This window comes from Gorilla gorilla, chromosome 19 (assembly GCF_029281585.2).
Source record: "Gorilla gorilla gorilla isolate KB3781 chromosome 19, NHGRI_mGorGor1-v2.1_pri, whole genome shotgun sequence".
Taxonomy (NCBI): domain Eukaryota; kingdom Metazoa; phylum Chordata; class Mammalia; order Primates; family Hominidae; genus Gorilla; species Gorilla gorilla.
In genome coordinates, this window is record NC_073243.2 from 52,940,705 (window position 1) to 53,084,883 (window position 144,179).

The 144,179-nt window shown below is 41.4% G+C and overlaps 1 protein-coding gene across 11 annotated transcripts; it reads right to left on the bottom strand.

The window, feature by feature from the left end:
- Nucleotides 1-13,640: 13,640 nt before the first annotated feature.
- GPBP1 (GC-rich promoter binding protein 1) lies at nt 13,641-103,369 on the bottom strand. Of its 11 annotated transcripts, none has more exons than XM_019013469.3 (13): nt 102,918-103,369; nt 100,449-101,398; nt 62,611-62,730; nt 45,937-46,060; nt 45,585-45,808; nt 40,841-40,907; nt 39,695-39,754; nt 30,407-30,591; nt 29,679-29,819; nt 27,615-27,782; nt 25,546-25,733; nt 15,438-15,540; nt 13,641-14,132 (listed from the first exon to the last, which is right to left on the bottom strand). In XM_019013469.3, the coding sequence occupies exons 3-13, from the start codon at nt 62,671-62,673 to the stop codon at nt 13,974-13,976; spliced, it is 1,482 nt and encodes a 493-aa protein (XP_018869014.1). In that variant the 5' UTR covers nt 62,674-62,730; nt 100,449-101,398; nt 102,918-103,369; the 3' UTR covers nt 13,641-13,973. The 11 variants fall into 11 exon arrangements, with proteins under 11 accessions (XP_018869014.1, XP_055223538.1, XP_018869012.1 ...); XM_055367563.2 differs by having other exon boundaries at nt 100,434-101,398; XM_019013467.3 differs by having other exon boundaries at nt 102,633-102,987.
- Nucleotides 103,370-144,179: the final 40,810 nt, after the last annotated feature.

The window sequence follows — 144,179 nt, forward strand, 5'->3', positions numbered from 1 at the left end:
AATTCCCATTCACAATTGCTTCAAAGAGAATAAAATACCTAGGAATCCAACTTACAAGGGATGTGAAGGACCTCTTTAAGGAGAACTACAAACCACTGCTCAAGGAAATAAAAGAGGATACAAACAAATGGAAGAACATTCCATGCTCATGAGTAGGAAGAATCAATATCGTGAAAATGGCCATACTGCCCAAGGTAATTTACAGATTCAATGCCATCCCCATAAAGCTACCAATGACTTTCTTCACAGAATTGGAAAAAACTACTTTCAAGTTCATATGGAACCAAAAAAGAGCCCGCATCGCCAAGGCAATCCTAAGCCAAAAGAACAAAGCTGGAGTCATCACACTACCTGACTTCAAACTATACTACAAGGCTACAGTAACCAAAACAGCATGGTACTGGTAACAAAACAGAGATATAGATCAATGAAACAGAACAGAGCCCTCAGAAATAACGCCGCATATCTACAACTATCTGATCTTTGACAAAACTGAGGAAAAACAAGCAATGGGGAAAGGATTCCCTATTTAATAAATGGTGCTGGGAAAACTGACTAGCCATATGTAGAAAGCTGAAACTGGATCCCTTCCTTACACCTTATACAAAAATCAATTCAAGATGGATTAAAGACTTAAACGTTAGACCTAAAACCATAAAAACCCTAGAAGAAAACCTAGGCATTACCATTCAGGACATAGGCATGGGCAAGGACTTCATGTCTAAAACACCAAAAGCAATGGCAACAAAAGCCAAAATTGACAAATGGGATCTAATTAAACTAAAGAGGTTCTGCACAGCAAAAGAAACTACCATCAGAGTGAACAGGCAACCTACAAAATGGGAGAAAATTTTCGCAACCTCTTTTATTTTTAAATTACCCGGTCGGGTATTTCTTCACAGCAGCATGAGAACAGACTAATACAGCTGACTAATGGAATGTATGCTTCTAAATTGTGTTTTTAAAGAAGTCTCCAAGAGAGTAAGTTTAGGATATAAATTTGTGCACTTTCAGAGATTAATTTAGTTTGTTTTCTGTACTCCCATAGGGCTTTTACAAACTATCTTCAGGAATATCACTGTGATCTCTATAACCTTTTTGTCCAACAAATTGTTATTTTGAAACTCAGCAATTTTTCTGAGTTTCTGTAGAAATAACACTACTTAATACACGTTGATGTCTTATTCTGCAATATTTTAAAATTCTTAAAACTTTTCTAATTTTTTAATTTTTACCTAAAATATTTCAGTTTAATATTTTATACTAAAATTAGCAATCAGGCACAGTGGCTCATACCTGTAATTCCAGCACTTTGGGAGGCCAAGGCAGGCGGATCACTTGAGGTCAGGTGTTTGGGACCAGCCTGGCCAACATGATGAAACCTGTCTCTGTTAAAAATACAAAACTTAGCCGGGCATGGTGGTACGTACCTGTAGTCCCAGCTACTCAGGAGGCTAAGGCAGGAGAATCACTTGAACCTGGGAGATGGAGGTTGCAGTGAGCCAAGATTGTGCCACTGCACTCCAGCCTGGGTGACAGAACAAGACTCCATCTCAAAAAAGAAAAAAATAAAAAGTTAAATTAGCAAAAATAGATTTTTATTTTTATTATAGTTAAGAAGATAAGTTGGCTAAAAATAAAGATTAGAAGAAGAGGCCAGACACAGTGGCTCACGCCTGTAATCCCAGCACTTTGGGAGACCGAGGTGGGTGGATCACCTGAGGTTGGGAGTTCAAGACCACACTGACCAACATGGAGAAACCCCATCTTTACTGAAAATACAAAATTGGGTGTGATGGTGCAGGCCTGTAATCCCAGCTACTCAGGAGGCTGAGGCAGGACAATTGCTTGAACTCGGGAGGCAGAGTTTGCAATAAGCTGAGATCACACCATTGCACTCCAGCCTGGGCAACAAGAGCAAAACTCCATGTCAAAAAAAAAAAGAAAAGAAGAAGAAGAAGACTTGTTTTCTCAATCAATGGCTGCACCATCAATATCTAAAAATGTTCAAAGAATGAAATTGACACCACAGTGTTTTCTAACTCATGAAAAAAGGGAATTTACTTCAAATAAACTGGGCAAAACTATAAATAAACAAAAAGTATGAGGAAAGCTATTGTGATGGTTAATTTTAGATAACTTGTCAAATTAAAAATTTAGTTGCAAACATGAAGACTCAGTTAATAGCTTATCTGCAGAATTGTACTTGCTTTACAAATGGGCAAATCTACATATGTGGCTGAACTTGCTGTTTTACTTGTATTCATGTGATGTCAGCACCAAACAATTATCAAAGAATATCTTCTTTTATGTGAATACTTGTCAACAAACATAAGTGATGCTGAAATAGTCAAAGCACTAAATAACCTTTTTGAATCACAGGGTGTTTTACTGAAACAATTGTGTCAAACATTTGCACTGATGGTGCACAGGAAATGGATAAAACTGCTGGTGTCTTAACATGAATCAAAAGTATTCATGATGGCACCAAAGAATATTAGTAGTCATTGTATTTCTTAGCGCCCAGGTATTTAATAGTAAAGGGGAAAAAATGCCAGCTTCACTTACAGATGTTCTGTATAAAACAGTAAAAATTATTAATTTTATTAAGTTTCAAATCTTGAGAACATCTTTTTCATATTCTGTGTGATGCAATGGGACATACACCTAAAGCTAAATATTCTAGGTCATATTACTCATATTTTGCTATTTAGAAAGCATGAAGCAAATAAATTACACTAGAACATCTAAGGGAGTAGTTTACATGACTTGTGACATTTTGATGAGTTGCAATAAAAAAATGACAATCTTAAAAGTATGAGTGAACATGGCCAGGCATGGTCTCTCACACCTGTAATCCCAGCAGTTTGGGAGGCCGAGGTGGGCGGATCACCTGAGGCCAGGAGTTGGAGACCAGCCTGGCCAATGTGGTGAGACCCCATCCCTACTAAAAATACATACAAATTAGCTGGGTGTGGTGGCACACACCTGTAATCCCAGCTACTCAGGAGGCTGAAGCATGAGGATTGCTTGAACCCAGGAGGTGGAGGTTGCAGTGAGCTGAGATCATGCCACTGCACTCCAGCCTGGGCGACAGGCAAGACCCTGTCTCAAAAAAAAAAAAAAAAAAAAAAGTACGAGTCAACAAATTTCGTGTACTTAAAACCGTAAAACCAAAATTTAAAAGGCCATTACAGTCATCTTGGTCAAGATTTTCCCAAATGCAAGATCCTCCACAATATCTAGGAAGATTGGTCACACATCTCCTGCTCAAACACCACTACTACTCATTCCCTTTTAAGAAAATCATTTTTTTAAAGAATTCTGGTAGAAAGATTATTTTTCCCTCGGTGAAGTGGAATCTGCATCCTTTCAACATGCTTGAATCAGCCCTCGTTGCATTCCTCTTCAATGCAACCCAGCCTGCTTTGAGAGATATGCAGAAAATGTAACTTCTCCCTATAACAACCTCCAAGTCAAAACTTCTTGATTTGATATAGTGGAAAGAACATTGCTATAGAACATTGCTATATTTGGAAGCAGAGCATCTGAGAGGTGATTAGGTGACTAATCACTCTGAGAGGGATTAGTGCCTTTTTAATAAAGGAGACTTTGGAGTCTTCCCTCACCCTTCCATTATGTGAGCAAGTGAGTCTCCTTCAGAGGCTAAATCTGCTGGCGTCTTGATATTAGACTTTCCAGCCTCCAGAACTGTGAGAAATAAAGTTCTGTTGTTTATAAGACATAGATGTTACAGAATTTTTGTTATAGCAGACTGAATGGACTAAGACAAAGAATTGGGAAATTAGACCTCCTTCAAGTTACAGTGCACTCACACCTGCAAAGTGACTTTGAGCAAATTACTAACTTCCTTGAGTTTCCGTTTATGAAAATGGAGAATAATAATTCTTTCAACCACACCCCAGCAGTTGGTGCAAAGATCACTGGAGATTATGTTTAAAACTTCTTGGTAAACATAAAAATAGTGTTCATCCATGCAACATACATTTATTTAGAAAGACACCTTGCTAGATTTCTTTCCATGCAGCCATACAGAATTTTAAAAAGCTACTATTGCTGAGCATTAACTATGTGCCAATGTCTCATTCATGGTTTCACCCATTTTATAAAAAATTCTTTCCAACAATTTAATGGCATAGCTCAAACAGTATTCCATTTTATACCTAAGGAAACTGAAGCACATACAAGCCAGGAAACAACCCAAGTCACACAAAAACTACCTAGTTAGTTCCTCTTTTCCTAACAGCCCTTCAAATACTGGAAGACAGCTTTCCTACCTACTGACTACTTGCTTTATCTTTGGGGACCCCTGCACACACATTTGTCTTTTGCTCAGAAGAGCCTGGCCAGAGGCATGGCTCAGAATCCTGGAGTCAATTGGTCACTGGACCTTTTGAGACCCAAGGATGCCTCTGCTAATCAGGTTCAGCAAGACAAACACCTGTGAAGTAAATGCAACCCAGCCTGCATTGAGAAATATGCTAGGATAATGTAACCTCTCTTTATAACTACCTCCAAGTCAAAAAGAAAGGCTTGAAAATTTGTCAAAGTTAGCAACTGCGATTTCAGCAGAACATTTGTACACCAAATAGCTAAATCCCAAGGCTAACAACCAGTGTTACTCTTTTTTTTTTTTTTTTTTTTTGATTTGGAGTCTCACCCTGTCACCCAGGCTGAAATGCAGTGGCACAATCTCAGCTCACTGCAACCTCTGCCTCCCAGGTTCAAGCGATTCTCCTGCCTCAGCCTCCTAAGTAGGTGGGACTACAGGCACCCGCCACCACATCCAGCTAATTTTTGTATTTTTAGTAGAGACAGAGTTTCACTCTGTTGGCCAGGCTGGTCTCAAGCTGCTGACCTCAGGTGATCCACCCGCCCCGACTTCCCAAAGTCCCGGGATTACAGGTGTGAGCCACCGCACTCAGCCTCAGTGTTAGAGTGTTTATTTCTCACTAATGTCACATCGTAATAAACAAAAGTGATTTTTATTTTTTCACACACTAAAACTGGATCATCCAAATGAGTATTGGATGACTACCTTCATAGTAGTCACTTTGATGGGCTCTGCATTTATTTAATAACACTCATCATAGTACCAGGCACACAGAAGGCATTCAGTCAATGTAGGAATGATTCTGGTAATGCTGCCATTGCTTAGAGCATTTTTGGAATTATTCTTCTGATCTGTCTTCTGAAGTCAAAACATATTTTAAGTATCTTGTCTGTTTTTTGTTTTTTTAGTTTATTATTTTTTCTTGTTATATCTTAAATATCTTTAATAGTAGCAGTTCTTGGCCTTAGAGGACATGGCTTAGCAAATTGTAAAATTAATTATTTCTCCCATTGTGAAACAAACCACAGAAAACTACATCAAACATATAAATTCATTGCATTTTTAGAAATGGCAAAAGCACCTATTCAAAAAGAAGTATTTTGTTTTTCTGGACACAAATTTTCAGGTACTGAGAATGTGCCTAGCTGTACAGAAAATCCAAGGCTTGTCTTCCCTGGACTTAGTTATATATGGAAACTGATGTAGATAAAATAGAGGATGTTTCTTGAGGCAGGACCACACTTTTTACATCTTTGGGTCTCTTCATCCACCAGCACTACATTTTGTTTATAGTAATTGCTCAATAATTACTCAATTAATTTTCAGTATAAATTACTTTGGACAGGGAATACAGAATAGGCTTATTAAAAGAGATAGAAATTACTTATTAGAACCTCATCTTTATTTGTGAGGTCTAAAATTATGTGACAGCATATTACTCAGGGACTGCTGTAGGCAATTTCTCTACTTCAGGTCAGATCCTTGTTCAACCTTTCCCCCATCCCAACATGCCAGGAAGTTTGCCTCTTTCATTACTAACATATACTCCTCTAGATGACTTGTCACTTAAAGTGACACCTGAAGTATTCACAAGTTTTCCCTCCTCCCTTACCCTGCAGTTTTAAGCAATCATATATATGGATCTTAGTGTTACTTAAGGACTGATATTCCAGTTTTAACATCTTTGATGGCTCCCCACTGCTTGCGGAATAAAATCAAAATTTGGTCAAAATGGTAGAGGGTCCTTCATGACCTGGCTCCTGCTGTGTCACCAGCCTCATTTCCCTTTCCTCCCCTTACACCTATACTGAACTCCAAAAGGTTTCCTGGACCCAATGGGCTATAGCGTGCCTATTGTTAATCAATCATTAAAACGAAACGATGACATCCTCTGGAAAGCTTTCCCTGAGCTGTCCTACTATGCTCTATGCTCTGTACACAGCACATACTGAAAAACTCATTTGCAGTAGTCTGTCCTACAAGGTTGTGATCAATTTCAGCACAAGGGTTATCTTTATTCTTTGTACCCTCAGTACAAGGCCTAGCCTAGCAGGCCCTTATTTACTGACTTTATTGCTTTAATTTGGTAAAAGGAGACTCATACAATCTAAAGAGAAAGCAGAATATTGTTTTAATCTGGAAAGTTGCAGTTACAAGAAATATTTGCTACCAAAGAAATCATTGATCACATTTTAATGTAACTAGTGAAGGCCTTCTCTATTTACTCATCATCATGTATCAGATCCCTTCTCATGGAGGTTGGACTGACTGGGCTATTTGAACTTTGTTTAGCCCTGCCTCTAGCTAGGTCTAGGAGGGTTCTCAGTGCTTCCTGCAGCAACTTGTTCTTTATTCTTTTCTATGGATTTAGATATCATGTGGTACCTCTGGAGTGGTTTCACTGGCTGAGGACAATTTCCTAATTCCTAGATTTCAGGTCCAGTACGCTGACTTCATATCTTTGCCCCATCACAGAAATCTTTCCTTCATCCCCACCCTAGAATTTGAGTATTGCCCTCTGTGCCTAGTTCTGTTAGTCTGAAGCATGTGTTACTGGTAAGATACTAACTTCATCACCTATGGCTTTCTATCTGAGCTATTATGTCTCACCAGCATCTACTCAACTTTAGTACAAACCCCAAAATTATGGCAACCTGATGCCTTATCACGGCAACTTCAATACCAAACCTTGACCTCTTGTTTCAAAGCTCTTATCCTGTTTTATTATTTCCTGTTGCTGATAAAGTGATGCCTCTAGTTCTCAATTCATGTTCATAACAAAGTGATGAAACGCTCTTCGCCAACAACGTCTCCACTTTGGAGAAAAATAAGCTATAATTTCCACCAAAGGCAGGCAAGGGTCTTCTGTTAAAATAAATAGTCCTTATTATTGTTGGCACAATCCAATCGAGGAAAAAAGACAGTTTTTATCCTCATAAATACTCAAAGCAGAGAATGCTGGCAGAGTGACAGAAGAAATTACCTCACTTTTGGAGGAGAAAGGGAAGCAGGTCTATCCTTTGATAACTATCTCCATGTTTCACAAGTTTTCCCACTTTCTCTGTAAAAGTCTCTATATTGCACTGATAAATTTGTACTTCTTTCCTTGTGATTTAGGACACACTATATTTTATCCTGTGTGGACACATTACAATCATGTTTTACAAACGGGAAACAATTGTCTTAAAAGTTAAGCTTCCTTACATTCAGAATGTCTGTATTAAAAGAAAAAAAAAAGTTAGGCTTTCAAATATTGCCCCAGAACTGGGCAGGACAGGGGGAAGCATTTTGCAAGACTGAAAAATCACACAGGTAATGGTATAAAGATCAAATATGACAACCCAACTTTCACTTTCCTTGAGTTTCCAAAGGCCTAGTTTTTAACGTTTATAATGAGGATCAGCAAACAAGCTGTCCCTACCCAGCTTGTTTTATTGGAAAAGACACACCTACCTGTTTACTGTCTGTGGCTGCATTGGTACTATTAGTTGAGTAATTGGAACAAAAATCACATGGTCCAAAATATTTACCATCTAGCCCTTTACAGAAAAAGTTTGCCAACACTCAGTTTAGAAAATAATCTTCAAAAAAGAAATTGCAGACATCTTAATAGATGGCATGAGCCTCTATGTCTCTATTTGGGGACACAGAATTTCCTAGACTCACTTCTCAGTAGCCAGGTTCTTCTCATTCTGTCAAATGACTCACTCTAATAGTCAATAAACCAAAATAACTTTTCAAAAGCTAAACAATGTCAGGACATTAAGTCCAAATTTGAGGGAGAAAATATCTCTTCACCTCACCAAGTCAACTTCTCATAACGCAACTGTACCTGCTTATTACAGTATACAAATTGACATTTCATTGTTTTCCCTTCTGCTAGTTTTTGCTTCTCTCCAGCCATTAAAGAAAATCACATTAGGGTCGGGCGGAGTAGCTCACGTCTGTAATCTTAGCATTTTGGGAGGCTGAGGTGGACAGATCACTTGAGGCCAGGAGTTCGAGACCAGCCTGGCCAACATGGCAATACCCCCATTTCTATTAAAAATACAAAAATTAGCCAGGTGTGGTGGCACATGCCTGTAATCCCAGCTACTTGGGAGGCTGAAGAGTAAGAATCACCTGAACCCGGGAGGCGGAGATTGCAGTGAGCCACGTTCATGCCACTGTGCTCCATCCTGAGCAACAGAGTGAAACTGTCTCAAAAAAAAAAAAAAATTCAAATGGCATTAAGGCTACAACAAAATTATATTCCCTAGTGAGGAAAGGTACATTCTGGCATCTAAGTAAAAATTACATACATAATAATACACAAAAGCTGACACAAACATACAATCTCATTTTCTCAAGATATTAATGTCTACCAGACAACTAGTTTTAGGATATCAAGTGCCCAATTTTAAAAAGGTTAAGTAACTGAAGTAAGGCAAAAGAGTTATATACTCTTGCCAGACACGGTGGCTCACGCCTGTAGTCCCAGCATTTTTGGATGCTGAGACAGGAGAATTGCTTGAGCCCAGGACCGTTTGAGACCAGCCTGGGCAACGCAGCAAGACCCTGTCTCTTTAATAAAATTAAAAAGTGAGGGGAAAAAGTTATATACTGTTGTCACAATTCTCCAGCCCATTATCTTTGTTCACCTTTAGCATTCCAGAAAAAGAGGGAAAACCTTGAGAGAAATGGAGTACGAGTATCAAGTTAAACTCTTGCTTAATTATGTGCTTAACTACCTTATTTCCACAAAAAGCATAAAGTGATATGACTAGCAAAGGCAATTCTATTTTGAAAGATTTAAAAGCATGGAAACCCATTCTTGCAATTAGTTCACAGGACTATAACTTACCATTAAAGTTCAATGATTACATTTCAGATCTCTGATAAAACTCATTTTAACAGCTGAATAAAATCAAGCTTAGGTCATAACTGAGCTTAATGCCAAACAAAGCAGACATAAAAGTTATAATTTACTGTGAGAACTCAAACAGATGTTTCACACTATTTACAACCACTTAGAATAGTACCTATTTAACAACAGCTAATTTTTTAAAAATAGGTACTGCCTGCTACTGGGAAAGGTCCAGTTGAATTGTCACTAGTAGCAAATTAGCTAAATTTATGGAACACCTACTGTGAACCAGGATTTACACCAGGTGCTTTTCATTATTGTTTTCATCCTCACAATAACACTATCCAATAGATATTAAGTTGCCTATCTGGATTAAAGTCACAGCTAAAGCTCTGAGCAGTAGCTCACGCCTGTAATCCCAGCACTTTGGGAGGCCAAGGTGGGCGGATCACGTGAGGCCAACTTTGAGACCAACCTGGCCAACATGGCAAAACCCTGTCTCTACTAAAAGTACAAAACTTAGCTGGGCGTGGTGGTCACTCCTATAATCCCAACTACTTGAAAGGCTGAAGCATGAGAATCGCTTGAACCTACAAAGCAGAAGTTGTATTGAGGAGACATCGTGCCATTGCACTCTAGCCTGGGTGACAGAGCAAAACTCTGTCTTCAAAAAATAAAAAATAAAAAAAGGCACAAAAAGGGGGAAAAAAATGTAGTTTCAAACCCAGGTGTGACTACTTCCACCATACTGTGTGTTAATACATTATAACTGGTTGCTGGACGCGGTGTCTCATGCCTGTAAATCCCAGCACTATGGGAGGCATAGGCAGGAGGATCACTTGAGGTCAGGAGTTTGAGACCAACCTGTCCAACGTGGCGAAATTCCATCTCTAAAAATATGAAATTTAGCCGGGCATGGTGGTGCGCACCTGTAACCCCAGCTACTTGGGAGGCTGAGACATGAGAATCACTCAAACCCAGGAGGCAGAGGTTGCAGTGAGCCAAGATCATGCCACTTACACTCCAACCTGGGCGACAGAGTAAGGCTCTGCCTCAAAAAATAAAAAAAAGAATGGGTTTTGGGGGCAGGATTTTTAAATATTCTAAAGCCCAGGGCACGCCCCAGTCTAATTAAACCACAATCTGGGGTGTTGGTGGGGGACGGCTGACACATTGGGGAAGCTCCCCAATGATACCAATGGTGTAGACAACTTTGGGCCCCACCACTACACATGCTCTTACATATTGCAAGTTAGGACACTGCTGCACTGAAATGCTTCAGCAGTGTCCTTCAACCAGACCTAATGATGTAATACATTGTACCTTCAATCACTATGCCAGAGTAGTTCTACAAAACAAATATTCCATATGGGTAGACAGAATGAACTTAAAGTGTAAGTTAACTGTACAAGTGAACAAAAATTCACAATTACAAAACCTCTTAATTACAACATTCTCCAGTCCTAAACTACAAATGTTTCAGGTCCACGTGTCCCATAACTATATAGTTACATATATATAGTTATATATAGTTATATAGTTATATATATAGTTTTATATATATATAGTTATATATAGTTATATATATAGTTATATAGTTATATATAGTTATATATATAGTTATATAGTTATAGTTATATATATATAGTTATAGTTATATATATATAGTTATATGTAGTTAATAGTTATATACCCTAGTTATCATTTTTTTTTTTTGAGACGTAGTCTCACTCTGTTGCCCAGGCTGGAGCACAATAGCACGATCTCAACTCACTGCAACCTCCGACTCCTGGGTTCAAGCGATTCTCCTGCCTCAAGATCCTATGAGTAGCTGGAATTACAGGTGTATGCCACCACGCCCAGCTAGTTTTTGTATTTTTTTTTTTTAAGTAGAGACAGGGTTTCACCACGTTGGCCCAGGCTGGTCTCTAACTCCTGACCTCAGGTGATCTGCTGACCTTGGCCTCCCAAAGTCCTGGGATTACAGGTATGAGCTACCGCACCCAGTCTACCCTCATCATCTAGATTCAGCTTAGTTTGCATGATTATGGAGCATGTATTTAGACTCCAGTATCAGATTAGGGATGATGACGGATGGGGTGTTAAAACAAGTTATTTAACAGATTCCTAAATTTAAAAGGTTTATATAACCACATTCTAACAGTATATATAAACACTAGCAAAAAAGGACAAAGTATTTTGGGGGGAACCAGATCCTTTAACATACTGAATTTTGTTAATATAAATCTGATTGTCAAGCTGATTTTAGATTAACAATTTCAATAGAAATTATCTACAGAAATATTCTAATCCTTATACTAAAATCAAGCAAATAGTTTTTGAAATGCTATTTTAAGTCATTACCTTAAGAATTTTGCTCATTAATTACATTTTATACCAAAATAAAATAAGGGAGGGGGGGTGGAGAATTAGTGACAGGGACTTAAAAGGAACCAAGAAATTCGGGAGAATAATAGATTATGTTCACTTAGTTGTAGGTCAAAACACTGTAAACTGGATGTTTTACCTGTGTGTTCAAGTCAATTTATACCTCAATAAAGTGTTAAAAATAAAAAAGCTGCCGAAAAAATGAGTTTGAAACAGCCATATTTGCTTTTCAGACTTCCATGGCCTAGTTCTGAGTTCAGCAATTCCACATTAGATCTATAACTAGTTTCTGTGCTTGTAGGCTCTCTTTAAAACAACATGGTCCAAGCTGTTTATCAGCTGCCCATTATTTAGACACCAAGCTAAAACTATGTTAAACTTTTAACTGTTCTCTTAAATTACATGTATGGCTCCAACCCCTCATAACCAAGCTTATTAATGTCATTAACTTAATGCATAGAATAACCATACCACTGTACTTTACCATATTTATAAGGAGTAAATTACTAAACACATTCCATATCACAATGCATGAAAGCACAATAAACATGAGTTAACTGCTGGTAAATGGGAATTAAGGCAGAAAAAACTGAGTATAAGAAAGATGCCAAAAACCAAAATTACAGAATCTTTTCTGAAAGTAGAAAACATAGTAAGGTGGATCTCAAATGTAAACCACATTCCTCAGGTTCCTTCTAGCTTGTTTTTGGAAATACAGGTTGTATCTGATAGATTTCATTAATCTATTAAGCAAATAGTACAATCTTAAGAGTCTCAAAGACATTCAATATGTGTTACCGATAGCTTTGTCAAAGCATGCTTTACATTCTCCTGTGGCTAATTCTAACTACATTTAACTTTAGCTGATTAGATTGAATTGTGACAAATTATATAGTAAAACTTTATTTTAAGGTCTATTTAATATTTTATTACCATTCTAACTCTTCCTCAAGTTTTGTGGGAGTGTGCTAGTGTGTTGTTTTTAATTTCCCCATCACCATCAGTCTCAGTGGGAACAAAAAAAAAACACAACAGTTTCTGGTGAAAACTGGGGAGTCCAGGTAGGGTATTTATGCAGAAATAGCAAAAACACTGCAGCCATCTGAGAAAACACCGTTTTAAAAAACAACAAACACTTAAGATTAGATCTGACATAAAACCTCAAGTATTTTTGCTCTAAGATTATGCTCTTTACAATTAGAATATATTTAAACATAAGGGGGAGCTAAAAGCAAATGGGGGTAAACAAACCAGAAAAATCAAAATACAAATATACACAGAGCCAAAATAGTATTTCCGTCAGCAGCAAAACAGAAACAATTCCAAAATTAATGTGCAAATGAAAATAAAGTAGTTAACAGTCATTCATTTAATAAGCTTGTGTATTTGATAATGAAAATGCTTAGCTTTCCTTTTCTGACCTCGGAAAAGTAATCACCATCTTTAGTAAGGTATTACTTTTAAAAGTATGACTTTAACAAGTGAATAAAGCATGTTTAGAGTATGTTTATGTTTAGAAGCAATACCTTGAACACTACAGAAAACAACAATATTCTGAAAATCCAGTTTATTTTCCATGTCGTGGACAGATCCAGTCAGTGTGATCAGTTTTTCTGCGTGTGTAATAATTTATCAAAATAAGTTTTCTCACAAGACTCTTTTCCATCAACTCTGAAAACCCTGGTCTGACAACATACCCCAATAAAGCTTTTGAAAATCACCTCTTAAAATTTGGAAGAAAATGTGGCAAGTCTTTTCCTGCAACATTTACTGCACTACAAATGGCTAAAGAGCAATTTATGGTTTAAAAGGTGAATAGTACAACAGCTGAGCTCAGGAAATTGTTTTAGTGCACTTTGCTCCAGTTTTAGCCAACATGCTACATTTTCCTTTTTGGTTTTTGTTTTGTTGTTGTTGTTTTTTGGGGGAAGGAGAGGGGGACCGCACAAAGTGGACTTGAGGATTTCCATTGTACGAAAAAGATATGACTCTGCAAGCAAAACAGTGTAAGCTGCCTTTTTTCTTAAGACCTGGACATTTTAAGACAGAAGCTTTGCAAAACATTACACAATTTTTTATTATTAAATGAGAAAATCTCATTTGTTACATCGTCACATTGCTAGTCAGAGAAATGTTGCAGTGATGAAGAAAGTCAATGTTGGACCAACCCAAGTCCTCATTCCTACAACATTCATTTACAAAGAAATAATGTTCAACACAGCCCAACAAAACATTCTTGGTTTTCTTCATATTGAAGTCCCCCAAAAAATCCTCTTCTAATGGGGTATTTCACTACATAAATTATAGTTCTTCATTTTTACAATTCACCCCAAACTGTATGAGAGATGTATCACACTAAGATTTCTAAAGCTGTTAGGAAATCCTTCACACATCGTCGTCATCTGATGTATCACTGCTACTTGTCTCTGTGTCATCATTCTCAGTTGTGGGTTTGAAAGTGCTGTTCTTCCACGGTCCAAACTTGAAGTCACAGATCAAGCCATTTTTCAAAATACCATTTTTTCTCAGACCATTCTTCTGTAACTAAAATGTTAACAGCAAAATAAATAAATTATCCCTCAAGAGTTACAAACCTACTGTAATAATATAAGCATGAATATAATAAAATTGTATCCTATCCCAAAAACTACACAAGTAATGATATTTCTGAAAAAATTCTGGATCCAGACAAAGTAGATGTGAATAATAATTGTCACACTGATTAAGGTACTAAACTTTCCCACATTTTTATTGCCTCAAGTGACAACTGTAATAAATACCTTCAGGGACTTACCAGAATATAATCAGAAACCATTAAGCTGTATCCGTTATTTTTATTATTCTGACCTAAATTAATACACCCCCCAATCTGCTTTGTTCATAGTCTGTAAAGTAGAATGAGGTATATAAAGTTACAAAATTGTCTCTTGTTTAACCAGAGATGAAGATACTAGAAAAAATATAGTTCTCTATTTCTGAAAATGAGAAATCATAACTAAAAGGTTGGTAATAAATAAGAATTGAGTCAAAAGATCATCAAAGAAAAAAGATAGTTGGCCCAAATTAGAAACAACTTAAAGACAGAAAATAAGCCCAATGTAGTGGCACAAGCCAGTAGTCCCAGCTGCTCAGGAAGCTGAGGCAAGAGTATTGCTTGAGCCCAGAAATTTGGGGATGCAGTGAGCTATGACCAGCCACTGCACTCCAGCCTAGACGACAGAGTGAGACCCCAACTCTTTAAATAAACAAATAATGGATTTGAAAAAAGCATCTCAACTTCCTGATGCTCTAACAAAAATTCCCTAATACTCTTTCAGAAAGGTAACTAGGGAGACATTAAGCAAGATGTTTTAGAATATGAAATACTCTTGTGCAAAAAAAGGATAAAAGATGAAGTTACTTAGGAAGCTACTAACACTCTACTTCTTATCACTCTTGCTCCTCCCCCAGAAAAGCCAAAAACAAAAACAAAAAACAAAACAAAAAAGGTCTGGAAAATGACTAATCATAGACATCACTTACACTAATTCCTAACTATTGCACACCCAATAGTTTAAATAAGTCACTATTGCAGACTTCTATAAAGTCAATTCAACCATGTGCAGTGGTTCCTGCCTGTAGTCCCAGTTACTCCAGAGGCTAAGGTTGGAGGATCACCTGGCACCCACGAGTTCTAGAGGCCAGCTGGACACCATAGCAAAAGCCTGTCCTCCCTCTTTTTTTTTTGAAAGCAATTCTGACCTATCGTGATAAATTCCTAAATCTCCCCCACTCCATGCTTACATATAATTATATTGTTCTAAATAAGGGCAGTTTAAAAGTGAAGTTGTATGATTCAGGTTTTCTTACCTGTTCGCTAATAACTTGGAATTCTCTCATTTCATCCTCAGTTAAGGGAGCACATGTTTCATCATTTTCACTGTCTTCCTGCCAGCCCATTTCCTTTAACAATCTGAAAAGGAGAGGAAATTAAGTTTAATGTAAAGCTTACCCTGAGTAGGACAGTGTCATTTACATTATGTATAAGAAAACATGATCCACCAGGATCCATTATACAAAGACCCCAAGACACATCAAAAGGATTTTTGAGCTCAGGCTTTGAATATCTTTCTGAAAATGAATAAACAGGTAAGATTAATAAACTGATATTAAAATTAGAATGAACTCCTTGACTGCTTAATCCTTGGTGTCAAAGGCTCTTCAGGCTGGAAACTTTTAACAGATGTGAAGCAAATCTGCTAAATTCTTATACTGAAAGTAACAGCAATATCACTCCTCTTTTTCTTCAGTACCACCATAAGTCTGACTACTCATTAGGTTTTCTACTTGGGCAGTCATGAACACTGCAGCAATAGCTACTTCATTTGATCAGGAAACCTCCAAGCTTGTTTCTTATATGGCCACATATCTTGTATTGATATGAAAGGGTTTGTTTTTAAAAAATGAAACCCCTAAGTAGTTCTGTTACTCCTACAAGGAGTCTTCAAAAAGTTCATAAAAAATGTGTATCACGGAAAAACTATGCAAGAATTTCAAGAAAAAAATTCTGCACCAAAATAAACTTGTGCTAACTTGTGATAACATGTTTCAACAGAATCTTGTTTAAGGCACCACAAAGGGTAAGACATCAGTTTGGGAAAAGCCCCTGTCAGATCAACGTGAATTCTGCTAAAATCGAAGCAAGAACAAATACCAAATTTATGGTGAAACTTGGGTGGAAGAATAATGAAATCACTGATGCTTTACGAAAAGTTTATGGGGACAATACCCCAAGGAAACAAGAAATTTCAAATAGATAACTCATTTTAAGAAAAGATGAGGTGATTCTGAAGATGAAGCCCTCACAGAAGCAGCAGCAGATCATCCCCATCAATTGACAAGGAAAAAATTAATCTTGTTAGTGCCCTAACTGAAGAGGACTGACGATTAACAACAGAAATAGCCAACACCACAGACAAGACATCTCACTTGGTTCAGCTTACATGATTCTGAATGAAAAATTAAAGTTGAATAATTTCCACTCAATGTGTGCCCAGATCATCTGCAGACAAAAATAGAGCTTTCAATGGAAAGTTTAAACGAGTGGGATCAAGATTCTGAAGCATTTCTTCAAAGAACTGCACACGGCTTTACCAGTATGATCCAGAAGACAAATCACAATCAAAGCACTAGCTACCAAGAAGTGGAAGGGATCCACTCAAAGCAAAAGAGGACCAGTCAAGAGCAAAGGTCATGGCAACAGTTGTTTGGAAGGGATAAAGAACAGTAACATCTGCTTATTATGAGAGTGTTTTGAGAAGGAAAGCTAAAGCTTTAGCAGAAAAATGCCTGGGAAAGCTTCACCAGAGAGTCCTTAACCACAATACTCCTGCTCATTCCTCTCATCAAACAAGGGCACCTTTGCAAAGTTTCAATGGGAAATCATTAGGCATCCACCTTTCAGTCCTGATTTGGCTCCTTCTGACTTCATTTCCTAATCTTAAATTTTAGAGGGGGCCCATTTTTCTTCAGTTAGTGTAAAAAAGACAGCACTGACACGGTTAAACTGCCAGGGCCCTCAGTTCTTCAGGGATTGTCTAAATGACTGGTATCATTGCTTACAAAAGGGTCTTGAACTTGATGGAGTTATGTTGAAAAACAGAGTTAACAGTTTTTATCATTTAATTACATTGTTCCACAAACGTTTAAGTCCCCTCTTATTTACACCTACTCATCTTTTAACTTGCACCTGCTACACAATAGCTGCTTATAGACTTTTAGACCTTTTTTCAGAGTCTCACAGAATATCTGAGACCTTGAATAAAACATAACATGATATCCACATTTTACAGATGAACAATCAAGATCATATAAGTAAAATAACTTGCTTACTTGATGGCAAAGACAAATAGAATTTTGGTTTTCTGTCTCCCAAATTAGTATGTATTGCACAGCACCTTGTTGCTTCTGAACAAAAATGTCACAGTCAGCATTAATCATTTCTTCTTTCATTCCTTTTAGCCACAGCTTCTTCCAATGCACTATCTTTACTCTTTAATCTGGATGGCCTCCTTTTGGAATAGCATTTCCATTCACTTTTACCATTCAATGACATCTAATACAGAGACTATTAAATCTAGACTAGCAAAACAATCTAACTGCTCTTTTGCTGGATCCAAACTTTTACCTGTTTTACTTTTAAAAACTGAATAATAACTAAGCAATAATGCAGATGGAAAAAATTATCAACTATTATGAAAGAGAATATAACAGAAGGCAAGTATTTCTACTTCTCCACCAGAGACTGTAGCTTTTAACTGTTCCTGAAATAGCTTTCAAAATAATCTAGCCGAGCATGGTGGCTCACGCCTGTAATTCCAGCACTTTGAGAGACCGAGGTGGGAGGATCACTTGAGCCCAGGAGTTAAGACCAGCCTGGGCAACAAAGTGAGACCCCATTTCTACAAAGAAAAAAATAAAAAATAAAAACAATCTGTGTTTCCCTTTCCCCCCTAAACATACAAACATGTGCCACGTAACTGTATTTTGGTCAGACAACCGCACATATGATGCATAATCCCATGAGACTATAATACCATTTTCTTACTGTACCTTTGTATATGTTTAGATATGCTTAGATATACAAATACATACCACTGTACTATGATTACAAATACTATACAATATTCAGTACAGTAACATGCTATACAGGTTTGTAGCCCAGAAATAACAGTCTATACCATATAGCCTAGGTAGGTAGTAGGTTATACTATCTAGTTTGTGTAAGTACACTCTATGAGTTTCACGCCATGACAAAATCACTTAACGACACGTTTCTCAGAATATATCCCTGTCATTAAGCAATGCATGACTGACTATATTACTGTAACCCTTATTTGTACTTTGCTTTTTCATTTAAATTATTCCTTCCCACTCTCCTTCAAACTATTGCCAAATCATCCTGATACCAGTTTCACAACTACCATCCTCTGATAAATATTTTCGGTGGCTTCTCACTTTCTAAAGAACAAACTCCTTAACTGTGTTTGTGCCATGGTCACAAATTCAAATTCCTCAGTAGAGAAAATCTAGGATTAGAAGTTAGAAGACCTGGGTCACAGTTCCTACTCTATCACAAACCAAGTATAAGACATCTCTAAAGTCCTGCCTTTTCAATATGATCTTTAACTTCAGTGAGTAAATTGCCCGCTTGTGTCAAAATATCCCACTCAACACCCTTAAAACAAACTAGGTATATATACCATTCTAACCATGTCTTTACATCCTTTCTTTTTCCAAAATACTATCTAGCACGCTTGCCCTTATTTATGTCTAACCCTTTCAAGATTTAATTTAGGTCCCAATTAAATCTGTCTGACTAGGGCCAGGTGTGATGGTTCATGCCTGTAATCCCAGCAATTCAAGAGGCCAGGGCAGGAGGATTACTTGAGGCTAGGAGTTCAAGACCAGCCTGAGATACAGTGAGACCATGTCTCTAAAAAATAAGTATTTATACAATGAACTATTTTAAAAGGAAAGAAAGAAAGAAACCTCTGACTGGTACCCAAGTCATAATGATCTCTATCCCCAAACCCTCTGAATTTCTTTGGCATTTACTTCCACTAATTTGGTGCCTGCTTAAACAAGTTGACAACTGTATCCCTTTGATGTTGAGGCTACCTCGATACCCTGATAAAGTGGCTAAAACTTGACAATAAAACTAAGAATGATCTATGTGCCTCAGTATTGGATGTTTCATATTTTAATATTTGAAAAGCATTATCCTTAAAAAACCTATCACTGGCCAGGCGCAGGGGCTCACGCCTGTAATCCCAGCACTTTGGGAGGCCAAGGCGGTGGATCACCTGAGGTCAGGAGTTCGAGACCAGCCTGGCCAACATGGTGAAACCTCGTCTCTATTAAAAATACAAAAAATTAGCCAGGTGTTGTGGCGGGTGCCTGTAATCCCAGCTATTCGGGGAGGCCGAGGCAGGAGAATCACTTGAACCCGGGAGGTGGAGGTTGCAGTGAGCAGAGGTCACGCCACGGTACTCCAGCCTGTGTGACAAGAGTGAAACTCCATCTCAAAAACAAAAACTATCACTGCCCCATATTATTGAATTCAACTAATATGAATATTTATATGTATATAACTTAAGAAGTCACAAAGTTTACAGAAAATATGAAGCAATGGAAAAGAAGTAACATTCCATTTTGACAGGGAAAAAACCCCTAAAATCTAAAAGAAGCCATTAACTCTTAGAGTGGGGAAAAAGGTATTGATATACGTCTTTGAAACATTTACAAACACATATTCTACTTAAACAGTCAAGGAAACTCAAACTAAGAAATTTAAATAAAAACAGTTCCATAACAACTAGCCCCTTTACTTGTCTTAGGATCTTTTTCAGCAAGTGCAACATTTCTATAAAACTATCCCTCTATTCCAACTAGCGGCTACCAAATCTGAAATCTTGAATCCACAATTTTATTCTATTCTTGGCAAATAACAAAATGTTCTTATTGTTTGCCCCTTTCATCTTCATGTCCACACTAGATAATGGTATTCGTATGCATAACTCTCTCTTTTTATAGTTTAAACTATATGGTTTAAGGGAAAAAACTTGGTTAAAACTTTTAAAGTAACCTAAATATAAAAGAAAAGTATCCACTGTTTTAAAAAGACAAAAACAATGTAATCTATAAAGTCTCCAAAAAAATTAAAACATATATACTAAAATAATCATTCAAGTAAGTCATCACTGATACTATCTCTTCATGCAGTATGGGGTGTTTTTTTTTTTCCCCTCCCTCTAGAGCTTACTCCAATTTAGGATGTTTTTGTCTTTTATTTTTTATTTTTTGAGATGGAGTCTTGCTCTGTCGTCCAGGCTAGAGTTCAGTGGTGCGATCTCAGCTCACTGCCACCTCACCTCCTAGGTTCCAGAGATTCTTGTGCTTCAGCCTCCTCAGTAGTTGAGAATACAGGAACACGCCACCATGTCTGGCTAATTTTTGTATTTTTAGTACAGATGGGGTTTCACCATGTTGGCCAGGCTGGTCTCAAACTCCTGGCCTAAGTGACCCACCTGCCTCAGCCTCCCAAAGTGCTGGGATTATAGGCGTGAGTCATTGTCCCCAGCCGGATGTTTTCATCTTGATTTGCTTTAGTTTCTAAATCTCATCCTCTCCATTTTCTCCTGTTAGTAGTCACAGAGAACCAAATTCTGTCAAGTTATGAAACTAAAGTCTCTCTTCCATAAGTCTTCCTAAATGAAACAAGAACCATCAAAATGCTTCCTGCACTAAACATCTGCTCTGCAGATTAAAAAAATAAAATTAAACATTAGATATGTCTATTAGGGGTTATAAGAAACATTTTCTAAAGGTATGGGCTGTTTTTTTGCTACTAAGTACTGAAGGGAAATCGGAAGACAAGATATTAGGTGACAACTTTCTCACTATGGCCTTAATGAATAGATTCTGGGAGTTAAAAAATCTTTTGTCTGTATTCTTTTACTGCCTATGCTCTATCTCCTTAAGAGGTAACACTCATCTTTTACTATCATTAGAATATCTGATATGTTTGTGTTTTATTCTCCTTTCTACACACAGGCCTTTTCCCTTTCCACCAATTGTGTGACTAGAAATATTTCAATGATCATTGGTGAGAGTGCAAATTATCAGAATGTTTTTGGATAACATGGCAGTAGCTGATTATTTTAAATATGTATGCCATCTGACCAATCAAAGTCACTCCTAGTAATCTGTTACCTACACATTTATACAAATATTCAAGAATATAAATACAAGGATGCTGATAACAGCATTATCTGGAATAAGAGGGGGAAGAGGAAAGGAGAGAGAGGAAGAGGGGAGGAGAGGAAAGGGGAGAGAAAGGGAAAGAGAAGGGGAGAGAAGAGAGAGAGAGGACATGAACACACATAAATCTTGATCACAGGAAAACAGTTTCACAATTTATATCCATACTATAGAATAGTGGCTTCAAATGGCAGAGGGGGAAAAATAAGGTGATTCATTAGAATGATCAAAAAAATTCTGAAATATCTATTTATGTTAATCTTTTTAAAAAAGAATTCATGTTTGCTAAATTTTTTCTATATTTGACATTTCAGCCATCACTCAAGCCTATCAGTCACAAGTCATAAACTGTATTATGTGGTAGCGTGAAGTTCCACAATTTGGGAGGCAATAAAAATAGTGTGGTTATTTATTCATCTGTTCACATTAAATGTACAATAAATTATACTTTGTCTAAACAAGTGAATTTATAGATATTATCTGATTTAGTTATAAATTAATCTAGCTAAATTAATTCTCAAATGCAATTATCATCAGCCCAATAAATTATTTTAGGAGAAAGTTAGGTCCAAATACAAAACTTACTCTTTTTTTTTTTTTTTTTTTTGAGACAGTCTCACTCTGTCACCCAGGCTGGAGTGCAGTGGCACGATCTCGGCTCACTGCAACCTCTGCCTCCCAGATTCAAGTGATTCTCATGCCTCAGCCATCTGAATAGCTCGGATTACAGGCATGCACCACCATGCCCAGCTAATTTTTGTATTTTCAGTAGAGACAGGGTTTCACCATGTTGGCCAGGCTGGTCTTGAATTCCTGACCTCAAGTGACCCACCCACCTTAGCCTCCCAAAGTGCTGGGATTATAGGTGTGAGCCACAACGCCCAGCCTACAAAATTAAATGCCTACACATTCACATACAACAGTTACAGCCACATTTAAGAAGCAAAACAGGACATGATTTGGAGAAGGGAAACAAAAGTAACCACGAAGATAAAGTAATAATATATGATTAAAGACAGAAAGATAAAGATTTATTCTGAAGGAGCAATCTAAGGGGAAAAAAGCGGGGAGCGTGGGGCAGGGCTGGGCATGGTGGCTGTAATCCCAGCACTTTGGGAGGCCAAGGCAGGAGGATCACTTGAGCCCAAGAGTTTGAGACCAGCCTGGGCAACATGGCGAAACCCCATCTCTACAAAAAATACAGAAGTTAGCCAGGCATGGTGGTATGCACCTGTAATCCCAGCTGTTCCAATGGCTGAGACAGGAACATCATTTGAGTGGTATCAGTGAACCATCACTGTGCCACTGCACTCCAGGCTGGACAATGGAATAAGACCCCGCCTCAAAAAAAGAAAGAAAAGAACGAAAGAAGATCTAGCCAGGTGTTGTGGCTCACGCCTCTACTCCCAGCCCTCTGGGAGGCCGAGGCAGGAGTATCACTTCAGTCCAGGAGTTTGAGATCAGCCTGGGAAACACAGTGACACAGTGAGAGCTCATCTCTATGGTTTTTTTTTTTTTTTAAGGGGGCAGCCATAACCTTTGGCAGGAGAAATATAAACTATTAAAACATGTGAAAAAATTAGAAATAAAAAGTAAAATTAAAATATTCCTCAAAAAAACTACAGATTTACAAAACAGGTAGAAAAATACTGCAATATTTACTTCCCTCATTCATTTAACAAATTTAAGCAAAGTAATGTGCCAAGCACCATGCTAAGTGCTAGATATAGTGAACAAGATGGACAAAATGTTTGGCCTCATGTAGCTTATGTTCTTAATTAAAATAGAAGTTGAAATTATAAATAAATTCCACAAAAGTTATCCAAAGAGGAGATATAACCCAGTTTTCCACTGTCTTAGAATTAAATGAGGTTCTAGAAGAACTGGCAAAAAGTCAAGTCAATCAACTGGGCTGTTAATAAATGTAACTTAGCCCTAAGCTTGCTCTTAGAAGATGTAAGACTTTTTAAGTTAAAAAAAAAAAATCAGTTTATACAAAGCAATTACAGAATAACAATATGATAATCTAAGGGTATAAACTATTAACTTTCTTTGCTTTCGTAGTTTTTAACATCTTTTAGTTATGCCGAACCATGTGGTTATTTAAGGAATACAGTAAGGGTATGTCAGTTCTGCAAAAATACCTGCTTTTAACTACAAAAAAACAAAAATAAATTCTAGATATGAATACTCTTCAATTCTAAGACTAAACCACTTAAGAGATCACTATTTTTTAAAACGCTTTAGACTATACTGATGGAAGTAAAAAGTGCTGTTAAAAGTTTACAGCAGGCTGGGAGCAGTGGCTCACACCTGTAATCCTAGCACTTTGGGAGGCTGAGGCAGGTGGATCACTTGAGGTCAGGAATTCGAGAACAGCCTGGCCAACATGATGAAATCCCATCTCTACTAAAAGACAAAAATTAGCCAGGCGTGGTGGCGTGTGCCTGTATTCTCAACTACTGAGGAGGCTGAAGCACAAGAATCTCTGGAACCCAGGAGGTGAGGTGGCAGTGAGCCAAGATCGTGCCACTGAACTCCAGCCTGGGCAACAGAGCAAGACCTGTCAAAAAAAAAAAAATTTACAATAAAAACTAAATGACTGGCTGGGCACTGTGGCTCATGCCTGTACTCCTAGCACTTTGGGAGGGCGAGATGGGAGGATCACTTCAGCTCAGGAGTTTGAGACTAGCCTACGCAACACAGTGAAACCCTCATCACTACAAAAAAATACAAAAATTAGCTGGGTATGGTGGTGCACACCTGTGGTCCTGGCTACTTGGTAGGCTGAGGTGGGGGGATCACTTGACCCTGGGAGACAGAGGTTACAGTGAGCTAATACTGCACCACTGCACTCCAGCCTGGGTGACAGAGTGAGACACTGTCTCAAAAAATAAATCACATATTGGGACAATTCACTGTCCACGTAGGAAAGGATGAGTCTGGACTCCTACCTCACATCATCCAGGAAACCTGCATAAACCATACAAGGAAAAAACTGAACTACACCAAAATTAAAACTTTCTGCCCTTCAATAGGTACCACTGAAGCCATGCATGGTGGTGCAAGCCTGTAATCCCAGCTACTCAGGAGGATCACTTGAGACCAGTGTGGGCAACACAGAAAGACCTCATCTCAAAAGGTGCCTGTGGGGGTGGGGGTGGGGGTGGGTGGGAGGTGGTTACACTACTGAGAGAATGAAAAAACTCACAGAATGGGAGAAATTGTCTGCCAATCATATATGAGACTTATACACAAATATATAAAGAACTCTTACAACTTAGTAAGAAAATGTAATTTTTAAATGAGCAAAGTATTTATACAGTTATTTCTCTCCAAAGAGGATAAATGGCCAATAAGCACATAAAAAGATACTCAACACTATTAGTCATTAGGGAAATCATACTTCACACCCACTAGAATGACTGTAATCAAAGATAGATGGTACCATGTGTTGGTAAGAATGTGGAGAAACTAGAACCTTCTATATTGCTGATGAGGAAGTAAAATGACATAGACATTTTGGAAAATAGTTTGTCAGTTTCTAAAAATGTGAAACACAGCTATCATATGTCCCAGCAATTCAACTCCTAGGTATCTATCCAACAGAAATAAAAACATATCCACACAAGAACTTATATATGAATGTTCACAGCAGCATTATCCAAAACAGTCAAAAAGTAGATTGGACTAGAGCCTACTGTTAAAAAAAAAAAAAAAAAGAGGTGGAAACAACTAATATTCATCAACTGATGAACAAAAAAGCAGTATAGTCATATAGTGTACTATTCAGCAATAAAAAGGAACAAAGTACTGACGTGCTTACAATGCAAATAAAACTTGAAAATATTATACTTAGTGAAAGAAGCTAGACATCAAAAATCACATACTATATTATTCCACTTATATAAGATACATACACAAGGCAAATCTATAGAAAGAATAGTAGCTGCCTAGGACAGAGTGCAAATGAAAAGTAAATGCGAATGAACAAAGGGCTACTTTGAATATATTAAAAACCATCTGTATATCATAATGGGCAAAATTTATGGCGTAAGTTGTATTTCAATAAACCTGTTAAATCACGTAAAAACTCTATAATATTGAAATCTCGAATACAGAAAATGCTGAGCAAAAAGTACAAACAAATACTAGCCTGTGTTCTGCCTCAAGTGAACTTGAAAGAACATCAGTTTGTGGGAAGGTTGAAGACCGAATGATCTGCTGGGAAATCACTGAGGCATTGCCATTCTCTTGAGGAATTTCATTTTCATCGAAGTTTCGGTTTATATCCCTTTCTTGGTGAGTACTATTGCTGTTATGTAAATTAAATGAGTCGTCATCCTGATTTTTAGAGAGTTAAAAAAAAAAAAAAAAAGAATGAGTTCTACAGAATACAGTTATTAAAAACTTTTAATAGATCCTAACTAAGCTTCCATTGAAAATACATAAATGTGGCCAGGCGCAGTGGCTCACCCCTGTAATCCCAGCACTTTGGAAGGCCAAGGCGGGTGGATCATCTGAGGTCAGGAGTTTGCGACGAGCCTGGCCAAAATGGTGAAACCCCATCTCTACTAAAAATACAAAAAAATTAGCTGGGCGTGGTGATACACGCCTGTAGTCCTAGCTGCTTGAGAGGCTGTGGCAGGAGAATTGCTTGAACCTAGGAGGTGGAGGTTGCAGTGAGCCAAGATCATGCCATTGTACACTACACTCCAGACAAGAGCAAAACTCTAAAAAAAAAAAAAAGACCAACAACCATAAATGTAATACTTATAATTGTTAAATTTAGGAAAGAAAAATTAAGCCAGGATGGATATCCAAAGCTTTCTTACCCTAAGTATTCATATCTATACAACAAATGCAAAATTAAAAGCATGAAGGCAGGCAAGATGGGACAAGCAAAAGAGAGCAGATATAAATAAGAATGCTTTTTAAATGTATTTTTCCACAGAAACTATAAAATGAAGCAAATCTACTTTAGAAATGAAGTCATGGCCAGGTACAGTGGCTCACGCCTGTAATCCCAACACTTTGGGAGGCCAAGGCAGGCGGATCACCTGAAGTCAGGAGTTCAAGACCAGTCTGGCCAACATAGTGAAACCCCGTCTCTACAAAAAATGAAAAAATTTGCCAGACATACAAAAAATACAAAAATTAGCCAGGTGTGGTGGCACACGCCTATAGTCCCAGCTACCAGGAAGGCTGAGGAACAAGAATTGCTTGAACCTGGGAAGTGGAGTTTGCTGCAGCCCAAGATGATGCCCTTACACTCCAGCTTGGGTGAAAGAGTGAGACTTTGTCTCAAACGAGGAGGAGGGGGAGGGGGAAGGGGGAAAAGAGGGGAGGGGGAAGGGGGAAGGAGGAGAAGGGGGAAGGAGGGGAAGGGGAGGGGGAGGGGGGAAGGAGGGGAAGGGGAGGGGGAGGGGGGAAGGAGGGGAAGGGGAGGGGGAGGGGGGAGGGGGAGGGGAGGGGGGAGGGGGGAGGGGAGGGGGAGGGGGAGGAGGGGAGGGGGAGTGGGGAGGGAAGGGGGAAGGAGGGGAGGGGAGGGGGAAGGAGGGGAGGGGGAGGGGGAAGGACGGGAAGGGGAGGGGGAAGGACGGGAAGGGGAGGGGGAAGGAGGAGAAGGGGAGGGGGAAGGACGGGGAGGGGGAAGGACGGGGAGGGGGAAGGGGAAAGGACGGGGAGGGGGAAGGGGAGGGGGGAAGGGGAGGGGGGAAGAGGAGGGGGAAGGGGAGGGGGAAGGGGAGGGGGGAAGGGGAGGGGGAAGGGGAGGGGGAAGGGGAGGGGGAAGGGGAGGGGGGAAGAGGAGGGGGAAGGGGAGGGGGAGGGGGAGGGGGAGGGGGAGGGGGAGGGGGAAGGGGAGGGGGAAGGGGAGGGGGAAGGGGAGGGGGAAGGGGAGGGGGAAGGGGAGGGGGAAGGGGAGGGGGAAGGGGAGGGGGAAGGGGAGGGGGAAGGGGAGGGGGAAGGGGAGGGGGAGGGGGAAGGGGAGGGGGAAGGGGAGGGGGAAGGGGAGGGGGAAGGGGAAGGGGGGAGGGGGAGGGGGAGGGGGAAGGGGGGAGACGAGAAGAGGAGAGGGGAGAAGCCAAGTCATTATTTATGCAAATGGCTTTCCAAGTTTCTTTCCAAGGAAATGATTCAAATATATTCCAAGGTCCTAATACATGCTCAAATATTTCAATGACATATCAATGTCAAATCAAGTATTGCTATAAATTCAATTACCTTCTCTGAGCCAGCACGGCTTTCATCTTCATGTTCCTCTTCTACTCTGTCTCTTTTCAATGCTTTCAAAAATTCACTCTTCTTATCAGTGCGCATTCGTGTCAGTTTGGTTAGACGAGGCTGCTGATTAAGTTTGTCAACAGGAGAAGAGGAATTTGAGCGATTACACTAAGAGGAAATTCAGAAATACTGATAAATACGTAGCCAAGGAATCAATGTCAACATAAAATTCACTACTACCACAGCTTCCTATTTTACCTTTACTCACAAAATAAAATTGAACATAATGTCTATGTTACAGTCTAGTTCTCTCTATCCCTGTTTTTTCCCCTACTGAATGAGTCAACAAAATAATTTTCTTATCCCACAAACAATGAAGGTCTGATAATACTCAGAACTATGATTCTAAATTAGGTGTCTAACTATTATTTTATAAATGCATCCTAGAATTGTTTAAACTTTTCTATAATACACAGAAGAGCAGCTTTTCAAACTGTGTTACACAGAGTTCTAGAGTTCAGTAACAGCTCCAATAAAATCTATTTTATAATTATTTATACACATACATAGGGTTTATCAGAGTGGATTTCACCTGGTAAAATGTTTGTGAGATGGCAGGGAGGAGAGGAGAAAGAATCCTTTTGTTTTTGGTTCTTTGGTGTTTTGACAGTGGAACACAAAACAGAATGTTAAAACTCTGTGTCATATGGATTATTAGTCACGGAAACAAACCATAATAATCCTTACTTGTTGGCATTAATGTATGTATATTATAACTAATCTTAGCAGAATTAACCAGCTAGGAATGCTAGTCCTTCCCTCAAAGCTCAAAAATTCTGTCTGAGATCATAAATAAAAAATAGTATATGAGGGGTTCCAATACAGTACCCAAAGCAATTTCAGGTATAATAATATAAGTGCTATGGGTGTCCTTTGACACTAGACTGGTCAGAGAACTCCCTGTTCTGGGAGTTTCAAAACCTTGATCAAATGAGAAAGAAAATACCTGAACTACCAGGTACTCACAGTCAGTACAATAACAATACATACCTTTCTCTCTTGTTCCTCCTTTCCCCCCAATCAGTGTTAACAGTAATAAAATGTCCATCATCCCCAAAGGAAGACATTATACAATACAAATCCTCATTAGTTAATTTCAATCCTACAAGGTAACTATCACAAGTATCAAATTAAGAAAATTGCAATTTTCTTAATTGTTTTCTTAAAAATTACTCTTGGTCCAGGTGTGGTGGATCATGCCTGTAATCCCAGGAACTGGGAAGCTGAGGAGAGAGGATCACTTGACACCAGGAGTTTGAGACCAGCCTGGACAACATAGCAAGATCCTCGTCTCTACGAAAAGTAAAAAATTACCTGGCGCAGTGGCAAGCACCTGTAGTCCTAGACAATCAGGAGACTAAGATGGGAGGATTGCTTGAGCCCAGGAGGTCAAGGCACCAGTGAGCCACAAATGAGCCACTGTACTCCAGCCTGAGCAACAGAGACTCTGTCCCTCCTACCACCCCCCAAAAAATTATTCTTTGTTTATTAGGATGTTTGGAATTCCCCCCCATCCCCACTCTGCCACCACTTTTGAGACAGGGTCTCACTCTGTTACCCAGGTTTGAGTACAGTGGCACAATCTCAGCTTGCTGCAGCCTTGACATTCCCAGCCTCAGGTGTTCCTCCCACAATAGCCTCCCAAGATCTGGGACCACAGGCACATACCACCATGCCCAGCTATTTTTTTTTAAGTAGAGACAGGGTTTCACCATATTGCCGAGGCTGGTCTGAAATTCCTGGGCTCAAGTGATCCTCCTGTTCCACGTCCCAAAATGTTGGGATTATAGGAATGAGCTGGGAATTTTCATTTAAAATATTTTAAATGATTCCTACTTTCCCAAAGTGCAAAATTGGTTAACAAATGAAGTAAATGAATCCAGTTTTCTGAAAGAATGAAACTCATTTTAATGTATTCATTTAATGAATTTCTACCTTTTATTCACTGTTAAACTATCATAATTAAAATGTTACATTCCTCAAGTGTGATTTTTAATGTCATACCTCTTTCACTGAATTTGTTGATGGACTAAAGTTCTTGGCAGTTGATTTAAAAGCATTAAAGTTGCCAACGCCAAATGTGGACTCATGAGGGAAAGAAGTTCCAACTTTATTTTCTTTTGTTTGGCTTTTCCATTGTGTAGGCTAAAGAAAAACACACAAACATTAATGGCTATCAAAAACAGGTCACAGGAGAAAGACAAAAACAGTGAATATTATAAAACAAAAATGACTACACTAGGCTCATGGAAACAATTATTTTTCTATCACACTGCATTATTCCTACATAGTTCTCTGTCCCTTTCTTTTTCAACAAAATAAAAACTGAACATTTAGGTATCTAACTAAATTGCTATTTTTCCAAAGCTACATAAAGTTGGGTTTCTTTCACTTGAGAGTAAGAAAAAACATGTAAGTTTCCAAAACCTAAAACTGAGCACCAGGTAAAACAGCATTATATATTATCATTAAGCAAATATACCACAAATACATCTAGCAAAAAAAAAAATTTTTTAAGTTTCACTTACTACTGCTAAAACAATGAAACCACACACACGCACACACCACATCAAAGATAATTTAAGAGCACATATGGGTCAACTCTTGCCACCTAGAACTCAGCACCCCACGAAGTACCTCCATACACACTTTAAATTCTTTAACATTTCCCCCCATAGGACATAAATTGGTTATCAACTCAAAATTTACATTTGTGGTAATTTAGAACTTACTTTTGTAGGTGGAGCAGCAGGTTTAGGGACTAAACCTTTATAAACACTTGGACCAGTTCCATTCTTAACTGGCTGTGACGGAAGATTTCCTACTACTGGGAATCCAGATAGCTGTAAGTCTTTTGTATTACCTTTCTTAATGACCAGCATCCTTGGAGCTCTAGATTTAGGATTCGGAGGATATTCTGCATAAATAAAGCATGACCAAGAGTCACTCACAATTTCAAGTTTTAGTATAGAATAAAACCACCAAAAGAACAGGATATTCCAAATTTTTTTTTTTTTTTAACTAACAGCTGCCTCCTGGGTAAAATAACTAAACTAAAAAAGTACAAACTATATTCCAACTGAACAAGTAAAGCTAAAACATTATCCCACAGAATATAGGAAGAATTGGGCAATGTCAAGTAATACAGATAAATTCTGCTACACAGTGGATCAGAATGTTAAAACCAAGACAAATTATATTTTAACATGCCTTGCATTAACTATAAAAAATTACAAATTTCAACCTAATGACTCTTAAGATTTAGAATATAAAATACATTTCTATTTTCCCTTCCCCATTTGAAGAGAATTAAAATTTCAATTTTTTCATTCTTTTTACTCCACTTACAAAGTTATTACCAATAAGCAAGAAATTACATTCCTTTTATTTCTAAATACTTCAGTTATGACTGAGAATTCTATTTCACAATATCAATTCATTCACGTATTTATTGACCATTTATCTACATTCAAAGCATTATATGAATGCAGACCAACCAACTCAATCCTGATTTCTGAAGATAAATACTACGAATGATTGCTAAAGGCAGACTTTTCTCAAGACTACTGCAGTTGCCAAAAATACCTGTTATTCCTATAATTTAATCAATGTGTGTGTGTAATCAAACAGACATTGCAGTGAAGTCTTTCTTCCCTTACAAAAACTTTTAAAAGCATCAGTTTCACAGCTGGAAAGTTTAGAATAAATTAAGTTCTCCACATTAAATAAGATCACGTGAATTAGTGAGCTGGGTAGATATCTGTAATGATTCCCTCCTCAAAAACTAAATCAAGCTTCCTCATGGATCATCTCAAAACCCAAAACTAAATATGGACTCCTAGGGAAACCCGGAAGGACTCTCCAGTTCGTGGGAGGATTCAAGCTCTCCAAAAGATAAAGCCGGTATAGTGCTTCACCTATTGAAATGCTAAAGGATAAAAAGAACAAGGGCTTAAAATAATCTGAGAAAAGGTTCATCTTTCCAAAAGTTAAACACATGTTGACTTACTAGGGTAAAGATTGAAACTTCCTGACGGTCTAAAAAAAGCCCAATATAAAGGGCTAAAAAAGACAACTTCTGGCACACAAAAACACACGAAGTATTACTACCAAAGTATAGCTTTTCTGATATTACACAACAAAGTTAACAAAACAAAAACCAATAAAGATCTCAAACAGGCTGCGCGTGGTGGCTTAAGCCTGTAATCCCTGCACTTTGGGAGGCGAGGCGGGCAGACCATGAGGTCCGGAGCTCAAGACCAGCCTAGCCAACATGGTGAAACCCCGTCTCTACTAAAAATACAAAAAGTAATTAGCGGGGTGTGTTGGCATGTGCCTATAATCCCAGCTACTCAGGAGGCTGAGGCAGGAGAATCACTTGAACCTGGGAGGCAGAGGTTGCAGTAAGCCGAGATCACGGCACTGCACTCCAGCCTGGGCGACAGAGCAAGACTCCATCTCAAAAAAAAAAAAAAAAAAAAAAAAAAAAGATCTCAAAGAATAGTAAATAATATTAGGATTGCACTCAACAATGTAAGATTTCCAATTATTTTTGGTAAACAGATGATAATGGCATGGATAAAGTATAAAAAAAATTCTTGACATTAATAAAATGTGAGAGAAAATCTTAGCATGTAACTCAAAATCTAAATTGAGTAAAGCCCAGGAATCTGAGGAATGATCAGTGCTACAAAATGTGAAAGGTAATCTCATCTGAGAGGAATCCAGGTGTTAAAGCAGGGGGCAGTTCTATCACTATACTACAACTAAGTAAGTTTAAACATGGCTAACAGAGACTTCTAGTTCAATGTGGCTAAGCACACAAGTTTATCATCTTCTAGATTCTTATATAAAAATTACTGTAAGGGAGGAAACCAAACACAACTATATAAAATAGGAGTAGAGTCATCAGCAAGAAAATGATTTCAACACACATTTCTAGAGAAGTAAATAAAAAGTTTCAATTTAGAGTGTACACAAAGGAACCTAACAGCTGAGGAGGACCTAATCTACCACGTAGAGCCTCAAAGGGATCAGGACTTGAAAATGCCAGATATGGCAGAAGGCAGAAATGCAACTTTGATAAAAATAGAATAATTCAAGAAAAGATCCTTACTAATTCTAAAGAATGTACTTTAGGCAGAAGGAAAATGATCCAATGTGGAAAGCTGAAGATATAACAAGAAATAAAAATTTTTATAAATATGAAGGTATCAGATCCAGGAAGTAGGCTGGGTGTGGTGGCTCATGCCTGTAATCCCAGCACTTTGGGAGACCAGGGTGGGACCGCTTGAGTCCAGGAGTCCAAGACCAGCCTGGGCAATATAGTGAAACTTTGTCTCCACAAAAAAAAATTTTTTTAATTAGCCAGACACAGTGATGTGCACCTATAGTCTTAGCTACTTGGGGGGCTGACATAAGAGAATCCCTTGAGCCCAGGTTGAGGCTGTAGTGAGCTGTGATGACACGACTGTACTCCAGTCTGGGCCACAGAGTGGGACCCTGTCTCAAAACAAAAACAAGGAAGCAGAAGACATAAAAACTAGATAGGCAAGTAGATATACTGTCTTTAAGCCTCAATATAGTTTCTGAGTACAAATTTCACCTTTCCTAAAGCTGGATTCCTAGATGCCTAGGAGTAAGAAATATTCTGGCTAGTTCCTCAGTGAGGTCTTCAGTACAAAGAATGATGAAATATCCTATAAAAAAGGAAAGTGAAACCTAAGAAATCATTCACAGAAGAGTAGGTAGCAGAGTAAGAGATGACAAAAGTCCCTGAAGAAAGATGATACGGACTGAGAGGAAAGGGGAGGGATATACCGTTATTGTGCTTATTAAGAATTCGTATTAGGCCAGGCATGGTGCCTCACGCCTATAATCCCAGCACTTTGGGAAGCCGAGGCGGGTGGATCACGAGGTCAGGAGTTCAAGACCAGCCTGGCCAATATGGTGAAACCCCATCTCTACTAAAAATACAAAAATTAGCCGGGTATGGTGGCAGGCGCCTGTAATCCCAGCTACTCGGGAGACAGGCAGAGAACTGCCTGAACCCGGGAGGTGGAGGTTGCAGTGAGCCAAGATCACACCACCGCACTCCAGCCTGGGCGACAGTGACACCCCATCTCAAAAAAAAGAAAAAAAGAAAAAAAGTAATTCATATTAGGCCAGGCGCAGTGGCTCACGCCTGTAATCCCAACACTTTGGGAGGCTGAGGCGGATGGATCACAAGGTTAGGAGTTTGAGACCAGCCTGGCCAACATGGTGAAACCCTGTCTTTACTAAAAATACAAAAAGTTAGCCAGGTGTGGTGGCAGGCCCCTCTAATCCCAGCTACTCAGGAGGCCGAGGCAGAAGAATCACTTGAACCCGGGAGGCAGAGGTTGCAGTGAGATGAGATCACACCACTGCACTCCAGCCAGGGCGACAGTGCGAGACTCCATTTAAAATAATAATAATAATAATTCATATTTAGGCCAGGCATGGTGGCTCAAACCTGTAATTCCAGCACTTTCGGAGGCCAAGGTGGGATGGATCACTTGAGCCCAGGAGTTCAAGACCAGGCTGGGCAACATAATGAGACATCATCTCCACGAAAAATTTAAAAATGAGGCAGGAAGATCGCTTGAGCCTAGGAGGCTGGGGCTGCAATGAGCCATGATCGCACCACTGCACTCATGCCTGGGGGAGAGGGCAAGACCCCGACTCAAAAACTACAAAAAGAATTCACATTTAAATATTACAGAAGAATGTGTACTTTTGTACCAGATTTATCAGAATTTGAATACTAGCTCCAACCTTACCAGTTGTATAATCTTATATAAGTTACTAATCTCTCACCTATAAAATGAAAAACAATAGCTCTTGTCTGGGATTTACTGTTGAATGTTCATATTCAAATAATTATTAGAAAACAATACAGAAAAGCCATACACTGTCACTAGCATAGGATTCCAATTACAATTCAAATTAAAGGTGCCCTTTTGCAAGAATTTCAGGTTGCTTAACCTGCAATTAGATAGCAGGGGGAAAAAAGAATTTTAGGTTGACTGGTAAGAGTAAGAAAAAGAATAAGATAGACATGATAAAACCAATCTATGTCCTGTGTAACAACTCTGAATAATCGACATAAACCTGCTCATTTAAGAAAAATAAGTGTTCTTAATGGTAACAATAACCTGTAAGTAATGGAAGAAGGGATGTGGGACTAAAAGGCAAGAATTAATTTGCATCATGTATCCCCATTTTATATTATTTAAAAATTGGTTCATCTATTCATAGATTTTCTCCACAAATTCTCCTACGAAAACCTTGCCAAGTATTTAAGCTCTTAGAGTCAAACATTATCCAATGTTTACTTTCTGACTTGGTTAATTATATGAAGACCCCAAATGTTTACATTTTAAAAGAGAAAACTTATATATTGATGACAGACCTTAATACCTATATAAAATGAGAAAGTGACTATCTTCTATAAGTTTCATGTGCTTATTACGTCAACCTCACCTACACAGGTATTCTCATGTTCAAATTTCAGAACAACTGAAGGCAAATGTGACCTTTGGATTTTCTTAACATTATTTCCCTCTATCCTCGCAAATAAATGTAGCCTGACAATAACTGACCTTTTTATTTTTATTTCTGTAGAGACAAGGTTCACTATGCTGCCCAGGCTGGTCTCAAACTCTTGGCTTCAAGTGATCTTCCCACCTCAGCCTCCCAAAGTGCTAGGATTACAGGCCTGGACCACCAATCCTGGCCCTATAATTGACTTTAAATATTAAATATCACTTTTATTGTCTTGTTATTCATGCTCTTCCCATACCTATGAATGTAAGAATTAGTTTTCTTCTATAAATGCAGTGATGACGGGGAACTGGCCCAATTCTCAGGAAGACAAATTAGAACAAAAATACTGCCACATATAATACAAAGTAAATTGGCCACACAGATAATTCAGAGTTGACATTTCAATTCCTCACCTCTTTCCTTTCACTACACTCTCCATATAGCTACCTTCTACATACATGAAGTTTCTGACTCAATCACTACATTTAACTACTTCATTCTTTGGCCCACTACCTAGAAATTCATTTTTGCCTTCTAACAAATCTACAACTAGAATCTCCTTCATTTATTGGATTTGAATAACATAATTAGCTGACATTTATTAAACACCTGTGACATGACCAAATATTTTTACATAGTAGACAATTTAACCTTAACAATGCCTTTTTTTTTTTTTTAATGGGAGACAGAGTTTCGCTCTCATTGCCCAGGCTGGAGTGCATTGGCACGACTTCAGCTCACCACAACCTCCGCCTGCCTCAGCCTCCCGAGTAGCTGGAATTACAGGCATGTGCCACCACACCCAGCTAAATTTGTATTTTTAGTAGAGACAGGGTTTCTCCATGTTGGTCAGGCTGGTCTTGAACTCCCAACCTCAGGTGATCCACCTGCCTCAGACTCCCAAAGTGCTGGGATTACAGGTGTGAGCCACCACTCCCAGCCCAACAGTGCTTTTCTCATTATAATTTTTGTGGTCATCCTCACCTCACAGATGAATAAATTCACTCAGATTAAGAAATGTGCCCAAAATCTAAATAATCAATAAGCAAAAGATCTAATGTTAGCCACATCTGATTCTGAACTCAATATTCTTCCACCATTATATTAATGAAGAAAATGGAAATTGTTCCTGTGGCAGATATTTCAAAATGTTTACCATTCCAACTCCACTAGTAAACCTACACTGAATGGTTGGGGTAAGAGGCTTATAAGTGTGCACTATACCAAGTGACGTCAAGAGTCATCATCACACTGATGCCAGTTACTAATTTAGTTTCCTATTGTTTTGACAGAAGAGGTAAATTTAATGTATCAACAAAAGCATGTAGCCAAGTGAAGGGTAATCAGTATCTGAATTAATCAAGTTCTCATTTCTTTCTTTGGAGAAAGACTCTTGCTCTGTTGCCCAGGCTGGAGTGCAGTGGCACAATCATAGCTCACTGCAACCTGGAAATCATGGGCTCAAGCAGTCCTCCCACCTCAGCCTCCCAAGTAGCTAAGACTACAGACACACACAACCACGCCCAGTTATTTATTTTTTATTTTTGTAGAGACAAGGGTCTCCCTATGAGAGCTCCTGGCCCCAAGTGATACCCCCATCCTGTGCTCCAAAAATGCTGGGATTACAGGCATGAGCCACTGCACCCAGCAAGCTTTCCAATTAATTTGAAGAGAAAACTTATCAATAAGACAATAGTATATACACAGACCAAATGCAAAGACTCTATAAGATAGCAATTTAAACAAATTTCTATTGTGAACACTAGTTTTAATACCAAAAAAAATGTTTAAGATCATTTTTACAACAATTGGTGCTGTTTGAATGTTGTTGGTTTCTAATGTTTGTTCAGAGATGGAGTGTCTCTTTGTCGCCCAGGCTGGAGTGCAGTGGCGCGATCTTGGCTCACCGCAACCTCTGCCTCCCTGGTTCAAGCGATTTTCATGCCTCAGCCTCCCAAGTGGCTGGGATTACAGGCACACAGTACCACGCCCAGCTAATTTTTGTATTTTTAGCAGGAACGGGTTTCACCATTTTGGCCAGGCTGGTCTTGAACTCCTGACCTCTGATGATCAGCCCACCTTGGCCTCCCAGAGTGCTGCGATTACAAGCATGAGCAACCACGCCCAGCTGGTTTTTAACGTCTTTATTTTATTAACAAATCTATTTTGGTTTACAATACTATGAGTTTTAGTCAAATGAGTTTCACTAACTGTTATAATTTATATCAACACCAATCAATATGGTATTTTCCCTTTAACAAGGGCTATCAATGTTATTCATATAAAGAACATGCTTAAAGAAATGCATTTCACAAATATCAACAATTTCCATGGTGAACAAGTAATTCAGACCAAATAAAATGTACTTGGGTCAAGCTGTATCAAGCTGTCTACTCAAATCCTATTAATTTTCCCTTTTCAACCATGAACACGTTGTACTACTTTTTTCTTAAAACACTATAATTTCAACAACTGTTTTCATATAAGACAGATACTAAAAGTCATTTCAACATACAAAGCAATTCATCAACAGAATACTGTCAAAAAATTCAACGAAGAATTTTCCCTTCCCTTAATTCTGTTTACCAAAGTTCCTATTAATAAAATCAATCCCATTGGCTTTCATCATAATTTACCTCACTGAATGCAATTATGTCACTCAATCTGTATGCTTGTGGCAAATATTGGAATTCTCTAGAAAACAACCCATTTATATTAACTGGTCACTAATTTGCTTTGATTTAGAATGCTCAACAAACCAAAAGAACTCTGAACAATGAACCTTTATGTTCTTAAGTAGTATATCAAATATGAGCTAAAATCAAGAAAGCTCATCAAACTACCAAGGAGCTGAAAAAATATATAAATGCTGAGTTGGAAGAAGACCATGCTTAAGCTAATTACTAGTCACTGAAATTTCTGATTTTTTAATATCTTAAGTAATGTTAAGCTCTGCCAATAATATGTTGCTGACATAGTCACTGACACAAAAACAGTCCTCCATAGGACTTCTAAAAACACACGATCAGTAGCCACTAATTTATTTATTTATTTATTTATTTTTTGAGACGGAGTTTCACTCTTGTTGCTCAGGCTGGAGTGCAATGGCGCCACCTCGGCTCACCGCAACCTCTGCCTCCCAGGTTCAAGCGATTCTCCTGCCTCAGCCTCCCGAGTAGCTAGGATTACAGGCATGCGCCACCACACCCAGCTAATTCTTTATTTTTAGTAGAGATGGGGTTTCTCCATGTTGGTCAGGCTGGTGTCGACCTCAGGTGATCCACCTGCCCTGGCCTCCCAAAGTGCTGGGATTACAGGCATGAGCCACCATGCCTGGTCGCCACTAATTATTAATGCAACTCAACTCAATTGCACACTAACACTTGAACATACATCACTCTTTCTTCCTCACTCACCAGAGAAATCAATCAAACAATTACATTATTTTTAAATTCTCATAGGCAGCTTGAATTCCTGTTTCAGTTTTAAATTAACAGCGTGGAGATGGACTATTTAATAACCATTAATTTTATGTACCTAATAGCTATGATTCTGGTTAACATAAAAACACTATTGAAGTCACAGATATAAGCTGCATTAGGGTGTTTCCAGTAAAGCCAACTAGGTTCTAAGCAGAATTCAATTTATGTAGCTATATTATAAATCACTTAACTACATTCCCCGCAGGGTATTTCTCAAATTGGGGCATCATGTTTAAGTCTGCCAGTTTTCAATCTACAAAATTATAGTTTCAGGGACAAACTGCTTTTTTTTTTTTAATAAATATTATATTTTTGTTAGTAAATTTTTACTTACCTGGAAGGAAGTAGCACTAGAAAAGCTCTATTGAAGTCTTTCCTAAAATTCTCTTGTCTTCCTCAGGAACATAGCTATTTTAAATGTTGCAATAGGGAAAACAATACTTGGGAACCCAGGGGGGAAAGTGAGAGAGGAATAGTAAAGTGTGATACAATGAGAGTTTCATTGTATTCCTACGGGAAGTACTGGGAATTTAACAATTAACCATTCCACAATTAACCATTTTCTTTTTTTGTTTATGCAGACACATTTCTTAGTTTACCTAAACACAGTAAAGAGTACATCTTCCTTTTGAACATCTTTTCAACTAGTACTCAAAATCCTTAGACCAACCCTGAAACAGTAGAACCAAAATCTTCATATTAACACATTTTACTCTCATTATTTTCAAATATGTCTTTGTCTCTAAATCATTTCTAAGATTATTAAATCAACCCAGGATCAGTACCAATAGTATCTATAGATAGTTTTATATGACAAACGCTCACTGGCATTCTTGATTTTTAAAACTTTCATTCTAATCAAATCCAAATTATTCCTAATTTCTTAGAGATTCTATTTAACACCTTCCAGGTGGTTCTATATTCTTATGCAATCAGTTGTTCCCAGAAAAACTGAATAATAAGGAAACATACCTAAGAGAGGAGCTTGGGAGATTTTTTTGGTTGGGTATGTGTGTGTCTGGGCGTGTAGGCCTGGGGAGAGTGGTAGAAATACTAATTTGCAATACAGAAAAAACAATGCCATTCACATGGTTCTAACAAAAGTGTCTGACCACCCCCACCCCCACCCTCAAAAAGCCCTTAAATAAAGAGGAAGATCAAAAGAAAACAAAATAATTCCCGAGTTTCACCTCATACATACAATATAGCACAGGAAGTGGCAAAGTTTAAAATAATGCCTTTACTGTTAGGACTAGTATGCTGTCAAAAGCCACAATCCTTTTGTTTTAGTGAGTTGATTTTCAATAGAAAAATACAAATGAACATGTGTTTAAGTTCCAACATGGATTGAGCACCTCTGAATTTAGGATCAAATGATTAATTTTATTTTTCAGATGTCAAATCTTAGTATCATAAAATTTTCCATTATTTTAAACTTCACTTGAATCTTTAAAAAAGCTGTCTAAATTGTACTATATGAGTTCAGTTTAATCTTCTGTAAAATGCTAACAAATTGAACTGTCAGCAGTCTTTAAAAAAAAAAATGGGGGCTGGGTTATTACTAGAAGAACTCTCATTAAGCTTTGAAAATCAGAAATCAGAGACAAATAACTTCAAATATAGACTAGCTCCACAAGCAAATTTATACAATTATCTGTAACAGTCTATACATACATGTGTATATATATATATACGTAACCACTTTCATAGGTAAAAATATTAACTTCATGTCACACTATGATCAGAAGTATTTTCAGTTAAAGTTTTCAACTTTGAACAACTAAAAATTAATTTAAACTCCATTTGTTTCTTTACATTATCCAGCTGCTCTCAAAATGGTATCAATTCATTACACTAACTTATTATCATTTAAGTCATATTCAAGTTGAGTATGTTTAATGATACTAACATGTGCATATCAACTACTTCAAACTCTTCTATTCCAATCCTCCTTTTTAAAGACGAACGTTACCTTTTTTGTAGCTAAGCACATCAAATACAAATACTTTAAAAAGATAGTTTTATTCTAGCCTGCTCTCTATTTTAAAAAACACAGAAAGTGAAACCTATAAATATCAACATTTTGTGCCCCTCAAATATAGATAAAAAATTACTTACCCCACACACCTGCAGCTAAAGACTTATTGTGATTTGGTTCTCTCTCATATTCAGGATTTAAAGATGGCTGGAAGAAAGTTGGAATAAACATTTCACATTTTAAAAATAAATCCTTTAAAAGCAATCTCAGAATCATACATGTTGTAACTGATGAATCAAATATGACCAACTCTTAGCTACAGGTTGAATAACCCTAATCTGAAAAGCTACAAAATCTGAAACTTTTTGAGTGCCAGTGTCACGCTCTGCCTACTCATTCAAGCACTTGCATTTTGGATTTTCAGAAACAGGATGCTGAAATAATAAATGTAAAATCTGAAAAAAATCCAAAATCCAAAACACTTCTGGTCCCAAGCATTTCAGATAAAGGACATTCAGCCTGTATTAAACATGAATTACTCATAAACCTTACTCTCAGCTTACTTTGCTAACCATTAAACTAGTTACTATCTATACTAATTGCTGGTCAGAGAAAACAAGAGTGTGTTTAAGTTTCCTTATCCATAACTAAGAAAAAAGTCAGGGTTAAAAAACAGGCTACTCTGCCTATGGAGTAGCCATTCTCTTATTCCTTTACTTTCTTAATAAACTTGCTTTCATTTAAAACAAAAAAAAAAAGAAAAGAAAAACTCAAGAGAATGGAGGTCTTTGCATCAGTCTAAGAAATAATCCCTCCTTAGCATAAGGTCAAGATCAGAGAAGAGGAAAATCAGATTTTTTTTTTTTTTTTTTTTAAATGCAGTCTTGCTCTATCACCCAGGTGGAGTGAAGTGGTACGATCTCAGCTCACTGGAACCTCCGCCTCCAGGGTTCAGGTGATTCTCCTGTCTCAGCCTCCCAAGTAGCTGGGATTACAGGTGAGCAGCACCATGCCCAGCTAATTTTTGTATTTTTAGTACAGATGGAGTTTCACCATGTTGGCCAGGCTGATCTCCAACTCCTGGCCTCAAGTGATCCACCTGCCTCTGCCTCCCAAAGTGCTGGGATTACAGGAGTGAGCCATCACAGGTGGACTAATAATAATTTTAATTTTTTTTTTTTTTTCCTTATAGCAACACATGTTTATTATCTCATAGCTCTGTAGATCAGAAGTCTGGGTTGGCTTGACTGGTTTCTCTGCTTCAGGTTTCACCAAGCTATAATCTGTGTTGACAGCATGGGTTATAGGGAGATTCACTCAAATTGTGGGCACAATCCAGTTTCTTGTAGCTGTAGGATTGAGGTCTCCATTTCCTTGCTGGCTGTCACCTGGGAATTTCTATTAGCTTTGAGAATCCTCTTTTTAGCTTTGTATCTGGGCAACTGTATCTCAGAGCCAGTGATTGCACATCAAATCCATCTCACACGTGAAAGCTCTTGGATTTCCTTTTCTGCTGCACATCTGACTTTAGCTGGAGAAACTTCTCTGCTTTTAAGGGCTCAAGTGATTAGACTGGCCCCAATAATTTTAATTTTTTAATAAAAACTTTGTAGATAATGGGTCTTGCTATGTTGCCCAGGCTGGTCTCAAATTCGTGGCTTCACTTGAACCTCCCACTTCAGCCTCCCAAGGTGCTGGGAAAACAGGCATGAGCCACTGAACCCAGCCCCAATTCTTAAAGTTGTCATCACTAGTTAACACACGCACTATCAAAGCCAAAGCCAAGTCCAAATCTGTATTTCAACAAGTGATATTCAGGATTATTAAAAACAAAAGTGAGATGAGCATTGAATGAGTGCTCTAAAGCTAATCTTGGTAGATGCGTTTATCCTCCAAAATCCTAAATTTCCAGTATTCTATCAGGTATTTTTTCTAGCACACAAACTGCCTCTTTTAAAGAAGGTACTTAATATATATTAAATAAATCAATTTTAATATAAACATTTTAATCACCTAAAAAATGAATGATTACTAACATTGTACTGAGATTATTGTAAAGCAAATATACATGCATACCACCATGATTCCTTCAGAGATACAAACTAAACAGAATTAAGATTTTGGCGGTGGTTACATGTGCATAGCATCTTTAAAGTATACTATTAGAAATTATACTCTGCCAAGTCTAGGATTATAATAGCCAATGACAACCACATCTTGAGAATGGGGGTGGGATATGAAAATAACAACAGCAATTAGTTTTTATTGAGTGCTTACTATGTGTCACACACAGTTTTAAGTAATTTAATTGTATTACTAATTTAACCCTCACAACACTATGAGAGTACTATTACCATTCCCAGAGTTTGTTTATACAGTTGAACTTTGAATAACACAGGTTTGAACTATGCAAATCCACTTACATCTAGATTTTCTTCCATCTGTGCCACCTGAGACAGCAAGACCAACCCCTTCTCTTCCTCTTCAGTCAACTCAACATCAAGACAAGAATCAAGACCTTTATGATGACCCACTTCCACTTAATCAATAGTAAATATATTTCCTCTTATGACTTTAGTAACAGTTTTTCTCTAGCTTACCTGTAAGAATACAGTATACAATACATATACAAAATATGTGTTAACTGTTTATATTATCATCAAGAGTTTGGTCAGCAGTAGGCTACTGGTAGTTAAGTTTTTGGGGGAGCCAAAAGTTAGAAGCAAATTTGACTTCAATGGGGGATCAGTAACACTAACCTCTGTGTTATTCAAGGGTCAACTATACTGTAAAATTTTAATGTTATGATTATTAAGTGGAAAAAACAGATCACTAACATGAGAATACAGAGTAATTACAAAGTTACTTGATAACAGGACCTAAGAGTAATCTTTTATTTTTCTATTTCCCTCACCACTCCCCGCCCTAAATCCAATCTATCAAATTTTTCCTCTTACTGAAACCTTCCATCCAAAATACTTCCAAATCACATCCAAAAACTATTTATTTTCATTTATCTCAACTACCCAGTTCAAGCCATCATTTTCTCCTGAAGTATTCTCTTTTGCTATAATCCGTTCAAGACCTAAGAACTGTAAAAACTAACAATGCATCACATGACTCCTCTCTAAACCAGCTTCTCATTCACCTTGTAATTAAATCAAAATTCTGTACTTTGATGACCTGCAAAAATTCCATTCAATTTAAATCCTTTCCTCTCTCTCTAACCTTGTCTAATACTAAACTACTCTTTACTCATACTAGCCTTTTATCCCTTAAACATAACAAGGTTGGCTGGGTATGATGACTCATGCCTATGTTAGAAATGCTTGTTCTTTGGTGCCGTAAATAAATAGCACTTGAACATAATTTTAGCTTCCTCGGCAAGGCCATTTTTACTTTCTGCAGAAAGGACACACTCGCCACCAGTTTTGCCATGAGAGTACACCGAACAAAGGAGACAGGGTCATTTATAACTTGACGCATCTACTTTACTGCTGTGTCCAGTTTCTATTGGCTGGAACAGGACTTCACATTCTGTATTTGTCCTGATTGGCTAGCAACTTAGAACTTTTCAAAAAGTTTTTAAACTTTTTAAAAGAGGCAAAGGCAGAGAACAAAGGGAGGAGGAAGTAACTTGTGGAATGCTGATAAAGGTAAAAACACCTCCAAATAAGGAAGAACAGGCTATGACTTAATGCCTGCTTGGACTAGTATAAGCATGCCAAGGCAAATATTTAGGCTTAATTGTAGGAGCTAAGAACATAAAGTACATTGATTTCTTTATTACGGCTAGCAGATAATTAAGAATGATAGCATAAGTGTTTGAATAAATACTGCTTCTAAGAAGAGTTACTAATTATTCTTAATTAGACTAGGAAGAAAGTCTCTTTGAAGAAGAACCTCTACTTTACTTTTTACACCTATAATCCCAGCCCTTTGAGAGGCCGAGGTCGGAGGATTGCTTGAGGCCAGAAGTTCAAGACCAACTAGGCCAACATAGTCAGCTAGGTGTAGTGGTGTGCATCTGTAGTCCTAGAGGAGCTACTCAAGAGGCTGAGACAAAAGAGGACTGCCTGAGCCCAGAAGTTTGAAGATGCAGTGAGCTATGACTGGGCAACTGCACTCCAGCCTAGGCAAAAGAGTGAGACCCTGTCTCAATTCCACCACCACCCCCGCACCCTGATACACACACACAAACGTGAAAAAAATAAGATAAACCAAGGATGATCGCATCTTGGCATGAGCTCTCTCTCTCTTCCTTTCAGTCTTAACAAAAGCTCGCTGCTTATCAAGTATGTTCCAAATTAAATGTCACTTCCTGTCTAAATTCACTAAAAAATATTACTTGCTTAGAGAACAGAAACTTGGTAAGAGTAAGGGCTTTGCCTATCTCAATCCAGTATGTATTGCGTGTGCCAAGAACACCAGCTGACTCAGAGTCACTCATATATACTGAATAAGAATTGACAATGAATATATAAAAAGATAGAGTGCAAATGCTATCTAGCTTTTAAATTATGAAGAATGAATCACAAGAACTAGATAAATATGACTGTACACTAGGTCAATTTTTCTGTAATTCAAGAAATACAGTATTTTGGCCAGGTGCAGTAGCTCAGTGTACAGTGGCTCAGTGCGCAGTGGCACAGTGGCTGTAATCCCAGCACTTTGGGAGGCTGAGGCAGGCGGATCACCTGAGGTCAAGAGTTCAAGACCAGCCTGGCCAACCTGGTGAAACCCTGTCTCTACAAAAATATAAAAATTAGGCGGGCCTGGTGGTGGGTGCCTGTAATCCCAGCTACTGGGGAGGCTGAGGCAGGAGAATCACTTAAAATAGCACTTACAGAAACTTCATTTGTATAAAAGTCATAAAAAACTTACAAAATCCTCAGCTTCAAACTGTTTGCGTTCTCTCTTGTCTTCTTTCCTCCCGGTTTCATTGTCAGGTATGTTGTTTTCATGTAGTCCTTGGCTTTTTCCTGCATGGAAAATACTGCTACGAGAACGGGAACTTCCACCATGGTATCCACCTCGATGATTTATGTTTTCTGTACCATTTCTTCCATGTGTACGCCATCCATTTTTTTCTTTCCTTCCAAAGTTACCTTTATTTGATAATAGCAAAGTAATATAAATTCAAAGAAGAGAGGCTTAAAGATTGAATCACATCAAAACATTCTTTAAAAATCATAAAGAAAATTAGCCCTAAACATCATTCCTTAGCAAATTTTACCTCCATTAGGACGTCCAATAGCAGAATCAAAGCCATCTGAAGAGTTGTGCCGTCGACGATTCACATCATAACGATTCTCTGTCCATGCAAAGTTTTCAGAATGCTTCTCAAAATTCAATGACGACTGAAACAAATTATAAAAATACAGGTATTTATGAAACCTAAATACAACTTTAAAAACTAGTAATACTCCAAACTTCACTTATTTCCAAAAATTTTAAATGATTAAGAAAAACATATTGCAGTTATTTTCAAGGTATTTGATAATTGGGTAACTGTATAATGGATTCACCGATGGTCCATTTTCTTCTATCTAATGGAAACAAGCACATGTGCTTAGAGTTCGACATCTTATTTTCCAAAAAATATAAAGGTAAAATGCCACTGTATGGAAAACAAGTTAAAATATGATGTTTCTCGTATAACAAAATGTTAAGTCTTCATCATACACTACTTGATATAAATTTTCACTACAGCTCAGTTTCCTTCTACATCAGAGAAAAATTGTCAAATGAATCTTCAGTTCTAAGTCCCTTAAATTTATTTCCATATTCCTCTTCCCCAAACCAAGTGTTTTTAAAAAGCTATCAAAATAAAAGAATGTACAATAAGTATTCCAAAAAATTAGAAACACAGAAAAGTTCTAACAATGTATAAAAGTGACTAGCCCCAAATATTAATCTACTAATCTGATAAAACCACAATCAAAACTTCCAACAGTTTTTTTAAAGAATTTAATTTTAGGCCGGGCGCGGTGGCTTACACCTGTAATCCCAGCACTTTCGGAGGCCGAGGCAAGCGGATCACCTGAGATTGGGAGTTCGAGACCAGCTGACCAACATGGAGAAACCCCGTCTCTACTAAAAACACAAAAAAATGAGCCAGGTGTGGTGGCACATGCCTGTAATCCCAGCTACTCGGGAGGCTGAGGCAAGAGAATCGCTTGAACCTGGGAGGTGGAGGTTGCAGTGAACCGAGATCACGCCATTGCACGTGAGAAGAGACGGGACGCGACGCAACGGGACGGGAAAGGGACGGGAAGGGAAGGGAGAATTTTAACAAGTGGTCTCAGTAATCTAAAAAGAAAATGCATGAAAATGATCAAAAAATGTTTGAAAAAGGCCAGGCATGGTGGCTCACGCCTGTAATCCCAGCACTTTGGGGTACTGAGGTGGGCAGATCACCTGAGGTCAGGAGTTCGAGACCAGACCAGTCTGGCCAACACAGTGAAACCCCATCTCTACAAAAAATACAAAATTAGCCATGTGTGGTGGCACACGCCTGTAGTTCCAGCTACTCGGGAGGCTGAGACAGGAGAATTGCTTGAACCTGGGAGGCAGGTTGCAGTTGCAGTGAGCTGAGATGACACAACTGTACTCCAGCCCGGACGAGACAGAGTAAGACTCCATCAAAAAAAGAAAAGAAAAGGAAAGGGAAAGAAAAAGGAAAAAGGAAAAGGAAAGGAAAGTAAAATATAGAGCTCTATAAATCAATACAAATAAGGACAACCTAATGGGGAAAACATGAGCAAAAAGCCAGTTCTCAAAAATTAAAGAGCCACAAATCACATGAAAACACAGCCAAGTTCTCTTGTAATCAAAATGCAAGATTAGAATAAAGCTGGCACCTCTTGCCCATTGGCCAATATACAATGACAGTAAGGGTTGAGAAGACAGACAACTCTTTTTTTTTTTTTTTTTTTTTTTTTTTTTGAGATGGAGTCTCATTCTGTCGCCCAGGCTGGGGTGCAGTGGCACGATCTTGGCTCACTGCAACCTTCACCTCCTGGGTTCCAGCGCTTCTCCTGCCTCAGCCTCGAGAGCAGCTGGGATTACAGGCACCCACCACCACGACCGGTTAACTTTTATATTTTTAGTAGAAATGGGGTTTGATCATTATTGGCCAGGCTGGTCTTCAACTCCTGACTTCAAGTGATCCACCTGTCTTGTCCTCCCAAAGTGCTGGGATTATAGGAGTGAGCCACTGCACTCAGCCCAGACAATTATTCATTACTGGGTTAGAAAACATACACATACATATATGCTTGCTTACTTCTCTCAGTAGGGAGAGAAATGCGCATGTATATCTGTACTTATATTTGTCATCTTTTAAGCCTTTATGGTTAGTTTTTTTTTTCAGTCTTGCATGTATTTCAATAGATTTATCCTAGCACCTTATAGCATTTAAAAAAATTTTTTATATTATGCCCCAGAACTGAGCAGATGCCATTTATACTGCAAATATTTTTCTACAGCTTATTTTTTTTAATTTCCTTAAAAAAATTTCCCCCGCTGAAATCTGAGTAAAATAAAGAATGGAGGGGATTTTTTTCCCCCTTAGAGACAGATCTATATTGCCCAAGCCAGACTCGAACTCCTGGCCTCAAGTGATGCTCCTGCCTCAGCCTCCTGAGTAGCCGGGACTACAGGCATGCACCACTGCATCCAGCTTTGAGATACAGATATAGATGTAGACTTTTTTTTTTTTTTTTGAGACAGAGTCTCGCTCTGTCACCCAGGCTGGAGTGCAATGGTGCAATCTCAGCTCACTGCAACCTCCGTCTCCCAGGTTCAAGTGATTCTCCTGCCTCAGCCTCCCAAGTAGCTGGGACTACAGGTGCCCACCACCACACCTGGCTAATTTTTGTATTTTCAGTAGAGATGGGGTTTCACCATAATGGCCAGGCTGGTCTCAAACTCCTGACCTTGTGATCTGCCCGCCTTGGGCTCTCAAAGTGCTGAGATTAGAGGTGTAAGCCACCACGCCTAGCTAGCTTTGATATTCTAAAAAGACTATATAGGTGGTTTTAATGAAGTATTTAAACATATAAAGAAGTAATTAAACAGGGTAAGTGCTTGTTACTATTTTAAATATTTTTTAAAGCCTTAAGTCTTTGTTGCACTTACAATTCTATCTTGTATTAGTCTTTTATCTAGCAACTTTATTTCTAGTAACCTTAATTCGTACTTTGTAGCATGTCTGTTGGGATTTTTTTATACGGACAGTTACTGTTCATAAATAATACCAGTTTTCTATCTTGCCCTTTAGTCCCGTTACCTGTTATTTCTTACTCATATTTTACTATGCTGGCTATATGTCAGAGTCTTTCAAGAGTCTGGGATGTTACCATCTGTGCAAGCTAACAAGCTAGCCTGGATACTGTTTCATGGATGCTGGCAAAAGACATGAGACAAAGACTTTATTACTCATGGTACAGCAAGCAGCATAAGCGTGATGTTGGCACTGGTTCTGTACAGCCCCCTAAGACCTTTGGGGATTGACAAGGAGGGGCCAGGTGGATGCTGCCCTTGCACTGAGTTTGGCAAATCAACCACATATATAAAGAGCTTGGTCTTTGTCCCTCAATGTTGCTTACTGCAAACAACCAAGAAACGGCCCATGCAACGTGTAGTCAAGATTTTGCATTCTTGGCATACAAGCAAGAACGTGTAGGGGGCTGGGTGCAGTGTCTCATGGCCATAATCCCGGCAATTTGGGAGGCTGAGGCAGGTGGATCACTTGAGGTCAGGAGCTTGAGACTAGCCTGGTCAATACAGTGAAACTCCATCTCTACAAAAAATACAAAAATTAGGCCAGGCGTGGTGGCTCATGCCTGTAATCCCAGTACTCTGGGAGGGTGAGGTGGGCAGATCACCTGAGGTCAGGAGTTTGAGATGAGCCTGGCCAAAATGGTGAAACGGCTCACTAAATACACTAAATTCACTAAAAGTACAAAAATTAGCCAGGTATGGTGGTGGGTGCCTGTAATCCCAGCTATTCGGGAGGCTGAGGTAGGAGAACTGCTTGGACCTGGGAGGTGGAGGTTGCGGTCAGCCAAGATTGCACCACTGCACTCCAGCCTGAGCAACAGAGCGAGACTCCACCTCCAAAAGTTAAAAAATAATTTCAAAAGAATACAGGCCAGGCACGGTGGCTCACGCCTGTAATCCTAGCACTTTGGGAGGCCGAGGCAGGAGGATCACGAGGTCAGGAGATCGAGATCATCCTGGCTAACATGGTGAAACCCCGTCTCTACTAAAAATACAAAAAATTAGTCAGGCGCGGTGGCGGGCACCTGCAGCCCCAGCTACTTGGGAGACTGAGGCAGGAGAATGGCATGAACTCAGGAGGCGGAGCTTGCAGTGAGCAGAGATCGCACCACTGCACTCTAGCCTGGGCAACAGAGCGAAATTCTGTCTCAAAAAAAAAAAAAAAGAATACAAAAATTAGCCAGGCATGGTGGCGCACACCTGTAATCCCAGTGACTTGAAGTATGAGAACTGCCTGAACCCAGGAGGCGGAGGCTGCAGTGAGCTGAGATCGCGCCACTGCACTCCAGCCTGAGTGACAGAACAAGACTCAACCTCAAAAAAAAAAAAAAAAAAAGCAAAAATGCTCAGAGCCCAGGATGAATTGCCTCTCTCAATGATCTACCCATCAGCCCTATACATTCTTGGCTGAATTTGAATTTTCCCATTATTATTCCACTGTTAGTAACTCATATTAATCTTCCTGACAGAGACTAGAACAAAATTCATTTAATTGGTCTTATACAGCATTTAATTAAGTCTATTATCAACATCTCAAGTGAGGTCAGGACCCAGCCAACTGAATAAACCCTGGAAGGAGGAACGCTGGTGGAGGTTGGGGACCACCAATAAGTAATTTTGCCAGGATATGGTCTAAGGCCATGATTATCCATTACAGTTCATTAACAGGAATTTAAACCGACCTGACTGTTGCTGTCATTCATTAACAATTACAAGGGCAACAAATGGGCCAAAAGTTATCCCTCATCGTCAACAGAGAGATGTCCTGTATCTCATTCTCTCACATAAAAACCAACCACCCCAAGGGACACAGGTCACTCCAAGATCTGTTGTTAAACTTGATTTGGGTTACTGTTAATAGCTTAGTTCAGAAACATGAACAGCCTCAAAGTAACTGGAGCCTCAGTTGCTACACGTCGTTAACTTTCAGGTATCTGGATAAGCATATGAATTGTTATTAATCATAACGAAACAAGGCTGTATGGATCTGAGTGTTCAAATGCAGATTTAGGAGCTGCATTGATGGCATCAGGAGTAGCAGGATAGCTGACTGCCCATGTCCACATCAATTTTTCCAAGTTCAAAGCATGTGGACAGAGGTGACAAATCTAGCAGTGTGTCAGTGTCATCTCCTCCAGCTACTGTTTGACTCAGGCAGTGATGCTGGTTCAACGGTACAGAGAGGGCATTAATTGTTCACCTTTCTGCACCTCCTGGGGTAATGTGTTTCTCAAGTGTTGGAGTTGTCTGCTCTCCCTCCACAGCCATGAAATTGGTTAGTCTTGTGTCTAGCAATCTTAATTCTTACTTTGTAGAATCTGTCGGAGTTTTTTTTAATATGGACAGTTAATTGTTCACAAATAATACCAGTTTGTTTTGTTTTTTTTTTTTGAGCAGGAATCTTGCTGACTCCCAGGGTGCAGTGCAGTGGCACGATCTTGGCTCACTGCAAGCTCCGCCTCCTGAGTTCATGCCATTCTCCTGCCTCAGCCTCCCCAGTAGCTGGGACTACAGGCGCCCGCCACCAAGCCTGGCTAATATTTTGTATTTTTAGTAGAGACGGGGTTTCACCATGTTAGCCAGGATGGTCAAGATCTCCTGACCTCATGATCCGCCCACCTCGGCCTCCCAAAGTGCTGGGATTACAGGCATGAGCTACTGTGCCCGGCCAAATAATACCAGTTTTCTATCTTCCTTTTTAGTCCTATTGTATTTCTTACTCATATTTTACTGCACTGGCTATATGTCAGTCTTTAAAGTACAAGAGCTGAGACTTCACTTAAGAAAAAAAGAAAATCTCCTACTTGAACCTAGACTTTTCATCTGGGGGGTAAGATGTGAATGAGATGGGGGCATTTTTATGTAATTTGCAGTGATCCACTGTGTCCCCTACCTTGGTTCTCAATGGATACTGTAGGGGGAGAGTAGGTGAGCAGTTCACTCAAGCAAATGGTCATTGTCTTCATGATCTAGGATGTCAACCCAAGAGAATCTAATAAGTTAGAATTATTTAGATTCCATTTTGGCCAAGCTATCACCCTGTGGTATGGCCTGGACTTTAATTACTCTTAGGGGAAAGCAACATCATGTCCAGAGATGGTCAGGTCATAATCCCGAATTTTAAAACTATAAACTGGGTACAGTGGCTCACGCCTATAATCCCAGTGCTTTGGGAGGCCAGGAGTTCAAGACCAGCCTTGGCAACATAGCAAGACCCCATCTCTACAAAAAAATTAGCTGGGCATGGTGGTGCGCACCTGTAGTCCCAGCTACTTGGAAGGCTGACTACAGAGGATCATTTGAGGACAGGCACGGTTGCTCACATCTGTAATCCCAGCACTTTGGGAGGCTGAGGCAGGTGGACTGCCTGAGGTCAGGAGTTCGAGACCAGCCTGAACAATATGGTGAAACCCCGTCTCTACTAAAAATACAAAAATTAGCCGGGCATGGTGGCATCTGCCTGTAGTCCCAGCTACTCGGAAGGATGGAAAAGGAGAAATGCTTGAACCTGGGAGGCAAAGGCTGCAGTGAGCTGAGATTGTGCCACTGCACTCCAGCCTGGGCGACAAGAGAAACTTTGTCTCAAAAAAAAAAAAAAAGAGGATCACTTGTGCCCAGGAGTTCCAGGTTGCACCAAGCTATGATCACGCCACTGTACTCCAGCCTGGACCATAGTCTGAGACCCTGTCTCTAGAAAAAATTTTAATTAAAAATATAATTTAAGGCCAGGCACGGTGGCTCATGCCTGTAATCCCAGCACTTTGGTAGGCCGAGGCGGGCGGATCATGAGGTCAGGAGATCGAGACCATCCTGGCTAACATGGTGAAACCCCGTCTCTACTAAAAATACAAAAAAATTAGCCAGGCGCGGTGGTGGGCCCCTGTAGTCCCAGCTACTCGGGAGGCTGAGGCAGGAGAATGGCATGAACCCAGGAGGCAGAGCTTGCAGTGAACCGAGATAGCACCACTGCTCTCCGGCCTGGGCGAAAAAGTGAGACTCCGTCTCAAAAATAAAATAAAATAAAATAAAATAAATAAATATATATATATTTTTTAAAATTATATATATAATTTTAAAATATATATAACTAAAATGTCTACATTCTCACAATTTCTCATTTCTTTTATACCAATTATACCCAGAAGTGACTATGAAGACATTTCTTTAGTTATGCTGCATTCATTGACCAAACAGCCTTACGGAGGTGTGAGGAGGTAAGGAAGGTAGAGTTTTAACTTGTTTTGAGCTGAATTTTGAGGAGGCTCTTCTACTACTACTTCACAATACCAGATGTCTGTGGATGGTAGAGAGCATGGAATGTCCATTGATTATATTGAATACCTGCAAGGTATTCTTGAAAAAGTTTCAACCATGATAAGGTACCACTGATAGCACCAAGAATTGCAGCTAATCTGACAAACTTCTGGCAAGAGTATAAAGAAAATAGTTATAGAGGCCGGGCACGGTGGCTCATACTTGTAATCCCAGCACTTTGGGAGGCTGAGGTAGGAGGATCAAGGGGTCAGGAGATCAAGACCATCCTGGCTAACACAGTGAAACCTGTCTCTACTAAAAATACAAAAATTAGCTGGGCGTGGTGGCACACGCGTGTAGTCCCGGCTACTCAGGAAGCCGAGGCCAGGAGTTCAAGACCAGCCTGGGTAACACAGTGAGACCCTGTCTCTAAGAGGGAAAAAAAATTAAGGAAATTTTTAAAATATCAAACAAGCTGTAGAAAAACATTTGCAATATAAATGGCATCTGCTCAGTTCTGGGGCACCATATGAAAAAAAATTTTAATAAAAAATATAGTCAAACATAACCCAATATGAAAGGAGCTATAAATCACTAAGAAATAGACTACATAAGCAATTCTGAGAAAAAATTTCTAACACAAAAATATGCTCCATCGTCATTAAGTGATGCAAATCAAAACGAAATACCATCTTTTCATCTAATTTCACAAAAACGTAAAAATGAAAACATCCAGTGTCGCCGAGACTGAAAACCTGCCCCCCTCCCCATAAAACTGTAATGGGATTATAAGTAGATAAGAACATTTTGGAGAGCAGTTAGGCATTATCTACCAAAATGTACAAACCTTCTGATTCAGCAATTCTACTGCTAGAAATTTACCTTACCATTATCAAAGAAATGCCCAGGTATTTCTACAGTCTAGTCCATTAATAGGTAATTAATTACATAATCCACATAGATCCACTCAACAAAAGTTTACACAGCCACTAAAAAGAGATGAATTTCCTATGACTGACTATAGAAAGATACTAGAGATGGTATCCTTGAAAAAAAGGGAAAAAACAGTTATTTCATCTGTTTCTCCAAACTGCAATAAAAATATATTCTGGTGTATGCATAAAAGTAACTTAGCATTTCACTTCTGAAACCTAGTCTACTATCCTAATAATCAAGAAAAAAAAGTTATTAAACTGATGAATTTTAAAGTCTGATACATATGGCTTCCTATTCCAGCTCTAGTATGTCTCAGCAAATTAATCTCTCAACCTGAGTTCCCTCATCTGTAAATGGTGGGGCAGGGGGAGATAAGAGTGTCTACCATCTTAAGATTTTTGTTACCTTAATATAAGTGTTTTATTACAACAAGTAAGGCAGAGACCATCTCCATCCATTCCCTCTTACACTGCCTTTCTTTCTGGACTGTTTTTAAAAATAGTTTTAAGGCCAGGTACAGTGTCTCAAGCCTATAATCCCAGCACTGATTTCAAGACCAGCCTGGGCAACATAGTGAGACCCTGTCTCTACAAACAAACAAAAAACAAAACTAAAATTGAAAAAAAAAGTTTCATTTAAAATTTTCTCTAAAGCCCAGAATACCTAAATAAACAATAAACCAAAAAATCTACACAGTAAACCTTCTCCACAGAAGTTTCAATGAAATCTGGCTATGTACCTTCAGAACAGCAAAAATCAAACTAAAAGTTTCAATGAACTCGACTAGCAGTCTGACTGAATTCTCTGATCCTTTTAGCCTAAAAGTATAAATAGCCTACATTTTCATCGCAAGCTGACATTGCTTACATTGTCAAAGGGAAGTTTTGGTACAGTAATACTAATTTTTTTAACACTGCCATAAAAGAATCAAAAAATGCTACTATTATATACTATAGAGAAAACTACAGATTATTGAATACAAATATGAAAATGTATTCATCATAGTAAAGTTCCACCACAACACATTTTTTATTTTGTTTAAAAAGAAAAAAAATCTCCAACTTTCTATTTTATACCATTCATCTACCCTTTTAATACCACAACCCCGAAATCTTTCATCAAACAATTATGAAGATACAGCATCCTGTTTACAGGGATTATTTTGTCATCCTTCCTAGCATAACAAATGGAATTTGCTAGTTATCTAAATTTTTCAATATCTGTTCAATATTCTTTCAGTAATACTTTCAAACTGCTGGTCAGGACCTATTAACAAATGATAAGATCAGTCACAATTGGCATTATTTAATGGAATTTAAAAAAAAACCAGCAAATCACAAAAGAAAAAATTAGTGCGCCACAGGTATATAAAATTTGTTACATATACATGAAAATGAAAAGACTGTAAAATATCCTTCTCACTACAGGTCACAATCAACAGTTTAAAAGTCACTGCCCTAAATAAGAGATTTATACTCAGCCACATGCAGTTTAAATTTTTACCACATGATGGGGCTAAAGTTCTACACATCTCAAAACTACTGCCATACAGTTCTGAAAACATTTTTACCCTTAATTCAAATCTTCATGTCATCTTTTCAAACAAAAAATAAATACTGCCGTTTAATTTAAGTAGAGAATGCAATACTAATTAATGTCTGTTCCAATTACTCAGAACAATATTAAAAAGAAACGATGTGGGTAAACAAAAGTCTATGGCAGAAAACAAGAGGTTAATTACAAATAGAATTCATAAATGATGATTCTGAGAAAGAATAAGACAGAAAAGGTACAATGAAAGTATCACTAGAAAGTATTGTGTTTGTCAAAACCACTTTGGGCAAAGAAACAAATCTCAAATACTGCTAGTTAAGAGTTCAAATTGGGCGGGGTGCAGTGGCTCGTGCCTGTAATCCTAGCACTTTGAGAGGCCGAGTCAGGTTGATCACCTGAGGTCAGGAGTTCAAGACCAGCCTGGACAGTATGATGAAACCCCATCTCTACTAAAAATACAAAAATCAGCTGGGTGTGATAGCAGGAACCTGTAATCCCAACTACTCAGGAGGCTGAGGCAGGAGAATCGTTTGAACCTGGGAGGCAGAGGTTACAGTGAGCAGAGATCACACCACTGCATTCCAGCTTGGGCGACAGAGCGAGACTCCATCTCAAAAAAAAAAAAAAGAGTTTAAATTGTCAACTATTTTCTAAAGCTAATTTTTAATTAGAAGAATTCAGAATTTAGAACTGGCGTTCCAAATTCTAAGAGTAAAATCATCATCATTATGAGGGCCTATACAAATTAATCAAGAGTCAGGTCCAAAAAGCACTGAGAATTTCAACGCATGTTAACAATTATCAGCCAGGCTCAATGGCTCACGTCTGTAATCACACTTTGGGAGGCCAAGGCAGAAGCATCTCCTGAGCTCAGTAGTTCAAGACCAGCCTGGGCAAGATAGTGAGACCCTGTCTCTATTTTTTTTTAATTTTTTAAATTACCAATCTTAACTTCAAGTTAACATTTAAATGAAGACAAGTATTTACAAGCTTTTTTTAATGTTTTGTGTATCTTTCCAGATTTTTTTTTTTTTTTTTTTTTTTGAGACAGGGTCTCACTCTTGTTGCCCAGGCTGAAGTGCAATGGCACGATCTCAGCTCACTACAACCTCTGCCTCCCGGGTTCAAGCGATTCTCCTGCTCAGCTTCCCGAGTAGCTAGGATTACAGGCACGCGCCACCAAGCCCAGCTAATTTTGTACTTTTAGTAGAGACAGGGTTTTTCCACATTGGTCCAGCTGGTCTCGAACTCCCAACCTCAGGTGATACCCCTGCTTCGGCCTCCCAAAGTGCTGGGATTACAGGCATGAGCCACCGCACCCGGCCCAGATGCTAATTTTTATTACTGTGCTTCATGTTAGCTATGAAATCACTTAAAAATTACAAGAAGTCTTACATTTATTTCAGAGAAAATGACAAAAGAGGAAAGCAGGAAACCCATATGCATCCAGGCAGGACTGGGGAAAATGCTGACTTAAAAGACAAACGAGCAGCTCGGTTCCGGGGAATTCCAGGGACCCACACACGAATGAGAAGGTGGCAAGTCAATAACAAGAATTGATTTCAGTGGCTTAATCAACAGAGGTCTCCATTCCCCAACAATTTCAAGTACCTTTTGTTTTTTAAATTTTAATTATTTGTTTTTTGTGTGTGTGGTTTTTTCTTTTTCTTTTTTTTTTTTTTTTTGCTTTTTTTTTGGTTTTTTTTGAGACAGAGTCTCCCTCTGTCACCCAGGCTGGAGTTCAGTGGCGGGATCTGGGCTCACTGCAACCTCTGCCTCCCGGGTTCAAGCGATTCTCCTGCCTCAGCCTCCCGAGTAGCTGGGACCACAGGCATGTGCCACCACACCCGGCTAATTTTTGTATTTTTAGTAGAGATGGGGTTTCACCATGTTGGCCAGGCTGGTCTTGAACTCCTGACCTCAGGTGATCCACCAGCCTTGGCCTCCTAAAGTGCTGGGATTACAGATGTGAGTCACCACACCCGGACTCAAATCCCTTTTTTACAGTCTATGAATTTTTACTCATTTTACAGAATTCCAAAATGAGTCCTATGGAAAGATCACAGAATAGCAGATGCATCCTGGATTCTAATCTAGGCTCACACTTATCAGCTATGTGAAAACAATTCAGTTAACCTTCCAAAATCTGTATAAGGTTTAGATGATCACTAAGGTCCATCTTCAAACCCTAAAATTATATTCTATAGGAGAATTTTATAACTTAAGTGTATCTTTTTCAACACATATGGCCAAAATTTATTAGGACCTGGTAAGTCCTTATGGGAGAATAAAATTCCAAATTATAAAATTGATTCCGGGTCCAGCGTGGTGGCTCACGCCTGTTATCCCAGCACACTGGGAGGTAGAGGCAGGCGGATCACTTGAGGTGAAATCAAGTTATCAAAGTCCCTGTGATTACTCAAGTTTATGTTAATAGTCACTTAGACTGGGGCCCCCAACAGTCTCAGCACAGGGCCAGTAACAGGAAAAATCAAGTGATTAGAGGGTATGAACTTTCAGCCCCACCCATAGACCAATTGCTGAACACATGAAAGTGCTGGGAGGGTAGTACACCCAGACAGGGCATGGAAGCTCCACACACCCCACCACCTCCCCTCACCTAATACCTCACCATTACCAATCTATTCACCTGTATCCTTTATAATAAAATCAGCAAATGTGTTTCCCTGAATTCTTTGAGCCATCCCAACAAATTGTTCAGACCCAATGGGGGTGGTTGCAGAAATCCTGGTTTGTAACCAGTGAGGAGTACTGGTGACTGGGACTGGCTATTGGCATCTGAAGTGAAAGCAGTCTTGTGGGACTGAACATTTAACCTGTGGGATCTGACCCTATCCCAAGCAGACAGTGTCAGAACCGAAATGAATTATAGGATACCCAGGTAGTGTCTGCTGGAGAACTGCTTTGAGGGGGAGAATCCAAATTATGTGGTTATAGAAGTGTTCTGTGTTGAGAGTAGAGAGGAAAAAAAGTGGGTTTTTTTTTGTTTTTTTTTTCTTTTACACAGGTCTTATAGTCTAGAAAAGTCAAAACACCTATAGGAATTACTTTAAATCAAAATGAACACAGCTTGCCTGAACCAAAAGTATAAATTACTATAAAAAATTTCATAAGTGAAAAGAAATTAACTAGTATTTATGAGAAAGATTTTTTAAATAAACTCTTAATCTGTGTGAAAATTTTCATTTATTTAATTTACTTTTGTAGAGAGGCAGGGTTTCACCATGTTGCCCAGGCTGTTCTCAAACTCCTGGCCTCAAGAGATTCTCCAGCCTCAGCCTGCCATAGTGCTGGGATTATAGGTGTGAGCCACCACATCTGGCCCAAGAGAATCAATGTGCTTTTTCTGAAAATGGTTATATTCTTAATTATACTGGCTCTTTGCATTCGCATTGTCTCATTATTTAGAGGCAAATATCTAGACAGTTACAGGTAGATCTTTGACCACTTGTAGTTGTGTTTTTTTGTGTTTTTTTTTTTGTTTGTTTGTTTTGAGACAGTATTTCACTCTTCTTCCCCAGGCTGGAGTGCAATGGCACGATCTCAGTTCACCACAACCTCCACCCTCCCGGTTCAAGCAATTCTCCAGCCTCAGCCTCCCAAGTAGCTGGGATTAAGGTATGCGCCACCACACCAGGCTAATTTTGTATTTTTAGTAGAGACGGGGTTTCTCCATGTTGGTCAGGCTGGTCTCAAACTCCTGACCTCAGGTGATCCGCCCGCCTCGGCCTCCCAAAGTGCTGGGATTATAGGCATGAGCCACCGCACCCGGGCAGTAGTTGTTTTATGTTTACACACTAGATCGTGCTGGAGGGAAGGCCCATCAAAAAGCTCCCCTAACAAAATAACTTGACCAAAAAAATTGTATTATGACTTTTTATCAGAATATGCCGCTATTTTCCACTTTGCAGACTATTAAAGAAATCACTAGTGGCATATAATCTATCAAAAAAGTCCATTTCTAGCATCTGCTTCAAAAATTTATTCTTAGCACATCTTAAAAATAGACAATTTTAATAATTTGCACTCTCCTTGAATGTCTGTAAATGTACCTGTAAAAAACTATTCTATTTTTATTTATATAAGTTAAATCAACATTCCTTAGTGAGTCCTAATATATAACGATATTGCAAAATTCACATTATTCCTGAAATTTTAGTCATGAGCCATTCGAGTCTTATTTATGTGAAAAAAAAGCGTTCCAGATATATGAAAAGGCTTTGAAAAAATGTTCATAAGGACAAAGTAAAGCAGGTTATCAGAAGAATAGTACAGAAACACGAAGTTTTCAGATTTTCTTAAATAAATGTTTCTTCATTTGCTATGTGCCCTTAGAATAATTTTCAGACTTTTAGTGTTTTTTGTTTTGTTTTGTTTTTGAGACAGAGTCTCACTCCTTCACCCAGGCTGGACTGCAGTGGCACGATCTCGGCTCCATGCAACCTCTACCTCCCGGGTTCAAGTGATTCTCATGCCACCGCACCTAGCTAATTTTTGTATTTTTAGTAGAGACGGGGTTTGGGCCATGCTAGCTAGGCTGGTCTCGAATTCTTGACCTCAAGTGATCTGCCCACCCGTGCCTCCCAAAGTGCTGGGATTACAGGTGTGAGCCACCACGCCCGACCACGGTGTTTTGTTTTTTAATCGTTTTCCCCAGTTGTACTTGTTCAGACTAAAACTCAATTGCAAGAGTCTGCAGCACTTGAGCTACAACCAGCTACCCTCCCCACATCCAATCTGGGCAGCTGTAATCAAGAAGACAGGTTTCTTCCCCTCTCTCATCTTCTAAACAAGGGGGGTACACCTTACTGGGAGAGGCAGACTGCCAACATTTCTCACCCTCTCCAATTCCAACTGAAGAAGTTAAACTTCTGATAACTACAGTCGAGAACTCTGGAGCTCCTTTATTCCACCCAACCTCCACTCACAGAATGAAGGCTCTACCCCAGGTTCATCAGCCCAAGAACACTGAGGCCCTAATTGCTCTTGCTCCAGCTATCTAATAGGGCAGTAGTTTCACACTGGAAAAAACTCAGATTCAGGCTATTGCTCCACCTAGCACGTGGAGTAATGATTTTGCCAAGGGTAAGAAGCAGTCTCTCAAAGGAAATAACTTTATTCAAACACTAACAGCCCTCTCAGAAACAATGGAGATACTGGAAGTAAGAAAATAAGAGGCTCCTCTCCATGAAGAGCAGTAAGCTGAATAAGCAGTAAGTAGTTTCACACTGGAAAAACTTAGAAGATTCAGGCTATTGCTCCACCTAGCGCGTGGAGTAATGACTCAAAGATTTTGCCAAGGGTAAGAAGCAGTCTCTCGAAGGAACTAACTTTATTCAAACGCTAACAGCCCTCTCAGAAACAATGGAGATACTGGTAGTAAGAAATTAAGTAGCTCCTCTCCATGAAGAGCAATAAGCTGAATCACAGGCTAGCTAGTTCCGAATGAACCTGAGAAAGAGATACGTAAGGAGAGCCCTACTAGGGTCAGAACCAACCTCAGGAGACTGGGCCTCAAAACTACACCTGCCATAACTAAATTGGATCAGAGCATGGATCAAATTTAGGCCCTTCAGGCATTAATGAAAACAATAGAGCAATCAGCTGGGAATTAATGGAGCCTAACGGATGGGTTTGATATCAAATGAGGCAAACAGCTTTACAGAAAGATGGGGAAAGACACAGAAAACTCAGATAAATCACCCTCATCCCAAAGTGACTGCGCACAAACCCTTTACTCTGCACCTCAATCATTTTACTTTCCCTCATAAAGGAGATCAATATTTAAAATGAGTACAGCAGGAACTAAGAATAATTCTAAATCACCACATTCATGGAATTATGAACAAATTAGATAATGTTCAGCAAAGCACTCTGCAAACTGAAGTACATCATGTATGGTGGATATCATTAACAAGTCAATCCATATAAGAGTAAAAAATAGTATAGAAAAAGGTAAGATGCTCTGTTCAAAGTATATGACTGGTAAGAATTAAAATTTGTGAAACTCTGATTACTACAAAAGACAACTTTGAAATAAATGGCTTAGTGTACACTGATGGTATAATAAAAACTGACTTGTTAACTAATAGAACAGGCTGGGCACGGTGGCACATGCCTGTAATCCCAGCACTTTGGGAGACTGAGGCGGGCAGATCACTTAACGTCAGGCGTTAGAGACCAGCCTAGCCAACATGGCAAAACCTCACCTCTACTATTAATAAAAATACAAAAATTAGTCAGGCATGGTGACCCACACCTGTAATCCCAAATACTCAGGAGGATGAGGCAGAAGAATCGCTTGAACCCAGGAGGTGTAGGCTACAATAAGCCAAGATCATGCCACTGCAATCCAGCCTAGGCGACAGAGCAAAGCTCTGTCTCAAAAAAAAAATTTTAATAGAGCCAACAAATTAAATAACTTAGATGGTAATATAAATGTTTTGGGTTTTTGTTTTTGTTTTGTTTTGAGACAGTTTCGCTCTTGTTGCCCAGGCTGGAGTGCAATGGCGCGACCTCGGCTCACCGCAACCTCTGCCTCCCCGATTCAAGTGATTCTCCCACCTCAGCCTCTTGAATAGCTGGGAATACAGGCATGCACCACCACGCCTGGCTAATTTTGTATCTTCAGTAAAGACAGGGTTTCTCCATGTTGGTCAGGCTGGTCTTGAACTCCTGACCTCAGGAGATCCACCCACCTCAGCCTCCCAAAGTGCTGAGATTACAGGGGTGAGCCACCGCGCCCAGCCACAAATGTACTTCTCTGCAAAGATATTATTACTCCTCCATGACTTAATTACATTTGTGTAAAAAATGAATGCAAGAGAAGCAGACAGAAAGAAAGATGCAGAAAGAGTACCTTTGTTGATGATGGTGGAGTAGGGAAATTAAGCCAGGCTGGAGCAAAGTCATGCTGCGCCATTTAGGTCCAGTCTCTCCAACTCAGTGAAACAAGGCTTCAACACCTCATGGCAAGTCCCTGTCACATAAAAATGGAAGGAATTAGACCTGCAGCTCCTGGCCAAAAATTAGCGCCTTTATATTACAATGATCTTACTGCTTACTACTATAGGATTCTATTTATAATGAAAATCTAGAAAAGACAAAACTATAGTGATAGAAAATAGATCAACTTGGAAGGGGGATGACTGCAAGAAAGAAGAGGGAATTTTCTGGGTAACTGAGTATTATCTTGATTGTGGTGGTTATTACAACTGTACACATTTGTCAAACCTCAAATTATAAACTTAAAACTGGTTTTTTCATAAAGTATACCTCAGTATAGCTTTTATTAAAAAGTCAAATAGACAACTAGACATCAAATGTTTCCTGATATAACCCAAAATGAAATACAGAGTACCATCTATGATGTAGTCTTGTGCCCACCTAAAATAAAATTTGAAATCTGATTTAACTACCAATTAGCAGGACATTCAAGATGGAGAACAAGTTAAAGGACATCTGGGGGAAGTGATAATCTAAAGGTTAAAGGAACTGGTTTCTACGACAAATAGTGGCTTTTAATGGGCAGATGAACTAAGAATCCTTTATGTGAACAAATCAATCTAAAAAAAAAAAAGAAAATTATGAAACAATCAGAACTTTGAACATAAGCTGGATATTATTAAATGGCACTAAGGAATAATCACTTTAGATGTGATAATGGTATGGTGGTTATGATGTTTTAGAAGGAAGACACAGGCCAAGCGCAGTGGCTCATGCCTGTCATCCCAGCACTTTGGGAGGCCGAGGAGGGCAGATCACCTGAAGTCAGGAGTTCGAGACCAGCCTAGCCAACATGGTGAAACCCCATCTCTACTAAAATAAAAAATTAGCTGGGCATGGTGGTGGGTGCCTATAATCCCAGCTACTTGAGAGGCTGAGGCGGGAAAATCACTCGAACCTGGGAGACAGAAGTTGCAGTAAGCCAAGATCACGCCACTGCACTCCAGCCTGGGCAACAGAGCAAGGCTCCCTCTGAAAAAAATAATAAAAAAAAGACATATACTCAAATCTTTACAACTAAATTGATGATACATCTGGACTGTTCTAAAATAAACCAGGGAATGGTCCCGGCATGGTGGCTCACACGTATAATCCCACCACTTTGAGGGAGGGGGCTGAGGCAGACAGGTGGATCACTTGAGGTCAGGAGTTTAAGACCAGCCTGGCCAGCATAGTGAACCTCTGTCTCTACCAAAAATACAAAAAAATTTAGCTAGGTGTGATGGTGTGCGCCTGTAATCCCAGCTACTCAGGAGGCTGAGGCAAGAGAATTGCTTGAACCCGGGAGAGGGAGATTGCAGTGAGCGGAAATAGAGCCACTGCACTCCAGCCTGTGCAACAAGAGCAAAACTCCGTCTCAAAAAAAAAAAAAAAGAAAAGAAAGGTTAAGAGTAACCAGATATAAAAAACTAATACAACTAGTTAAAACTGGCAATGTAAGTGAAAATGTTTAAATGCTCATATGGGCTCAGGGAGAAAAACTCTGATACAACTTGAAAACCGTAGGAGGAATTCCAATAAAACACTCATGAAACAAAACACAGGTTTTAAGACTATGTCTAACCAAAATATACTGCACATCACAAAAATTCAGGTATTCAGAGTCCTATTTATTTCTATTGGCATTAAATGTCAAAGTCTTGTGGAATAACAATGAAAACTAAGGTGTCTGAAAATTTATAAAAGATTTTCATCTTTTAACATGAAGTTAAATACTAAACGGTGCTTTGTGATACACACTTTTCCAACAACTTCCTGGCCAGAAACTTCAGAGAACTTAACCAAAAATGGGCTGGGCTCACGTATAATCCCAACACTTTGGGAGGCTGAGGTGGGTGGATCACAAGGTCAGGAGTTCGAGATCGGCCTGGCCAAAATGGTGAAACCCCATAAAAATACAAAAATTAGCAGGGCACGGTGGTGGGCACCTGTAATCCCAGCTTCTCAGGGGGCTGAGGCAGGAAAATCGCTTGAACCTGCGAAGTGGAGGTTGCAGTGAGCCGAGATCGTGCCATTGCCCTCAAGCCTGGATGACAGAGGAAGACTCTGTCTCAAAAAAAAAAAAAAAAAAAATTTAAATTAAAATTGATAAATTTTCAAAAAGGCATATCATACAAAATGGTAAAAAGTTACGTAATGGCCGAGCACGACGGCTCACGCCTGTAATCCCAGCACTTTGGGAGGCCAAGGTGGGCAGATCACCTGAGGTTGGGAGTTTGACCAACAAGGAGAAACCTCGTCTCTACTAAAAATACAAAATTAGCCGGGCGTGGTGGTGCATGCCTGTAATCCCAGCTACTCAAGAGGCTGAGGCAGGAGAATTGCTTGAACCCGGGAGGCGGAGGTTGCAGGGAGCAGAGATCGCGCCATTGCACTCCAGCCTGTGCAAGGAGGAAACTCCGTCTCCAACAACAACAACAACAACAACAACAACAACAACAACAACAACAACAAATTCCCGGAGGCAAACGACTAAAATCACCTATTCATTTCTGCAATGTCTTTATATTAACTTTAATTTAAATCTAGTTCTTAAAGTATGGGCCTGGTGTGGAGGCTCACACCTGTAATCCCAGCACTCTGGGAGGTGAAGTGGGAGGCTCCCTTGAGCCCAGGAGATTGAGGCCAGCCTTGGCAACATGGTAAGACTCCCGTCTCTATAAAAAATTTTAAAAAACAGCTGAGTGTGGTGGTCCATGCCTGTAGTCCCAGCTACTAGGAAGACTGAGGGAAGAAGACTGCTTGAGACCAGAAGTTTGAGGCTGCAGTGAGCTATGATCACACCACTGTACTCCAGCCCAGGTGACAAAGATCCTATCTCAAAAAAAGAAGTTAACTCATGTTCTGAAAAAAGATTAAAAAAAAAAAAAAGGCAGTATTGTTACGGCTATGGCAGTTACACAAGTATATAAAGGCTAATTAAAGTTTCACAAATTCCACACCACTCGTCTTAACTGCATTGTGCCATCTGATTTTGTCTCTTCTTCCTTTCCCTGTGTATGTTATGGGTTGAACTGTGTCCCCCCCACCAACAAGATTTGTATGTTGAAGTCATAGCCCCCAATACCTCAAATGTAGCAATATTTGAAGATAAGGTCTTTAAAGAAGTGATTAACTGCAAATGAGGCAATTAGAGTGGGTTCTATTCCCATCAGACTGTGCCCTTATAAGAAATTTGGACACATGCACAGATAAAAGGACCATGTGAAGAGGCAGCAAGCAGGCAGTCATTTACAAGCCAAAGAGAAAGGTCTCAGAGGCAACCAACCCTCTGCTGATGCCTCTACCCTGAACTTAGAACCTCCAAAACAGAAAATAAATGTCTGTTGTTTAAGCCACCCAGTCTGTGGTATTTGGTTATGGCAGCCCTAGTAAACTACAAACAACTTTAGAAATAGACCAACTAAAATGTTTATGTATTAAATATTTCCTTTACACATACACAACAACCAGGTACATACAGGAGACAACTACCCTCCCCCTCAAAAAAGGCAAATCAACAGTCCTATTAACAACTCAGGAGTCAGGATTCCACAGCTTATTAGAAATCTTCTACTGGCCCCCCAATACTAAATTTGACTGGCTTAAAAAAAATTTTTTTTAAGAAATCTACTGGATTCTGTCATATCTGAAGGTCCCATGTGGACATAAAGAGTTTAAGATACACAAACAGTGCTAGTATGAAAACCCTAATTTTTTTCTCTGTCACCCAATTTACAATTTATTCATGACATCCATGAAGAATAAAAATTTCCCCGGGAGAAAGCTGGTTCTGAAAAAAATAAAACCTAAGTGTACATCTTTAAGTGCACATGCCTGACTTTTAATTTTTAAAAAAAGATTATTCTTCAGACTGAAAAAGAATACACTTTGGCAAAAAATACACAAATAGATGAGACTTTTTTCTCTTTCTTGTTATGTTTTATTTCTGACCCTACCGAATTTGTGCCACGTTTTCAAAGAAAAACTTACTCACATTGATTTCATCAGAATAACAAACTTACTGTCTTTATAATGATTTCAGAAAACTTTAAAATAAGCTTTAAAATCACAAAGACCATCAAAAACACCCAAAATCAACCAATAGCTAAGGAATTCTAACTACAACCAAAGTACAGAGTAAAAATCCTCAATGAAATACTAGTAAACCAAATCTAGCAGCATATTAAAAGGATTAAACACCATACAAAGTAGTATTTTCCCAGGAATGCAAGAGTGACTCAACATACAAAAATCAATCAATAATACACCACATTAATAACATGAAAGAAAAATACCAAACGATCATTTTAATTGATGCAGAAAAAGCATTTCACAAAATCTAGCACCCTTTAATTATAAAAATACTCAACAAACTAGAAACAAGAAGGAAACTTGCTCAACCTGATAAACAGCATCTATTAAAAAAAACCACAGCACATCATCCTCAATGGTGAAAGACTGAAAGCTTTCCCCTTAAGATCAGGAACAAGACAAGAATGCCCTGCTTTCACAAGCTCTATTCAACACTGTGTAGACGTTCTAACTATAGCAACTAGGCAAGAAAAGAAATGAAAGGCATCCTGAGCCACCACAGTGCAAAGCACCTGTAGTCCCAGATACTTGGGAGCCTGGGACAGGAGAAGTGCTAGAGCCCCACAGTTTGAGGCTGTAGAGTGCTATAATGGCACCTGTGAAAAGTACTACACTCCAGCCTCGGGAACATAGTGAGACAGTGTCGTATTTTTTTAAATGGCATCCAAATTGGGAAGGAAAAAGTAAAATTATTCCTATTCACAGATTACATAATCTTATATAAATTCTAAAGAGTCCAGAAAAAATATGTATTAGAGCTAATTAAATTCAGGAACGCTGCCAAGATACAAGATCAACACACAAAAACAGCTGTTTGTGTATACACTATTAACAATCCAAAAAAGAAATTAGGAAAACAACTCAATTCGCAGTAAAATCCAAAAGCATAAAATACCTATAATAAATAAATATAACCAAGAAAATGTTAAGACTTGCACACCAAAAACTATTAAGACAATGTTGAAAGAAATGTTAAAAGACCTAAACAGAAAGACATCCCTGGCCGGGCACAGTGGCTCAAGCCTGTAATCCCAGCACTTTGGGAGGCCCAGGCAGGTGGATCACATAAGGTCAAGAGTTTGAGACCAGGCTGGCCAACATGGTGAAACTAAATAAAATAAAATAAAATATTAGCTGGGCATGGAGGCAGGCACGTGTAATCCCAGCTACTTGGAAGGCTGAGGTAGGAGAATCGCTTGAACCCAGGAGGCGGAGGTTGCAGTGAGCTGAGATCACGCCATCGCACTCCAGCCTGGAAGACGGGGTGAGACTCTGTCTCAAAAAAAAAAAAAGAAAAACAAAAGACAGACATCCCTGTGTTTGAGGACTGGGAAACTCAACACTGTTAAGACAACAACACTACCCAAACATGATCTACAGATTCAACGTAATCTCTATTAAAATTCCAACAGCCGGCCAGGCTACAGTGGTTCACGCCTATAATCCCAGCACTTTGGGAGGACGAGGTGAGCAGATCACTTGAGCTCAGTGGCTCAGGACCAGCTTGGGCAACATGGTGAACCCCGTCCCTACTAAAAATAAAAAAATTAGCCAGGCATGGTGGCTCGTACCTGTGGTCCCAGCTACTTGGGACACTGAGGCGGAAGGATCGCTTGAGCCCGGGAAGTGGAGGTTGCAGTGAGCCAAGATCACACCACTGCACTCCAGCCTGAGCAACAAAATGAGACCCTATTGATATGGAAGGAGGCAAGGAAGTGCTGGGAAGAAAAGGGCATGGTCCCTGGCTAGGGCTCCAACCCCCTGAGAAAGAGTAAGACCCTACTGATACAGAAGTGTGCAGGCAAGCGCTGGGAAGGGAAGGGCATGGTCCCTCGCTAGGGCTCCATCCCCGGTTCTGTGCCCACGGATCTAGGTGAGGACAGGCATTTCTGTTTTCCTGACCAAATGATGCATTTCCCAAGACCACTCTGCCAGTCACACCCCCATCGTGTGCCTATAAAACCCTCAGAGACTCTAATAGGCAGAGACACAAGTGGCTGGACGTCATCGAGAGGGACATATCGGCGGAAGAACACACAAATAGCTGGATGTCCAGGGAAGCATGCCGGTGGAAGACCACACTGACAGAAAGCAGGCTGGCAGGCCATCGACCAAAGGAGGGCATGAAGTTTGGCTGGGTTTGGCTGGTGCGATCAGAGGAGAGCCCAGGTCACTGAGCTGCAGGACTCCAGGGGAAAACACCCTCCCACTCCATCTCCCTCCTGGCTTCCCATCCATCTGCTGGAAACTACCACTCAATAAAACCTTGCACTCGTTCTCCAAGCCCATGTGTGATCTGATTCTTCCCATACACCAAGGCAAAAAAGCCCTCTGTCCTTGCGATAAGGCAGGGCGTCTGAGCTAACACAAGCTGCCTACAGATGGCTAAACTAAAAGGGCACCCTGTAACACATGCCCACTGCGGCTTCAGGAGCTGTAAACATTCACCCCTAGGTGCTGCCGTGGGGTCGGAGTCCCACAGCCTGCCCTGTCTGCATGCTCTCCCTAGAGATTTGAGCAGTGGGGTGCCAAAGAAGCAAGGCACACCCCCATCACATGCTCTGCAAATGGGATAAGAGAACCTTTCACTAAGTTTCACTATTTCAAAAAAGAAAAAAAATCCAACACTCTCTTTTGTACAGAAACAAAAAAGGCCATTCTCAATTTCCTAAGTGCAAGGGGCCCTAAACATCCAAAAACAATGCAGAAAAAGAATACAGTTACAGAACTCACACTTCCCTACTTCAAAACTTACTGTAAAGTAACAGTGAGCTGGCCATTTGTAGATCTTCTTAGGAAAAATATTCAAGTCCTTTGCCCATTTTGATTATTTTTCGAGACAAAGTCTCACTCTATCACGCAGGCTGGAGTACAGTGGCACTACCATGACTCAATGCAGCCTCCACCGCCTGGGTGCAAACGACCCTACCACCTCATCCTCCCAAGTGGCTGGGAATATAGGCATGCCCCACCACACCGAGCTAATTTTAAAAATATTTTTCGTAGAGATGGGGTCTGTGTTGCCCAGGTTGGTCTCAAACTCCTGGAATCAAGCAATCCTCGCACCTTGGCCATAGCGATCAAAACTGTAGTATGGCCTAAGAACAGACATATAAACCAGAAATAAGCCCACACATCTATATCCAAGTTATTTTCAACAAGAGTGCTAAGATCATTCAATACGGAATTATCTTTTCAAAAAAACAGACCGGGACAACTAAATAGCCATTGGACCCCCCTACCCAAACCATATACAAAAATAAACTCAGCTGGGTGCAGTAGCTCACGCCTGTAATTCCAGCACTTTGGGAGGCCAAGGCAGGTGGATCGCTTGAGGTCAGGAGTCCGAGACCAGCCTGGCCAACATGGCAAAACGCAACATGGCATCGTTGTAGGTGCCTGTAATCCCAGTTACTTGGGAGGCTGAGGCAGGACAATAGCTTGAACCCAGGAGGCAGAGGTGGCAGTGAGCCGGGATCGCGCTACTACACTCCAGCCTGGGCAACAGAGCAAGATTCTGTCTCAAAAATAAATAAATAAAATAAACTCAAAATAAATCACAGACCTAAATATAGAAGCAAAAACTATAAAACTCTTAGAAGAAAACAGGGAGATAAAGCTTCCTGACCTTGGATTTGGCAATGAATTCTTAAATATGACACCAAAACCAAGAGTAACAATTAAAAAAAGAAAACAAAAACTGAACTTCATGAAAATTGAAAACGTGCAAAAAATATTATCTATAAAGTAAAAAGACAACTGACAGAAGAAAATATATGCACCTCATATCTAATAAGGTCTAGTATCCAGAATATATAAAGAACTCTTACAACTCAACAACAAACAGACAACTCAATTTTAAAATGTACAAAAGGCCAAATGCAATGGATTGTGCCTGTAATCCCAGCACTCTGGGAGGCCAAGGCAGGAGGATCACTTGACCCAGGAGTTTGAGACTAACCTGGGCAACACAGTGAGTCCCTATCTCTACAAAAAAATGTTTAAAACTTAGCCAGGTGTGGTGGGGCACACCTGTATTCCCAGCCACTCAGGAGGCTGAGGTGGGAGGATTGCCTGTGACCAGGAGGTGGGTACTGCAGTGAGCCTTGATGGTGCCAGTGCACTATAGCCTGAGTAGCAGAACAAGATCCTGTCTCAAAAAATATATAAATAAAATAAATAATAAAATAAAAATGGGCAAAGCACTTGAATATTTTCCCAAGAAGATAAACAACTGGCCAATAACCACATAAAATATACTCAGTATCATTAGGGAAATGCAAATCAAAACCACAATGAAATACTACTTCGCTCCCACTAGAATGGCTATAATCAAAATATGAAAAAAAAAAAAACCAGAAAATAAATGTTAGCAAAGATGTGGAAAAACCAGAACCCTTGTATATTGCTGGTGTGAAGGTAAAAGGGTTCAACAACTGTAGAAGTTTGGCAATTCCTTAAAAAGTCAAACACGCAATTACCACATGACTCAGAAATACCATTGCTAGGTATATACACAGAAGAATTGAAAAAGGATGCTCAAATTGTTGTACACCAGTGTTCAAAACAGCACTATTCACAGTAGCCAAAAGGTAGAAACACCCCAAATGTCCATCAATAGACAAAAGAACAAAATGTGGCATACACAATGAAATCGTAACGATAAAAAGGAATGAATTACTAACACATGCTGAGTATAAACGTCAAAAACAAAGAGAAGCCAGACACAAAAGATCACGTTGTATGCCTCAAGTTATAAGAGGTATCCATAACAGGTAAATTCATAGAGAAAAAAAGCAAATTGGTGTTACTAGAGACTGTTGGGAGGGTGGAATGCGGGTGACTGCTTAGAGACAGTTTTCTTTTGGGGTGATGAAAACATTCTGGAACTTGATAGAGGTGGAGGCTTGAAAACACTATGAATGTACTAAATGCCAATGAATTGTATGCTTTAAGTGATTAACTTTATGTGATGTTATTTTTACTTTAATAAAAGTAGAGTACTATATTATAATCTCTTGAATTAAAAAACATAAATCCAGATAAATATAAATAAATGTATGTAAATTTAGGAAACAGGTTATTCTATAATTTCTAAGTACCTCATTCCCCTAAAAAATTAATTGCAACTTTGCAGTGAAATAGCCTGGCAAATGCACCCTTAATCAACAAATCAAAGTGAACAACATCAGTAACAGGTCAAACTGATATTGTGTGCCTGAACAAAACAAGCACCACTTACTTCTGTAATATTCTAGACCAAAGGTAAATAACCTGAATCTAAACAAGAGAAAAGCCAAACCTGAGAGACACTAATATAACTGACCCAAAATTTTCAAAAGTGTCAGGTTTAAATTCAAGGAAAGTAATTTTTAAAAATCAATCAAGCCAGGCAAAGTGGCTCATGCCTATAATCCCAGCACTTTGGGAGGCCCAGGTCGGGGTATCGCCCGAATCCAGGAGTTTGAGACCAGCCTGGTCAACGTGGCAAAATCCGATCTCTATCAAAAAAATACAAATATTAGCCAGGTGTGGTGGTACAGGCCTGTTGTCCCAGCTACTCAGGAGGCTGAGGCAAGAGGATGGTTTGGGCCTGGGAGGTGGAGGTTGTAGTAAGCCAAGATTGAGCCACTGTACTCCAGCCTGGGCGACAGAGCCAGACTGACCAAAAAAAAACAAGACAAAACAAAAAAAACAAGCTGTAAAACATGTTTATTCTAGTTTTGAGTCACGTTTTTAACTTTTAAAAACTACGACTTTTTATTCCACTAAATTGTTTGCTTCAGTTTTAACATAATTAACGAAACTTTATTAATATTTAGTAGACATCTACTGCATGCTAAGTGATCTACAGACTTCCCTTGTTGATTCTGATTCAATGGTACTTAAGCATTGCATAGAAATCTGTTTTTAAATAAATACTAAGAGTTACCGGTCATCAGATAAGGATGGTAAATGCCCTACTATTCAAAGAAGAAAACACCTGTCTAAGGAACATGGCCTCTAAAGGTAGCAAAAATTCTATTGCTTCCCTATTTTTTAGATGTTTGGTCCAGAAAGAAGTATCCAATGTCTTATCTGTTAGTTACCAAGCTATCTGTTTACAGATCACATGATCTGAACATGAAACTGCATTCATAAATTTTTAAGAAATCTAGGTTATTAGAAAGTCCCAACATTTGAAAACTTCCATTTTAATGTTCCTCTTATCTGAAATTTGTTAGACTCCATCCTCTTCAGTTTACCTCTTAAGCTGTCAGCACCTTTCTATGCTCTTTTTCTTTTTTCTTTGTTGAGACAGAATCTTGCTCTGTCACCAGGCTGGAGTACAGTGGTACAATCTTGGGTCACTGGAACATCCCGCTCCTGGGTTCAAGCAGTTCTCCTGTCTCAGCCTCCCAAGTAGCTGGGATTACACAGGTGTGTAGCACCACGTGGGCCTGGCTAAATTTTTTTGTATTTTTAGTAGAGACAGGGTTTTGCCATGTTGCCCAGGCTGGTCTCAAACTCCTGCCCTCAAGTGATCTGCCTGCCTCGGCCTCCCAAAGTATGAGAAGTATAGGTGTGAGCCACAGCGCCACACCCTTTCTATGCTTTACTTACATTTTTATCATAAAAATCAAAACAGGAAGTTACAAAAATTATTCTATTTGTTAAATTATTCCATATGAAAACTGCTATAAATGTATGTAAGTACATACATACATACATACATATACAAAAATATGGTACATTCAGCCTCCTAAGAAAAATAAGGTGAAAAAAGCATTATATTCTGGAAACAAATGCTTTTAATTCTCAATTTTTGAGACATATTAAAGATGCAACACACAAAATATAATTGAACTTCAAAACTTACAACGAACTTACTTAACTTTCATATAAACTTCACTACCACAAGAAAATAAGCTTTACTCTCCATAAGGTAAACAAATTTCTACTTATTGAGCTTCTCTTTCTTCACAAACTGAATCTGACTGAGTCATCCCTGAAATTTATTCTAACAGCCTATGGAATCCTTTTTTGTTTTAAAGATTGGCAAGTTTTAATTTAGAAATATACTGCAAACAGTATGAACTCATTGGGATAAAATTTAATTTAAATCAACTCATTTATTGAACAGCTATTAATAATATGAGCAATATGGCCTAAGCAATGGAAGATACAAGGCATAAGAGAGGGCATTCCTGCCTCTAACAGCTTACAATCTAATAGCAGTAACAAATAACTGTAATGCAATGTTGCTGCCTCAAATCCTCTTAGAAGTGTAGACACAAGCAATTTTTTCTCTGAAATACTTACCAAAAAATGTCATCACTTCGAGGGTTCAAATGATAGATAAGCTTTTAAAAAAAAAAATGCTGCTGGGCACGGTGGCTCATGCCTGCAATCCTAGCACTTTTGGAGGCTGAAACAGGCTGATCACTGCAGGTCAGGAGTTCGAGACCAGCCTGGCCAACATGGTGAAACCCTGAGTCTACTAAAAATACAAAAATTAGCCAAGCGTGGTGGCATGCGCCCATAATCCCAGCTACTCAGGACGCTGAGGCAGGTGAATCACTTCAACCTGGGAGGTGAAGGTTGCAGTGAGCCAAGATCAGGCCATTTGCACTCCAGCCTGGTGACAAGAGTGAAACTCCATCTCAAAAAACAAAAACAAAAACAATGCTGGAGCCAGGCCCAGTGGTTCATGCCTACAATCCTAGCACTTTGGGAGGTCAAGGCAGCCCGACTGCTTGGGCCCAGGAGTTTGAGACCAGCCTGGTCAACATGGTGAAACCTCGCCTCTACAAAAACTAGCCGAGCGTAGTGGCATGCACCCGTAGTCCCAGATACTAGGAAGGCTGAGGTGGGAGGATCACCTGAGCCTGGGAAGTCAAGGCTACAGTGAGCAATGATCGCTCCATTACACTCCAGCCTAGGCAACCAAGTGAGACCCCATCTCAAAAAAAAAAAAAAGCCAGACTGACTTAAATTTAAAAAACGCAGAATTATGAAAGATTAATTTGCCCCTAAGCTACAAGAGCCAATAAATGACAGAAACTAGGCAATGTGAACCCAGGTACCCCCGCCTCAAAAGCCCACTTTTTCACTACAGTATCTCTCTCAAACTTTCCCACAGCAATTACTGAATGTTAACAAACCCATTCTCCTGACCCCTCCAAAGACATTTTTCGGAAAGTAACCAAATAACCTGTCTTCAAGACCTGTTTGATTTAACAAGTTAATGAAATTTCTGCATTGCACTACAATATCCATGTGTTTTAATATAAAAAAGAATGTTTACTTACTATCAAGTAAAATAACCTTACAGCAAGAGGCCACCTTAGGTGTCGGCTACCCTAGGTGTTTCTTAAGCAATTTGTATAAAAAAACACTGCTGAACTATGTAAAATCCTAGAGATGGCTTAGTTCAACATGGACAAAAATAAGGCTACATGACTATGATATTATCAAAAAGAACTATCTGGCCAGATGCAGTGGTTCACGCCTATAATTCCAGCACTTAGGAGTTCGAGACCAGCCTGGGTGACACAGTGAAACATCATCCCTACTAAAAATTTTTAAAAATTAGGAGACCAATTTGAGTAATAACTCCATCTCCTGTGTGGCATGGACAGCAATGCGTCAACTAAAGTCTTTCTTTACTGGGAAAAAAAATTAGCTGCACATGGTAGCACACACTTTTAAGTCCCAGTTTCTCAGGAGGCTGAGGCAGAAGGATCACGAGCCTGGGCAACAGAGCAAGGCCCTGACTCAAAAAAAGAGAGAAATACCTGACAATTACCTCATATGATACAGAATTTAACTTTTTAAAAAACAAGGCTCATGGCCGAGCGCAGTGGCTCATGCCTGTAATCCCAGCACTCTGGGAGGCCGAGGAGGGCAGATTACCCGAGATCAGGAGTTCAAGACCAGGCTGGCCAAGATGGTGAAACCCTCTACTAAAAATACAAAAATTAGCCAGGCATGGGCCAGGCATGGTGGCTTGCACCTGTAATCCCAGCACTTTGGGAGGCCGAGGTGGGCGAATCACGAGGTCAGGAGATCAAGACCATCCTGGCTAACACGGTGAGACCCCATCTCTACTAAAAATATAAAATAGCTGCGCGTGGTGGCTGGCGCCTGTAGTCCCAGCTACTTGTTAGCCTGAGGCAGGAGAATGGCGTGAACCCGGGAGGCGAAGCCTGCAGTGAGCCGAGATCATGCCACTGCACTCCAGCCTGGGCAACGGAGTGTATCCCTTAAGATACAAAAGTAAGTTTTGTTATTTAAAATGTTCAGGCCAGGCGCAGTGGCTGACACCTGTAATCTCAGCATTTTGGGAGGCCGAGGCAGGAGAATCACAAGGTCAGGAGTTCGAGGCCAGCCTGGCCAACTTGGTGAAACCCTGACTCTACTAAAGATACAAAAAATTAGCCAGCCATGGTGGCGCATGCCTGTAATCCCAGCTACTCGGGAGGCTGAGGCAGAAGAATCACTTGAACCCAGGAGGCAGAGGTGGCAGTGAGCCGAGATAGTGCTACTGCACTCCAGTCTGGGAGATAGTATGATACTCCATCTCAAAAAAAAAAAAAAAAAAATTCAAACTTATTTACTCAAGACACAAAAACTACAATGCTTTATGTTTTGTTTTAATTAAGCAGAAAATGAAATTACCTTCTCAAGCACTAACATAAAAAGAACATGGAATTTATCACCGTTTCTCCCTGCCTGCATCCATGCCTTGGCCAGCAGCATAATTCTAAAACGAAAGAAAGAAAAGGAAGGAGAGGAAGGAAAGGGAAGGAAGCAGGGGAGGCGAGGGGAGGGGTGGGGCGGGGCCGGGTGAGGCAAGGTGAGGTGAGGCAACAAAGTCACTTTAAGAATGGGCCACAGACAGAGCAAGACTTGTCTCAAAAAAAAAAAAAAAAAAAAGATTTTCAAGTAAGGGCCAGGCGCAGTGGCTCACGCCTGTAATCCCAGCACTTTGCGGCGGGTAGATCACTTGAAGTCAAGAGTTCCAAAAGAAAAAAAAAAATCACTGTTAAAAATACTTCTGAAACCACTAGGTCTAGTCAACCAAACACCACTTAATATATTCCAGGTATACCTAAATTCTAGTAGTATGGGGACAGTAGGGGGTCTTGAACAGCACACAGCAGTATGAGAAATCAGAAGTTAATCCAGCAGGCAAGGGAAGTATTTAGAAGTTTTAAAGTTACGATTACATATCTGGAAGTATGCTTTCAGAAAATAAATCTCAGGGTGAGGGATAGCATTAGGAGATATACCTAATGTAAATGACGAGTTAATGGGTGCAGCACACCAACGTGGCACATGTATACATATATAACAAACCTGCACGTTGTGCACATGTACCCTAGAACTTAAAGTATAATAAATAAATAAATAAATATATATATGTATATATAAAAAGAAAAGAAAAGAAATCTGGTAGCAATGTGTTAAAGGAAGGAGAAGTGTCACCTTTCAATTCTTATCTCCTTCATCCAATTTCCTTTCCAGGGCTAACCCAATACACCACATTACTGGTTTCCCCTGTATCCCTGTGGCTGCTCCTCCTCAGTCTCATCAGGTTCCGCCCATCCCTAATGTTCATATATCCCAATGTCTAGTCCCAGTTCTAACACTAATAATATAAAACTGTGAGTCAAAAACTATAAAAAATAGTCAGAAACTAAATAAACACTATGACACAGCTGATTTTTGTTATATCTACAAAATAAGAATATCGCTAGTTTTACTTCACAGGAGTATGATTACGTACAACTATTTTGTATGTTAAAAGAACATAAATATTGTGGAATTGATATAGTAGTATTCTGAAAGAACACAGAAAAGAACTGTACTAAGTGTACCCCGCCATTGTAAATGTACTTTGATTTTGTTTGAGAAATACTTATTGGAGTCCAAATCATGATTAATTCATATTAAATCCTACTTTATCATCACGAGATATAGTAAGATTTTTCCTGTTTAACAGATGCCTATTACCTAAAGAAACAAAATACTTTTAAGCATAAAATTATTGCAACTGCAAAGCCAAACAATATATTCAAAACTGGAAAAAAACAAAATGTGAAGCAAATGACACTGAAGTACCAAAAAGAGTTAAATAATTACTAATCAATATTTGAGACAGTCTCACTGCCACCCAGGCTACAACCTCTGCCTCCGAGGTTCAAGCAATTCTCCCGCCTCAGCCTCCCGAGTAGCTGGATTACAGGCACGCGCCACCACGCTCGGCTAATGTTTGTATTTTTAATAGAGACAAGGTTGCACCATGTTGGCCAGGCTAGTCTCGAACTCCTGACCTCAAGCAATCCGGCAGTCTCAGCCTCCCAAAATGCTGAGATTACAGGTGTGACTGCGCCCGGCCTAATAAATATTTATAAAGAACTATAGAAAACTAAGAAAACTATGATAACCACTACCATAATAGAAATATAAAAATACTCGATTTACACAAGATACTGAACTTGTTTATTCGGTTCATTAGTACCCATTACAAATATAACAGGATTTCAAGTTCATGGTGGCATCCTGACTTCAAAGATCCTATTAAAAAAGCAAAACAAAGGAGTTAAAGAATAATAAAGGAATAAAACTGTGATAATGAAAAGGCCATGAGCCACTTCATGAAATTTTTGGAATGACATAAATGAAAGCATAATAACTGATGAAACTAGACAATGAAAGCCAAGGCCTAGAACACATGTGGAAGGTAGAATACAGTGGGAAGCTGATCTGCTCCCTAGAATGCTGAAATGATTTAGGACTGCAAAACTGCAGATACAAAGGAGGGCAGAGTGGGAAATGAGATTGAAAAGAAGTAGCTGAAAAATTTGAATGCACAGTTGTCTACATGAATATAAGCAAACATAAACATAACAACGACACTGAAACAAAAAGGAAAGGTAGATTCTCTCAAACACAAATAAAGAGCTAATACGGGTTCTGGCACCAAAAGATATTTGGCTTTTCAGGGTCCTAGAACATTGACAGCCGCTCAATAAGCACTGCTCACATACACCTAACTCTCAAACAACTTTTTACTGCCTCATTCTTAAATATGAGCTAATAATCATCAAACATTTTAAGCAAAGTAGCAAATGAAAGAGATCATTAAAAAAAACTATGAATAAAAAGGAAACAAAGAATTTAAGAAATAACTAGCAAGATAAATGAATTTTTCAGAACCAAGGACAAAGAACAACTTCTAGAAAGAAAACAACATCTGCCTGCAAATGAAGAAAAACATGACATCAAGCAAAAAAAATTGAAGCAGGCCAGGCGCGATGGCTCCCGCCTGTAATCCCAGCACTTTGAGAGGCTGACGTGGGTGGATCACCTGAGGTCAGGAGTTCTAGACCAGCCTGGCCAACACGTCAAAACCCCATCTCTATTAAAAATATAAAAACTTAGCTGGGCATGGTGGCGGGCACCTGTAATCCCAGCTACTTGGGAGGCCGAGGCAGGAGAACTACTTGAACCAGGAGGCGGAGGTTGCAGTGAGCTAAGATCGCGCCAATGCACACTCCAGCATGAGCGATAGAGCGAGACTGTCCAAAAAAGAAAAGCAAAATGATATTCTTTTACAATTTTGGGAAGCCTAGGGACTGCTTCAGGAGAGTTCCTGCTCTGAGCATGGAAATAAAGATTCTATAATGATTCTTCTCAAATGGAGGAGGACAATGTGTAGGAAAGCCTTGTAAACTGTAAACTACTATATAAATTACTTTTTTAAAAAAAAAATGGGCTAGATGTGATGGCCAGGCAGGAGGATCACTTGAGGTCAGGAATTTAAGATCAGCCTGGGCAACACAGTGAAACCCTGTCTCTACTAAAATTCAAAACAGGTTGGGTGTGGTGGCTCACGCCTATATCCCAGCACTGTGGGAGGCTGAGGCAGGCAAATCACTTGAGGCCAAGAGTTCAAGACCAGCCTGGCCAACATGGTGAAATCCCATCTCTACTAAAAATAAAAAAATTAGCCAGGTATGGTGGTGCACTCCTGTAATCCCGGCTACTTGGAAAGCTGAGGTGGGAGAATCGCATGAACCCAGGAGGCAGAGGTTACAGTGAGCCAAGATCGTGCCACTGAACTCCAGCCTGGGCAACACAGCAAGACTCCGTCTCAAAAATAATAATAATGATAATAAAATAAAATTCAAAACAATTAGCCAGGCATGGTGGCACACGCCTGTGGTCCCAGCTACTTGGGGGGCTGAGGCAGGACAATGGCTTGAGCCCAGCAAGTCGAGGTTGCAGTGAGCCCTGATTGTTCCACTTTATCATTCCAGCCTGGAAGACAGAGCGAGACCTTGTCTCCAAAAATAAATAAATAAATAAATACATTATGACAATTTTATTTAAATCCTAGTCCTCTTAGCACCATGAAAGCAAATTTGTTCAGTGGTTATTTGCCATTTATAGCATCTGATGCTACACAACACAAAACAGGTGGAAAACAAAGGTGCACTAAGGTAATGCTTATCCTGAAATTACCAAATGTGAAATCCACCAGATTAAATTTCTCTACTATGAATTTGATAACAAATTAATTCCATAACTGGTTACTTGGTGTTGAAACTCCACATCAGTAAAGAACAGTCGAAAGAAGTCTTGACTCTGAGGCCAGGCATGGTGGCTTACACCTGTAATCTCAGCACTTCTGGGGAAGTTAAGACGGGAGGATCACTTGAGGCCAGGACTTCGAGACCAGCCTGGCCAAAAATAGAGTCCTTGGCTCTACAAAATATTAAGAAAATAAAACAATAAATCTCGACTTTAAAAACTGAAAGTAGGTAGGCAGAGATAGAAAACGCTGACAAAAAGTAACCATCATATGGAAAAGGAAATACTGAGAGCCTATGTGCAGATATCATATTGACTTTTACATATCTCAACCCTTGCAAACAAAAAAAAAATTTTTTTTTTTTTTTTTTTTTTTTTTTTGAGATGGAGTTTCACTCTGTCACCCAGGCTGGAGTGCAGTGGCACGATCTCAGCTCACTATAATCTCCGCCTCTCTAGTTCAGGTGATTCTTCTGCCTCAGCCTCCAGAGTAGCTGGGACTACAGGCACACGCCACCACGCCTGGCTAATTTTTGTATTTTTAGTAGAGATGGGGTTTCATCACATTGGCCAGGAGGGTCATGAACTCCTGACCTCAGGTGATCCGCCCGCCTCAGCCTCCCAAAGTGTTGGGATTACAGGCGCTCACAAGCCACTGCGCCCAGCCGAAAAACGTATTTTAATATTCATTTCGCAAATAAAAAGCCTTCGGGCTTAAAGAGGTTGTGCCTAAGTCATCACAGCTAGCTCCTAATGGCTTCAAATACAAGCAAATACATCTTACTCCAGTCTTTTTTCATCTACATTATGGTACAGAATTCAGTTTTACAACTACACCTTCGCTAACTACAACAAAATAGGCTTTATAATTTGCATGTCCCGGGCTAATCAACTTCCTAGAATTAGAAAGTAATTAATTAAACAAAATGTTAAGAATAAAATTTCTAGGCCAGACGTGGTACACTTTGGGAAGTCAAGGCAGAAAGACCATTTATGCCCAGGAGCTGGAGACCAGCCTGGGCAAAATAGGAAGACTCCATCTCCACAAAATATACAAGAAATTAGCCAGGCATGATGTCATGTGCCTCTAGTCCCAGCTACTGAAGAGGCTGACATGGGAGGACCACTTGGGCCCGGGAGGTCGAAGCTGCAGTGAGCTGTGATCATGCCACTGTACTCTAGCCTGGGCAATAAACCCTGTCTCAAAAAGAAAAAAGAACTCAATAGAAAAATGGGCAAAGAATATAAACAAAGTTCATAGACACTGATCTTATACATGGAAAATTTTTATTCTTATTGCAAAAAAAAAAACCCATCCTTAAAAACCTAAAATCAGAGCTGCCATATGATCCAGCAAGCCCACTGCTGGGTATATATCCAAAACAAAGGAAATCAGTATATGGAAAAGATATCTGTATTCCTATGTTTACTGCAGTAATATTCACAACAGCCAAGATATGGAATCAACCTTACTGTCAATCAACGAATGAATGGATATAGAAAACATGGTATGTATATGGCTATGGACTATTATTCAGTCACAAAAAAAGAACAAAATCCCGTCGTTTGCAACAACAAAGATGGAACCAGAGGACAGTATGTTAAATGAAATAACCCAGACACAGAAAAACAAATACTGCCACATTCTCTTATGTGGGAGGTCAAAATGAACTCACAGATAGAGGAGAATAATGGTTACTAGAGGCTGGGGAGTGGGAAGGTTGGGGAGATAAAGAGCGGGAGGTTAGTTGGTACAAAAATAGAAAGAATAAGATCTAGTATTTGGTAGCACAACAGGGCAACTACAGTTAACAATAATTATATATTTCAAATAACTAAAATGGAGTTGGAATGTTCCTAATATAAAAAATTATGAATGCTTGAAGTGATATTCCCACTACCCTGATTTGATCATTACACACTGTATGCTTGTATCAAAATATCTGCTCCTTAAATATGTGTAACTATTATTCATCCATAAGTAGAAATATATATATATTTTTTACACAAGGCAAAAATGCCAAACAAAAAGGTCTGATAGACCTCATTAGCACTAGAAATATACATTGGTACACCTCTATGGAGAACAACTGGGCATTATCCCAAATTACACTCAGAAATTCACTTACAGGAATTTGCCTTATATTTAAGAGAACTATTCACTAGCGCTACTCATAATAGCAAAAAAGAAACAAAAACAAGAAACAGGCTAATATACATCAATAGAGGTCTAGTTATACTAGCATGCAGCCAATAAAAAGAATGAGGTAACTTTACACATATTAATATGGAATAATGTTCTAAGTTCATTAAGCAAAAAAAGACTGTAGAGCAGGGTAGACATGATGCTACTACTTGTATTAGAAAGCAAAAGAATGTGGTTTTATATACATCTCTAAAATACATAAGAAACTAACAGTGGTTTCCGCAGAGGGGAACTGCTAAGAAACAGGATTAAAGGGGTGACTTTCCTCTAAACCTCTTGTGGTACACCTTTTGTAATTTGTGTGCATAAATTCAAAACAATTTTAAATCTTTTTTAGTCTGACTCAATTTTACTGTTTCCTGAATAAACTGTTTTGTTTTTTTCAAATCCTTAAACTCTTAATCCATTTTTTTTCTGAAACTGAGTTAGGCTGAAGACCAATCATCCCAAGCACAGGAAACAAGTTCTGACAAATTAATTTTTTAAGCACGCCTAATCCTACGAACCAGATAGCACTAACAAAGACAGAATACTTTTCATAGTTTTTTTTTTTTTTTTTTTTGAGACAGGGTCTCATTCTATTGCCGAAGCTTGAGTGCAGTGGCATGATCTTGGCTCACTGCAACCTCCACCTCCTGGGCTCAAGCGATCTTCCCACCTCAGCCCCCCAAGCAGGTGGGACTACAGGCGCAAGTCACCATGCCCAGGTAGTTTTTGTATTTTTTTGTGGAGATGGGGTTTCATCATGTTGACCAAGCTGGTCTCAAATTCCTGAACTCAAGTGATCTCCTACCTCGACTTCCCAAAGTGCTGGATTACAGGAGTAAGCCACAGCACTCGGCCTAGGCAGTTTCTTTTTGAGATGGAGTTTCACTCTTGTCACCCAGGCACAATGGCTCGATCTCGGCTCACTGCAACCTCGGCCTCCCAGTTCAAGCAATTCTCCTGCCTCAGCCTCCTGAGTATCTGGGATTACAGGCACCCACCACCATGCCCAGCTAATTTTTGTATTTTTAGTCGAGACAGGGTTTCACCATGTTGGCCAGGCTGGTCTTGAACTCCTGACCTTAGGGGATCCACTCGCCTTGGCATCCCAAAGTGCTGGGATTACAGACATGAGTCACCGTGCCCGGCCAACAGTTTCTTTAACATTCATCTCATTTAGTCCTCATCCCATCTCCAGGAGGTTGATGTTACCTTCTTTTCAAAACAAGAAAAATAAGTGTTTATATAAATGTGAAGTCCATTTTAAAGTTCCCAAGGTCAAATAGTAGCTGAAACTCTTAACTGCTCTGGATACATATACATACTGTAAGTAACAAAGGATACATCAGACAGAGATCTTACCTAACACAAAACATTAGCCTTCGTAATAGACATGTAAGTAACTGCTAATTATTTTTTTTTTTTTTTTTTTTTGAGATGGAGTTTCGCTCTCGTTGCCCAGACTGGAGTGCAATGGCATGATCGCAGCTCACCGCAACCTCCACCTCCCAGGTTCAAGCGATTCTCCTGCCTCAGCCTCCTGAGTAGCTGGGATTACAGCCATTCACCATCACGCCAGGCTAATTTTGTATTTTTAGTAGAGACGGAGTTTCTCCATGTTGGTCAGGCTGGTCTCGAACTCCTGACCTCAGGTGATCCACCTACCTCAGCCTCCCAAAGTGCTGGGATTACAGGCATGAGCCACCGTGCCCAGCCAACTCCTAAATTTTAAGTTTTACTCAGGCACTGTCTTACACTACTGCTGTGTCAAAAAGTACAAAATACAGGTCTCAATCACCTAGACAGGTAAAAGATGAGCAGTTTGAGCTACCACTGCAATCTAGCGCTATCCCCAAACAGACTACTGTCCTCTCAGCAAATTAAGTACTCAGAAGTACTTAACAGGAAGTACTTAATAGAAATGTGAAACTACCAGTCAAGTTAAAAGAAAAAAATTAAGGCACCCAGCTCAGGTAAGTGCATTTTTCAAGTAGTTTTCAACCTAGCCAGTCTTCCAGAAACAATTTCAACACTCTCCTGAGGATACTCACCTGAAACAGCCTCAAGTTTAGCATCCTTCTAAGAGCTTCAGTAAATAAGGTCCTTGCAAGGTATCTATATAACATGTTTTTCTTACATAGAAGGAAAACAAGATCACACAGATAAACTTTGTAACACCAAAAATAATTAAAGCTCTGTGGATATTTATCTGCATTAGTTTCCTCCTCAAAGACACACTACAAATGAACTATCATGGTCTCATCTCTGAAAAATGATAAGTCTTAAATTCTGCTCATATATTTCAAAGCCACTCCTTAAAACCTAGATAGGCCGGCGTGGTGGCTCACGCCTGTAATCCCAGCACTTTGGGAGGCAGAGGCGGGCGGATCATGAGGTCAAGAGATTGAGACCATCCTGGCCAACACGGTGAAACCTCGTCTCTACTAAAAATACAAAAATTAGCTGGGTGTGGTGATGTGCATCTGTAGTCCCAGCTACTCAGGAGGCTGAGGCAGGAGAATCACTTGAACCCAGGAGGCGGAGGTTGCAGTGAGCTGAGATCGCACCACTGCACTCCAGCCTGGTGACAGAGTGACACTCGGTCTCAAACAAACAAAAAAAAAACCTAAAGATAAATGTATTTTGTTTCTTTGAACCTCAGAGCAAAAATTACCTAGGTTTCAAGCCTTCTGACTCAACAGTTCAAAATTGGGGAAATTTTTAAAGGCAAGGGTCACAGTAAACAAATCTTTATGAGATGAGGCAGTCCCTTCAAAAAGCTAAGAGCAAGGCCGGGCACGGCGGCTCACACCTGTAATTCAAGCACTTTGGACAGCAGAAGCAGATGGATCACTTAAGGTCCGGAGTTCAAGACCAGCCTGGCCAACATGGCAAAACCCGCCTCTACTAAAAATACAAAAATTAGCTGAATTAGCTGGTCATGATGGCAAGCGCCTGTAATTCCAGCTACTTGGGAGCTGAGGCACAAGAATCACTTGAACCAAGGAGGCAGAGGTTGCAGTAAGCCAAGGTTGTGCCACTGCACTCCAGCCTGGGTGACGGAGAATGCCTTAAAAAAAAAAAAAAAAGAAAAAAACAGCTAAGAGGAGCCAGGCACAATGGCTCACACCTGTAACCCCAGCACTTGGGGAGGCCAAGGCGGGCAGATCACTTGAACCCCAGAGTTCAAGGCAACATGTTTTGCCTAGAGTTCAAGGCAACATGTTTTGCCTAGAGTTCTAGGCAACATGTTTTGCCTAGAGTTCTAGGCAAAACATGTTTTGCCTAGAGTTCTAGGCAACATGTTTTGCCTAGAGTTCTAGGCAACATGGCAAAACCCCGTCTCTATCAAAAAATACAAAAATTAGCCAGACATGGTGGTATGTACCTGTAGTCCCAGCTACTCAGAAGGCTGAGGCGGGAAGATTGCTTGAGCCCAGGAGGTCAAGGCTGCAGTGAGCTGTGATCATGGAGCACACTCTAGCCTGGGTGACAGAGCAAGACCTTGTCTCAGGGAAATAAAAAAAAAGCTAACAGCAAATCCAAAGCCAGTCTTGAATCTAGCAGACAAAAAGTTCATATAACAATTTATTTAATTCTAGACACATAAAATAGCTTTTTTCTTTTTTTTTTTTTTTAAACTGAGATGGAGTCTTGCTCTGTCACCCAGGCTGGAGTGCAGTGGCGTGATCTCAGCTCACTGCAACCTCCACCTGCTGGGTTCAAGTGGTTCTCTCGCCTCAGCCTCCCAGTAATTGAGATTACAGGTGCGTGCCAACACGCTCGGCTAATTTTTATACTTTTAGTAGAGATGGGGTTTCACCGTGTTGGCCAGGCTGGTCTTGAACTCCTGACCTCAGGTAATCCACCTGCCTCGGCCTCCCAAGTGCTGGGATTACAGGTATGAGCCACCACGCCCAGCTGATAAAACAGCTTCTAAATGACATGACAACAAATCAACCCTCCTATAATCCAATAACAAATTCCACCTAGTCCCCAAGCAGTTAAAAATAGCTGTATAATAAAAACAACCATATACACCCAATCCCCCCCCTAAAAAAAAGGCTAAATTATTTATAGATGTTAATAGTTCTTTTACTGTGCAAATAAGTGCACTGAGACTACAACAGTAAACAATGAGACAAGGTCCCTGCTCTCAAAGAGCTTATGTGATAAAGATGGGCACAGAGTAAACAAGATAATTATAGGCTGTGCTTTAAGTGAAATAATATAGAATAATAAGAGAAATCAAAGTATTGAATAGACTGGCCCACTTTACACAGAATGGTTAGAGAATCTCAGAGAAAGTTAGGTTTGAGCTAAAATTGAGCTGACAAGGGAAGAACAGAGAAGAGGGAACAAATATAAAGAAAAATGTCTCATGTGTTCAGGTAAGAGAAAGAAGGCCAATGGGCCAGTAAGACAGTAAGCAAGGTTCCAGAGAAGGAGAGGGAACAAATAAACAATGCAGATCCTTGCAGGCTATAGAGTATGCATATTATTTTTAGATCCAATGGAAAGACATTAAAGGGTTTTAAGCACAATAATGACACAATCTTGAATATCATTTTTAAAGGATCACTCTGCTCTGTGAATAATGAAATAGAGTACACAATGCTACAGGAATAAAGTGAAAAGGCTACCACAGTAGTGCAAGTGAAAAAAGAAAGTGGGCCGAGCGCAGTGGCTCAGGCCTGTAATCCCAGCACTTTGGGAGGCCAAGGTGGGTGGATCACCTCAGGCCAGGAGTTCGAGACCTGCCTGTCCAACATAGTAAAACCCTGTCTCTACTAAAAATACAAAATTAGCTGGGCTGGGCATGGTGGCTCACACCTATAATCCCAACACTTTGGGAGGCCTAGGTGGGCAGATCACCTGAAGTCAGGAGGTCAAGACCAGCCTGGCCAACATGACAAAGCCCCGTCTCTACTAAAAATACAAAAATTAGCTGGGCACGGTGGCAAAATACAAAATTTAGGTGGGCTGTAATCCCAGCTACTCAGTAGACTGAGGCATGAGAATCACCTGAACTGGGAAGTGGAAGCTGCAGTGAACTGAGATAGTGGCACTACATTCCAGCCTGGGGGACAGAGCGAGACTGTCTTCCAAAAAAAAATTAGCCGGGTATGGTGGTGCATGCCTGTAATCCCAGCTACTCGGGAGGCAGAGGTTGCAGTGAGCCAAGATCACACCACTATACTCCAGCCTGGGCAACAAGAGTGAAACTTCGTCACAAAGAAAGAAAGACAGACAGACAGAAAGAGGCTTGTACAAGTCTAGTAGCAGTGGGATATAAATGAATACATTTAGGAGATTTTGAAGGTAGAACACATAATTTGCTAATGGATTAGATGGGGGGAAAGAAGAAAGCCAAAGATGATTCCCACGTGTTTTAGCTTGAATAAACAGGTAGCTGGTGGAGCCATACTGAGATGAGAAAGAATAGAGAGAGTATGGGGCTAGGAAGTAAGACTGTAGTTTGCCTTTTATTTTTTTTGAGACAATGTCTCGCTCTGTCGCCCAGGCTGGAGCGCAATGCCACAATCTCGGCTCACTACAACCTCTGCCTGACGTGTTTAAGCAATTCTTGTGCCTCAGCCTCCAGAGTAGCTGGGATTACAGGCACCCACCACCATGCCCAGCTAATTTCTGTATTTTTTTTTTTTTAAGTAGAGACAGGATTTCACCATGCTGCCCAGGCTGGTCGCAAACTCCCGAGCAATCCACCTGCCTCAGCTTTCCAAAGTGCTGGGATTACAGGCGTGAGCCTCCATGTCCAGCCTGAGTGTAGCATTGAACGTTAAATTTTACATGTAGAGAAGTCAAGACGGCAGTTAAGTTATAAGCCTGGAATATGGAGAGAAGATCTGAACTGGAAATTTAAACTTGAGATCATTTGCATAAACATACCTTTTAAAGCTATGGTATCATATCACAAATTACACAAGTATTATCCCAAGAGTGGAATGCATGTGCTTCAACAATTTTTTTTTTTTTTTTTTTTGAGACAGTCTCTCATTCTGTCGCCCAGGCTGGAGTGCAGTGGTGCAATCTCAGCTCACTGCAACTTCCACTTCCTGAGATCAAGCGATTCTCTTGCCTTAGCCTCCTGTGTAGCTGGGACTACAGGCGTGCACAATCATGCCCGGCTAATTTTTGTATTTTTTGGTAGAGATGGGGTTTCACTACGTTGACCAGGCTGGTCTCAAACTCCTGACCTCAAGTGATCCACCCACCTCGGCCTCCCAAAGTGCTGAGATTACAGGCATGAGCCACCAAGCCCAGCCTCGATAATTTTAAATGTCATATATACATATATATTATATATACACAAATACATCATACATATATATATATATATATATATATATATATATATATATATATCTGGTTTCTGCTTCTTCTGTCCCTTCAATTTATACTTACCTATGTCCCCCAATTCATAATCTCTCCCTCCTGGTTGATCATATGATATGGTCTTCAACCACTATCACCTGTGACCAGCCACAACACCACTGTCTGTATTATTTTACAATTTCAAAGCATTTAGCATTCATTATTTCACTTTAATAACAACAACTCTGTGAGGCACTGTTTTATAGAGCAAGAATTAAGTCATAAAGACTATGTTGGCCAATATCACACAACTATTATATAATGTAACAAATGGCATGAAACCATAATTCAAATTCAAGGACTCTTTTTATTCTGTATTCATAGAACTTCACAGCAAACTTCATGGACAGAGGAATCTTACATTTTTGCCTTGTTCACTAGAAAATCCCCAGCACCAACGATACCATAGGCACTCAAACATTTCCTGAGGCAAAGGAAATCTCTAGCACATAATTAGCACTCAAGAGAGAAGAGTCCCAAATCCACTGTTGAGATAATATATCATAGTAAATAAGTTGATACTTTTACATTCTACTTTCTCATTTCCAGTATAGAAATGTTGTCATTTTCTAAGTATGCTCAAGTATGAATTAGATATCCAACATTTCAAGCCACTTAAAAGAAGATTGACATACGAATTCAAGATGACGTTATTTTGCAACAGGTCTTACTTCACACACCCACAAAAACAATTTCCCTGTTGCTCCAAATTTCCTATAAAATATTTTAGAAAATGTAAGACATCCAATGTTAAAGCAGAAAAAAAAAATCAAATACTATTTTATTTATGGACTAGCATTCCATGGAATTAGCATAATACATACAAACATACATACACACACACACACACACATTTCTCTGAGTCCAGAAATAGACACACATAATTTGATTTTCATCACAGAAATTTCAAGGTGATTCAATGGGAAACAATCTTTTCAACAAATGAAACTTGCACAACTGGACATTTACATGGAAAAAAAATAGGGGTGGTCACAGCGGCTCTCACCTGTAATCCCAATACTTTGGGAGGCCAATGCAGGAGGATCCCATGAGTCCAGTAATTTGAGACCACTCTGGGCAACACAGTGAGACTCTGTTTCCACACGAAAAATTTAAAAATCAGCCAGGTGTGGTGGCACACACCTGTAGTCTCAACTACTCAAGAGGTTGAGGTAGGAGGATCGTTCCAGCCCAAGAAGTCAAAGCTGCAGAGACCTGTTAATTACGCCACTGCACTCCAGCCTGGGTGACAAGAGTGAGACCCTGTGTACCCCACCCCCCAAAAAGTGAACATCTTTTTATCACACCACATGCAAAAAATTCAAAATGAATCAAAGACCTAAAAGATAAGAACGAAATTACAAAACTTCTACAAGACAGGAGAAAACTCTATGACCTTGGGTTAGGCCATGATTTCTTAGGACACCAAAGCACAAACCATGAAAGAAAAAAAAAAATTTTTTTTTAAAGAGGCAACGTCCTGCTCTGTCACCCAGACCAGAGTGCAGTGCCGCAATCATAGCTCACTACAGCCTTGAACTCCTGGGTTCAAGCAAACCTGCCACCTTGGTCTCTCTCAAGTAGCTGAGGTATGCCACCATGCCCCACTTAATTTAAATTTTTTGGAGAATAGGCGTCTTAGTATGTTGCCCAGGCTGGTCTTGAACTTCCAGCGTAAAAGGATTCTCCAGCCTCAGCCTCCTAAAGTACTGAGATTAAAGGCATGAGCCACCAGGCATTTTATTTCAGTACTTAAAATTTTTGCTCTTCAAAAGACACTGTATCAAGAAAATGAAAACAAACCACAGTCTGAGAGAAATTATTTGCAAAACATGTATCCAAAATACATGAAGAATTCTCACAATTCGTTAAGACAACCCAATTTTTTTGCTTTTTTTTTTTTTTTAAGACAAGGTTCACTCTCATCGTCCAGGCTGGAGTGTGATGGTGTCATCTCCACTCACTGCAACCTCTACCTCCTGGGCTCAAGCCTCCGCAGTAGGTGGGACTGCAGGGGGCACGCCACTGTGCCAGGCTTACTTTTATACTTTTTGTAAAGACAGGTTTTCACCATGTTGCCCAGGCTGGTCTCGAACTCCTGGGCTCAAGCGATCTGCCCACCTCGGCCTCCCAAAGTGCTGGCATTACAGGCATGAGGCACCGTGCTCAGGCCCCAGTTTTTTTTTAAACAGGCAAAATATTTGAACAGACACTTCACCAAAACACACGGAAAGATGCTATCATTATTAGGGAAATGCAAATTAAAGACATACTGCTAATTCCAACTATACACAATGGTTAAAATTTAAAAGACATAACCAGCCAGGCGTAGTGGCTCACGCCTGTAATCCCAGCACTGTAGGAGGCTGAAGGGGGTGGATCATCTGAGGTCAGGAGTTCCAGACCAACCTGACCAATATGATGAAACCCCGTTTCTACTAAAAATACAAAAATTAGCCGGGCATGGTGGCATGTGCCTGTAATCCCAGCTACTCAGACGCTGAGACAGGAGAATCACTTAAACCCAGTAGGCGGAGGTTGCAGTGAGCCGAGATTGCCCCACTGCACTCCAGCCTGGGCAACAAGAGCGAAACTCTGTCTTTTAAAAAAAAAAAAAAAAAAAAAAAAGACCTAACCAAAGATGGTTGCCAAAAACAAATTTTAAAGAGGGCTGGTGATAACAACTAACACCCATTGCTGGTGGGAAGGCACACAATTCACATGACCCGGGCAGTTCTGCTAGGGATTTTCATATGAGAAATGAAAACTTAAGTCCACACCAAGTCCTATGCACAAGTGTTCCTATTCACTTTATTTGCAACAGTCAAAAACTGGAAACAAACAAAATGTCTCTGAACGAGAGAACGGATAAACAAATTGTGGTATAACCACACAAGAGAATACTATTTAGCAATAATAAAAATCAACTAAGATGTCCCCACAGGGAGTTAATAAATAAAATGAAATAAAAACATCAACTATAATACATGAAACAACATGCATGAAAGGCTAATCCACTGTGTAATTCCTTTGACATTCCGGAAAATACCCAATAGGAAAGGACTTCGATACTAAACAGACTGGGACTTTACAGGGACTGAGGATGATGGGTGAGGACACAAGGTAACTTTTTGGGGTGATGAAAATATTCTATATTCTGATTCTGCAGTTACACAACTGTATACACTTTAAAGAATTTTCTTGTTATTGATGCAGTTTGGATGTCTGTCCCATGAGATAATCCAATGTGATCCCCAATGTTGAAGGCGGCACCTAGTGCCAGGTGTTGAATTGTGCAAGCGGATCCTTCCTGAAGGGCTTAGCACCAACCCCTTGGTGATGAGTTCTTGCTGATAGTTCACCAGAGAGCTGTTTAAAGAGTGTGTGGCACCTCCCCCCCTCACCTCACTCTTGCTCCCTCTTGCCATGTGACATGCCTGCTCCAGCTATGCCATTATTGTAAGCTCCCTGAGGCCTCACCAGAAGCCAAGCAGATGCCACTACCAAGATTCCTACACAGCCTGCTGAACCAAGAGCCAATAAAACCATTTTTCTCTATAAATTATCCAGTCTCAGGTGTTTCTTCAAAGCAACACAAAAATAGACTAACAAAGTTATGTACATTACACCCCAATAAACCTAATTTTTTTTCCCTTTGAGACAGTGTCTCAATCTGTCACCCAGGCTGGACTGCAGTGGCACGATCTCGGCTCACTGCAACCTCCATCTCCCAGGTTCAAGTGATTCTCCTGCCTCAGCCTCCCAAGTAGCTGGGATTACAGGTACGCACCACCACGCCCGGCTAATTTTTGTATTTTTAGTAAAGACAGGGTTTCACCATGTTGGCCAGGCTGGTCTCAAATTCCTGGGTTCAAGTGATCCACCAGCCTCAGCCTTCCAAAATTCTGAGACATGGCAGAAGCCCATCTCTACAAAAAATAAAAAATTCGCTGGACATGGCAGCACTCACCTGTGGTCCCAGCTACTTAGAAGGCTGATGTGAAAGAAAGGATCACCTGTGTCTGGGAGGTCGAGGCTGCAGCGAACTGTGATGGCACCACTGCCCTCCAGCCTGGGTGATAGAGTGAGACCCTGTCTCCAAAAAAAAAAAAAAAAAAAAATTCATATCCCCCCCGTATTAAAAAATATTAGCTATCAACTCTTGAAATGTTAATTTTAATACAAAAACATAGACTAATATTTCCCTTATACTACACTTTCATCATAATTTTTTTTTTTGAGATGTGGGGTGGTTCTTGTTTGGTGCATAGGCTAGAGTGCAGTGGTACAATCATAGCTCACTGACATCTTAAATTCCAGGACCCAAGTGACCCTCCCACCTCAGCCTCCCAAGTAGCTGGGACTACAAGGTGCACTACTGACCTGGGCTAATTTCTAAATTTCCTGTGCTGGATTACAGGCGTGAGCCACAAGCCAAGCCCAGATTCTCAGTTTCGGAGAAAGGGTAACTTACGAGTTGTACGTATGTCTGTATGTATGTATGTTTTTATTTATTTAGAGACAGTTTTTACTCTTGTCACCCAGGCTGGAGTGCAATGGCATGATCTCGGCTCACTGCAACCTCTGCCTCCTGGGTTCAAGTGATTCTCCTGCCTCAGCCTCTCAAGTAGCTGGGATTACAGGCATGTGCCACCACGCCCAGGTAATTTTTTGTATTTTTACTAGAGACGGGGTTTCGCCATGTTGGTCAGGCTGGTCTTGAACTCCTGACCTCAGGTGATCCACCTGCTTCGGCCTCCCAAAGTGCTGGGATTACAGGCATGAGCCACCATGCCTGGCAACTAAGAGTTTTAAAACCTTATTCTTGCATGAAAAGTGTAGGAAAAAAATTGAAATATGGCTTTAAAATATAATTTGAGAACTGAATTAAGAATTAAAGGGGGCCAGGCGCAGTGGCTCATGCCTGTAATCCCAACAGTTTGGCCAAGGCAGGAGGAACACTTGAGATTAGGAGTTCGAGACTAGCCTGGGAAACATAACAAGACTCTCTCTCTACAAAACAAAAAAAATTAGCCGAGCATGGTGACATGCGCCTGTAGTCCCAGCTACTTGGGAGGCTGAGGCAGGAGGACTGCTTGAGCCTAGGAGATCGAGATGGCAGTGAGCAGTGACTGCACCACTGCACTCCAGCCTGGGTGGCAGAGTGACACTTTGTCTCAAAAATAAATAAATAAGAATTAAAGAGAAGAAGCCGAGTGCAGTGGCTCACGCCTGTAATCCCAGCACTTTGGGAGGCCGAGGCAGGTGGATCACGAGGTCAGGAGTTCAAGACCAGCCTGGCCAACATGGTGAAACCTCATCTCTACTAAAAATACAAAAATTAGCTAAGTATGGTGCCAGGCGCCTATAATCCCAGCTACTCGGGAGGCTGAGGCAGGAGAATCACTTGAACCCGGCAGTTGGAGGCTGCAGTGAACCGAGATCGCGCCACTGCACCCCAGCCTGGGTGACAGAGTGAGACTCCATCTCAAAAAAAGGCCAGGCACAGAAGCTCATGGCTATAAGCCCAGCACTTTGGGAGGCTGAGGTGGGCAGATCACTTCAGGTCAGGAGTTCAAGACCAGCCTGGTCAACATGGTGAAACCCCATCTCTACTAAAAATACAAAACTTAGCCAGGCCTGATGGCAGGTGCCTGTAATCTCAGCTACTAGGGAGGCTGAGGCAGAAGCACTTGAGCCTGGGAGGTGGAGGTTGCAGTGAGCCAAGATCATGCCACTGCACTCCAGCCTGGGCAAGAGGGAGACTCCGTCTCCAAAAATTTATAAAATAATTAAAGGGAAGAAAATGGAAAGACCAAAAGCACTGCACCCACCAAGCTGTGAACAAAATAGTAACTAAAGACCAAGAAACTAAATGACATATCTTGTATATAAAAAGATGCAGAAACTAGCAATTATTTGCAGGGTTATACAGCAAATCTGTTAACTATTCTGATGGGTGGGACAGCTGACAAAATGGGAAAAGCAAGCAGGTAAAAACTGAAAAACAGTCGCAACCACAAAACAGTTTACCAGTAACCACTAACATTTTGTTTTTCAACATTTCTGTTGAAGGTAATGGACCTTTCCAGAAAAATGCACTGAAATGCCCACAAAATTATCAATTTCAAAGAATTCACAGAAACCACTGTCTCGGCCTGGCATGGTGGCTCACACCTGTAATGCCAGCACTTTGGGAGGCCGAGGTGGGTGGAACACCTGAGGTCAGGAGTTTGAAAAGAGATGTATTCCCTGCCCCCGCACCGCCCCCCGCTTTTTTTTTTTAATGTTCCCTAGGCTGGTTTCAAACTCCTGGGCTCCAGTGAGCCTCGTGCCTCAGGCTCCCAAAGTGTTAGGATAACAGGCATGAGCCACCATGCCCTGCCCCCTCACCCCTTTTTTAAATAGTATTTTGTATGTCAGAGGTTCTTTTTTTTTTTTTTTTTGACACAGTCTTGTCACCCCAAGCTGGAATGCAGTGTCGCGATCGCAGCGCCAAAAATACCGAGGCGTCCGGCCTCATCTCTTTAATTCTTATTCATTTTTGAGGCAGGGTGTCACTCTGCAACCCAGGCTGGAGTGCAGTGGTGCAATCACCGCTCACTGCCATCTCGACTTCCTAGGCTCAAGCAGTCCTCCTGCCTCAGCCTTCCAAGTAGCTAGGACTACAGGCGCATGTCACCATGCTCAGCTAATTTTTTTTTATGTTTTGTAGAGAGACAGTCTTGTTACGTTTCTCAGGCTAGTCTCTAACTCCTAATCTCAAGTGTTCCTCCTGCCTTGGCCTCCCAAACTGTTGGGATTACAGGCATGAGCCACACTGCACCTGGCCCCCTTTAATTCTTAATTCAGTTTTCAAATTATATTTTAAAGCCATATTTAAATTTGTTGAGGTGGGTGGATCACCTGAGATCAGGAGTTGGAGACCAACCTGACCAACATGGGGAAACCCCATCTCTACTAAAAATTCAAAAATTAGCTGGGCGTGGTGGTGGGCACCTGTAATCCCAGCTACTTGAGAGGCTGAGGCAGGAAAATCGCTTGGACCTGGGAGGCGGAGGTTGCAATGAGCTGAGATTGTGCCATTGCACTCCAGCATGAGTGACAGAGCGAGACTCTGTCTCAAAACAAAAAACCCCCAAAAAATCTTTACATCTGTATTACACTTCACAATTTACAAAAACCCTCCATATATATTTCCATCAGTTTAATGAAGAAACTAAGGCCAAAAAAAGTTAGGTGAACATACAGTCACACAGGCATTTTTCTAGATATTCCATATCCTAAACCAAGTTCCCTTCCAAACCCTCAGCCATGACCCTTTTTCTACATCAGTACCTTACCTGGATCTAAATGTTACCTAAACATTGATAGATCTAAACGTTGTTACCTAAACATTTGATAAACATTTTTATCAAAAAAGAAACAGAAAAGATGGTTTGGTTAAACAAAGTTAAATAATCTGACCAGGTGCAGTGGCTCACGACTATAATCCCAGCACTTCGGGAGGCTGAGGCAGGTGATCATCTGACCTGAGGTCAGGAGTTCGAGACCAGCCGGGCCAACACGACAAAACCCCATCTCTACGAAAAATACAAAAAATTAGCTGGGCATGGCAGCAGGACCTGTAATCTCAGCTACCTGGGAGGCTGAGGCATAAGAATCACTTGAACCCGGGATGCAGATGTCACAGTGAGCAGAGATTGTGCCACTGCTTTCCAGCCTGGGTGACAGCAAAACTCCGTCTCAGAAAAAAAAGTTAAATAATCTGGCCTGGTTTTAAACTCTATCCTCACTTGCTTATTTTACTTTCAGATTAGAAGTCCTCCTCAATTACCCCTTTCTTATAACTCTCCCCAGTTTTTTTTTTCCTGCTCACTATTCCTGTTCTTTCCCCATTACTCCTCCCTTCCTCAATTTTAACATATCAGCAGCTTCAAGCACAAAAATCCATGTAACTATTTCAATTCAAAAACAGACACAAGGGGCCGGGCCCAGTGGCTCTCACCCATAATCCCAGCATATTGGGAGGCAGAGGTGGACAGACATCTGAAGTTAGGAGTTTGAGAACAGCCTGACCAACGTGGTGAAATCCCGTCTTCTAAAAATACAATATTAGCCAGGCCTGGTGGCACATGCCGGTAATCCCAGCTACTCAGGAGGCTGAAGGGGCAGGAGAATCGCTTGAACCAGGGAGGCAGAGGTTGCAGTGAGCCAAGATCACGCCATTGCACTCCACCCTTGGCAACAAGTGCGAAACTCTGTCTCAAAAAACCCAAAAAAAACAACAAAAAAAAGACAAGGTAAAACAAAGCTATGCATTTAGCTCCATGCCTGTGGAAACAGGCTATGGGTGAAACAAAAATACAAGGCCAGGCACTGTGGCTTAGGCCTGTAATCCCAGCACTTTGAGAGGCCAAGGCAGGAGGAACCCTTAACCCCAGGAGTTCGAGGTTGCCTGAGCTACAATCGTGCCATTACACTCCAATCTGGGTGAGAGAGCGAGATCCTGTCTCAAACACACACAGACACACACACACACACAAATTAATTTTAGCTAACCAAAGATATCACCCAAATAGTTACTGCAAATAGCAAAACAGTAATATCTCTTAGTTTATTTCCAAACTCCATTAGCAGTCTGTAATCAACATCAACCAAAGAGAAGCAGTACATGAAAAGAAAAAAATATCAAAGACAATGTTCAAATAAATGAATTAGTAAAGTAAAATCCCCAAGAAGGCAGTGTAAGTATGGCATAGTGCTGAGTATGTGCTCTGGAGTCAGACTGCTTGAACATTTATTTGGTCAAGATCACAATTCTAACAAAGTAACTTTCTCCCAATCTCAGCCTCCCTAAATCCTAATTTTCTCATCAGTACCACAGTGACTATAATAGTACTTTCCTCACGGGATTAAGAATTAATTAAAATATGCCACATAAATTACACAGCAAAACATATGACACCATCATCATCTATAAATGTTAGCCACTATGATTATTTTTAGACCTACAGTTTAGAAAGGGAGAAAAAAACAAAATATAAAGAGTAGAAAAGATAAAAGGAAAAGTGGTGTAACTTCTGGGGAAAAGCAGCAGTCCAGCAATAGTTCCAATTACCAACGGATGCAACTATTTATTCCAATCTCCAGAAAAATAAAATACTGAAAATATCTGTCAAAACGTTCAAGTAAATCTGTCCTTGAAGAACTGCTGTAAGCAAAGTTGACAAATATTATAGACTATTCACAGATTAAAGTTAATTGCTAAAAACTCTGATCTCTGGAGTAATCTTTATCCTGACACTACTGCTTAGAGTAACAATATCAGTAATGGCAATTTAGAAGAAAACAAGGCTGGATGCAGTGGCTCAGGCCTGTAATCCCAGCACTTTGTGAAGTGGAGGCAGGTGAATCATCTGAGGTCAGGAGTTCAAGGCCAGCCTGACCAACATGGTAAAGCCCTGTCCCTACTAAAAATACAGAAAATTAGCCGGGCGTGGTGGCGGGCACCTGTAATCTAAACTACTTGGGAGGCTGAGGCAGAATCGCTTGAACCCAGGAGGCGGAGGTTGCAGTGAGCCGAGACTGCGCCACTGCATTCTAGCCTGGGCACGCGACAGAGCAAGAGTCCATCTCAAAAAAAGAAAAAATCACAAATAATAAATATTATGTAGTTTTCTAGAAGAATGATCGTTTGACTCCAGTTCAACTTAATCATAGTTAAAATGCATATTCTTAAGCAACTTGAAAAGTCATTGAATTCAGGAATGAACAAAATACATGCTCTCCCAAGTGAAAGGGTGTGGAATGTTCTCACCGATTTTATAAATCAAGGTAGACAATTAGAATTACCACACACAGGTCTGACAGAGAAAACACATATAACCTAGTCTATTATGACAAAGGGAATTACTGAACTCTCTAATATCAATTTCAGAGAAAAAAAAAACTCTCTATTTTACATTTACTACCACTTTCACTCTATGGGAGCTAGCAGGAGTCAACTGACAAGTTATTATGTTAGGCCATCTTGGTAAAGAGTTCAAAAATTGCAATCTCAGCCGGGCGCGTGGGCTCAGGCGTATAATCCCAGCACTTTGGGAAGCCAAGGCGCAAGGATCACCTGAGGTCAAGAGTTCGAGGCTAGCCTGACCAACAAGGTGAAAACCCAGGTCTCCACTGAAAAAAAAAAAAAAAAAAAAAAGCAAAAATTGGCCGAGCATGGTGGCGGGCACCTGTAATCCCAGCTACTTGGGAGGCTGAAGCAGGAGAATCGCTTGAACCCGGGAGGCGGAGGCTGCAGTGAGCCAAAATCATGCCATTGTACTCCATCCTGGGCAACAAGAGCGAAACTCAGTCTCAAAAAAAAATTAGTCTTTCATCTCAGAAAGACAATTAATTGAAATACCCTCTAATTTTAGTTATACTCATGTGTTCACTAATATTAACTGCCTAAAAATTAAATTTTGTCATTAGTCAAAGAGGAAAAAAATTAAATTTTAGTGTATCTCTTTAAAAAACACTAAATGCCTATGATTCATTGAAAAAATTAAATGTAGTAACTAACGGTAACTAAAAACACCGTTTAATCCTGAAAAATACAAACATTAAAAGATAACTCTCTCACCTGTCAAAACAATTTCTATTATAGCAATTAATTCACAACTTTTTAAAAAAAAAGCTTTGCTTACAAACTTAGGCCAGCATAACCTCTTGAGTGGAAAGAAAAAATGTATACTCATATTTTCTTAAGTTATTTTAAAGGTTCTTAATTCAGCTTGCTCAGTTCCTCTGAGCTTCTGGTCCTGGTAATACCCTTTTTGAAAGTAAAGAAATTGGAAATACAAAACCATTTCAACAAAACTATTTCAAAAACTTAATTTCTATAACGGATTAATACGTTAGGAACAGCTATGCCTTAAAACAAGCTAGTTCATGAAATACATTAAGAACTACTACCTGCAATATAACCAAACTATGTAACTCCAAATGCAACACTAAACTGCATTTGGAATGCAGTCTAAACTCACATTTGGAAAGTCAACTGGCTATCAAGGCACACGTATTTAGAATACAAACTGGCTAGGAAGACACGTGGTGAATTATTTGTTGCATTTTTTCCTACCTTTCTACCACTGTGAATGAATCTTCAAAGCCTAAGGCAATATATACTGGCCATATGAATTTAGCTTTTTACTTAAAAAGCGCAAAAACTTGTAGCTTAGGACTGTTTGAATCTGAAAAGTTCCTAAGCCTTAAACGTTTTTTTCTGAATTTCAGTTTACTCAGACAATGGTTAATAGTTGTTTTCAGACTGTCAAGGAAACTGAAACCAAGCAATATTACTGCAAGAAACTGAAAGGCTTCCAAGAATAACATAGGATAAACTCAACTCTCATTACAGTTTACAAATGAACATTTGATTTGCTCACCATAATAGTACTTACAAATTCCAACAGGACTGCACAGGAAGGTGTTGGTTTTTTCTCTGTAATCTTTATTTTCCAGTTTGTATTTTTATTTTGTATCCTCTGAAATAATATCGAAGTTCTTTGAAGATACTTAACCTACGACTATTTGACACAGAGTTACTTCAAGTCAGCTACCCATACTTCTGTTTTAAAGTTTTCATATGGCTATCTCCCGAATTAGCCAAGTTCTTTAGATTTAAGATCAAAGTCTTTATTATTCCATGTACTTGCCACTGTTGTACTTGTCCACTCCAGATGAAATATCCAATTTACGAGCCAAAAAGCAAAAACAAAAAGAAAATTTCACATCTGAAGAGCATTCCTAAACATCAGCATATACAGAGACACACATAGCTATCTCAATACTACCATGCTGCCGGAAAACTGCAACATCTTAAATTTCCACGTAAATAAAAGATAAAAGGAAAAAAATTCTGTATTCTTTCAATGTCTTCATTCAGAAAAAGTGTCCCATTGTGACATGAAAGAGCTGAAGTCAAAAATCCCTAAAACTTTCAATAAAGGTAAAAATAAACTGCCATGAAACTTCAGCAATACTCAGTCATTTGAAACTGCTGAAACTACTCAGTACACAAATCAACGTCTCTCAGTTTCGGCTGAAGAACCCCAACAACGGGGTGGGGGAAGGGGAGGCAAAAATTACCACCAGCTGAAATACTGTAACCAGTTATATAATCCGTTTGAACCAAAATACTGAAGAAATGCTGCCTGGGTCTCTTTTTAAGTAGCTTGCTGAATTGTTCACTACTATCAATTCACTTCACAGACGATTCTTGCCAATTTTAATAAACTTCTGGGGCAAAATTATCCAAAAACACTGTAAATCCAAAATGGCCACTTAAAATATCCGGGGCCTTTTACACAAAACCTAGATGATGATCTTCATATCTGAGTAATTCAATCACCTGTAAAAGTTATAAAAAAAAATTATATACTGAGTTTTGATTTTGAGCTAAAAAAATCAATCCCCAACTTAAAAAGTCAACCTCTGGAGAGAAAATCACTTCTATATAACCCTACAGGAGCCTGGAAAAGGGCTTTACCCAAGCAAGCACCCGATACAAGTCTACTGAATGAACAAGACATTGGAGTAGAGGGAGGGAAAAACGGTAGGTGACGGTATTATGGAGGGCAAGGGCAGATTTCACCTGGGAAGGGGTGCAGATCCCACACTGGGGAATTATATAAGCAAACCTTCTTATACTTCTTGAATAAATTTTAAAACTATGAAATTGGCACATAATCTTACAAAAGATCTCCAACCCTCTTCGATGGACCAAGGAAAGCGAAGACAGGTGTGCTGCCACGGAGCATTAGCAAACGTAACTCAGCGATAAGTGTAAAGAGAAAGAGGCTCCCTCCAAATCAGAACGTCTACTAGAGGAGGCATATTCCCACCCAGTAAGGCCAGAAAGGTGAACTAGAAGTAGGGCAAACCCGCTTCTTAAATTCTCCCGAGGAGACTTCCCCACTTCTGAGGGAGCAAAGGGCTAGAAGGTGTAGGTTTCCACTTCCTCGAATTAAGAAAACAGGTTTCTCCCAAAACTGAGGGGGTGGAAGGTACAGGGCCCTTTTCGTAAACCAAAGAATGGTTCTCTCCCAAAAATGCACATGTCCCCTCAGACCCCACAGGACTCGAAGGAACAAAGTAGCCTTCGCCCCAGTCCACGGCAAGTGCCACGGACCTGGGAGAGGCGGGGAAAGCTGAGGCGCTGCTGAAGAAACCGCCGAAGGCCACAACTCGGCCTCGACTCCCTCAGCCCTGAGACGGGTAGTGGTGCAAAAACAGGCGGGCGTGTGCAGGAGGCCGGGGGAAGGAAGGCCGAGCACGGAGAGCGTCGGACTCGCTCCCAGCCTCCGCTAAACGCCAAACACCCCCCAACCAAGCCGCCGGGGCGAAACCACCCACCCCCTCCTCACAACCACCACCTCCGCTCCACCCGGACCGAGTCAATACCTAGAGGGGCCTATCTGCGCCTCCCTCCCCTCTCACTCCTTGCTTCTCGCCGCCCCTCCGTCGGCGGGCAGCCTCACACCTCGCGCCACCAACGCCGCTCCCGACCCCTCAAACCCCAACACGGACACGGGCACTCCCCTCCTCCGCCGGGCTCGGGCGTGGAGCCTAGAGGACGGTGTTACCTTCTGCCCCACCAGAGGTGCCCCTGGCCTGGGGGTACCGCCGCGCCTGATCCTGGGAGAAGGTTTTCGGTACTTTGAATAATCCCCTTTTGCCGCTTTTCCCTCCCCCACAACCAGTCTCAGTCCCAAAATGGCGCCGACCCGATCCGCAATGTTCTGGGCCAAGTCTCGCGAGATCGTGGACAGTGGCGAGGCGGGGAAGGAACTAGAGGGGTTGAGGAGGGAGGGAAGGCGGGGCGAGGAGAAGGAGGGAGAAAGGGTGTCGAAGAAGCGGTGCGAACGAACCTACTGGGCGGGACACCAGGAAGAGCGCCTCCACCAGAGAACCTTCTGGCCCAAGCAACCGCTCACGCCGCGGTCAAAGAAGCTCCGCCCTCTACGTCCGGCGCCTGGGGGGAGGGGGAGAAGGCGTGGCTAAGGCTGGGGGCGGGGCTTCGAGGAGGCCCCGGAGCAGGGGCGCGCGGGGGGCGGTGGCTCCACGCGGTGACGTCAGGAGCAGCTGGAGTCGGGGATTACCCCCTGCTGCTGACGTGAGGACGGTGAACAATCGGGAACGTTCGGTGGAAGGGGGAATTCCCCGCCGCTCCCTGAGGAGCCCCTCCTCCCGCACCTCCCCCCGTCCGGAGCTGCCTCGGAGTCCGGGCTGGTGGGGCCGCGCAGAGGGCGAGAGGGGGGTGCTGTGCCGGGAAGCGGCCGCGCAGGCTCGAGTGGCGCGCGCTGCAGCGTCTTCCCCAGCTCTAAGGTCCCGAAGCTGCGCCGCAGCTCCTCCGAGCTTCAAGCTGCGGAAGACGCTGCGGCGCACGCCCTTCGCCGGGTACCCCGCTTGGGCCTCGCGCTCGGGCCTGGGTGAATCGGCGCTCACACGGTGCCTATGCTCAGCTCTGCGCAGGCGGAACGTCTGCCGAGCCGGCGCCGGAGCGGTAGGGCACGCTGAGGGGATGCTCCACCGTGGCATGCGAACGCGGACTGTGTCGGGCATGAGAGGTGCACAAGGGAGCCCTGTGGCGGAGGAAAGGAAACGTGCGGGGAGCCAAGCCCAGACTCTCAAGAGGGTAGAAATGGCTACTAGGTATAATCGTGCTAATTATTTTTCTTTCTACTAAATCTGCAGTAGGTGAATTATTTCAACAGCCAGAGTATCAGAACCACAGAGCCCATTCGAGATTTTTAAAAATTAGTATTACCGTGTTCAAAGTTGTTTCTCTAATTGTGACACCTTTTCGCCTTATAACCGTAGCCTCACTTTAACACCTGGGAGGTTGGCATTCTAGGAGAAAGAAAAATCACATTTGTTTAGAGGGAAGGTGGGGGGAGGTTGTCTCAAAGAGGGAAAGTCTGGAAAATAAAGATATTTGGCTGTTCGCCCTCCCCTAAGCCACAAGGACTTCATAACGTAGAAATTTTATGGTAGTTGTACATGCATTATGGGGTTTGTAGTTTAATGGAATGTTTCTAGAAGATACCTGAAAAACGGGTGGAACGTAAACTCACCAAAATTTACCGTCCCCGACCTTCTGTTTTAATCTTTATCGGGAGTTGGCCACTTTAAGCAATTAATAATGCCCCTCTGCGGGGCAGAGGAAAGGGAATTAACACTTGCTGGATGCCTTACCCGTGCCAGGCATTTTAATGCTTGTATCACCCTCTGGGGTGGGTACTATTTTGCAGATAAGGAAACAGGATGAGATTGACGTGTTTAACGTTACAGAATATGGAAGTTGGGCGCCACAACTTGGCTGTACCACATTTAAACTCAAGTCTATTAGGGGCTTGATCCACTTTCTTTTCTCTACACCACATTGTTTCCGTATAAGCAACTTAACGTGTTGGGAGAGGACCTGCTCGTGCTTTTATTTGTAAGCATGATATCAAACCAAGAAAAAATAAAGGAAACCAAAAAAAAACCCAAGGATAAAGCTGATAACTTAGACACACAATTTGTGCCTTTCATGTGACAGAAGACACTATAAAGTCGAACAACTGGTAGTGAAACAGAGAAACAATTGTAAATCACAAGCAAGTTAATATTTATATTCGATTACCATCCTTAGCGTATGTTTTATTTGCATAAGAAAATATAAAGAGCTCTTACAAATTATTAAGAAAAAGATAACACCCACTCTTTTAAAAAGTTAAGGGCGGACCGGGCGCGGTGACTCACGCCTGTAATCCCAACACTTCAGGAGGCTGAGGCTGGAGGATCACCTGAGGTCGGGTGACCAACACAGCGGAAACCCCCTCTCTACTAAAAATACAAATATTAGCTGGGCGTGGTGGCGGGCACCCATAGTCCCAGCTACTAGGGAGGGTGAGGTATGAGAATCGCTTGAACCCAGGAGGGAGAAGTTGCAGTGAGCCAAGATTGCACCACTGCACTCAAGCCTGGGCGACAGAGTGAGACCCTGTCTCAAAAAAAAAAAGTTTAGCCCGGGCGCGGTGGCTCACGCCTGTAATCCCAGCACTTTGGGAGGCCGAGGCGGGCGGATCACCTGAGGTCGCAAGTTCTAGACCAGCCTGAACAACTTGGAGAAACCCCGTCTCTACTAAAAATAACAAAATTAGGCTGGGCGCGGTGGCTCACGCCTGTAATCTCAGTACTTTGGGAGGTCGAGGCAGGCGGATCACGAGGTTAGGAGATCGAGACCATCCTGGCTAACACAGTGAAACCCCGTCTCTACTAAAAATACAAAAAACAATTAGCCGGGCGTGGTGGCGGGCGTCTGTAGTCCCAGCCACTCGGGAGGTTGAGGCAGGAGAATGGTGTGAACCCGGGAGGCGGAGCTTGCAGTGAGCCGAGATCTCTCCACTGCACTCCAGCCTGGGCGGCAGAGCGAGACTCCGTCTCAAAAAACAAAAACAAAGCAAAAAATATATATATATACAAAATTAGGCCGGGCGTGGTGGCTCTGGCTCACGCCTCTAATCCCAGCACTTTGGGAGGCTGAGGCTGGCGGCTCACCTGAGGTGAGGAGTTCAAGACTAGCTTGACCAACATGGTGAAACCCCATCGCTAGTAAAAACACAAAAATTAGCCAGGCGTGGTGGTGCGCGCCTGTAATCCCAGCACTTTGGGAGACCCAGGCGGGCGGATCACTTGAGGTTAGGAGTTTCGGACCAGCCTGGCCAGCATGGTGAAACCCCGTTTCTACTAAAAATACTAAAAATACAAAAAATTAGGCCGGATGCGGTGGCTCATGCCTGTAATCCCAGCACTTTGGCAGGCCTAGGCGGGTTGATCACTTGAGGTCAGGAGTTCGAGACCAGCCTGCACAACATTGGCGAAACCCCGTCTCTACTAAAAATACAAAATTAGCCGGGCTTGGTGGCGAGCGCCTGTAATCCCAGCTACTTGGGAGGCTGACGGAGGAGAATCACTTGAACCCGGAAGGTGGAGGTTGCCGTGAGCTGAGATCACGCCATTGCACTCCAACCTGGCATTGCACTCCAGCCTGGGCGACAGAGAAAAAAAAAAAATACAAAAAATTAGCTGGGCATGGAGGTGGGCGCCTGTAATCCCAGCCACTTGGGAGGCTGAGGCAGGAGAATTGCTTGAACCTGGGAAGCGAAGGTTGCAGTGAGCCGAGTGGAGCTGCACTCCAGCCTGGGCAGCAGAGCAAGCCTCCGTCTCAAAAAAATGAAAAGTCAAGGGCATGAACAAGCTAGCCGGGTGTGTGTGTGTACACATACATAACATATGGGGGGATTTAATAATTATATGAAAAATTATCGCACCTCACTAGAAATCAGAAAAACTTAAAATAAAATTAACAGTAATATACCACTTTCAAATAGCAGATTGACAAAGATTTTAAAAGACCAAAAACCTGGATGAGGATAAGGAATTGGCCGGGCGCAGTGGCTCACGCCTGTCATCCCAACACTTTGGGGAGGCCAAGGTGGGTGGATCGTTTGAGGTCAGGAGTTCGAGACCATCCTGACCAGCATGGTGAAATTCCGTCTCTACTGAAAATACAAAATTAGCCGGGCATGGTGGCGGGTGCCTGTAATCCCAGCTACTCCAGAGGTTGAAGCAGGAGAATCGCTTGAACCCAGGAGATGGAGATTGCAGTGAGCCGAGACTGGGCCACTGCACTCCAGCCCGGGCAATAGGAGGGAAACGCTGCCTCAAAAAAAAAAAAAGAAAAGAAAGAAAGAAAAAGGATATAAGGAATAGGCATTTATTTGCATTAACCATATCAAGAATGAAACTCTTGATATGTGCAAGGCTTTGTGGAAGACAGTTTGGCTTTCATAAAAATGTCAAAGCCTTTAAGACGACCTTTAAGCAGTTATCTTACTCCTTGGAATTTATTTTAATAAAATAATAGGAGGCCAGGCACTGTGGCCCACGCCTGTAATCCCAGCACTTTGGGAGGCCGAGGCGGGTGGATCACAAGGTCAGGAGTTGGAGACCAGCCTGACCAAGATGGTGAAACCCCATCTCTACTAAAACTGCAAAAATTAGGCTGGGCGTGGTGGCTCACGCCTGTAATACCAGCATTTTGGGAGGCCGAGCCAGGTGGATCAGTTTAGGTTAGGAGTTCAAGACCAGCCTGGCCAACATGGTGAAACCCCATCTCTACTAAAAATACAGAAAATTAGCCAGGCGTGGTGGTGGGCGCCTGTCATCCCAGCTACTTGGGAGGCTGAGGCAGGAGAATCGCTTGAACCCTGGAGGTGGAGGTTGCGGTGAGCCGAGATCAAGCCATTGCACTCCAGCCTGGGCAACAAGAGTGAGACTCCGTCTCAAAAAAAATAAAAATAAAATAAAAATAAATAAAACTACAAAAATTAACCAGGTGTGGTGGTGGGCACCTGTAATCCCAGCTACTTGGGAGGCTGAGGCAGGAGAATCGCTTGAACCCAGGCAGCAGAGGTTGCAGTAAGCCAAGATCACACCATTGCACTCCAACCTGGGCGACAGAGCAAGCCTCCATCTCAAAGAAAAATAAATGATAATAATAATAGGAAAGGTGTCCAACAATTTATGAAGCTGTTCATTGATAACTTGTTTAAAACTCCATACAAAAAATAGGCTGATCCAAGTGCAGCGGTGTTTAAATAATAATAATAGTAATAGGAAAGGTGTCCAACCATTTATGAAGTTGTTCATTGATAACTTCTTTAAAACCCCACACAAAAAAATAGGATGGTCCGAGTGCAGTGATGTTTTCAACTAATTGATGACAACTGGCTACAGATTTCTTTGTTCCTTCTCCACTCCCACTGCTTCACTTGACCAGCCTTAAAAGAAAGAAAATGAAAGAAGAAAACCACACAAAAAAAGAGAAACAACCTAAATATCTATAATAAATTGACAAAGTAAATTATATTACATCCATAGAGTGGAATATGAAGCCATTAACAATGGTATTTATTAAAAGATGGTCACATGAAAAGATGCTCACAGCATACTATTAAGAAAAATGGGCTGGGCGCGGTGGCTTATGCCTGTAATCCCAGCACTTTGGGAGGCCAAGGCAGGCAGATCACAAGGTCAGGAGTTCGAGACCAGCCTAACCAACATGGTGAAACCCCATCTCTACTAAAAATACAAAAATTAGCCGGATGTGGTAGTGTGCACCTGTAATACCAGCTGCTCAGGAGGCTGTGGCAGGAGAATAGCTTAAACCTGGGAGACAGAGGTTGCAGTGAGCCAAGATTGAGCCACTACATTCCAGCCTGGGCAACAGAGTGAGACTCAGTCTCAAAAAAAAAAAAAAAAAAAGAAAGAAAAAAAGAAAAATGAGAGGTAGATTACAAAACTGTATATATAATATCCCATTTTTGTCAAATAAAAAAGTATAATCAAAGGAAAAGTTTTGACAGACTAGAAACAAAATGTTAACAATGCTTATTCCTAGGTGGCAGACTGATAGAAGATCTTTATTCTTCATACCTGCTAAGAGCATATATTACTTTTGTTTGAGATGGAGTCTTGCTATCAGCCAGGCTGGAGTGCAGGGACATGATCTGGGTTCACTGCAACCTCTGCCTCCTGGATTCAAGCGATTCTCCTGCCTCAGCCTCCCGAGTAGCTGGAATTACAGGCATCTACCACCATGCCTGGCTAAGTTTTGTATTTTTGGTAAAGACCGGGTTTTACCATGTTGGCCAGGCTGGTCTCGAACTCCTGACCTCAGGTGATCCACCCACCACGTCCTATCAAAGTGCTGGGATTACAGGCGTGAGCCACCGTTCCTGGCCTACTTTTCTAATTATAGAAAGAAAAAAAGCTACATCTGTGCCCACTCTGAGGGGACTACAAAAAATTTTAAGAAAAATTTTAAGAAAAAAAGGTACAGCCGGCCGCATTGGCTCACGCCTGTAATCCCAGCACTTTGGGAGGTGGAGGCGGGCGGATCACAAGGTCAGGAGTTCGAGACCAGCCTGACCAACGTGGTGAAACCCCATCTCTACTAAAAATACAAAAATTAGCCGGGTGTGGTGGCACATGCCTGTAATCCCAGCTACTCAGGAGGCTGAGGCAGGAGAATCACTTGAACCCGAGAGGCGGAGGTTGCAGTGAACCGAGATCATAGCACTGCACTCCAGCCTGGGCAACAGAGGGAGACTTCGTCTAAAAAAACACACAAAAAACAAAGAAACCAAAAAAAAATAGGTTTGGGGTGGTGGGTTGGTGTCACCATGTTCAGCTTAGTTTTGAAATTTTTATTTTATTTTTTATTTCTACTTATTTATTATTTTGAGACAGGGTCTTACTCTGTTGCCCAGGCTGGAGTGCAGTCATGTGATTTCAGCTCTCTGCAATCATCACCTCCCAGGCTCAAGGGATCCTCCTATCTCAGTCTCCTGAATATCTGGGCCTACAGGCACATGCCACCACACTCAGCGAATTTTTTTTGTATTTTTGGTAGAGACGGGTTTTTCCATATTTCCCAGGCTGGTCTCAAGCTCCTGAGCTCAAGCAATCCTCCCCCGTCAGCCTCCCAAAGTGCTGGAATTACAGGCATGAGCCACCACACCCGGCCAAATTCTTACTTTCTTTTAGAGATGTAGATCTCTGTTACCTAGGCTTGTCTGAAACTCCTGGCCTCATGCTGTCCTCCTGCCTTGGCCTCCGAAAGGGCTTAGATAATAGGTGTGAGCCACTGCACCCAGCACTTCAGGAGTTTTTATATTAACTGCTGGAGAATTTACTACATGCTTCTTTTTATTTAATTTAATTTATTTTTTTCTTTTATTTATTTATTTATTTTTTTTTTGTAGAGACAGGGTCTTGTTGCCCAGGCTGGTCTCAAACTCCTGAGGTCAAGTAATTCTCCTGCCTCAGCCTCCCAAAGTGCTAGGATTAAAGGCATGACCTACCACACCCAGACTTACTACATGCTTCTTAATCCAAAGAGATGCATGGGTTGACAAGTGTTCCGCCCTGCTCCAGTTTTGGGTGGCCCAGTTTCCCTAATTGGCACTTCCACCTCTGTGCCTCTCCCTCTGTACTAGAAGGTATATGCAAGAACACACAGCATGATCACAATTACCAGCAAAATTAAAAAAAATTTTTTTCTAATATGTGACTTACAAAACGCTGCCTCTATAAATGACATTTATTATTTTAAACCTACAGCAAGAATGTAAACATGTAAATTCTCGTAGGTAAGGTGAAGAATATATTTTGTAGTGTTTCAAAAGAGTGCTCTATTTCAGTAGGTTGTATCGTTCGTCTCTAGAAATGGAAAAGAATACAGGGAACCCTGGAGGTGTAGTTGATTCCCTGCACCTTGTTAAAGACTGGGTGACACAAGGAGAAACCCAGTCCAGCGCCGGGCTACTTTGCTCCTTCCTGATCCTATGTAAAATGAACATGTGGGACCATGGTTAGGAATATTCTGTTTGTTATGTCCTCTAGATATGACAACATACACTGCAACCCCAACTTCCTGTTTCTGTCTAATACACTCTGGAGTGAAAGGAATGAAGTATGGCCAATGAATGGTTGAAGAGAAGGGCAAACACAGGTGGTGGAATTTCCCTCTTATTTATCCTCTTAGGTTTCTTTCCAAGTTCATTTTTGCATAGCATCTTCCACTTTTAACTCTGGTTACCCTTTTTAGGAAAGGAAATCCACCATATTTTTCAGAAACTTGATTGAATCCGTAGCTTCCCAGTGTAACTAAGTGGCAACCCTCCCAACCACTCTACTTAAATGAATTAATATTTCTCATAACATTGAGTCTAATTGTCTAATGAGCATATAGGGATACAGACAAGCTAAATGACATGGTCAAAAGCCAATCAAAGGAAATGGAGATAGAAGTAAAACTAAAGATTTCTCATTTGGGCTGGGCTGGGTGGCTCACACCTACAATCCCAGCACTTTGGGTGGCTGAGGCAGGAGAATCCCTTGAGCCTAGGAGTTTGAGACCAGCCTGGGCAACATAATAAGACCCCGTCTCTATTCTAAGAAACATTTTTTTAAAAAGATTTCTCATTTTGGTGTCTAGTTTTGAGCTTTTAAGTTTCAGAACTAGAGTAGTCATAGATCACTTCAACTTTAGTGACACTAGGACATGTTTTCACACTAATCAGCTTTTTAAAAAATTCAGTCCAGGAGTGGTGGCTCATGCCTGTAATCCCAGCACTTTGGGAGGCTGAGGCTGGCGGATGGCTTCAGCTCAGGAGTTCGAGACCAGCCTGGGCAACATGGCGAAACCCTGTCTTTACACAAAATACAAAAATGAACAGGGTGTGGCGGCCTGTGCCTGTAGTCCCAGCTACTTGGGGGACTGGGGGACAGACGCAGGATTGCTTGAACTTGGGAGGTCAAGGAAGCTGCAGTGAGTGGCAGTGAGTGGAAATCGCACCTCTGCACTCCGGCCTGGGTGACAAAGTGAGACCTTGTCTCAAAAAAAATCCTTGCAATAGTTTGCTGAGAATGATGGTTTCCAGCTTCATCCATGTCCCTACAAAGGACATGAACTCATCCTTTTTATGGCTGCATAGTATTCTATGGTGTATATGTGCCACATTTTCTTAATCCAGTCTATCATTGTTGGAAATTTGGCTTGGTTCCAAGTCTTTGCTATTGTGAATAGTGCCTCAGTAAACATATGTGTGCATGTGTCTTTATAGCAGCATGATTTATAATCCTTTGGGTATATACTCAGTAATGGGATGGCTAGGTCAAATGGTATTTCTAGTTCTAGATCCTTGAGGAATCGCCACACTGTCTTCCACAATGGTTGAACTGGTTTACAGTCCCACCAATAGTGTAAAAGTGTTCCTATTTCTCCACATCCTCTCCAGCACCTGTTGTTTCCTGACTTTGTAATGATTGCCATTCTAACTGGTGTGAGATGGTATCTCATTGTGGTTTTGAAATCAAGCAAAAGTATATGTTAGAAGTAAGGTCCTACTGTACTTCAAAATTAAACTTTTTTATTATTGTTATTATTTTGAGACAGGGTCTCACTCTGTTTCCCAGGCTGTGAGTGACTTTTGTATTTTTTATAAAGACTAGGTTTCACCATGTTGCCCAGACTGATCTCGAACTCCTGGGCTCAAGCGACCCACTGCTCAATGAATTAGATATGATCCATGCTACCCTACCGTTTGTCTTAAAATGCTACTATTTTCACTTTAATAGACTCAGATTAATCTGGTTTCCACATAGCAGTGGAAAGAGCGTGGGCTTTGGAGTTAGACAGACCTAGGCTTGAATCCTAGCTCAGTTCATTTCGGATTTATTTCACATTAAGTGCTGTTGCTGTGCTATCTGTTGCGGATACACAAATGATTAGGATATAGTTCCTGCCTCCAAATTCCTACCACCTGAGAGATAAAACTGACAAAATATCTACACTCACTGCTGTACCCTACAGTACCTAGCAATAGTAGCCATTCAACAAATATTTGTCAAGTGAATGCATTTCAAGACGTTTTGCTAGGTGCTATGTTAGAGGCATGTACAGGGTGCTGTGGGATGGCTTTTCAAGAAAAAGCTTTAAAAGCTGAGTCTGGTAAATTGAACAGAATTCCAGGGGACGGGGGCCTTCCAGGTAGATGCTGTTGCACAACTAGAAGCACAAGGATAAAAATAAGCCACAAAGGGGCCGGGTGCAGTGGCTCATGCCTGAAATGCCAGCACTTTGGGAGGCCGAGGCAGGCGGATCACCTGACATCAGGAGTCGGAGACCAGCCTGGCCAACATGACAAAACCCCATCTCCACTAAAAATACAAAAATTAGCTGGGCATGGTGACGCACTCCTGTAATTCCAGCTACTCTGGAGGCTGAGTCAGGAGAATCACTTGAACCCAGGAGGTGGAGGTTACAGTGAGCCAAGATTACGCCACTGCATTCCAGCCTGGGCAACAGAGTGAGACTCCGTCAAAAAAAAAAAAAAAAAAAGGCCACAGCAAGGAATTTCCAAAGATGCAAAGAGAAATGACTGTTACCACCCATGCTGCTGGGAACCCAGAGAGGGTTGAGATCGCATCACAAGGGCCTCAACACTGTGCTAGGAAGATTAGATGTTTATCCTGGAGGCTTTGGAAAGTCTTTTAAGCAGGAGAAAGACATGATTGGATTCATGCTTTCAAAAGAGCCTTCTTGTGATCCCCTGAAAAAGAGATAAGGAAAATGAGGCTACAGGAAGAGAAAGAAGCTACGAACCTATTGCGGTAATCCAGGTGAAAGATGACGGTGGCTGGGACTCCCCTGGCCTCCTTTTGGTTTCTCCCACACACCATGATTCTCCCTGATGAAAATCATTACGCAAACTGTTTCTTCTGCCTGGAACACATGTACTCTCCCACTTTCTGTCTCCATCTCTTACAAGCTTTTAAGTCACAGCCTAAATGTCACTTTTTTATAGACAGCTGTATTGACTACCTACCTAGTTCCCCTACTCTCCCTTATTGCACTGATCATACTTATAAATTAAGGTTATTAATAATTTATAAGTTTATTTAGCTGGGCATGGTGGCTCACGCCTGTAACCCAGCACTTTGGGAGGTCAAGGCAGGAGGATTGCTTGAGGCCAGGAGTAGAGACCAGCTTGGCCAACATAGCAACGCCGTGTCTCCAAAAAAAAAATTTTTTTGCCGAGCTCAGTGGCTCACACCTGTAATCCCAGCACTTTGAGAGGCCAAGGCAGGCAGATCACCAGAGGTCAGGAGTTCAAGACCAACCTGACCAACATGATGAAACCCTGTCTCTACTAAAAATACAAAATTTAGCTGGGTGTGGTTCTGGGTGCCTGTAATCCCAGCTACTCTGGAGACTGAGGCAGGAGAATTGCTTGAACCTGGGAGGCGGATCAAGCCATTGCACTCCAGCCTGGGCAACAAGAGGAAGCTCTGCCTTAAAAAAATAAAAAATAAGATTATTTAATATCTGCCTCACCCACTGCACTCTAGGTTTCATGGGGAATTGAATAAGTGAATAAATGAATGAGCAGAGAGTGGTGGAGCAACATAAACAGATTCAAGAATAGGATATAGAACTCAGAAAATGTGATGTTTCAATGTTTGTGAAGACAAGGCAGAAAAAAGTCAGCGATGACACCCAGTTTCTAATTTAGGCACTTGGGTGGCTGTTAATGGCATTCCCTGAGTTAACTGAGGCCCAAAAACAAGTTAGATGGAAGATGGAAATCATGAGTTCAGTTTGGGACATTGCGATATTATGAAATATATATTTGGGCTGGGCGCAGTGGCTCATGCCTGTAATCCCAGCACTTTGGGAGGCCGAGGCAGGCGGATCACGAGGTCAGGAGATCGAGACCATCCTGGCTAACACGGTGAAACCCCGTCTCTACGAAAAATACAGAAAAAATTAGCTGGGCGTGGTGGCGGGCGCCTGTAGTCCTAGCTTCTCGGGAGGCTGAGGCAGGAGAATGGCGTGAACCTGGGAGGTGGAGCTTGCAGTGAGCCAAGATAGTGCCACTGCACTCCAGCCTGGGCAACAGAGCAAGACTCCATCTCAAAAAAAAAAAAAAAAAAAAAGAAATACATATTTTGTCTTGTCCCAGCTTCCTGGCATGCAACTCTTAAAATCCTTGAAATCTCTAAACTGATTAAGTGTTTTTCTGTATGCTACTAAATTGACTGATGGCTGGTGATTCCTGGATAGCCTTAGGATAGGGTTGGTTGCCTGGAGAACCAACCTTGTGATTAGAAGGTTGAGATTTTCCAGTTCACCCACCAACCTCCAGGGAGGCTAGAGGTTAAGATGATCACCAAAGCACCAAAAGCCAATTACTTTTTATTTTTTTTGAGACAGAGTTTCGCTCTTGTTGCCCAGGCTGGAGTGCAATGGCCCGATCTTGGCTCACCACAACCTCCCGAATTCAAGCAATACTTCTGCCTCAGCCTCATGAGTAACTGGGATTACAGGCATGCACCACCATGCCTGGCTAATTTCGTATTTTTAGTAGAGATGGGGTTTCTCCATGTTGGTGTTAGAAATGCTTGTTCCCCAGTGCCTTAAAGAAATAGCACTTAAGCATAAATATAATTTACTCAGCAAGGCCATTTTTTACTTTCTGCAGAAAGGGTACACTCACCAGCAATTTTGCCGTGACAGTACATCGAACAAAGGAGACAGGGTCATTTATAACCTGATGTGTCCAGTTTCCATTGGCTGGAACGGGATCTTACAATCTGTATTTGTCCCAATTGGCTAGCAACTTAGAACTTTTTAAAAGAGGCAAAGGCAGAGGAGAACAAAGGAAGGAGGAAGTAACTTGTGGAATGCTGAGAAAGGTAAAAACACCTTCAAATAAGGAAGAGGAACAGGATATGACCTAATGCTTGCTTGGACCAGTATAAGCATGCCAGGGCAAATATTTAGGCTAAATTGTGGGAGCTAAGAACATAAAGTACATTGATTTCTTTATTACGGCTAGCAGATATTTAAGAATGTTAGCACAGGTCTTTGAATAAATTTTGCTTCTAAGAGAAGTTACTATTTATTCCTAATTAGATGGGGAGGAAAGTCTTTGAAGAGGAACCTCTACTTTACTTTTTGCATTGGTCAGGCTGGTCTTGAACTCCCGACCTCAGGTGATCTGCCCGCCTCAGTCTTCCAAAGTGCTGGGATTACAGGCGTGAGCCACGGCACCTGGCCTGAGAAGCCAATGATTTAATCATGCCTATGTAGTGAGGCCTCTATAAAAACCCAAAAGGACAAGGTTACTTTTTGTTGTTGTTTGTTTTTATTTGTTTTATCCAAAAAGACAAGTTTTGAAAAGCTTCTGGACAGCTTAACATGTAGAAGCTCCTGGAGGGTGGTGTGTACAAAGAGGATCCCAAAGCTTCTTCCCCCTTACTGATTCCCATGTAATATCCTTTATAATAAACAGTAAACATAAGTAAGTGTTTCCCTGAGTTCTGTGAACCAATCTGGCAAATTAAACTCAAGGAGATCGCCATGGGAACTCAGATTTATAGCTAGCCAGGAAGTCAGAAACAGAGATAAAACAACCAAGTAGATAGCATCAGAATTGAATTGAAGGACACTGGTGTCCTCTGAAGATTCCACCACAGAACTGATTGGTTGTTGGTGGGGAGAAATCCCCACACACTTCTTGATGACCAGAGGTCACAAAGTCTTTAGACACATTGAATGAGAAAACAGAAAAAACACCTTTTTTTTCCTGTATCTATGGAGACACATACTATGAATCTCAAACTGCAAACTCAAGTTGGCAAGAAATGAAACTCAGTGAAATTTTCACAATAAGCCCTATACTCCAGTGTTAACCTCAGTCAATTTAGGAAGTTTCCCCTTTGCCTCCAGTTGTCTTATGTGGATATAGGTAACTTATGTATGCTAATAATTCAGGGAAGGATAGGGTTTCACGTCACCTGGGAGTCAACGTTGGAATCTGCTGAGAGATTTTTTTTTTCTGCTGAGAGACCTTTATGCTGAATATTTATTTATTTATTTATTTATTTATTTATTTATTTATTTGAGATGGAATTTCACTCTTGTTGCCCAGGCTGGAGTGCAATGGCGTGATCTCGGCTCACTGCAACCTCCACCTCCTGGGTTCAAGCGATTCTTCTGCCTCAGCCTCCTGAGTAGCTAGGATTACAGGTATGCGCCACCATACCTGGCTAATTTTGTGTAGTGAGTAGAGATGGGGTTTCTCCATGTTAGTCAGGCTGGTCTCGAACTTCCAACCTCAGGTGATCCGCCCACTTCCACCTCCCAAAGTGCCGAGATTATAGGCGTGAGCCACTGCACCTGGCTTTTATGCTGAATTAATGCTGATCATTGGCTCAAAAAAGTTCCACTCTTGAGTCTTACCTTCGTAATGGCCCAGGAAATTAAGATTCTAATAACACACAATGGAAAAATTTGGAAGAAAGTACAGCGATAAGAGGTTGAGTGCAGAGAGAAAGAACAGAGGAGAGATACAATCAGTAATAGCTTACAACATGGATGGTGATAAAAGATAGGAAGGTAAAACAGAGTGAGTGAGACTCCTGGTCTTAACGGGTCTTTGTGCTGTTAGAAGTAATTTTGACTTTTTTCTAATTTCTATTAAATTAAGTTTTGTGTCTCAAAAAAGAAAAGTAATTTTGACTTTTTTCTATACAAGAGAAGGAGCCTTTGGTTAATTAATTAATTAGTTTTTTTTTTTTTGAGGCGGAGTCTCACTCTATCACCGAGGCTGGAGTTCCGTGGCCTGATCTCAGGTCACTGCAACCTCCACCTCCCGGGTTCAAGCCATTCTCCTGCCTCAGCCTCCTGAGTAGCTGGGATTACAGGTGTGTGCCACCATGCCCAGCTAATTTTTGTATTTTTAGTGGAGACAGGGTTTCACCATGTCGTCCAGTGGTCTCGAACTCCTGAATTCAGGTGATCCGCCCGCCTTGGCCTCCCAAAGTTGTGGGATTATAGGCGGGAGCCACCAAGCCTGGCCTGCCTTTGGTTAATTAATTAATTTTTTAAATTAAATTAAAAAAATTTTTTTTTGAGAAGGAGTTTTGCTTTTGTTGCCCAGGCTGGAGTGCAATGGCATGATCTCGGCTCACTGCAACCTCTGCCTGCCGGGTTCAAGCAATTCTCCTGTCTCAGCCTCCTGAGTAGCTGGGATTACAGGTGCCCACCACTGCGCCCAGCTAATTTTTGTACTTTTAGTAGAGATAGGGTTTTACTATGTTGGCCAGGATGGTCTTGAACTCCCAACCTCAGGTAATCTGCCCGCCTCGGCCTCTCAAAGTGGTGGGATTATAGGCGTGAGCCACAGTGCCTGGCAGCCTTTGGTTAATTTAGATGGAAAAGTGACATGATCAGATTTACATTTAATAAAAATACTCTGGAAATAAATTGGAGGATGAATTGAAAAAAATTGAGGCTGGAATCTGGGAGACTGCTTATGAGGTTATCGAAGAGTCTAGTTGGCTGGGCGTGGTGGCTTATGCCTGTAATCCCAGCATTTTGGGAGGCTGAGGTGGGCAGATCACTTGAGGCCAGCAGTTAGAGACCAGATTGGCCAACATGGTAAAACCCAGTCTTTACTGAAAATACAAAAATTAGCCAGGCATGGTGGTATGCACCTGTAATCCCAGCTGCTCAGGACGCAGAGGCAGGAGAATCTCTTGAACCTGGGAGGCAGAGGTCGTAGTGAGCTGAGATCCCACTGCACTCCAGCCTGGGTGACAGAGCAAGACTGTCTCAAAAAATAAATAAATAAAAAAGAGTCCAGTCAGGGATTCCTTTCTTAACAAATATATCCATCTATATGAGTGATGTCAACCTGGGCAATTTTGACCCCCAAAGGGTATTTGGTGATGTCTAGAGGCATTTTCGGTTGGCCAACTGGGTGGATGCTGGTGAATAGAGACCAGTGATACTGCTAAACATCCTACAATGTTCAGCACCGCAAAAGATTGTTCATCCTTCTTACACGTTCTGTAGTGTAAGATTAAGAAACCCTCATCTAGATGGGTAATATAAAATTGGGATTATGGTCTAATAATTTTTAATAATTTTTTTTTTTTTTACTTAGCAATACACTTACCATCTTTTCAGGTTAATGATTGTAAATCTGGCCAGGCATAGTGGCTTACAACTGTAATCCCAACACTTTGGGAGGCCGAGGTGGGAGGATCACTTGGGACCAGGAATTTGAGACCAGCCTGGTCAATATGACAAAACCCCATCTCTATTAAAAATTCAAAAATTTGCTGGGCGTGGTGGCATGCTCCAGTAATCCCAGCTACTCAGGAGGCTGAGGCAAAAGAATCACTTGAACCTGGGAGGCAGAGGTTGCAGTGAGCCGAGATCATGCCACTGCACTCCAGCCTGGGCTACAAAGCGAGACTCTGTCTCAAAAAAATAAATAAATAAAATAAAAAATAAAAATATAAAAGTCGGGTGTGGTGTCACATGCCTGTAGTCCCAGCTACTCAGGAGGCTGAGACATGAGAATCATTTGAATCTGGGAGGTAGAGGCTGCAGTGAGCTGAGATCTTGCCGCTGCACTCCAGCCTGGGCAACAGAGCGAGATCCTGTCTCAAAAAATAAAATAAAAATTAAAAAATTAAAAAGTTCTTGTAAATCGGAGTATTAGTAATTTTTACTAGAAATAAAGAGATGATTTTAGGCTGGGTGTGGTGGCTCATGCCTGTAATCCCAACACTTTGGGAGGCCAAGGCAGGTGGATCACCAGAGGTCATGAGTTCGAGACCAGCCTGGCCAACATAGTGAAACCCCGTCTCTACTAAATAAAAATACAAAAAATTAGCTGGGCGTTGTGGCACGTGCCTGTGATCCCAGCTACTCAGGAAGCTGAGACAGGAGAATTGCTTGAACCTGAGAGGTGGAGGTTGCAGTGAGCCAAGATCATGCCATTGCACTCCAGCCTGGGCAACGAGTGAAACTCCATCTCAAAATTAAAAAAAAAATCTTTCTTTCTTTCTCTTTCTTTGTTTCTTTCTTTCTTTCTCTCTTTTTTTGATTTAGAGTCTCAAGAGCACAGTATTTTGATCACAGCTCACTGCAGCCTGGAACGCCTAGGTTCAAGCAATCCTCCTGCCTCAGCCCCTTGAGTATCTGGGACTACAGGTGCACACCATCGTGCCAAGCTAATTTTTTAAAAACAATTTTTAGTAGAGGTGAGTTCTTTCTAAGTTGCCCAGGCTGGTCTCAAACTCCTGGCTGAAGTGATTCTTCCACCTTAAAAATTGAAGAATTAGGTGGGGCACTGTGGCTCACACCTGTAATCCCAGCACTTTGGGAGGCAAGGCGGGCAGATCACTTGAGCTCAGGAGTTCGAAACCAGTCTGGGCAACATGGCGAAACCCTGTCTCTACCCCACAAAAAATACAAAAGTTAGCCAGGTGTGGTGGTGCTTACCTGTGGCCCCAGCTACTTGGGATACTGAGGTGGGAGGATTGCTTGAGCCTGGGAGGTGGAGGTTGCAGTGAGCCACTGTCATGCCACTGTACTCTAGTCTGGTGACAGAGTGAGATTCCATCTCAAAAAGGAAGAATCAAGTGATTCTTCCTCTCAAAGTGCTGGGATTACAGATGTGAGCCGTCGTGCCTGGCCCAGAGATGATTTCTGATAGAAAGGAATTTATTAATTTTTTTTTCTTTTGTTTATTTATTTATTTTTTGAGATGAAGTTTCTCTTTTGTTGCCCAGGCTGGAGCGCAATGGCGTGATCTCGGCTCACTGCAACCTCAGCCTCCCAGGTTCAAGTGATTCTCCTGCCTCAGCCTCCAAGTAGCTGGGATTACAAGTGTGCACCACTATGTCGGCTAATTTTTGTATTTTTAGTAGAGACGAGGTTTCACCATGTTGGCCAGGCTGATCTCGAACTCTTGACCTCAAGTGATCTGCCTGTCTCAGCTTCCAAAAGTGCTAGGGTTACAGGTGTGAACCACTGGGCCTGGCCAGCTCTACAGATCTAACACCTCCCTTTTCTTTCAATAATAAACATTTTGCATTCATTACTTTACTATAGTAAATAAACTGGAAGTAATTGATAAAACACACAGTTCAATGTGTAAATGTTTAGTCATGGTTTCACTAGAATGCATAATAGGATGGTCATACATCTGTACACATGTGGAATCACTGAAAAGCTACAAGTGCAGAAAAGCAGGTATATTGTACTGACTTAGATAAAATTAGCTGACATGTTATTACTGGTATTCTTTTCTTTTTTTTTGAGGTGAAGTTTCGCTTTTGTTGCCCAGGCTGAAATGCAGTGGTGCGATCTCAGCTCAGTGCAGCCTCTGCCTCCCAGGTGTAGAAAGTAAAAAGTTTCCTCTTCAAAGTTTCCCTTCTTGTTAAAGAATAAATCATAAGTGTTAGAAATAATAGTTTCTTTTAAAGACTAACTTTCTTCAAGCCTCCTTGCTTTGTGTTAATAACTCTTTGTTAAGCCCTATCCTATGCAGCTGTTGGACATGCTTACAGCCTGTGCCCCTTCTTTATTTGAAATTGTTATTGCTTCTTTAAATCTTTCATAAGCAACTTCTTCCTTTCCTTTGTTCTCCCTTGCCTTTACCTATTTAAAAAGGTTTTAGGTTGTTAGCAAATCGGTTATCAGTTTAGACTGTGAGGTTGGGCTCTAGCCAGTGGATGCAGGACACAGCAATAAGGATAAGCCATACGCATAAGGGATAAATATGTCTGCTTTTCCTTTGTTCGGTGTACTCTAGTGGCAAGACTGCTGGCAGGTGTACCCTTTCTGCAGAAAGTAAAAATTGCCTTGCTGAGAGATCTTTTGTCTCTGTGCTGACTTTTCTTCACAGCACTGATTATCTATTTCTAACACAGGTTCAAGTGATTCTCCCACCTCAGCCTCCCGAGTAGCTGGGATTATAGGCGCACACCACCATGCCCAGCTAGTTTTTGTATTTTTAGTAAACACGGGATTTCACCAAGTTGGCCAGGCTGGTCTCGAACTCCTGACCTCAGGTGATCCTCCCGCCTCAGCCTACTGGTATTATTTTCTGAAGCTCTGAATGTTTCTTGGTAAAGTTTCCCATAAAAGGAAGTACGATTCTTCAGTTTATTCAGTAGTTGCCTTCTTAGAAAATTAGTGTACATTTAAGGCATGCCAGAAACACTTAGTGTTTATATATTAAACAAAGTTGACTAAATTTAGATTCCCTATCTTTGAAACAATCAAAAACACCCTCACAAATTCTCAGATTACCCTCAGGGGAAGATTCTACCTCTCAGCATTGGGTAGGTCTGTGAGGTCATCCGTTCCCACTTCTCTCCGGCTGTCTCAGTTCCTGCTTATCCCTTCCCCTTACCTTTCCTCACTTCAGGGGAATTCCTAGGCTGATGAGAACTCTCTTTACAGTATTTTTCTTTTAGAAATGCTAATGAATTGAGAAGATCACTAAATCTGATTATCTCATCATAACCAAATCTTGATTGAATTTGGATGTTCTAAAACTCCCTAGTCTGTCACATACTCATTATTATAAATGACTGTTCTCAACCATTTCCTTAATAATGGTTTTGTTTTCAGAGGATTATCTCTCTATGTTTGGGGGTTTTTCTATAGAAAAATCCCAGAATCATGCTGATTGGCCCTATTCCACATTTATGATCTCCAATTTCAGTTTTCATGGATATGTGTACTTTTCTTTTCTTTTTCTTTGAGATGGAGTTTCGCTCTTGTTGCCCAGGCTAGAATGCAATGGCACGATCTTGGCTCACCGCAACCTCCGCCTCCCAGGTTCAAGTGATTCTCCTGCCTCAGCCTCCCAAGTAGCTGGGATTACAGGCATGCGTCACCACACCAGGCTAATTTTGTATTTTCAGTAGAGACGGGGTTTCTCCACGTTGGTCAGGCTGGTCTCAAACTCCTGACCTCAGGTGATCTGCCCACCTTGGCCTCTCAGAGTGCTCAGATTACAGGCGTGAGCCACCATCCCTGGACCTTTTTTCTTTCTTTCTTTCTTTTTTTTGAGACAGGGTCTCCTTCTGTCACCCAGGCTGGAGTGCAGTGGCATGAACACTGTTCACTGCAGCCTGGATCTCTGAGGCTTAAAAGATGCTCCAGCTCATTTTTAAATTTTTTGGTAGAGACAGGGTCTTTCTTTGTTGCCTAGGCTGGTCTCAAACTCCTGGGCTCAAGGGATCCACCTGCTTCGGCCTCCCAAGGTGCTGGGATTACAGGTGTGAGTCACCACGCCCGGACTCTCTCCAGGTATTTGAAAGGACTTGGGTATTACTATCTAAGTTTCTGGTCATTGCAGCTATATCTATATTAGGGGGCACCCCAAGCCCAGTAATGCTGTCATCCTTGCAGACTTGTAGAGGTACCCCCTTGGTGATCTTGAATAAGATCTTTAAAAATTCTCTGGATTACCAGGCAGAAACTCTTGTTCTCTCCCCTTACTTTCCCCTGAACAAAGAGTTTCTCTCTCTTTGCTGAGCTGCCTGGAGCTGGGGTTGGGGTAACACAAGCAGCCCTGCAGCCACCACCACTGGGACTGCACTGGGTCAGACCTAAAGCTAGCACAATACTGGGTCTTGCCCAAGGCAGGCTGTAACCACTATCTGGCTACTGGCCGTGTTCGCTCAAGACCCCAGGGCTCTACAATCAGCAGATAGCAAAGCCAGCCAGGCTTGTGTCCTTCACTTCGGGGCAACAAATTGTCCCAGTCCCTGGATGGGTTCAGAGATGCCATCTGGGAGCTAGAGCCTGAAGTTAGAAACTTCAGGAAGGAAGTTTAGGAATCTACCTGATGCTTTGCTCTACTATGGCTGAGCTGGCATCCAAGGCCCAAGAGAAAGTCCTTCCTATGCATCCTTCCTCTTTCCCTAGGCATGGGGGTCTCTTGCCATGTCCATAACTACCACAAGCACAGGGTGAGTACTGCCAGGCTACTGCTAATGTAGAAGTTGGTATTCCTATGGGGAAGAGATCAATGGAAGCTTGTGTTCAGCCATCTTGCTCTGCCTCCCAAGAGATAACTTTATTACTAATAACGTGGGTGAAGAAATAAATTTACAAAAAGTATTCTGCCACCTATACACCTGAAGGAAAAGTTAAATTGTTTAGCGAGTGGGTATTTTATAAAATGAATGGTTTTGTCGATTCAAATGGCAAAATTCTGAAACATATTTGTATGAAATTAAAAGTGTGCTGTATATTATTACTTTTGTGCTGTAATGTTCTAATTTGTTTATAATTTTACTCTTCTGCCTCTGTGCTAAGTATCCCATTGTGACACCTGACTTAATTTGAAGGATCTGATATTGCTTTTTTTCACATGCCCTGTATTAAATAAAACTTAAAGGAAACCATTGGATTGGACTGAGCTGCTGTACTAGGCCCATCAGACCGAATAAAAATGGAGTTACTCATGCTCTAGTTCCATGCCACTAACCCGAAACTAAGTTGTTTATCTGACCTTCTGAGAAATCAGAAAAGAGAGAGAAGAGCTGAATCCCCAAGCAAGCCAGTTTTAGCAACATAAAGTTATCTCTGCTTTAACTTTTACAAGTAAAGTAACTTTGAAATGGCCTACTTTTTGTTCTGTTTCTCTTTCCTTCAGCACTTTTCTGCTTTTAAGAACAATCTCAGGCCGTGAGCGGTGGCTCACGCCTTTAATCCCAGCACTTTGGGAGGCCAAGGCTGGTGGATCACGAGGTCAGGTGTTCGAGACAAGCCTGGCCAACATGGTGAAACCCCGTCTCTACTAAAAATACAATAATTAGCTAGGCCCGGTGGCATGCACATGTAATCCCAGCTACTCAGGAGGCTGAGGCAGGAGAATTGCTTGAACCCAGGAGGCAGAGGCTGTAGTGAGCCGAGATCGCACCACTGCACTCCAGCCTGGGTGACAGAGCGAGACTCCATCTCAAAAAAGAAACAAAAACAATCTCCTCTGCTCACCTCCTCATAATACTCATTCTGTTTTTTAGAATTACAAATAAAAGCCAATGACATCTTTAAACTAAATTTGTTGTAATTTTGTCTTTGGACAAATATTTTCCTGTGCTTTCAGATGCCGCTCTCTCAATCTTCATATAATCTCTGGAAGATCAGTACATTTTCCCTTCAATATTAAGTTGATACTGACATTTTACTATTAATTACCTCGAGGCTGTGAAATTATAGGTGACTGTTTCACTATTTTATGTTTCCAGATTTTAAATTTATTATTTAAATTTATTACATTTTTAACTTTTTTTAACTTTGAGAGATGTTAAAATACAGAAATGTGCAGAAAAAAACATAAACTAATACCTGTGTCCTGTGTTCCCACAATCCAGAGTTCATCTATAATGTTATAATTAACAAAATAATACAATTTTTTTTTTTTTTTTTGAGATGGAGGAGTCTCTTGCTGGCTGGAGTGCAGTGGCACTATCTTGGCTCACTGCACCCTCCACCTCCACCTCCCAGGTTCAAGTGATTCTTCTGCCTCAGCCTCCCAACTAGCTGGGATTACAGGCGTGGGCCACCACGCCCAGGTAATTTTTGTATTTTTAGTAGAGACAGGGTTTTGCCATGTTGGCCAGGCTGGTCTTGAACTCCTCACCTCACAGATCTGCCCACCTCAGCCTCCCAAAGTGTTGGGATTACAGGCGTGAGCCACTGCACCCGGCCTTTCTTTTTTTTAAGGAGTTTTTTAGACGGAGTTTCACTTTTGTTGCCCAGGCTGGAGTGCAATGGCGCGATCTCGGCTCACTGCAACCACCACTCCTGGGTTCAAGCGATTCTCCTGCCTCAGCCTCCCAAGTAGCTGGGATTACAGGCGCCTGCCACTACACCCAGCTATCTTTTTTTTGTATTTTTAGTAGAGATGGGGTTTAGCCATGTTGGCCAGGCTGGTCTTAGACTCCTGACCTCAAGTGATCCACCCACTTTGATCTCCCAAAGTGCTGGGATTATAGGCATGAGCCACCGTGCCCAGCCTCATTTTAATAAATTAATAAATTCTGCTCTTTCTGGAGGTCTAGACCTTTGAGAAGGCTTAAAACAAAAAAGGAGGCCAGGCATGGGGCTCACGCCTGTAATCCCAGCACTTTGGGAGGCCAAGGCACTGCACCCAGCCTCTATAACCTTTGTGCAGCAGATTTTTTTCATTTTTTTCTGATAATAATATATAAAGTAAAACATTGTCTCGTAGAATGTAAAGAGATAGACTGATCACAGAGTCTGAAGACAGAGGTCATTATTAAATGTGTAAAAAGTAAAATATTTTATCAAGTCCAGCTACTTTGGAGAGAGTAAAATCACAAATAAGGGATAATTTTAAATCATAAAGATACCCTTGCTTTGAAAATAATAATATAGAGACCACTGCCTACTATGTGCCACATACTGTTCTAAATATGCTATGAATGTTATCTTCTTCTTTTTTTTTTTTTAGTAGAGACAGAGTTTCACCGTGTTAGCCAGGATGGTCTCGATCGCCTGACCTTGTGATCCACCCGCTTTGGCCTCCCAAAGTCCTGGGATTACAGGCGTGAGCCACCATGCCAGGCAATTTTTGTATTTTTAATAGAGACGGGGTTTCACCATGTTGGTCAGGCTGGTCTGGAACTCCTGACCTTGTGATCCGCCTGCCTCAGTCTCCCAAAGTGCTGGGATTACAGGCGTGAGCCACCACGCCCAGCCGGATGTTATCTTCTTTAACCTTGGCAACAATGTGAAATACTATTGTCATTATATCCCTATTTTACAGATGAAGAAACTGAGATATAGAGAGTATAAGTGGCTTGCATACAGTCATACATCTGGAAGGTAGTAGATCTGGGGAGTATTAATCTTGATAGTATAACTCCAGGGTCTATGTGCCTAACCACTATACTGAGCTTTCATAGGTAGAAATGCTAGAACCCCAGAGTCACATCAAGTCTGTCTTTCCCCCAGTAGAATTCAGGGAAGTGTATTAGTTATCTGTTTCCTCATAACGAACCATGCTAAAACTCAGTGGCTTTAAGCAACAATCAGTTACTTGATGCATAAGCCTGCAATCTGAGTAAGTTTCAGCAGGGAAGGCTCACGTCTGTTCCATGTTAGCGTCAACTGGAGGAACTCAGCTGGAAGCTGAAAGATCCACTCCGTGATGGCTCACTCACATGGCTGATAACGTGGTGCAAACCATTGCTGAGGACTCAGCCAGGGATGAAGACTGGGAGGACATAATTTCTTTCTATGTAGTCCTTTTAACAACTGCTTCAATACCACTGTTAGCAGTGTTATTAGGCCCTAAACTTAGATCATGCTTCCTGGTACTTATAACAGTCCTTGTGTTGTAGGACTTTTCTGAACCACTCTTTTAGTTTCTCATGATGTCCCACTTGGAGCCATTATCTTGTAGGCCTGGTCAGAAGATACTGGAAGAAACAGCACACAATACAACCTTAAATATCAAACTGCCCTGCTGACTATCCCCTGTCATTCCTTGCCTCTGCCTGTGCTCTCTAACTCTCCTACATCAGGATGTGTCCCTTTGGCAGCCAGGACACTATGAGGTCTATAAGGTTAAGAGGACCCCCAGGTCCCTGCCCTACCCATCTCCCTATTTTCCTCATTGCTCCTCTCTTTCCTAAAAACACAATTTGTTTGAAAGCTTCCATTCAAGGCAACACAGGCTACATCATTTAGGAGGCCCAGTGCAAAATGAAAGTTGGGATTCCTTTTTCAAAAAGCAAGAAAAACGTATACTTAAAGACACAAAAGTATAATTTTTTTTCTTTTCTTTTACAGTCTTTTTGTTTTTTATTCTATTTTATTTATTTTATTTTATTTTTTGAGATGGAGTCTTGCCCTGTTGCCCAGATGGGAGTGCAGTGGTGTGATCTTGGCTCATTGCAACCTCTGCCTCATGGGTTCAAGGAATTCTCTGGCCCTCAGCCTCCCAAGTAGCTGAGACTACAGGTGCATGCCACCATGCCCAGCTAATTTTTGTATTTTTAGCAGAGATGGGGTTTCACCATGTTGGCCAGGCTGGTCTGGAACTCCTGACCTCAAGTGATCCGCCAGCTTTGGCCTCCCAAAGTGTTGGGATTACAGGCATGAGCCACCACACCCGGCCTTAAAGTCTCTTTCTTGACTTCTCTGGGTATTTTGTTGTTCTAAGTAAAGAACAATAGGTCAGGCATGTCACAGTGGAAAGCAAACTGGGCTGAATTCAGCTGACACCCACAGAGGGAGCATTTAGACAAGTCCTAGCCAGAGGGGTATCACCCACCCCAGCAGCTGGAACCTGAGTTTTAGCAAGTGTCACCATCACGGAATAAAGTGCTCTGGGGCCCTAAATAAACTTGAGGGGCAGTCTAGGCCATGAGGACTGCCACTCCTAGGCAAGTCCTAGTGTTGAGCTGGGCCCAGATCCAGTGGACTTAGGGGGAATGCAACCCACTGAGATACCAGCAGAGGTGGCTAAGGGGTTGTGCCACCCCTCCCCCAACCCCGGGCAGCATAGCTCCTGCCTCTGAAAGACATCTTTTCCTTTCATGTGAGGAGAGGAAATAAAGAGGAAAGAGGACTTTGTCTTTCAACTTGGATACCAGCTAAGCCACAGTAGGACAGGGCATCAGCAGAGTCTTGAGGCCCCCTTTCCAAACCCTAGCTTCCAGACAAGATTTCTAGACACACTCTGGGCCAGAAGGGAAACCACTGCCCTGAAGGGATGGATCAAGCGGGAGCCATCTTCTGCTAACTAAAGAGCCCTTGGGCCCTGAATAACCAGCAGCAATACCCAGGTCATATGCCATGGGTCTTAGGTGACACTCTGAGATGTGCTGGCTTCAGGTGTGACCCAGCATATTTCCAGCTGTGGTGGCTATGGCGAGAGACTACTTCTGCTCAAGAAAAGAAGAGGGAAGAGTAAAAGGAACTTTCTCAGCTGGGCATGGTTGCTCACGCCTCTAATACTAATACTCTGGGAGGCTGAGGTGGGCAGATCACCTGAGCCCAGGAGTTCAAGACCAGCCTGGGCAACATGGTGAAACCTTGTCTCTACAAAAAAAAAAAAAAAAAAAAGCTAGACATGGTGGTGTGCACCTGTGGTCCCAGCTACTCAGGAGGCTGAGGCAGGAGGATCACTTGAACCCAGGTGGTCAAGGCTGCAGTGAGCCATGATTGCACCACTACACTCCAGTCTGGGTGTTGGAGTGAGACCCTATCTCAAAACAAGCAAACAAACAGAAGGTTTGGGGAGGGGCAGAACTTTATCTTGCAGCTTAGGTACCAGCTCAGCCACAGTGAGGTAGAGCACCAAGTGAGCTCTTGGGGTCCCCAATTCCAGGTTTTGGCTCTTGGATGGTATTTCTGGATCTGCCCTGGGCCAGAGGGGAGCCCACTGCCCTGAATGGTGGATACCAGTCCTGGCAGCATTCACCACAAGCTGACTGAAGAGCCCTTGGGCCTTAAGTAAACATCGGCAGTAGTACTCCCCACAGGCCTGTGGTGGTCGTGGCCATGGGGTGAGGCTCCCCAAGAAGGGACAAGTGGGAAGAACTGTGTCTCATTGTTTGAGTGCCAGCTCAGCCACAGAAGAAGACAAGGTAGATCCCTAAGGTTTTTGATTCTAGTCCCTAATTCCTGGATGGCATCTCTGGACCCAGGGCCTGGGGCAACTCACCACCCTGAAGGGAAAAACACAAGCCTGGCTGGCTTTGCCATCTGCCGATTGTAGATCCCTATAGTCTTGAGTGAACATAGCCAGTAGCCAGGCAGTGGTTGCAGCGTGCCTTGGGCAAGACCCATTTCTGTGCTAGCTTTAGGTCTGACCCAGTGCAGTCCCAATGGTGGTGGCTGCAGGGCTGCTTGTGTCACCATATCCCCAGATCCAGCCAGCTCAGCACAGAAAAACTCTTTTTTTGTTTGTTTGTTTTGTTTTGTTTTGTGACGAAGTCTCACTCTGTTGCCCAGGCTGGAGTGCAATGGCCCAATCTCAGCTCACTGCAGCCCCCACCTCCCGGGTTCAAGTGATTCTCCTGCCTCAGCCTCCTGAGTAGCTGGGAATACAGGTGGCCATCACTATGCCTGGCTAATTGTTGTATCTTTAGTAGAGACGGGGTTTCACCATGTTGGCCAGGCTGGTCTGGAACTCCTGTCCTCAAGTGATCCACCTGCCTCAGCTTCCCAAAGTGCTGGGATTATAGGAGGCCACTGCACCCAACTGAAACTTTTTTTGTTTGGGAGATCATAAGGGAAGAGAACAAGAGCCTTTGCCTAGTAACCTGAAGAATTCTTCTGGATCTTATTCAAGACCACTGTATTAGTCAATTCTTGCATTGCTATAAAGAAATACCAGAGACTCGGTAATTTACAAAGAAAAGAGTTTTTTTTTGTTTTTTTGTTTGTTTGTTTGTTTGTTTTTGACAGAGTCTTGCTCTATCGCTCAGGCTGGAGTGCAGTGGCAGGATCTCAGCTCACTGCAACCTCTCCCTCAGGGGTTCAAGCGATTCTCCCGCCTCAGCCTCCTGAGTAGCTGGAATTATAGGCACGCACCACCACACCCTATAATTTTTGTATTTTTAGTAGAGACGGGGTTTTACCACGTTGGTCAGGCTGGTCTCAAACTCTTGACCTCATGATCCGCCTACCTCAGCCTCCCAAAGTGTTGGGATTACAGGCGTGAGCCAACGTGCCCAGCAAGAAAAGAGGTTTAATTGGCTTGTGGTTACACAGGCTGTACACGAAGCATAGCAACTTCTGGGGACGCCTTAGAAAACATACAATCATGGTGGAAGGCAGGGGGGGAGCCAGCACTTCACATGGTCAGAGGAGAAGGAAGAGAGAAAGAAGGGGGTGGTGCCGCAAACTTTTAAACAACCAGATCTTGTGAGAACTTACTATCATGAGAACAGCACCAACTGGGAAATCTGCCACCATGATCCAATCACCTCCCACTGAGTCCCACTGCCAACACTAGGGACTACAATTTGACATGAGATTTGGGTGGGGACACAAATCCAAACCATATAAACTACCAAGGCAGTACTTCTATGAGTCTGCAAGAAATATAGTGTCACTGAGCTTGGGGTGCCCCTTTATGCAGATAATGCTTAGATCACAGCACCAAAGTCTTTTCAAATACCTGGAAAGTCTTCTCAAGAAGGATGGGTACGAACAAGCTCACTCTGTGAAGACTGAAATGTATACCTAACTTTCAATGCCCAGACACTGACAAACAAGCATAAGCATCAGTATCATACAGGAAAACATGACCTCACCAAATAAACTAAATAAGGCACTCAGGGACCAATCCTGGAGAAACTGAAATACGTGACCTTTCAGACACAGAATTCAAAATAGCTGTTTTGAGGAAACAAATTCAAGATAAAACAGGGAAGGAATTCAGAATTCGATCAGATAAATTTAACAAAGAGATTGAAGTAATGTATAAGAATGAGGCAGAAATTCTGGAGCTGAAAAATGCAATTGACATGCTCAAGAACGCATCAGAGTCTTTTGTTTCTGTTTTTGTTTTTTCTTTGAGATAGAGTCCCTCTCTGTCACCCAGGCTGGAGTGCAGTGGCGCAATCTTGGCTCCCAGCCTCAAGCGATTCTCCTGCCTCAGGCTCCGAAAGTAGCTGGGTTTACAGGTGCCTGCCACTATGCCTGGCTAATTTTTTTTTTAATTAATTAATTAATTAATTTATTTTTTTATTGATCATTCTTGGGTGTTTCTCACAGAGGGGGATTTGGCGGGGTCATAGGACAATAGTGGAGGGAAGGTCAGCAGATAAACAAGTGAACAAAGGTCTCTGGTTTTCCTAGGCAGAGGACCCTGCGGCCTTCCGCAGTGTTTGTGTCCCTGGGTACTTGAGATTAGGGAGTGGTGATGACTCTTAACGAGCATGCTGCCTTCAAGCATCTGTTTAACAAAGCACATCTTGCACCGCCCTTAATCCATTTAACCCTGAGTGGACACAGCACATGTTTCAGAGAGCACAGGGTTGGGGGTAAGGTCACAGATCAACAGGATCCCAAGGCAGAAGAATTTTTCTTAGTACAGAACAAAATGAAAAGTCTCCCATGTCTACCTCTTTCTACACAGACACGGCAACCATCCGATTTCTCAATCTTTTCCCCACCTTTCCCCCCTTTCTATTCCACAAAACCGCCATTGTCATCATGGCCCGTTCTCAATGAGCTGTTGGGTACACCTCCCAGACGGGGTGGTGGCCGGGCAGAGGGGCTCCTCACTTCCCAGTAGGGGCGGCCGGGCAGAGGCGCCCCTCACCTCCCGGATGGGGCGGCTGGCCGGGCAGGGGGCTGATCCCCCCACCTCCCCCCGGACGAGTTGGCTGCCGGGCGGAGACGCTCCTCACTTCCCAGACGGGGTGGCTGCCGGGCGGAGGGGCTCCTCACTTCTCAGATGGGGCGGCCGGGCAGAGACGCTCCTCACATCCCGGACGGGGTGGCAGGGCAGAGGTGCTCCCCACATCTCAGACGATGGGCGGCCAGGCAGAGACGCTCCTCACTTCCAGGATGTGATGGCGGCCAGGAAGAGGCGCTCCTCACTTCCCAGGTGGGATGGCGGCCGGGCAGAGACGCTCCTCACTTTCCAGACTGGGCAGCCAGGCAGAGACGCTCCTCACTTTCCAGACTGGGCAGCCAGGCAGAGGGGCTCCTCACATCCCAGATGGGCGGCCAGGCAGAGACGCTCCTTACTTCCCAGACGGGGTGGCGGCTGGGCAGAGGCTGCAATCTCGGCACTTTGGGAGGCCAAGGCAGGCGGCTGGGAGGTGGTTGTAGCGAGCCGAGATCACGCCACTGCACTCCAGCCTGGGCGCCATTGAGCACTGAGTTAACGAGACTCTGTCTGCAATCCCGGCACCTCGGGAGGCCGAGGCTGGCAGATCACTCGTGGTTAGGAGCTGGAGACCAGCCTCGCCGACACAGCAAAACCCCGTCTCCACCAAAAAAATACGAAAACCAGTCAGGCGTGGCGGCGCGCGCCTGCAATCGCAGGCACTCGGCAGGCTGAGGCAGGAGAATCAGGCAGGGAGGTTGCAGTGAGCTGAGATGGCAGCAGTACCGTCCAGCTTCAGCTCAGCATCAGAGGGAGACCGTGGAAAGAGGGGAGAGGGAGAGGGAGGGGGATAATTTTTATATTTTTAGTAGAGATGGGCTTTCATCATGTTGACCAGGCTGGTCTCGAACTCCTGACTTCAGGTGATCCACCCGCCTTGGCCTCCCAAAGTGCTGGGAGTACAGGCACGAGCCACCACACCCGGCCTGAAGCTCCCTTTCCAGGACTTCTGTGAGGTCATGTTCTCTCGCGTTCCATCCTACTTCTTTGGCCATTTCATCTCAGTCTTTTTCTAGGAACCTCTTCTGCTGCCTATCTTGGGAATGTAGGTGATCCTCAGGGTTTTGTCTGGCCTTCTTCCCTTCTCTACTGAATGATCTCTACCATGTCTATGAGTAAAAAACAATGAAGCATGCCTATAAGATCTAGAAAATAGCCTTAAAGGTATAAATCTAAGAGTTATCGGCCTTAAAAGAGAAGGTAGAGCCGGGTGCGGTGGCTCACGTCTGTAATCCCAGCATTTTGGGAGCCCGAGGTGGGCAGATCACCTGAGGTCGGAAGTTCGAGACCAGGCTGACCAACATGGTAAAACCGTGTCTCTACTAAAAATACAAAAATTAGCCAAGCATGGTAGCGCATGCCTGTAATCTCAGCTACTCAGGAGGCCGAGGCAGGAGAATTGCTTGAACCTGGGAGGTGGAGGTTGCGGTGAGCCGAGATAGCACCACTGCACTCCAGCCTGGGCAACAAGAGTGAAACTCTGTCTCAAAAAAAAAAAAAAAAAAAAAAGAAGGTAGAGAGAGAGGGGTAGAAAGTTTGTTTGGCCAGGTGTGGCGGCTCATGCCTGTGATCCTAACACTTTGGGAGGCAGAGGCCGAGGCCAGTGAATCACCTGAGGTCAGGAGTTCAAGACTAAAAATACAAAAAATTAGCTGGGTGTGGTGGCAGACGCCTCTAATCCCAGCTACTGGGGAGGCTGAGGCAGGAGGATCACTTGGATCTGGGAGGCAGAGGTTGCAGCAAGCCAAGATCGTGCCATTGCACTCCAACCTGGGCAACAAGAGCGAAAATCCGCCTCAAAACTCAAAAAATAAAAAAAAAATTAAAATAAAAAAAGAACGTTTATTCAAAGGAATAACAAAACTTTTCAAACCTAATGAGCAATATCAATATCTAAGTACAAGAAGGTTGTAGAACACCAAGCAAATTTAACCTAAAGAAAACTACTTCAGGGCATTTAATAGTGAAACTCCCAAAGGTCAGGGTTAAAGAAAGAATCCTAAAAGCAGCAAGAAAATAGAAACAAATAACATACAACAGAGTTCCAGTATGTCCAGCAGCGAACTTCTCAGTGGAAACCTTCCATGCCAGGAGAGAGTGCCGTGAGATATTTACAGTACTGAAGGAAAAAAACTATTACTTAGAATAATATATCCAGTGAAAATATCCTCCAAAGATGAAGAAGTAAAGACTTTCCTGGACAAACAAAAGCTGAGGGATTTTAGTCCTATGAGAAATGCTAAAGGGAGTTCTTCAGTCTGAAAGAAAAGGACATTAACAAGCAATAAGAAATCATCTGGGCTGGGTGCGGTGGCTCACACCTGTAATCCCAGCACTTTGGGAGGGTGAGGCGGACATATCACGACGTCAGGAGTTCGAGACCAGCCTGGCCAACATAGTGAAACCCCATCTTTACTAAAAATACAAGAAATTAGCCAGGTGTGGTGGTGTGCGCCTGTAATCCCAGCTACTCGGGAGGCTGAGGCAGGAGAATGGCATGAACCCGGGAGGCAGAGCTTGCAGTAAGCCGAGATCACTGTGCCGTTGCACTCCAGCTTGGGTGACAGTGTGAGACTCCATCTCAAAAAAAAAAAAAAAAAAAAAAAAGAAATCATCTGAAAGTACAAAACTCACTGGTAATAGTAAGTACACAGAAAAACATATAATATTATAATGGGGTAGCTGTGGTGTGTAAGCTACTTTTTTTTAAGTAGAAAGACTAAAATATTATCCAATCAAAAATAGTAACTATGGGCTGGGTGTGGTGGCCGTAATCCCAGCACTTTGCGAGCCCAAGGCAGGCAGATCACTTGAAGTCAGTGGTTCCAGACCAGCCAGGCCAATATGGTGAAACCCTGTCTCTACTAAAAAATACAAAATATTAGCTGATATGGTGGCACACGCCTGTAATCCCAGCTACCTGGGTGGCTGAGGCATGAGAATCACTTAAACCTGGGAGGCAGAGGTTGTGGTGAGCCGGAATCACACCACTGCACTCCATCCTGGGTGACAGAGTGAGACTCTGTCTCAAATGTAATAATAATAACTATGGGCCAGGCATGATGGCTCACGCCTGTAATCCCAGCACTTTGAGAGGCCGAGGTGGGCAGATCACCTGAGGTTGGGAGTTCGAGACCACCCTGACTAACATGGAGAAACCCCATCTCTACTAAAAATACAAAATTAGCCAGGCTTGATGGCACATGTCTGTAATCCCAGTTACTCAGGAGGCTGAGGCAGGATAATCACTTGACCCCAGGAGGTGGAGGTTGCGGTGAGCCGAGATCACACCATTGCACTCCAGCCTGGGCAACAAGAGTGAAACTCCATCTCAAAAATAAAATAAAGTAAAATAAGAACAATACTAATAACTATAGCTGGGCATGGTGGCTCATGCCTGTAATCCCAGCATTTTCTGGTAGGTTGAGGCAGGCAGATCGCTTGAGCCCAGGAGTTCAAGACCAGCCTGGGCAACATGGAGTAACCCCATCTCTACAAAAAATACAAAAATTGGCTAGATGTGGTGGTGTGCTCCTGTAGTCCCAGCTACTTAGGAGGTTTAGGCAGGAGGATAGCTTGAGCCCGGGAGGCAGAGGTTGCAGTGAGCTGAGATTACACCAGTGTACTCTAGTCTGGGTGACAGAGTGATACCCTGTCTCAAAAGAAAATTAATAATAATAATGACAACTTTTCAAGACATAGTACAATAAGATATTAATGGGAACAACAAAATGTTAAAAAGCATAGAGATGAAGTAAAGATGTAGAATTTTTTTTAGTTTTCTTTTTGCTTGTTTGTCTGTGTATGCAGGCAGAGTTAAGTTGTTATCAGCTGAAAATAACGGGTGATAAGATAGTATTTGCAAGCCTCATGGTAACCTCTAATAAAAAACATACAATGGACACACAAAAAATAAAAAGCAAAAAATTAAATTATACCACCAGAGAAAAATCCCCTTTACTAAAAGGAAGACAGGAAGGAGGGAAAGAATTGAAGACCACAAAACAACCAGAAAACAAATAACAAAATGAATGGCAGGAGTAGGTCCTTATTAATAATAACATTGAATGTAAATTGAGTAAACTCTCCAATCAAAAGACACAGAGTGGCTTAATTGATTTAAAAACAAAAAGACCCAATGATCTCTTGCCTATGAAAAACACACTGCACCTATAAAGACACACATAGAATAAAAATAAAGAGACATAAAAAGATAGTCCAAGCCAATGGAAACCAAAAAAGAGCAAGAGTAGCTATAGTTAGACAAAATAAATTTCAAGACAAAGGCTTTACGTAGGAACAAAGAAGGTCATTATACAATGATAAAGAGGTCAATTAAGCAAAAGGATAACCGTTGTAAATATATATCCACCCAATACTGGAGCACCAAGATACATAAAGCAAATATTAAATCTAAAGAGAGAGATAGACCCCAATATAATGAAAGCTGGAGACTTTAACCCTCCAGTTTCAGCATTGAACAGATCTTCCAGGCAGAAAGTCAACAAAGAAACATTGGACTGAATCTGCACTATTGACAAAATGGATCTACAGAATCCATTTATTTACAGAATATTTCATCCGGCGGCTGCAGAACATACTTTCTTTTCCTAAGCACATGGATTATTCTCAAGGATAGGCCATATATTGGGTGACAAAACAAGTCTTAAAACATCCAAGAAAATCAAAATTATATCAAGAATTTTCTTGGACCACAATGGAATAAAACTAGAAATTAATAACAAAGAATTTTGGAAACTGTAAAAACACATGGAAATTAAACAATATGCTCCTAATGATCAGTGGATCAATAAAGAAATTAAGAAGGAAATTGGAAAATTTCTTGAAACAAATGGCAATGGAACCACAACATACCCAAACCCATGGGACATAGTGAAAGCAGTACTAAGAGGGTAGTTTATAGCTTTAAGTGCCTACATCAAAAAAGTAGAAAAATTTCAAGGCTGGGCACAGTGGCTCATGCCTGTAATCCCAGCACTTTGGGAGGCTGAGGTGGGTAGATCACCTGAGGTCAAGGGTTCGAGCCTGGCCAAAATGGCAAAAACCTGTCTTTACTGAAAATGCAAAAATTATCCGGGTGTGGTGGTGCATGCCTGTAATCCCAGCTACTACTACTTGGGAGGCTGAGGCAGGAGAATCACTTGAACCTGGGAGGCAGAGGTCAGTGAGCCAAGATTGTGCCACTGCACTCCAGCCTGGACGACAGAGCGAGTGCAGTGGCACAAGACAGATCGTCTCAAAAACAAAGAAAAAGAAAAAGAAAACAAAAAAAGTAGAAAAACTTCAAATAAACAACTAACAACTTAATGATGCATCTTAAAGAACTAGAAAAGCAAGAGCAAACCAAACCCAAAATCAGTAGAAAAAAGTAATATTAAAGATCAGAGCATAAACAAATAAAATTGAAATGAAGAAAACAACACAAAAGATTAACAAAACAAAAAGTTAGTTTTTTTGGTTGGGACAGAGTTTAGCTCTTGTTGCCCAGGTTGGAGTGCAAAGGCATGATGTTGGCTCACTGCAACCTCTGCCTCCAAGGTTCAAGCGATTCTCCTGCCTCAGCCTCCTGAGTAGCTGGGATTATAGGTGCCTGCCACCATGCTTGGCTAATTTTTTGTATTTTTGGTAGAGACATGGTTTCACCATGTTGGCCAGGTTGGTCTTGAACTCCTGGCCTCAGGTAATCCCCCTGCCTCGGCCTCCCAAAGTGCTGGGATTACAGGCATGAGCTACCGTGCCCGGCCAAAAAGTTAGTTTTTAAAAAGGTAAACAAAATTGACAAATATTTAGCCAGACTAAGGAAAAAAGAGAGGGCTGGGCGCAGTGGCTCACGCCTGTAATCCCAACACTTTGAGAGGCTGTGGCAGGTGGATCACAAGGTCAGGAGTTCAAGATCAGCCTAGCCAAGATGGTGAAACCCTGTCTCTACTAAAAATACAGAAATTAGCCAGGTCTGGTGGCAGGTGCCTGTAATCCCAGCTACTCAGGAGGCTGAGGCAGGAGAATTGCTTGAACCTGAGCAACAGAGGTTGCAGTGAGCCAAGATCGTGCCACTGCACTACAGCCTGGGTGACAGAGTGAGACTCTGTCTCAAAAAAAAAAAAAGAAAGAAAAAAGGAGAGAAAATCTAAATAAAATCAGAGATGAAAAAGGAGACATTCCAACCAATACTGCAGAAATTCAAAGGATCTTTAGAAGCTACTGTGAGCAACTATAGGCTCATGGACTGGAAAACTCAGAAGAAATGGATAAATTCCTAGACACATGCAACTTACTAAGGTTGAACCATAAAGAAATCCAAAACTGGAACAGATCAATAATAACTAATGGGATCAAAGCTGTAATAAAAAGTTTCCCAGGGCGGGGGAAAAAAAAAAGCCTGGGACCCAATGGCTTCATTGCTGAATTTTACCAAACATTTAAAAAAGAACTAATACCAATCCTACTCAAACTATTCCAAAAAATAGAGGAGGAGGGAACACTTTAGAATATACTCTATAAGACCAGTATTACCCTGATAGCTAAAGCAGACAAAGACACATTAAAAAAAAAACTACAGGCCATATTACTGATTAATGTTGTTGCAGAAATCCTTTACAAAATGCTAGCAAACTGATTTCAACAACACATTAGAAAGATCATTCATCATGACCAAGTGGGATTTATCTTGGGAATGCAAGGGTGGTTCAACATACTTGGATAAATCAATGTGATACATCATATCAACAGAATAAAGGACAAAAACCATATGATCATTTCAATTGGTGCTGAATAAGCATTTGACACATTTCAATATCCCTTAATAACAAAAACCCTAAAAAAACCTGGGTTCAGAAGGAATATACTTCAACATAATAAAGCCATAAACAACAGTTCTATAGCTAGTATCGTACTGAATTGTGAGGAATTAAAACCTTTCCTCTGAGATCTGGAACATGACAAGAAGTCCCACTTTCAGCACTTTATTACACATAGTACTGGAAGTGTCAGCTGGAGCAATGAGACAGGAGGAAGAAATAAAGGGCATCCAAATTGGAAAGCGCTGGGTGCAGTGGCTCACATCTGAAATCTCAGCACTTTGGGAGGCTGAGGTGGGCAGATTACTTGAGTCCAGGAGTTCAAGACCAGTCTAAGCAACATTGTGAAACTCCATCTCTACAAAACACACACACACACACACAATTGGCTGGGTATGCAGGTGCGCCCCTGTAGTCCCAGCTACTCAGGAGGCTGAGGTGGGAGGATCACCTGAGCTTGGGAGGTAGAGGCTGCAGTAAGCCATGACCATGCCACTGCAGTGCAGCCTGGGAGACAGAGTGAGACACTGTCTCAAAAACAAGGAAACAAAAACAAAAAACAAATTGGAAAGCAAAGAATCAAATTATCCTTGTTTGCAGATATGATCTTATATTTGGAAAACCTCAAGACTCCACAAAAAAAAAAAAAACGATTAGAACTGATAAACAAATTCACTAAAGTGTAGGATACAAAATCTACATACAAAAAACAGTAGCATTTCTATATGCCAATAGCAAACAATATGAAAAAGAAATCAAGAAAGTAATCCCATTTACACTAGCTACAAATAAAATTGAATACATAGGAGTTAATCAGCCAGGCCCGGTGGCTTACACCTGTAATCCCAGCACTTTGGGAGGCTAAGGCAGGCAGATCACCTGAGGTCAGGAGTTGGAGACCAGCCTGGCCAACATGGTGAAACCCTGTCTCTGCTAAAAATACAAGAAAATTTACCCAGGCATGATGGTGTGTGCCTGTGGTGCCAGCTACTCGGGAGGCTGAGGCAGGAGAATTGCTTGAACCCAGGAGGTGGAGGTTCCAGTCAGCTGAGATCACACCACTGCACTCCAACCTGGGTGACAGAGCGAGACTTTCTCAAAAATAAATAAATAAATAAATAAAAGGAATTAACCAAAACCAAAGAAATGAAAAATCTCTGCAATGAAAACTATAAAACACTGATGCAAGAAATTGAAGAGGACACACAAAAAAGGAAAGATATTCCATGTTCATGGATTGAAAGTATGAATATTGTTATTCCAATATTCTATGTTCATGGATTGGAAGAATCAATATTGTTGCAATCTACAGATTCAATGTAATTCCTATCAAAATACCAGTGACATCCTTCACAGAAATAGAAAAAAAAAACCCTAAAATTTATATGGAACCACATAAGCCCCAGAATAGCCAAATATACCTTGAGCAAAAAGAACAAAACTGGAAAATCACATTATTGGATGTCAAATCATACTATAGAGCTGTAGTAACCAAAACAGCATGATACTGGCAGAAAAACAAACACATAGATCAGTGGAACAGAATAGAGAATACAGAAATAAATCCATACATCTACAATGAACTTACTTTTGACAAACATGCCAAGAATATACATTGCAGAAAAATCTTCAATAAATGGTGCTGGGAAAACTGGATATCATATGCAGAAGGATGAAACCTGATCAATGTCTCTCACTTTGTACAAAAATGAAGTCAGGCCAGGCGAGGTGGTTCACGCCTGTAATCCCAGCACTTTGGGAAGCCAAGGCAGGTGGATTACCTGAGGTCAGGAGTTCAAGACCAGCCTGGACAAAATGGTGGTGAAACTCCGTCTCTACTAAAAATACAAAAAATTAGCTGAGCATGGTGGCGGGCAACTGTAATTCCAGCTACTAGGGAGGCTGAGGCAGGAGAATCGCTTGAACCCAGGAGGCAGAGGTTGCAGTGAGCCGAGATCACGTCATTGCACTCCAGCCTGGGTGACAAGAGCAAAACTCTGTCCCAAAAATAAATAAATAAAAATACAAAAACTAGCCAGGTGTGGTGGCGCATGCCTGTAATCCCAGCTAATGGGAGACTGAGGCACGAGAATTGCTTGACCCAGGAGGCAGAGGTTGCAGTGAGCTGAGATCGTGCCACTGCACTCCAGCCTGGGCAACAGAGCAAGACTGTCTCAAAAACAAAAAAAACTAATAATAATATATAGATATGTAGATTTTTTCTGAGACAGGGTCTCCCTCTGTCACCCAGGGTGAGTGCAGTAGCAAGATCAGGACTCACTGCAGTCTCGACCTCCCAGACTCAAGTTATCCTCCCACCTCAGCCTCTCAAGTAGCTGGGACTACAGACATGTGTCACCACACCTGGCTAATTTTTTTTTTTTTTTAATTTTTTATAGAGACAGGGTCTTGCTATGTTGCTCAGGCTGGTCTTGAACTCCCAGACTCAAGCAATCCTCCTGCCTCAGCCTTCCGAAGTGCTGGGATTACAGGTCTGAGCCACTGCACCTGGCCAGAAAAAAATATTTTTAAAAATTATAAAAGATAAAAATTAGCCATCTCAGAATGATGTGAGCAATTATTATTTTTTTAAAAACACTTCGAGGTATTTATTAGTGGTTATGGCATACAATCTACATGTGACATTTTTAGATAAGATAATTTAATAGACAGTGCCAGATAATGTTATCTGTTTTTATTGAATCCGCCTAAGGTTTTATTATCTAAGAGGCCTCAGGATTTCTTTTTTTCCCCCAAGAGAATCTTCCTTGTTGGTAAAATAGCTAAAACATTTAAAAGACAAAAATATATACGCTGGCTGGGCAGGGTGGCTCATGCTTGTAATCCCAGCACTTTGGGAAGCTGAGGCGGGAGAATCGCTTGAGACCAGGAGTTCAAGACCAGCCTGGGTTAACATAGTGGAACCCATCTCTACACACACACACACACACACACACACACAAAAGAAGAAGAAAAGAAAAAAATTAGCTGGGTACATTGGCACATGCCTATAGTCCCAGCTACTTGGGAGGCTGAGGCAGGAAGATAGCTTGAGCCCAAGAGGTTGTATTTATAGGTAAAGTAGCACTGCTCAGATCCTATAGCAGCAGTAGAAGAAGAAAGTCAAGCTGTACAGCTGTGATGGTCCCACCATCCTAGCTCACAGGCAAGATGGGACCTAAAAGGGTTGCTGGTCAACAGGAATGGGTGGCTTGGAGACCTGATCCCAGAAGAGGGCAGCCAAGAGCTGCCTTAACCATTGAGGAAAGAATCAGAGGAGCCCTTCAAGGGTGACTTTAAAAGGGGTTCTGGGCCGGGCCAGTGGCTCAAGCTTGTAATCCCAGCACTTTTGGGATCTGCCTCGGGCGGATCACGAGGTCAACAGATGGAGACCATCCTGGCCAATATGGTGAAACCTTGCCTCTACTAAAAATACAAAAATAGCCGGGCCGGGTGGCGCGCCTGTAGTCCCAGCTACTCGGGAGGAGAATCGCTTGAACCGGGGAGGCGGAAGTTGCAGTGAGCCGAGATCGTGCCACTGCACTGCAGCCTGGGCGACAGAGTGAGACTCCATCACAAAAAAAAAAAAAAAAAAAAAAAGGAAATAGAAAAAAAAGTGTGTGTATGTATTTATAATCAAGGTACACAAAAGGAACTTTTGCCTATTTAAATATACACAATAGTTATGATACACTTGAAAATACAATAAAGGTATGCTCTAATGATGAGTTTGAGGGCACTTTCAGGACTACAAGCTAGAAGGAAGCTGTGATGTAACATTGTATTATGACTTAAACCTTCCTTGGAGCATTCTTGGAAGTAAGAGCTAAAGCTTAAATGCTACCCAGGTGTTATCTGAAGTCTCCTACCTACGAGATCTAGACAAGATTGGCTTGAATGCTAGTTAGTCACTATGGGAAGTCCAAAGCCCTCCCTAAGATTTCTGTGACTCTCTGGGAGGGAGGAGGTAGATGTTGGGGAAGGTATGACGTTCTCACGGTCACCTTTATATGTATAAACAAAGCATTTAGAGCAAATCCTGGCATGCCTTGTAAGTATTAGCTATTTTCACCTCTTCATTTTTCTTCCTCCTCCTCCTTCTCCTTGACTTTCTCTGCTTCTGGCTTCCACTAAGCAGGGTCAGTTAATAGATTGTCACCTTATTTCTGACACAGGTGTTCCATTCTGCACCATGCGGATCCATTGGTTAATTTCATTACCTGTTTCAATTGATACATACTTATAATACCACTACTCACTCCACTGCTCACCTCCCACCCCACGCCCACCTCCCCAGATGTTATTATCTGTTAACATGAAGTTTGTTTTTTTTTTTAGACGGAGTCTTGCTGTGTCGCTCAGGCTAGAAGTGCAAATAGCACAATCTCTGCTCACTGCAACCTCTGCCTCTCAGATGCAAGAAATTAACCTGTCTCAGCCTACTGAGTAGCTGGGACTACAGGCGCACATCACCACAAATTTTTGTATTTTTAGTAGAGACGGGGTTTCACCATATTGATCAGGCTGGTCTCAAACTCCTGACCTCATGTGATCCAACCACCTCAGCCTCCCAAAGTGCTGAGATTACAGGCATGAGCCGCTTTGCCCAGCCAACATGAGGTATTTTTGCTTTTGTTTTTTGAGACAGGTTCTTGCTCTGTTGCCCAGGCTGGAGTGCAGTGGCAAGTTGATGGCTCACTACAGCCTCAACTTCTTAGGCTCAATTGATCCTCCCACCTCAGCCTCCCAAGTAGCTGCTACCACAGACACATGCCATCATGCTCAGCTAATTTTTTAACATTTTTTTTCTAGAGACAAGGTCTCATTATGTTGCCCAAGCTGGTCTTCAACTCCTGGCCTCAAGTGATCCTCCCACCTCAGCCTCCCAAAGTTTGGGGATTTAACAGGTGTGAGCCACTGCACCCAGTACCTTTTTGTTTTTTATCAGACTTTGATGAAAATTTTGGGAGTGAAAATGAATGAGGTATGGGTATTCACAGCTCAACAACATGAACCCTTCCACTTGAATACTAGATACTTCTTTTTTTTTTTGAGACAGAGTCTTGTCCTGTCACCCAGGCTGGAATGCGGTGGTGCGATCTCAGCTCACTGCAACTTCTGCCTCCCGACTTCAAGCGATTCTCCTGCCTCAGCTTCTTGAGTAGCTGCAACTACAGGTGCGTGCCACCATGCCCAGTTAATTTTTGTATTTTTAGTATGTAGGGTTTCCCCATGTTGGCCAGGCTGGTCTTGAACTCCTGATCTCAGATGATCTGCCTGCCTCGGCCTCCCAAAGTTCTGGGATTACAGGCATGAGCCACCGCTCCCAGCCAAATACTAGATACTTCTTAAAAGTTCTTTTCCAAGGAATTTTTCTTTTTCTTTTCTTTTTTTTTTTGTTTTTTGTTTTTGTTTTTCGAGACGGAGCCTCGCTCTGTCACCCAGGCTGGAGTGCAGTGGCGGAATCTCACAGGTTCACGCCATTCTCCTG

Coding starts and splice junctions, on each gene's coding strand:
- GPBP1 (XM_055367562.2), bottom strand. CDS start 62,673: ATGGCGCAGCATGACTTTGCTCCAGCCTGGCTTAATTTCCCTACTCCA. Junction 45,809..45,936: donor TATTGGACGTCCTAATGGAG/GTAAAATTTGCT, acceptor TATCAAATAAAG/GTAACTTTGGAAGGAAAGAA. Junction 27,783..29,678: donor CAACAAATTCAGTGAAAGAG/GTATGACATTAA, acceptor ATTTCCTCTTAG/TGTAATCGCTCAAATTCCTC.